A 102,788-nucleotide genomic window follows, 5' to 3' on the forward strand; every position below is an offset into this window, starting at 1 on the left:
TTCCCATGGTGGTAACTGCAGTACTGAGCTTAAGAGAATACTCCCATGATCAGCAGTTTCAGCTCAACCCTAATAAAGCTTGTGTGTAAGTTGCCTCCATTTCAACTAATTAACAAATAGCAATTCTGAGCGAATGCTGGCCTTGTCTGGAATTTCTTCAGATTAAGAAAAGCTTTTATCACTGGGCTATAAAAAAAAAATCCATCCTTTATCCCCTTGTTTTTATGACATTTTTGAACTGAAGAATGCATTTGGTTACAAGGAAGGAGGCGCTAGACTTGCAGTTATGCAGCTAACAGGCTTTGCACCAGCCTTTAAATGATTCAGTGACTGACATAGGCAGGGTCTAACATATCCCTTGCTTCCTTGTGACAGTCAAAGACACTGTGAAGTTTTCAGCTGTGAAGTTTTAGCAAATATATGTTGATCTTACACTCTTACCAATAAAAATTTCCTCTGAATTTAGAAGTCAGATTTCTCTCTTACCAGGCATATAATTGGGCCCCCAATTTTTCTCAAGGCAAAGCAATGCAGCCAGGAGTGCTATGATACCAAAGGGAGGCAAGAGGGTTGGCAAGAAGGGGCTGAGGTGAGGAAACAGCTGGTCTTCATCCCCTTTAAAAGGCCATGCTACCCTAATAAACATAACTGTCTTCTCACTACAGAAGGAAGAGGAATTTTTTTTTCCTAAGTTGTAAAATAATTTTATACACAGTGTTTCCTACTAGATGTTTCTGGAGACACTGCCAGCAGATTTGGAGAGGAATAGAGGATTTCTCCCTGTTGTACCCTTGGCCTGTGTCTTTGCCTGCTACGAATGCTGAGCTGCCACTGCTTATGCTTCAGGGTAATTCAAAAAGGGAAGTATGTTTTCAGGGGTTCTGCCCCATTTCTGTCTCTTCTGAAGGTCCTTTGCCATCACATTATTCATTTTCTTTTCTATCCTTGCTGCCTTTTAGCAGAGGGGAGGCTAGTGGCCATGCTTTTAAGGGGTCCCAATACAGTCAGTGGTATTAGCTTGTGGGTAGTTTTTAACTCATGCCCTACCCAAAAGAAATTAATGTGTCCTCCATGAGCTTAAACCTAGACACGTGCTTAAGTAACCTTCTGAATTTAGCTATCCAAGCAGCACCAAGATGTGCGAAGTACTTTACCAGCCAAAAGCTTTGCTGAAAATGGCTGCCTTAAGAAATATTTTATTTCCATGAACTAAATCATAATACCATTATATCACCAATTGAGAGACCTACTAGAAAATGAGCACAACATCAAGTTTAAACACCATGTTTTGGGACACTTACTGTAATCATTGATTACTCCTGTCATTTTAGGTAGGTAGATGATTTGGCTTCTGTATATCTATTTATCTCTTTCTTGGCACTTTTAAGGTATAAGCAGTCTCCATCCTTACTGTAAGGTTTCCAGATGTTATCAAATAAACCCATACTGTCTTGGCAAGGGCTACATCATTCTCATGCTGTCATCTGGGTTACTAATGAAATCTGCTCAGCCTCTTTCAGAGGTGACTTATCATTCCAGTGTCTCAGAGTGACTTTTTTTGTGGAAGGTAGTCTGAATTGTAATGACATCTGCATCCTTAAGGGAAAATTCTGCAATCCTATCATATCATTGAAAAAGCACCCTGAGAAGCCGTGGCTGTTTAGAAATCAGGATTTAAAGTTATTGCTCTTACCCTTTAGCATTGCATGCTAAAGGTTATCCAAATCATACTAAAATGTGCACTGTTTACACCTTCTCTGAACAGTAGCAGATCATAGGCACCATGCCTTTTTGTAATCACGACATATTTTATAAAGCATATGCATGCATGTTGGAGAGGGGTTTTTTTTGCATTTACAGAAGGAATATGAATGCGCATCACTGAACTAGACCAGCAGATTTCAAAATCTTTGTGTGAAATGAGAAATCCAAATTTGTTACTTTTGTTGGAATTTAAAAACGTTCAGTGAGCACAATCAAAAAGTGCTATGTGTTTTCAAAGGTGTTGAACCTTTAGCCCTCAAAGACAGATATTATCCACCAGAAATTATTTGAAGGCATTTGTGACTGATGTTAATAAAGGCATATATGTTCAATGTGAATTAAAAAATAGTTTTAGGTCTATTGTCCTTTCAGTAAAAACAGTATTTTCTTGTGGACACAGTTTTCCTGTGAGGAATATTGCTACAAAAGATAACAGAAAACAATCCAAACCTGAAGCAATTTTTTCTGTCATATTTAAAATAAAATTGTATGTCTTTTTATGGTATTTCATGAAAAGATTAAAAATCAGAGCAAACAGCACAGGAGATAGATAACAAATTCCATTTAAAGTTATTCAGTCATTTAATGGCTGTATAAATCTCATTATATATTTGTGTTATCGACCAAAAATGTGTCCATCTAGTGTTGCATCAACAACACAAAAAATAACTCTGAATCTTCTACTTCAAACTCACTGACAAGCCACAAGCACTGGCTGGTCTCTATTAGCTGAATTTGGGGCATTTAAAGCTTTTTCTTCCTTTTATAGAAGTATTAACCCACAGTTACTTCTCTGAAATCAGCAGCATGACTTTAGAATGATGGAACTGAGGGCAGGAAATCAATATGTATGAGCATAAAATTTACACAAATAAATGTACACATAAATATATGTAAATATAAAATATTTTCAGGCCAGAAATGTTTATAGCTGCTACCAAATACCAGAGACTTTCTACCTAAATTCAGCCTATTTAAGTTTAAAACCTCCTCTGAAATCCAGAATCCAGACACTGGCTGCACAAACCAGCCCAATGAAGAAAAAAGCCCTCTGTCTTAGGAAGGTTGTTAGCTGAATTTTGTTTCTCTTCTGCCTTTAGCCAAACCGCTTGCATATTGGTATGTTGTCAAAGAAACATTCAGAGTCAGTGGAAAAAATTTTGCCTCATTGTCTTTCATCATTATGTATGCTGGTCCTTTGTCACTGGTCTCAGTTACTGAAAACATTAGCTTAAACAGGAATTTCCAGTTTGCAGGTCAAAATCAAGTCATTCAGTTTGTGGGTCTGTGTTGCCACTGCACATTTGCCCCATGGGTGATAATCAGTGGCAGTGGTTTTTAGCTTTCGAAGGGGGCTATAAACAGAGGGTTTTGAAATAGGACTTGCTAAAGCAGGGTTGTAGCGGGTGAACAGCGGAAGACTGGCGAGGAGACAGGAGCACGCTGACTGATCAATCAGTCCAGCTGCCAAAACACTTGGTGTGCAGAACCCATGAGGAGCAGCGGGTCGCGACCCTTAGATGTGTGCCACACAGGTGCCAATCTGGACTTGCATACTCCTAAAGAATTACTGCTTCCCTTGTTATCTGATGGTGCGTGCGCAGTACCCCATATTGTAGCCTCTTAGTTCGCCTTAAACCCAGACCCCCCCCCCGAGCCTCACCACAGGCCGATGCTCTGCGGTGCCTGGGACAGCCCGGTCACTTCCCCACAAGGTTCCCGGGGTTCCCCTTGCGGTTTGGGGATTTCAAGGTAATAAACATCTAATAACCTTGCTCCAGGGGGTGTCTTTACCCCTGCGTATTCCAAGTGTCAGTTACTGCTGTTAACAAGGGTTAAATTTTATTCCTTATACAATTTAGATTACATTTGCTAAGTAATTTTTGTTATCTGGTTCTAACTACAGCAATGGTAGCCCATAAAGATAGGGTTGGCTACCACTGCTTACCTGTGCTTAGAAAAAGCATTAGAAGAAGAAGAAATGTGCTCTCCATCCTGTTTGGCTAAATGCCTCCTTGCATGTGCTGCAGCCCCAGCTGCTAGGAAGCATGGAGAGATCCCTATGGAAACACCTGGGTAAGTTCTAGTATTACCTCTTTGCTCTCTGAAACAAGCAATTTGAGTGTGCCACGTGACCCAGTTGGCTCCAAGCTCTGCTCATCAATGTCACTAGGAGAGTGTGCAGCATTCTAGAGTAAGTCACTGTTGAGACACAACACCCTTCTTCCTTCCCTGTGTTTTTCATGTGTTTTTTGGGGGGCAACCACAATGCTAATCAACTGGATACGGGTGAAATGAATTGGAGCCTATGTTCCTGCAAAGTCTTGTATGCATTCAAGGCACATCTCTACATGCAGAGTTGTTACCTGGGGAGCTGCTCTGCTGAAGTATGTTGATGTGCAAAAGAGAAGGCACTTAAAGTACTAGCTTTCTATAACAAGTGCTGGAGGTATGGAGACAGTAAGGTTTAGAGGAACATGGAAAAGGTGAAGCAGTGAGAAGGTATCAATGGAAAAGAGAGAGAGAATGAAGTTTAGTAAGGAGATGACATCTGCACTCTAGCTCAGATGCTACAGCACTCTAAATACTCCAGAAGAGTTCCCCAGTTTCCCCTCTCAGTGAAATCTAATCTAATCCTCTGCACTTCATTTGAAATCAGACCTCCTTGGAACAGAATAAGTTCTGTCCATTTAACTCCAACAAAACTGCCAGGTCCACCATCATGTCCTGATCATAGCCCCATCCAGCCTCAGACTGCCCTGGAGCCCCTAGGCTCCTTTAGACTGGGACTCACCTAGGAGTAGATACAGATGAGTATTTGCACAGTTGGGCTGGTACTTGTATTACACAAAGGGCTAAAACAAGCATTGCTGCTTGATGAGAGACAATAGGTTTTGGGGAGCTGTTATTTGTGAATTGCTGCAACAAAAAGAGGCCTGAGAGGTGCAAATTTTCTGTGGAAAGTTCTCCCTCCTTAACAGAAGCCAGATATTGCCCATTGACACACTACAACTCTATGTGACACAGTACATCCTGCTGTAAGGTAGGACTCCTAACATCATTAGACATCACTGTGCTAATAGAGCTACTCAGCTTCTGGACCTGCATCCAATTCAAATCAGGACCAGGCAAACAAGCTTGCATCTCCCTCCCTCACCCAGGTAAGACTCAGTCCTCAGAGATGTTCCCTGACATTGCCCACTCTGTTAGTGGGCAAAGATAGACCGTGCATCTTGAACCAATTTGTTCCAAAGGGCCTTTCATTCTTCTCTGTAACCATAGCACAATAATTATGACTCCAGTCCTTGTCTGGTGAATACAGCTGCAGGCATTTAAGGTCTTGCCAGTCCCCGGTATCAACTCTGCCCCTTTGCTGGACATCACTGGTTGTGGGAATGGCAGCAGTGAATGTATGCTAGTCCCTACACCATACGGGTCACAGGCTGATGTATTAACCAAAGCCACCTTCATCTCTTTCACACCAAAATTTGCTAGAGAATATTAGCCAGACCTTTTAGGTTGCAATAGGATTCAAAATGCGCCTCCTAGAACACATAGGCCCCAATGAGCATATGAATTCCTGCTTGATAACCTGGGAATCAATGGACCAGAGTCTCTGGTTTCTGTGGGTCAAAACAGATGAATACAATGGCCTCTTCTGACCAAAAAAATCTGTGAATGAACTTGATGCCTCTGCCAAAAGCCCTTAGTCTGAGAAGGGCCAAGTTATCAAAAAGACCGTTAAACTGCTGTTCAGTTTTGTTATGGTCTCCTCTCCGAGCTTCTTTCCAAGACTCAAGAGTCAGAAGCGGAGAACAATGTGAGAGGGCACAGGAAGATAGCTAGGAAAGAAACTAGGCAGCATACTCATCTGGAAAGCAGAGTACTCTGTAGTCTGTCCTCCCTAACATGGGCTGGCAAGTTTCACTGAGCAGCACTTATTTCTTTCCTTTCCTTTCCTGGCATTGGAAGGTTAATCTTTCCTCTAGCAGTACCTTCATCAGAGAGGGACAATTGCCTCTGTATTTAATGAAGCCCATACTAAAACTGGCCCATCATTGCTCTGCCTGGAGGTGGGGGCGAGTACAAACCTTTTAGGCTGATGCTATTGGGCCTTTATTAGACATTAAAGAATCTATCAGGAAAAAAAATAAGGCTAGCCTTGTTTGGCAATGAGCTTACAATTTAAAAGGAAATAAATACACCTGGGCATTTCCCACCTTCAAAAGCCTTAAAAGAAAATAAGCTGCATTCAAAGTGGTGTTAATCATGCTCAATCTATTTCCCCTCCCCCTCACACTGCAAATCAGTGCAGTTTTCAGCTAACAAGAATGGGTGCCCTACTTGAGCGACAAACCCTATTCCCCCTGGTAGGAGAGGCACTTAGCATGGCATTACTATCATTACATCCCAAGGTTAAAGGCAATGAAACTCCAGGAGTGGCGAAGTCAAATCAGTTCAATTGTCTGATTGTTCATACTCATGAAGCAGCGAGGCTGGCAGGGGTCCAGCATAAAACTTAGGGCTTTCCAGAGTAGCTCCTTTAAGGTAATTCATTGCCCTCTACAGTAGCTTAAATCAGAAGGGCTAGAATGGTCACAGTAAATGTGGCTCCTGACATGTCTTAAGAGCAATATTAGCAGATAGCCAGCTGCTAGGCCAGATGTCAAAGGTGCTTTAAGAGCACTTGGTTTTGAGCTAACCCATTCCCGAGAAGTAGAATGGATTTGGCTTTGAGCAATGCAATAAAAAAAGATTGTGATTAATGAAGCAGTACAACTTAATAAAGCAAGTTGACTCCTGCTTCCTTCTCTCAGGCTTTTTCACTGTCTGCAAAACAGTTCTTTTACTTACCAGCAGGGACATGTAAAATGTTAATCATCGATCTGTGGGCCATTAAAGAAATTGCTTTTCCTTTCTCAACTTGAAAACCAAGGGGGAAAGATAATAGGTTTGGGTAGCAGAGCTATTCAGATAATGGAGAAGTTTAAAAGAAAGCTCTCATGGAGTCAGCGTAGGAGCTCGGTGCCTTAATCCAGCCCTCATACTAACCTGAGCTCCACATCTAGGTGGGGACTAGAATTTACGATTGAGATGGAAGGGAAGGAGTCTTTCCTTTCCTCGGACATTCCACTTCAGCTGGCCTAGGACAGCAAGGGAAGATGAAAGGATGAAAGGATATTACTCCCCATGCCTTATCATTTGAGCAGAGGGCACACTGCCAGCAATATCAAGAGATAAGGCCTTTATTTTTGAACTTTATACTAGGTAATGAGACTGGAGTAAAATGCATGCAATTGCAAATTCAAGAGAGAAAACTAAATAGAACATAGTATTTAATAAGCAAGAGATATTTATAGCAAGAAGTGAGCTTATAGAGCTCTGTTTGTACTCCTTAAAGCGTTTGTTAGAGCATCATGCACAGAAAACATTTATGCATAGATTTGGGCTTGGGGAATTGAAGGGACTGACAGTATTTAAAACAGATTATGCAGATCTACAAGTCATTTTGCAAACTGTGCGTGAAGGGAACACAAGTTCTGCTGTTCCAAGGAGAGAGCAAGAGGAGGTCATTACTCCAAATACCTAGAATTACAGGGAGGCAGACTGCTAGGCTGTGACAACCAGAGGGTCCTGGAGATGCCAGCAGAATCAAGAAGCCTGTTGAAAGCTCAGTCTATCTGGGACCTCAGCCTAGATTCAAGCTACAGGTCTATCTTCATTGGGCCTCTAAAGTCCACTTAACTACTGTGTCTTAATCCTCCATCCCATGTGTGCTTTAATAGGAGAATGTTGAGGTTAAAAAAAAAACAAACTTTTGACAGTACTAGCTACTCCTTATAAGCAATTTATTTTTTTATGTACTGTGCATTTGACATCATATTTCAAAACTTATTACCCAAGTAATAAGCTTCAGGAGCTCCAAAAAAACTGTAGCCACACACTGAAAGTGACTGCAGTGAATTCATCTGAAAATATAGGACCTGACTCCTTACACCATTACAGTAATTATATACTGCTTCAGAAGACTTACCTTAGCATGCCACTGAATGAAACAGCAGGCTCAAAAAACTATGAGGGTTTGGGTTCAGGTAAATATAGCTAACTGCAAGGCTGTGCTTCCTGCATTGTTAGGCAGGAAATAAAAGATTCCTTCTTCTCTCTTCCCCACCCACTTTGCTTTCCTACTATTTTTTTTTTTTAATTTCCATACGGTTTGTGTCTTTCCCTGAACTGGATAGCAAATATCAGCAGTTGAGCAAGGACTACAGGCCTGTCAGCCTCACCTCCATCCCTGGGAAGGTGATGGAACAGCTCCTCCTGGAGGTCCTCACTAAGCATGTGGAGGACAGGAAGGTGATCAGGAGTAGTCAGCATGGAGTCACCAAGGGGAAATCATGCTTGACCAACCTGATAGCCTTCTATGATGGGAGTGACTGGCTGGGGAGATGAGGGGAGAGCAGTGGATGTTGTCTCCCTGGACTTCAGCAAGGCTTTTGACACTGTCTCCCATCACATCCTCCTAGGCAAGCTCAGGAAGTGTGGGTTGGAGGAGTGGACAGTGAGGTGGATTGAGAACTGGCTGGATGGCAGAGCTCAGAGGGTTGTGGTCAGTGGCGCAGAGTCTAGTCAGAGGCCTGTAGCTAGCGGTGTCCCCCAGGGGTCAGTCCTGGGTCCAGTCTTGTTCAATGTATTCCTCAGTGACCTGGAGGAAGGGACAGAGTGCCCCCTCAGCAAGTTTGCGGATGATACTAAACTGGGAGGAGTGGCTGAGACACCAGAGGGCTGTGCTGCCATTCAGAGGGACCTGGACAGGCTGGAGAGATGGGCAGAGGGGAACCTCCTGAAGTTCAACCAAGGCAAGTGCAGGGTCCTGCACCTGGGGAGGAATAACCCCATGCCCCAGGACAGGCTGGGGGCTGACCTGCTGGAGAGCAGCTCTGCAGAGAAGGACCTGGGAGTCCTGGTGGACAACAAGTTGACCATGAGCCAGCAGTGTGCCCTTGGGGCCAAGAAGGCCAAGGGTATCCTGGGCTGCATGAGGCAGAGTGTTGCCAGCAGGTCGAGGGAGGTGATCCTGCCCCTCTACTCAGCCCTGGGGAGGCCTCACCTGGAGTCCTGTGTCCAGTGCTGGGCTCCCCAGTGCAAGAGAGACATGGCACTACTGGAGAGAGTCCAGTGGAGGGCTACGAAGATGATTAGAGGACTGGAGCATCTCTCCTATGAAGAAAGGCTGAGGGAGCTGGGCCTGTTCAGCCTGGAGAAGAGAAGACTGAGGGGGGATCTCATCAATGTGTACAAGTATCTGAAGGGAGGGTGTCAAGAAGATGGGGTCAGACTCTTCTCCGTGGTGCCCAGGGACAGAACAAGAGGCAACGGGCACAAACTGAAACACAGGACATTCCATTTAAACCTGAGAAAAAAACTTCTTTCCTGTGAGGGTGACAGAGCACTGGCACAGGTTGCCCAGAGAGGTAGTGGAGTCTCCTTCCCTGGAGATATTCAAAACCCGTCTGGATGTGATCCTGGGAAATATGCTCTAGAGGTCCCTGCTTGAGCAGGGGGGTTGGACTAGATGATCTCCAGAGGTCCCTTCCAACCTCAACCATTCTGTGATTCTGTGACTTTTATTTTTGTAGTGTTTGAGGGATTTTTTTTTTCTCGTAGCACAGATGCTTGTAGAAAGAAATGGTAAATTTACAAGATCTGTCAAATTTTAATTGGAAAGCTGGCACCAGTGCTGTCTGTAATTTCTTCCATGTTGTGGACCCTGCATGCTGCAATTAGATGTCATTGCTGTACCCTTGGTTTCAATTTTCTGAGGAGAAGAGGGGAGGGATCTCTTTGTGAGCCCATATTTTCCTTTCCACAATTGCACTGCAAGTGTAATTCTCAGCCCTCGGGCAACAGACTCCCTTGCCATGCTCAGGCAGGTAAGTGGCTTGATCTATGAGGAAGGAATTTGCATCCAAAGTGAATGCCGCAAAACACAGGTGCAGATTTTGCAGTTTATAATCTTTTCCTAACAACTGGCATGATGGTCTCCAAAAACCTTTGTCACAGGTTTTTATTGTTCTTTTTGTTGTGTGCCATTGAGTCTGGTTATATTTAACAAAAGAAGGACAACAAAAATCCAAACTCATGCTATTGGAGTAATTGGTTATGCAAAAAGTGCTGGGTAGATGTGGTGCCAAGAAGTAATTGGATATGAGCTTTGCAAGAAAGTAATGCAGGTTCAAGCCCATCCTCACATAAGTAGCAGTGTCAGGAAGCCAAGTGCAACTACTGTGCAAATCATGTGCCTGACCTGAAACAACAGTAGAAAAGGTCTTAGCACCCAAATAGTTACAAAGCAAATCAAAAGGTTAATTATTGCTGTTAGAAAAGGGAGCTAATTTAGCTCTCGCCCAGCTTAGCACTAGCGCCTAAAGTAGACGAAGCCTGCAGGCCGCAGGAGTGAGTTGTAAATGAGCTCGAGGGACATTGCTGAGGATGCGACTGCAAACCCAGCTCGAACCAGCCCTCAAGGATACAGCACACAATGGCCAGAGGTAACGGTTAACCTTCAGATAAGAGAAGGCACCGTGAAGCAGGAACACAGCAACCGTCCCGGGATGTAGACGTGAACCAATCCAGAGGAAAGAGACCACCGACTCAGTAAAGAAGATTGGGAGAGACTGTCACTAGCAGGCGGGGAAATTTGACTGTAAGGAGTATAATTGCCCCAAAATTTCTTTGTTTGGGGTCCCTCCCCAGAGGCACCCAGCTCGAGCTGTTACTTTGCTGTACCGTCATTTAAATAAATAATTAAATTCACTGCTAGACATACGTGAGACACTGCTCCTCGGAAACCTAGGGTCGGACTGTTTCCATAACAGTTTGGCACCCCAGATGGGACCCTAGGCAACCACCGTCAGACCCTCTCGTCTCCAAACGTCCAACTGCCGGCAGCGGGTGAGTTCACCTGGGAACCTTTGGAGCGAGAGGCGCCGACGGGTGAGTATTAAACTTCCTTGAGCAGATTCTATAAGACGGGTTCGAGTCCCTCCCTTGTTGCGACTGCGCGGCAGAGTGTGCAGCCTGAGGAGCATAAGGCGCACATGGTGCGCAGCCTGATCAGCGTAAGGCACACGAAAGGTTTAAGGTGTGCAGCCCGATCAGTGTAAGGCGCACGGGTGTGCAGCCTGAGGAGCGTAAGGCGCACATAATCGATTGACTATGGGAAATGTACCTGGCATAAAAAAGGGGACGCCCTTGGCCAAGGTTTTGGAAAATTGGGAAAAGATAGATGGTACAGTAGGATTATCCAGAAAGCGCACAATTACCTTATGCCAGGAAGATTGGCCACGTTGGACTGGTTCAGGGGGCTGGCCGGAAGAAGGATCCTTCGATTCCGAGAAATTAACTACGCTACGAATTATGTTGGAAGATGAAAAGCCTCACCAAATGGAGCATTGGTATGTGTGGGACAATCGGGCATGGGACTGCCAGCACCTGAGTAAAAAGAAGAGGGGAACCCCGCGAAGAGTGACTCTCGCCGTAGCAGACGCGAGTACCCCGAGGAATGCACCCGCAGCAACCGCTCCACCCTATACCCCTTCGCTCTCACCTCCTGAAGATTTATCTGTCGCTCACTCTCCCTCTTTCTCCTACTTCCACTCTACCAGCTGCTGGACTCTCTCCTATGACTTCTAATGTTTTACCTAAGCCGGCAGCATTGCAGCCGGGCGTAGCAGGGGGAGCTCACCCACCCCTTCCAGTGCTGCCTGTATTTGCTAACCAAGGCTGGAGCCCGAGTGATTCAGCATTGCGGGGAAGCAAAATGCCTGGGTTGAGGGAGGACGCGGAAAGGTGCGCTCAGCTATTTTCTAATATATGCACCGGGTAGTAGCATCACCAATTATTTACGGAGGCATGGAGAGAACCCGAGTCCCTGCTCAGAAGAATGGGCTCGTGGCAATTAGCACAATTGGGAAGCTGTTGAAGAATACCTGAAAGTGGCTAGGAGCCACACAGCAGATAGAAAAGGGAAAGGCATTATCTGCAAGGTGCCAGGTACCTGTTTAGAAGCTGCATATCAAGAAAGGGAGAATAGGAATAGAAAGGAGCAGGACCTAAAGAAAGAAATGGAAGGTAGAAAGGCAACTGAGTTGTTACTGTCTTTGAAAACTGAACAGCTGCAGAATACAATGACAGACTAGGTGATACCAACCCCCCCGCAGGCAACTCCCTGCATGGGCAGAATTAATGCACGGCATCGTTGACCACAGCCGTGAAATGGGCTGGGACGACCCAACAGCTGAAAAACCGAACCTGAAGCCCCGGGGAAGAGATCGTAGGGTGAGATCGGTGATACAGGCACCCCCCCACAGGGAACAGAAACTTAGTCAAAGGGAAATAAGCCTCAAGCCCCGCAAACAGATTCTCGAGAACTGAGAGATGGATTGTGGAGGAAAGCCTTAGCCCTAGGCATTCCCAGGTTGACCCTCGCGATTCAAGGTCGGCCTACTGGCATTATCTCGAGTCTGATTGAAGCATCCCAGAAACAAGATAATGGCCAAAGAGGGGAGCTTACTTTGACTCCTCCAGTGCCAGCTCCCAGAGAGAGACAACCCCTTCCTCCTCCTTAGGGAGGAATTGCAGGGCATGAAAGAAAAAAGAAGAGAAAAAAAAAAACCAAAATGAGTAGTGCCCGGAAGGCAATCGGGTCTGCCTGTCGGGCAAGGGGAGGCTTATCAGTGGATAAGTGATAATGGCCCGTATATCTTGATCCCAGTTGGTCCTCACCGACAATGGGTGAAGTTTTAATAGATACGGGAGCACAAATTTCAATACTAACACAACAAGACGCCGAGAAGCTGGGTGTGCGACCTGGACGGCAGAGAGTTAAAATTACCGGTGTGAACAGAGCGAGTGTTGTGTGCCAGGCCGCCAAGGGTTAATTCATGGCTCCCGGGCGAGAGGCGCATGTCGCCTACTCGCTTTGCAGCTAAAGAAAGATCACAATGAAAATATTTTAGGTTTCGATGTTTTAAACGGACGAACCTGGCGCCTGCCGGATGGCAGCGTGTGGTCCTTCGGCTCAAACGTCGACCCCAACCCCGGTAGGAATAGGGAGGCTCTAGTGCGTGTCCTTCGCAGAGCCCCGCGCTCCCTGATTCAAAAGTTACTAACGGACGGCAATAGCCGATCTCTGCTGCGGCACGGAATGGAACTTCTGAAGTCAGAGCTGATTTGGAGAAACGACAAATCATCTCCAGAACCCACTCCCCATATAACTCCGCTGTCTGGCCAGTTCGGAAACCAGACGGGAAGTGGCGTTTGGGAATTAGTTATCAGTGCCTGAATGCGAATACAGCCCCATTAACAGCTGCTGTACCAACTATTGCAAACTTAACCGCTATACTACAAGCAGCTGCACACCCATGGATGGCGGCGCTAGACGTGAAAGATATGTTCTTTATGGACCCCTTGCAGGAGGAGGATAGAGAGAAGTTCGCTTTCACTTGGAAGGGAATACAATATACCTTTAACAGACCCCCACAAGGAGGGGGACAAACATTCACCCACGATTGCTCATGCCGCACTTGCTGAACTTTCACAGACAGTCCCACTCCCTCCAGATGTGAAACTGCACCAATATATAGATGATATGCTGATCGGAGGAACTTCCCCGGAGGAAGTGGGGGAAGCGGCAGCAGCAGTGTGGCAAGCACTACAGAAAGCAGAAATTGAGGTTCCACCTGAAAATTGTCAGGGACCAAGCAGGGAAGTAAAATTTTTAGGTGCTTGGTGGAGAGCAGGCCATGCAGTGACTCCTCCAGACACCTCAAGAAAAATCCAGGAGCTGCGAATGCCCCAATCAAGGAAGGAGTTACAGCAGTTAATGGGAACTTTAGGATATCGGAGGAAGCACGTACCTGGATTTTCTATTAGTGCTCGCCCATGATATTCACTCTTACGGAAAGGCAAACCCTGGGAGTGGAAATTAGAACACAAAGAGGCGGTCAAAACTCGAACTGAAGAAATTAAAAACATATCAGTCACTGGGACCAGTACACCCCCGCAACCCTGCTATAGCTGAATGGGGTTTCGCCGAGCATGCTGCTTACTGTAACCTGTTCCAAACTGGCCCCGATCAACCAAAAAGATCTTTATTAGTAAGCTCTACCACATTTAAGGAAACAGAACAACGATATTCTGAATGGGAAAAAGGACTTGTATCTTTAGTCCGAGCAGTTAAACAAGTTGAGAAATACACCAGGGACAACCTGTGCAAACTAGGGGACCATTTAATTTGCTAGAAGCAATCCTAAAGGGGACTGCTCCCCCAGAAGGAGTTGCACAAAAACCCGCTATCAGACAACGGTATGCCTACCTAACAGGAGTGCAGAAAACATGCAATTAACTGAAGGACATGCTAAGGTTTCCAAACTCCAGATGCCCATAGGTACAGACCCCTTAGCATTACAACAACCTTTTAAACCTTCACCAATTCTGAATGCACTGCCCCTCACTGAGGATACAGCAACAGAAAATATTTGGTTCACTGGTGCCTCAGCCAAAAGGATATACGGTAAATGGCAATACAAGGCCGCTGCATTAGATATTACCACTGGCAAACAAGTAATAGAAGAAGGTGAAGGCAGTGCACAAGTAGGAGAATTAAGAGGAGTCGTTTTGGCAGCACAGAATGGAGCAAAATTCATATGGGTAGACTCTTATGCTGCGTGGGCCAGTGCCACATAACGGCTCTGTCAGTGGGAAACCTTGAATTGGGAAATAAATAGATCTCCAGTTTGGGGAAAACAAGATTGGCAATTATTACTAAATATAGCCCGGAAAACACCATTCAAGATGGGATGGGTGAAAGCTCAAGCCAAGGACAGTCAACCCGCCACAAAGTGGAACCAAAAGGTAGATGAGTTAACTAAAATTAGGAAAATCACCCTTAAATCCCGAGGGGTATTGGCTGGGAGAATGGTTACATCAAAACCTAGGCCACAGCTTTTGTCTTAACAATACGCAATGCTTTGGTATACACCATATACCCTATCATTGCACTAGGATTAAATCGCAATGGTATCCGTCGGAGCATAGAGTATGGGCCCAACAAAACGGAAACAAATGGCAAACTGTCAATGTCAATGTATGTGTTGTACGGGAACAACAAGGATTTATTTGTGAAAGTAATACCATCAAAGCCCAAGACATTTGCCTTGACACTGAACAAAATGTTGGTCATCTTGAAATACCTCCCGATGAAACCCCTGAAACTGTGCTTGTGTATATAAAAGGATGTGTTTGTGTATGAGAACCCTCTGTGATTTTGTATTTGTAGATAACATAACTGTAGATGCTAGCAATCACTCAAATATTTGTGTTCGTAACTTTACTGAAATTATGGGATGCGACTTTAATTATTCAGCTCCCGTTAGGTCTCATCAATTGTAACAATCTAATTATACACTAATTCGAGATTTATTGCCCACCCCCATTGCAATGAATCTCACATTGGTGAAAAACCTGCTACAACACGATGACCTGTGCCAACTGCTGGAGCGCATCTGAAACAATGGACAAAAAACCCCAATCACCGTTCAGGGTCGCCAACGGCAACGGGAATTTTTAATCTTATGCTTCACCCTGTAGCAATATTATGCACTTTGACATTGTTATGTTTACTGCTTATAATCATCCTATACCTCCGTGTGTGGTGGTTATCGTGAAAAACACCAGCCCTGCTGTTATATACTGAATTAGTATGTTCTGATTAGTAAACTCTGAGGTCTATTTATACTGTGAAGGCAAGAGGCACCTGTACGGCCGCTTCGTGAGGTTGATGGTTTGACTATAGTCGGGGGGGGAGGTAGCAGGACCTTCGCCCTCCCCTTTCCCAAGTGATCGGCAATAACCTCGACACATGCAAACGACTGATAGTAAGTCACTAGCAAAAGGCCTGAGTGAGAAGTCCTCGCCTGAGAGCAAACGAGGAACTTCCTCCTAAAATTTGAAAGTTACGTGATTTCCAATACGCGCCGTGGCTAGATCACCCCTGATTTGGCTAATGGCACAAATCATCGACGGAGTATAAACGGACCTCGCTCGGGACAGCCATTTGAACTCTCCTGAGGAACAGCGGGCCTGTACCCCGGGATCTCCCCTCGAGTTGGGGCATCTCTTAAAGTTGAAAGGTCCCTCTCACTCCACCGACAAAGGTAAAAACTAGTGCTTAGTCTGAGATAAACTTTAAAAAAGAAGAGAGCGCTTCACATTCTCCTCTGGGTAGTAAATAACTATGCACATAACTTAAAAGATGCAAAAACTTGGCCTCAGTTTAATCACTTACATGTATATCTAGCAGGTATGCTCCTAAAAACAAAGGGAGGACTGCTAGAAAAGGGAGCTAATTTAGCTCTCGCCCAGCTTAGCACTAGCGCCTAAAGTAGACGAAGCCTGCAGGCCGCAGGAGTGAGTTGTAAATGAGCTCGAGGGACATTGCTGAGGATGCGACTGCAAACCCAGCTCGAACCAGCCCTCAAGGATACAGCACACAATGGCCAGAGGTAACGGTTAACCTTCGGATAAGAGAAGGCACCGTGAAGCAGGAACACAGCAACCGTCCCGGGACGTAGACGTGAACCAATCCAGAGGAAAGAGACCACCGACTCAGTAAAGAAGATTGGGAGAGACTGTCACTAGCAGGCGGGGAAATTTGACTGTAAGGAGTATAATTGCCCCAAAATTTCTTTGTTTGGGGGCCCTCCCCAGAGGCACCCAGCTCGAGCTGGTGGCGCTGGCTGCCCGCAGCCTGCCGGGCCGGAGAGCTTCCCTCGGCGGGGCGGGGCGGGGCGGGGCGGGGCGGCGGGAAGAGAGCCTTGGACAAGGCTGCCTGGCGTCTTGGAGCCTTGAAACAGGCCGCCGAGGCTGCTGCTTCCCCAGCCGCTTCAGTGGCTTCAGCTCTTGGTGGCTTCTTCGCTGCCACTGCTCCTTCAGTGACTTCAGCTCTCCTCTTCTCACCACCGCAAAAGCCGCTGCTGGGCTCGCGTGTGCCCCTTTTATCCCTGTCCCGCTTTGGGACCGCAGGCAAGCGACTGGTCAGATTTGTCTAGACCCCTGCTCTTAGTGGTCCGGTTTCGATCCCTAATTATACTGCGGACCTGTTTGCAGACGGCCGTGTAGACTCGCCTTCCTTCTGGAATATTGTTGTGGGTGACTCCCTGCTGCAGGGGACAGAGGCACCTCTCTGCTGCCCTGACCTCTTGTCTAGAGAGGTTTGCTGCCTGCCAGGGGCTCAAATAAGAGAGGTCATGGAAAGACTGCCAAGGCTTGTCCGTGCATTGGACTATTGCCCTCTGCTGATCTTCCATGTGGACTCTAATGGCACCAAGGGCAAATTGGATACCATCAAACAGGACTTCAGAGCTCTAGGGATGGTGGTCAAAGGTCTGGGAGCCCAGGTCGTTTTCTCCTCCATCCTGCCTGTGACGGAGGAGAACGGGAGGAGTAGACGATTTTTCCAAGTGAACAACTGGCTGCGCTGCTGGTGTTGGCAACAGGGCTTTGGTTTCTATGGCAATAGGACCCTGTTTGAAGATCAACAGCTGATGGGGAGAGATGGGATCCACCTCATGAAGCAGGGCACGAGTGTCTTTGCCAACAGGTTGGCCAGCCTGGTAAGGAGGGCTTTAAACTAGGCAAGATGGGGGAAGGGGAGTGGTATAGTGGCAGGGGAGTCAGTAAAATACCGCTCAAGTCAGGATGCCTCCAGCGGGTGCATACAACCAGGGGAGACAGCATGGGACATGGCTATGGAGGATCCTCTTGCACCTCTCCTGGGAAGCTTGCATGCTTGACTGGCTCTCTGAAATGCCTGTACACCAATGCACACAGCATGGGGAATAAACAGGAAGAGTTAGAGATCTGTGTGCGGTCGCAGGGCCATGATCTCATTGCAGTTGCAGAGACATGGTGGGATAGCTCACATGACTGGGATGCTGCCATGGATGGCTATGGGCTTTTTAGGAAAGACAGGCCAGGAAGGGGAGGTGGTGGAGTTGCTCTTTATGTGAGGGAGCAACTGGAACGTGTGGAGCTCTGCCTAGGGGTGGATGAAGAGCAAGTTGAGAGCCTATGGGTAAGGATTAAAGGGCAGGCTAAAATGGGTGACACGGTTGTGGGGGTTTCCTACAGGCCCCCTGATCAGGAAGAAGTCATCGATGAGGCCTTCTACAGACAGCTGGAAGTAGCCTCACGATCACAGGCCCTGGTTCTCATGGGGGACTTGAACCACCCTGACATCTGTTGGGAAGACAGCACAGCTAGACACAAACAGTTGAGGAGGTTCCTGCAAAGCATTGAGGATAATTTCTTGACACAGGTGGTAGAGACGCCAACGAGGAGAGGTGCGCTGCTAGACCTTGTACTAACAAACAAAGAAGGTCTAGTTGGAGATGTGCAGGTTGGGGGCAGCCTTGGCTGCAGTGACCATGAGATGGTGGAGTTCAGGATCCTGGGAGGAAGGAGCAGGGCAATAAGTAGGATTGCAACGCTGGACTTCAGGAGAGCTAACTTTGGCCTCTTCAGGGACCTACTTAGGGGAATCTCATGGGGTAGGGCCCTAGAAGGAAGAGGGGTCCAGGAGAGCTGGTTAATATTCAAGCATCACCTCCTCCAGGCTCAAGAGCAGTGCATCCCTCTGAGGAAGAAGTCGAGCAAAGCGGGCAGGAGACCTGCATGGATGAGCAAGGAACTCCTGGCACAACTCCAACAGAAGAAGGAAGTCTACAGAATGTGGAAAAGGGGACAGGCCACTTGGGAGGAATACAGGGACGTTGTCAGAGTGTGCAGGGATGTGACAAGGAAGGCTAAGGCCCATTTGGAATTAAATCTGGCAAGGGATGTCAAGGACAACAAGAAGGGCTTCTTCAAATACATCAATAGCAAAAGGAAGACTAGGGAAAATGTGGGCCTGCTGCTGAATGGGGCGGGTGCCCTGGTGACAAAGGATACAGAGAAGGCAGAGTTATTGAATGCTGCCTTTGCTTCAGTCTTCACTGCTAAGGCCAGCCCTCAGGAATCCCAGACCCTGGGGACAAGAGAGGAAGGCTGGAGAAAGGAAGACTCTCCCTTGGTGGAGGAGGATCAGGTTAGAGATCATTTAGACAAACTTGACACCCACAAATCCATGGGCCCCGACGGGATGCATCCACGAGTGCTGAGGGAGCTGGCAGATGTTATTGCTAGGCCACTCTCCATCATCCTGGAAAGGTCCTGGAGAACAGGAGAGGTGCCTGAGGACTGGAAGAAAGCCAGTGTCGCTCCAGCCTTCAAAAAGGGCAAGAAGGAGGAGCCAGGGAACTACAGGCCTGTCAGCCTCACCTCCATCCCTGGGAAGGTGATGGAACAGCTCCTCCTGGAGGTCCTCACTAAGCATGTGGAGGACAAGAAGGTGATCAGCAGTAGTCAGCATGGATTCACCAAAGGGAAATCATGCTTGACCAACCTGACAGCCTTCCATGATGGGAGTGACTAGCTGGGTAGGTGAGGGCAGAGCAGTGGATGTTGTCTCCCTGGACTTCAGCAAGGCTTTTGACACTGTCTCCCATCACATCCTCATAGGTAAGCTCAGGAAGTGTGGGTTGGAGGAGTGGATAGTGAGGTGGATTGAGACCTGGCTGGATGGCAGAGCTCAGAGGGTTGTGGTGAATGGCGCAGAGTCTAGTTGGAGGCCTGTAGCAATGATTTGGTTTATTAACTACCAAGTTTTCTAAGACTTTTGAATATGCATCTCAACTCAACTAAAAAAAAATCCAAAGGTTACTGAACATCTAATTTAAGTTGTACTCAATAGAAAACATTATAAAGTATTTACTTTCTAGTTCTATGGGAAGAAATTTTTACTTATGGCACAAGTATATACAAATGTACCTGCTACAAGCATACTAACTCAAGTATAGAAACTTGTTACTATACTGTTAAAAAACAAGATTCAGGAGAGCTGAAAACCACATGATACATATAGAATTAATGTTTATTATCCTGAGATTAAAAATTCAAATAAAAATAAATCTGCATTATTTTCCATATGTAACTTTCACCTGTTTTCCTTACAACTTGGAAACATACCATTTCATTCTATACCCATCAAGACCAGAAACATTTTTGAAAATGTGTTTTTATCCTTTTGAAACAGGATGAAATAGATGATTGACAAAACTGCATCTAATACAAATCCATTTCTAGAAAATAGAGATCTAATATCCCTTCTGTGTTTATTGCACCAGCAATAAAGAAGTCACCCTGAAAATGCCACAACTGACAAAAAGAAATGAAAAAATGTCAGAAATGAAATGTAAAGCAGCCCTTCCAAAAAAGTGGAAAAAAAATAAGGTGAGGCAAAATTAATTAGCACCCAGAATCACTGGAATTTTTCAACTTAATGTCTCCATGCATGGAAAAATTAGTGCTCTGATAGAAGTATATAATGGAACAACTTCAAATGTATCCTTTTCTTGGCTCACTGCGTTAATACTTGACACCGAGCAAAATTAGACATCAAACATGTTTGTATAAGCTGTATTTTATAATGGACAGTCATCTTGTGAGGACCCCTAATTTGAGGTGAAGGCAGTATGTACCTGGATGGGTACATTATAAAAAGGGATAAGATGAATCTGCACTGATATAAACCCCATACCAGTTCTCGCAAGCATTGCTATGAATTCAGAAGCCACTCGCTCTTGAAGGCAACAGGATGGTTGTTAAGAAAATATAATCTGAAGTATGACTTGATAATATCTTTCAAATGCAAAAAGAAACAAAAGGTGCTCAAGCCCGGTCTGCTGTGGAGCTTATTTTTTGTCTAATCTATAAGTGTCCATAATTCTATCCTTTTGATGCAAGAATTTATGGCAATGAGTGAGGAAAACAACACTATTGGGAAAAGACTTAAATAGTCCTTAACTTTAAAAGCATATTGAAGTCTCATTTAACTTAAGTGAATTTAAAGGCATACTTAAAGTTAGATATCCTCCAGAGAAAGTTCTCTTTTTAAAGGATGGGCCTAAGTACATCTCTTCCTAAAGGCAAATTTTAAGAGAATTATCACTGGAAGTAGATCCGCTATCTTACCAGCAAAGGGATCAAAATCCACCAACATTATGCAGAGATGCAATTAATCAATTTCACAGACAAGCAAAAACTTGCTGATATGTTGAATTGCTTCAAAAAACAAAAACAAAAGGAAGATCATTTTTGCAAAATGAATACAAACTAATACAAGAGAGGTTGTTATTTCCACAAAAAGAATATTACCAAAATGATAAAAAAGCCAGAAGTATCTCTTCAGGATGCTCTCAGGAACTGAAGGCATCTCAGTCAAACATCCAGCATATGTCAGTGTCATAATCGATATCATAATCAATACAAAAACTGGGACCATGTAACTTCTAATTCTTATGTATGCATAGACACATTCGAAATATACCAAATGAATGATAAATCATCACTAGTCATCCCCTTATGCATCAAAGATGTCCTATCAATTGTGATGGAAATATGATGTTGTTTTGTATTCAAGTATAAAGTTTTCGGACGACCGACTTCTTACATTTCAAGATTAAGTATTTCTCCTGTTAATACAAAAGTACAAATTTCCTTTAATGATAGAAATGATCTCTAAGACAATTTAAGTTGTATTAGAGATATTTATGCTGAGCAGTTCCTTTAGATCCTGATTCTACAAAGCAAATCACATATACTGAATTTTTCTATATTGAGAAGTTATACTGAAATCACAGGATATCAATAGAAAAATATGTGTATACTTTTGCAGAATCTGCATCTAACTGCACCATTGCTAGAAAAAAAAGTCCTGTGTACAGCTTGACATGGACAATAAGCAGCTAAGTACTGAATGGAACACACTATTTTTTGTGCCTTTTCACAGAATCACAGAATCACAGAATGGTTGAGGTTGGAAGGGACCTCTGGAGATCATCTAGTCCAACCTCCCTGCTCAAGCAGGGTCCTCTAGAGCATATTTCCCAGGATCACATCCAGACAGGTTTTGAATATCTCCAGGGAAGGAGACTCCACAACCTCTCTGGGCAACCTGTGCCAGTGCTCTGTCACCCTCACAGTCAAGAAGATTTTCCTCATGCTCAGATGGACCTTCCTGTGCTTCAGTTTGTGCCTGTTGCCTCTTGTCCTGTCCCTGAGCACCACAGAGAAGAGTCTGACCCCATCCTCTTGACACCCTCCCTTCAGATACTTGTACACGTTTATGAGATCCCCCCTCAGTCTTCTCTTCTCCAGGCTGAACAGGCCCAGCTCCCTCAGCCTTTCCTCATAGGAGAGATGCTCCAGTCCCCTCATCATCTTCATAGCCCTCCACTGGACTCTCTCCAGGAGCTCCATGTCTCTCTTGTACTGGGGAGCCCAGCACTGGACACAGGACTCCAGGTGAGGCCTCCCCAGGGCTGAGTAGAGGGGCAGGATCACCTCCCTCCACCTGCTGGCAACACTCTGCCTCATGCAGCCCAGGATACCCTTGGCCTTCTTGGCCCCAAGGGCACACTGCTGGCTCATGGTCAACTTGTTGTCCACCAGCACTCCCAGGTCCTTCTCTGCAGAGCCGCTCTCCAGCAGGTCAGCCCCCAGCCTGTCCTGGGGCATGGGGTTATTCCTCCCCAGGTGCAGGACCCTGCACTTGCCTTGGTTGAACTTCAGGAGGTTCCTCTCCGCCCAGCTCTCCAGCCTGTCCAGGTCCCTCTGAATGGCAGCACAGTCCTCTGGTGTCTCAGCCACTCCCCTCATTTTTGTATCATCAGCAAAGAAGGGTTGCAGTGGATAGGACCCTATCCAAGGGCCAAGAGAGCTGCAGTGAGTTTTTCCCAGGCTAATGCATTGCTAATTTTTACAGATTTCCTCAGATCTTTAGCCTCTCTTATTCTAAAAATTATTGCTGAGGTATATTTCAGTGTTCATCACAACTCAGTAGAATTTCAATTCCTGTCTTTATATCATACTTAGGTCTTTATTATCTTGCATTCAAAAAGTTAGAAATTAAAAATTAATCTTTATTTTGCATACCAGGAAGTTTCAGCTTCCTGCAGCAAGAGTTACAATGGTGCTTTACAGTGAAGTTTCTTATTGCATCTTCTCCTAGGTTCACTGGTCCAAATACCATTTTTCCAGATCTGAAAGAAATAATATAAAATAATCAATGAACTCAAAACAAAGCAATTCCAATATAAAAAAAATAGGAAAAATGCAAGGTTCTAGAAGAAAAGTTCAAAGGCAAATATCTTTATTTTTCTTCAGATTATAGAGAAATTGTCTCAAAGGTAACCTGTCAGTGGGGTGATGATATTTTCTATTTATTAAATCAGAGTTAAGTTAGCCCTTTGTATAAAGACAATCAAACCTTAGTGTCCATCACAACTTAATTAGCTCTGGGACAAGAAAACTGCCAATTCTGGTAAAGTATTAGGCTAGATATATACCCCACAGCTACTTTACCCAGTACTGCATCTCAGAGATGCAGTGTAGCCATGCTGTGACCTGCTCTGGAGAGATACAGGGCAGACCCAGCAGTTCCCATTAAAATGCTCAGTGGAAATTTGGGCACAGTAGCATTCAGAGAGCATACGCCAGAACCTGAATGACTCTGTTGGAAGTGTCATTCATTCTCATCAAGCAACTGGCTTGGTTTTGGTTTTGATAGTGGACATCTGGGAACAAACCAGAGCTAGCAAAGAGGTGAAATTCAGCAGAACTTTTGCTTTATTTAAGAACAGAAAGCCAGGTTTCCCAAAGGAAGCAGAACCCTAGTCATATCAATATGCAGCACAGAAAAAGAATATAGTAGACTGCTGGCAAGCAAGGCTTTAAAATTTATTGGCTTCTTTCTATGCTCGTTTCTGTGTGTCTGCACTCTGGCCAATTCAGCAATGTTACTAAGGGATCCATTTGTGAAAGTGTATTGCACATTCTGGATGAAGCTGACACAATTACAAACAGAAGTAGGCTATACCCAGACATGTATTAGAAGTACCACATAATTATAACAGATTCTTAATGCAGTCTGAAAGATCAGCGTTCATTAATTTTAATATTGCTCCACCATTGTTTTCGAGAATTTAATTGACATTCTAGACATCACAGAACACAGCACACAAGAAACACTTCCAAAGAAACTTTATGAAAGCTAATATTTTATTTTAATGATATGCAAAGTGGAAACAACACATTTTAAAATCTGAAATCAATTATAGCTCTGAGAAGCTATAGAAAAAGATTTTAACTCTCTCAAATCTTTCTGTAATCCACACTCAGAAGATATATCTAAGCAGAACAGTTTGCAAATATGACAAGTTCTCCCCTTTCACATGGGAGAAGTGCATTGATTAGCCACAACTCATATTGAAAGCTTAATATCTGTCTAATTTCTGGCAGACAGTAAATAGTGTCTGTCTCCTGGTTCATTCAAGCACTAGTCTAATCAACCTTTACTGCAAATTAATGCATCAAAACAGATAAGAAGTGGAATATTACTTAAGTAAGTGTCATATATACACTTTAAATGACACAATTCTACATAGCCATTTCTAGCCTTTGGTCTAACCTGGTAAAATGCCAGTAAGAATAGAATAGACAAATATTTACTTGAGCAGGTATAGGAAACCTAACTCCTAAGCTACAGAACCACTCTGATATTCCTTCTTCGATTATTCCATGGAAAGTGCAGCAAATGCCACAAGAAAGACAGATAATTTTCCCATGTCATTGTGGGACATATAACCAGGGATACTGTCTGCAACATATATGAAGTAAACCTTCCTCTCTACCCAGAACTGGTTATGGTTCAAGAGGAGTGTTATATTCAATTTTGGAAACTTATTTCAAGAAAGATGGGGATAAATTAGGTAAAGAACAAGAATGACCAGCAGCCTAGAAATCAGGACATATACAAAAACTTTAGGGGGTAGCCTAAAAACAGAAGAAAGAAATTGAAGGAGAACATGGGGACTGTCTTTGAAATTGACTGAAGATTTGTCCTCTATGTCAATAATAAACAGGACCAGAAACAAATGTTTCAAGTGGAAAATCAGGAAAATCTTTTTAATAGTAAGGATAGCAAAGTATTAAAAACAGATATTCTGGGAAAGTTTTAGGGTCACCATCCCTGGAAATCCTCAAGAGTTGGCCATATAGGAACTGTAAGGCCTGATATAGGAATGACTTGGTGCAGAAGAACCAGCTGAACCCTTAAAGTCCCTTCTAACTCTATACACGTTCTACAAATGAGGTTACTCTCCTGGTTATTCATGGACTTTCCAAGGAGAGAAAAATACCAAGCCTCACTTTCCTACATCCTGAGCAGGTACATTTATATGAGCTACCAGGTTTTAAAAAAAAAGCCCATTCCTCCTTTTGTGCAGAGCCTTATCTAATAGTAAATGTTCTAATAATAAATGCTCAATAAACACCTACCAGATTGGGCCTGGCTGGCAGTCAGGTATATATTAATACATAGTGTGTTGATGTAAAGAGTGCTCCTCGCAGTCAAGACAGAGCTGCGAATGCTCAAAGCAGACAATGAGGCATCTACAAAACTTTATTGATGGAAGGTGGGGACTTAATAGCAATGGACTGTGGGGGCTTCATTCCCCCACCTTTCTAGGGAGGCACCCAAGTCATTTAATCTATATCTTTTTGCAGACTGAGCTTCCAGTTCTCCTGTTTCAGTTGTGCAGGTTTCTAGACTAGAAGTGCAGTCCATGCAGAGGTTTTGTCTATTGGCAGCATTTCAACTGTCATTGTTTGGCTGAAATTGCACAGCTCAATATAACTTCAAAACATATGCTAAATGAGTAGCTTGAGAGGAAAAGGTCTCCACTCATTGCTACAACCTTCAGCCCATCACTATTTGCTTGAGAGCTTTAAAAAGGGAGAATGAAAGATCTAGCACCCCTGACTCCTTCTTTTCACGTTTGTAATGAGTTTTTTGCCTGCTAGGGCCCTTTTCTTCACCTCTCTCAGCAGGCCTAATGCATCAGTTCTTTCTAATTTAAAATTCGGCCCACAATTCTCATCATCTGCTCTACAGACATCCTGCACCTTGCGTCTGTGAAAGCTTTACCAGCACAGACTTTGTTGTGGATTTGGCAAGTGCTACACACTGAAGAGAGTATTACTTATGAGGCAAGTCTTCCCAACATTTGGGCGGTACAGGAGTTCTGCAGGGATTGTACTGTCATGACCCTGCTGCTGTACCTCGACTACTTCTGCTTTTACAGGAAATCTTTTGGTCAACGTTTTTTACCTGCATCTTTTTTTTTTCTTCACTTCATTCATCCTATGAACTGTACATGGCCAGATCTTCAATCAGTGTTAAATATCCATGAAGTCACACTGATTTACACCAACTTGGGAGCTGTCTGAGACTCTACAGCATCAGGCATACTTTCCAAGCAGATCTGTTATTTTTATCTTGGTACTGTATGTAAAACCAAGATACAATGCCACACTATCACAGAGATAGAGGTCACATTTTGCCATTAAAAACTCCATTCCAAGATGGCGTGTAGAATGCATGAAAGAAAAGACTCATTACAAGATAATGATATGACCCACTAAATCAATGGAATTACAGAAACAAAACATAAATAATGTAATTATAAGTAGTGCTAAAATTTGTATCAGCCCCGTCAGTCAGATGCCATCTACTCTCTACCAGGCTTCTAAGAGAACGTGAGCTCAAAGCAACTTTTGAGGCAGCACACAGGTTTTGATGAAGTATGTTATTTACAAATGAAAACATAAAACAGATCTTGATACTGCTAGAAATGTTTCCCCTGTCACGGAGTGAAGGTTAGAGCAAAGACAGTGCATTTACATTATTATTATTATTATTTTAGAAAGCATGCCTTAGAATTGGGTATCTGCTAGCTGCTTACAGAATTCATCTGCAGTTTCACTGTCTTATTCCTTCAGATCCCTGAATCAAAACAATATAGTTTCACAACTTGCTGTTCTGAAGATTTCTCAGAACATAAGAAAATCAAGCTGGTTTTGATTAATTAATCAGCATTTGCTCTTTATCTAAGACTTGACTGTATTGCAGATGATTGATAGAAGCAAAACAACAAAAAGTTTTGAAAATAGAATCTGTGGGATCAAATTTTAGTAAGCACGACAAAATTATTTAATGACAAAAATAATCCAGAAGGATGGTAACAAACATACCCCTCAAGATAACGTGAGTAAATATTATTCCTATTTTAGAGAGGATAAGCTGAGTTGCCATGAGAATTACTGTGGCCTAATGACTGCGGCCACAGTCTTCAGTAATAACTCACACCAACGAGTTATTTAGGTTATACATTTGCTTCCACTGAAGTAAAAAATCCACTTGAATAGTAGTGAACCAGACCTTTATTCATCTGTAACAATACTTTAAAAACGTTGACTCAAATCTATGTGGTGAACAACTATATAATTGATCTCTCTGCCTCTCTCTCCTAAGCTATCCTTGTGCTTCTGTCAAGATCCTATGACCTACTTAGGGCAAAGGCTTTGTCACTGTGAAGTGCTCAGCGTATTTTTGATGTTGCTTTCAGAATAAATATTATATGGTCAATACACCTGAATTCATAATTAAACATTTCATGCAACATTAATACAGTCATTTATTACTGATCTTATTAATGAAATATTAACAATGGTCCCAGAACTAAGAGCCTGCTTCCAAAATGGACTTGTTCTGAGTTCCGGGCAAGTCATCTGGTATTTCTATCATTAATTTCTCCTTGCATTAAATCAGACTATTCATATTTATATCTTCTTTCCTGCCCAAATTGAGAAACCCCTTTCATCAGATGACATGACCTGAGCAAGGGGGAGCCCAGCTGAGCACACACCAGCTGGCAAGACGTGTGGGTCTAGGAAGACCCCTCAGAGAAGAGGACCCTCTCCTCTGCTCTGTATCTGATCTGCAGGTTGGCTCACAGCAATACGATCAAGGAGGGGGCTCACAGCCCCGTCTCAGGGAGCCTCGGGTACGCGGGGTCACAGGACAGGAAAGGGACCATGGCAAGACATGAAGGGCAGGGAGGCATGCCCAGGGGTGTATCCAGGAGCCAGCTGTGTTTGTCTCTCACTCTATAGGTGAGGATTGGTGGGGCTGTTTTACTTATGGCACACAACTGCGACATCTGCCTAAATACTAGCCCTGATTCTGCAATTTGATGCATGAAGGCAGATTGCTACTTCTGTGCAGCCTTGCTGATTTTTGTGACCTGCCGTGCATGATTAAATATCTCCATGTCTTGACTCTAAGTCTGTAAGGCGCAGTAGGCTTAAATGCACCATTAGGGCCTATTGGAAAGATCAGAAATCCAGAGCCTTATGTGTATGGCCCTCTCCTCGCTCCCTTAAGCCATGTGGCCCTATATACTCAATGAAGCAGTACTCCACCAGGCAGGGGAAACAGAACTACATTTAAGTTACTAATGAACTCTTTAGGTGCATATTTACTAAGAGAGTTATGGAGTCCAGTCTCCCACTCCTGCTCTCCCTGGAAAACTCATGTGCTCCCAGCACAGCAACGTAAGACTCCCCACCTTTCATATACACCTCACCAGATGTGGGAGCTGGGACACATGTGGCTCCCCAAGTCCAAAGTCCTCCAAAGCACAGTGGAGGACTTAGCCTTCCCATTGCCATCACAGTTTCATTTAACCCAAACTCCTGATCAAAATAATTAAATCTCTCACATAGAACATAAAAATCCCCCTAAACATATAGAATGTTGCAGAATGTCTGAAGTGAATGATAATTTCATCAGAGAGGAACTTACTCCTTGCCTTCAGGTTTAATCACAGATGGATCTGTAAGGTTTTCCCCAACACCTACAATAAAATCAACACTGTGTGTTATAAGGGACGGTAGTCACGATCTCACAACATGGTACTTAAAAAGATGTAATTATCCATTTTCTTTGTAGATCATAAAATGTCACAGTTAGAGTGGTCATGAGTTAAAAAGAACATGATAAGACTATAAAAAACTGTTAACTACAGGCAAACATTTAGAGTTCTCATTACGGTCCTGACTTCAGCTGCTTTGTGGTTTATTTCTATGTAGACTGGAGGCTTATGTAAATAACTGTAACCACTAAAAATTATGCTGAAGCTGAAATAACTAAGTAAAATGTAACTAACACTTTTATTTAAGTTGGAATAGAGGTATTAATCAGGTGTAAATTCCTACTGATTTCAATGGATCTACTCCAGATACAGGTTCTCCTCAAGGTACAAAGCATGAGACATAACTCATTATTCAATCATGTTATGAGTAAATGCTTGGATCCTTTTCTCTTCTGGGTGGCCACAGAAGGGGATTAAATATGTAATTTCAGTGAATGCTTATACATATTTTGCAGTTCTCCCCAAACTGATGGCATACTTCCATTTTACCAGAAAGCTCTTTCCTTTTATCTGGGGAAATGACTGTGTTTTTCAACTAAAAAACAAAGTCAATGAACATATGATATGTAATTATTTTTATTTCCATAGGCCACTGATGATGAGCTTATGTTCTGCAATGAACACCAGTAAAGATTGTGGAAATAGCATTTTGTAATTGAAATACCCCCAAATCCACTCCCTTCAATGAGGGTCATTTCAGTTGAGGTAAATTAGACAAAATATAGTGTATGTGTATGAGATGGTTATAGTATTATATAATAACTTATGTTCGATAAAGATTAATCCTATTAAAACTCCAAGAGGAGCAGCTTTGGACTTTTCCTAAACTCCAGATTAGAGAACAAGGAGTCTACTACAAATGTGAGACCAAAACTAGAGCAGATGCAAAAGAAGTCTGCAAAGATTTTAGTCCATTTCCTTGTTTGAGATGAAAACTGAAGCTCCAGTCTTGATGAGATTTACACAGATGTTTAACTTTTCCATGTTTGAGCCAACGCAGTTGGTCTGGAACTGTCGGGAGTTGTATAATAAACTCAAGCAAATTTAAGACAAATTTCAGTAAGCTATGGTGAAGACACACTTACTCTTTCTGCACTTTTTAATGTGCAGCTACAACCAAACAAAGGCAAGGATAGAATTATAGGTTTATTTTGCATAAGCATGTCTTTTTGTAATTCACAGCTTCTGGATGCTGTAAAATGTAAATATGTTAAGTCTCTGTCTACTCATATACATTTCCCTTGACAGAAATGACAAACAATGGTGTTTATACTGTTTGATGGGTGCTGTTCATCATCTGAACATTGACAACTGTTTTATCTCTTTAAAATATGCCATGTTCCCACTTACACATGTACTGTAAAGAGATCGCATGCTCTTTGAAGGAGCCACCAGACTTTGTGAACAGTATTTAGGCTTGCAGCTTATGTAAACTGCTTACAGATTTATTAGTAAGAAAAATAAAAAATACAGATAATAGTTCTCAGTCTTCTGACAGATACACACACACACATACACATGTAGTTGTGCATATATAATATACATGGGTACACTTGAATCTACATATCACCTATATATCTTAATAAATATAAAAATACCTTAACTGTGAAGTGTTCTTTTGGAGCTGGTTGAAATGTTCCTGCACACTTTAACTGCCTGCTGTTTGCCCATGCAGCCTAGATGTATTTGAGGCCACATTATTTTCCCATTACACCTACATTAATCCAACATGGCTCTGTGGATGCTCATTTACCAATGCCACACAACAGACACCCAGGGGTTGCTTGAGCTTTGCCAGTATGCAAATGAGAAGAGAATTTGGACCATTCCTCAGTATTAAATTCTCTTTTGAGAGAAGTGCTTTCTTTGGGTTTCGTGATAAAGTGGTCCCATGCTAGCAGTCACCTTGCAAATCCAGGACAAGGAGCTCCCAAGGGACACGTAGGTCCAATGGGAGAAGGCCAGCATCACCTCTTCCAGCAAGCTGCTGGGAGTAATCTCATCTCCGTTGTTGTTGTTGTATTTCCGAAACTTGCCAGTCATGTACTTCTCAATGGTCAGCCACTGGTTGGCTGAATGGCAGTAGATGAGGAAAACTTTCAGGAACCTGTGGATATAAATACTGTCTATCAGTAGCTGGCATGGTAACGAACATCCTCCCAGTCAGAGCACAGCATGATGCAAAGCAAATATACCAAAAAGGAGGACATGTCTTCCCTGACTGGAGCATTTTCAACAGCAGGAGGTAACAAATGGTAGATATCAGAAAGGCCCTCTGGGTCTGATAACTCTCAAAACAAAGCACTTCCTCAGAAGGTATAGTTTATGGACAAACAACATAATCTGATTTACTCCAGCCAACCTATAAACTGGCTATACAAATTCTCTTATGTTAATTGAATAAAAAGCAATTCTTGCTCAAGGGCTAAGGAACAGCATCACCAAGAAGTTTGTTTTGCCATCAGATCTACCTATAAAGACAAAGTTCAGCGCTACTTACCTTTCCTCTTAAAAGGTTGATAATATTATTTTGGCAAATGGAAGCAGTTATATAAATTATTCACTATCAATGATAATTGACTCAAACCATTATATACAAAGGTGAAACTACGCAAAACTTGGTGGAATCACTACAAAGGTAATGTGAAAGAGTAGTCAGTGACTAAGTTCTCTGTCAGATGTCTCAATTTTTCCCATCTTCTGCAGAGGGAAAGAATCAAACTTCTGTCTATAGTGCTATAATGGGAAACTCTACTGTGCTCCTACCTCAGAAATTACAGCCTCCATTCAAATGGGAAGAGGGGGGGAAGCCAGGCTTCTTGGAAACAAATCCCTCAAAAACATCCATTAAAACACATCCCATTGTACCCCAAAATCTTCAGTACTAGTACTGAAGACAGAAAGTACCAAACCAGTCTGTACCATTTCTCTTAAAGAAGAAAATAGGCAATTAAAGTTAATATCTCTAAACAATTGCTTAATGAGCAGCAGAACTAAGGAAGCCTGGTTTCCAGTGGATTATTGTCCTAAATCCATTATTCTCCCACTCTGTCTCACCTCCTGTGACATCCTTACCAGGCAACACGAGCTGTGCCTTAAGCACATATCAGTTGGCTGTCCACTGTGCAGGCATTGATCAGCCAACCAATTGCTACCAAAGCAAATGGGTAACAGCTCAGTTCAGCTTGCTTTTCCCCAGTAGTGACTTGAATTTGGGTCTCTTTCTTCACTATTCTACTGTCAAATACATGCCTGCTAAGACAAGGGAAAGTATGTTATCAAAGTGGGATTGTGTCATTTCAGTAGAGCAGATTTTAAAAAAGGCAATTCTAGAGACAGCTTATGGGAATGGGAGAGAAAAAGGTAACCAGAAGGAAAAGTCTCGACTGATATAGATAAGAAATACATGTCCTAGCACTCTTTAAGCCAGACCTCCTTATCTTTCCTAAAGATGTGACTAAGTTCTTGTAATGTGAAAAGCCATTTTACTCTGCTGAAATTTTAAAGTCCTTTATAAGCTGAAGGCCCAATGTTTCTTGTCATGGTCTATAAAGTCCCTTGTAAAAGAAACAGTAAAACTTTATTGTAAGTACTCAATACCCAAATTATGATCTGTTTTACCAAATGAACAGACATGTATGGAGACATTCAAACTATGGTGATATAAGGTGTCATGGAGAGGTTTGGTTTAGGGGAGAAGTTAGGAAAATGGGTTTTACTGAACAATGGGCATGAGGTGCCAGTCACCCTGTCCTCTCTGTGACCCCGGTTAGCCCGCAGGAATCCCCCACTGCCGCAATCGAAGATCATTGGCGGAGGGCTACGTGTGCCCTAGCAGCCCGTACCGGTCAGTCAGGCAGAACGTTCCAGAAGGAAGGCGAGTCTACACGGCCGTCTGCAAACTGGTCCGCAGTATCATTAGGGATCGAAACCGGACCACTAAGAGCAGGGGTCTAGACAAATCTGACCAGTCGCTTGCCTGCGGTCCCAAAGCGGGACAGGGATAAAAGGGGCACACGCGAGCCCAGCAGCGGCTTTTGCAGTGGCAGTGGACAGAAGAGAGCTGAATTCACTGAAGAAGTGGCGGTGGCGGCAAAGAAGCAGCTGCCGAGAGCTGAAGCCACTGAAGCGGCTGGGGAAGCAGCAGCCTCGGCGGCCTGTTTCAAGGCTCCAAGACGCCAGGCAGCCTTGTCCAAGGCTCTCTTCCCGCCGCCCCGCCCCGCCCCGCCCCGCCCCGCCGAGGGAAGCTCTCCGGCCCGGCAGGCTGCGGGCAGCCAGCGCCGCCGTGCCCCCTGATCCGGGACGCCGGGTCAGGCAGCTGGGGATCCCCCCACCGCTACTAACACCGGCGGACACGTGAGTCCGCCCCGCCCCGGGGAGCAGTAACCGAAGCGGCACGCCGGCTCGGCTGCGGCCTGCTCGCCTTCAGAGCGCGCGCGGCGGCGGCGGCGGCACACTGCGCCCGGTGCAGCCTGCTGAGGAGCCCTCGGGCTTGAAGCGGCACCTCCCCCCGGGGCGTGGCCTGCTTGTCCCTCCCCTCCCCTCCCCTCCCCCCCGCCTTCCGGCGTAACCACCAGGTACCTTCCCCTCACCGGTTTGAGCCCACGTCTGTACTTGTAATGACCGTAGTTGTTCCTGTCCTGTGCTGCGCGGGGAGTTCAATGTGTGGCTACTGCTGTTGTTGTTATCGCTAGCTTTTAATTGTCATTGTTACCAGTGATACACGTTAAACTTTGTTATCTGCTTCTGGCCGTTAATTGAGAACCCAGTCATAAGTGACAGGGACACCTATACCGCCACCCGAGCCTTTCTTGCAGCGTGGGGCGCTGTGGGGACCAGAGCGTGAGGGTGCTCTGTGGTCGGCTCAGCCGCCCCTCCCCGGCCTCCCGTGACATAAGGGATGCTTTAGAAATAGACTGTGTGCAAGGCAATGCTTGCTTCTCAAAATGTACGTATTTTAGTTTAATCAGCTCCTAATCAAAAGCTTTAGCATTATTCAAGTAATATGAAAGACATGGATATTTTTCTCTCTCATATATTATAAACATATGTATATACATATATGTGTATATATATGATTGAAATGCACTTAAAAGGCCTTATCAGTCTGCTTTGGCTAATGCCAACCCTCTAATGCATAAAATTTGCCCACTCACTGCTTCAGATATCTTCCCTTCTTCAGCCACACACTCAAATATTATCTACCAGATAATTTCTCCTGTAAAAACACAGACATCAGAAAACAGACTTCAAGAAACAGGCAATAAACCTTATTTTTGTAAGTCTCTTGCTGAAAACTTCTTTTCACTAACAGCCTCTTGTTTAAGCCACTGCCATTACTGTCATCCTCCATCCTGATTTATCTCTATGAACCTACATACAAACATATTTTAACTAAACTATAACTAGACTGTCTAAGCAGCAGCTATTTTGACCCACTGTGGAAAGGAGGCTGTGTTAGATCTGGGACAGAGCTGAGAAGAGAAACCTGATACTTAAAGACAGTTTTCCTACCTTGGAGTATATGGAATGCTATGAGGCTTCACTTGATTGAAGGTATAGATTAACTTCTGGGCAGCCCTTTGCTGTTGTATCTCCTAAAGAAAAGCATGCTATAAACATTACTCACATGCTATCACGTAGAAAAATATCATGAACTGTCAAAAAACAAAAGAATTCAGCTGATTGTTTGCATACTGTGTACAAAAGGGAGATCTTCAAAATCATTTTCCTTTCCAAAGAGTAATATCAAACCACAGGTCAACCATACCGAAGGCATTTACACATAGCCAGTATAACTTTTAAGATATGTCAAACTAGACCAGTCAGTACTCCCCCTTAAGGTTTGAACTCACCCTCAGGCAGAGATGTAGCACTGTGCCATCATGAAAGATCTTTTCCCAGGTCTGAACCACCTCTGACAGAAAAGACTTGTCCCAACTTTAATACATCATTCTCAGACCAAGTACAAATGGTCTTCATGGCTCTCCGCAGACCCCCATCCATCTCCTCCCATGACAAGACTTGCATCATTGCAGCCATACCATGCTGGGACCAAGAAGATATGCTTTTGTCAAGGTTCATAGGTGAACTCTCTTTTAGCCGATAGACCATCACCACTTCTCCAACTGAAATAATAAACAGTTTTGTTGGTAAAAGTCACACATCACAGAAACAGGAGAGAATTGCATTTTGATTTGGCATCTTAAAACAACATACCACTTTACAGACCTGTGTAAGCCACACTTGAAGAGAGAGCTTTTTTATCATTATTGTTCATTTGTGTGAAAACCTCCCCTAGCTAAATTTACACTACTTACTACATATATTCCACTTAAGATCTATTGTGATAATATAAGTGATCCAAAGAGCTTGTATCAAGCCTCTAAACGGAGATGAATTTAAGAACTCATGTACTCTTCCACATAAGCAAAGCCCATTGATATTCTGGTCTATGTAAAAGAGTCTCCTCTGCCATAGTTTTTAAGTATTTAAGGATGACTGGACTTTAAAAATACAGGTTTTTAAAGGGTTATCATTTTATCTCCAATGGATGAACTTAGATTTAAGTATCCTGAGTATGGCTCCCTTTGTTTTTTCATTTATGTGGAAGGAAAATGTTTATTAAGACTTGTTTTAAGTTCATCACGATTGATAGAACACACACAGTACTGTAATTGTGCTTAATTAAACAAACTAGTAAAGAAGGCAAACAAGTAGATAAATGTGTTCAGTTGTCTATTCCAAAATTAAAGGGCTGGAGATTGCCACCTTCTTTGGCGGACAGTGAGCTGAGTTGTGTCAAAAGTAATGATTTGGCCATGATGAGTGAGGGAAGTTAGAATCCGTGGTATTTAAAGTTCTGCTTTGGAGAGCAATCCAAGGAGAACAAGTTAAAGCAAATGAACAGGAAGTTTTCAGTTTGCAATTTTAAAGTAAGATTTGTCTTTTTCCCAGAAATTCCAATGTTATTTGTAGTGCACAAAATTTCAGAAGTTCTGCTCCCGCTAACAACATTTTTTCTGAAAGCAGAACAAATCTGGTGAGCTTTAATTCAGTCACAGTCTGTCTCCCTATGCAGTTGTAATAGCATTCCTCTCTTGCAGTGCAAGTGGGACACCTTCCTGTTGCCACCATCTGTAAACTACTTTCTGTAAACAGAAAGTAGACTGTTTTCTTAAACCTGGCTCTCCTTCTTGTAACTCACATTATTTGCAATGTTAATTCATAAGAAATAGGTATTCACTGGCAAGTGTGATGAGGTAACTGCATCTGCTAGTGGCAAAGAATGGCATAAGGAAGGACAAACTGGATCCAGAGAGAAATAAGTAGATTTCTTCCCCCAAGTCATCAGTTAGCACAAATGTAGGTGCTGTTGAACATCAGACTTTGTGCATATGTTAATTTAAAATAAAGCAATGGAAAGTGACATAAAAGAAAGACACTTGAACAAGGATACAATAACCAGGTACATTTCTTAATCTTATATCAATTCTTCATTTTATCTTTTGACATTTTAATACCTAAAAAGGTGTCTCCTGGGAGCTTCAGAGATCAGAATGTTCAATACGCTCATAGCTGTATTAATTATCTGCAGTAATCAGCTTCCAAGAAATTCTATGATGCTGGAAGTATCAGCAATTAGCTGCTGTGAGACAAAATATTCTACCCATTGAAAAAAAAGTTTCTAGATCTCAAGTGTCTAGAGGCAGAGCTCCTGCTGCTGTAAGCCAATACAGCATACTAATTTCAAATCTCTTCCAAATGATCACATGTGTTATTCCCTACCATTCTTCAATTACAGCACAGTTCTTTTTTCCTTGGCACACTACAAGGCTTCTGTACCAAGTACAGGAATACTGCCCTTTCAGCCAACATCTGGTTTTCCTCTTGATGAGATGTCCTACACATATACATATGTGTGTGTGTGTGTTTGTGTGAGAGAATATAAATATATATAAACTTTAATGAGAGAATCTTATTGCTGTCTTCAACTAACGAAAGGCTATAGAGAAGATGAACCTAAACTCTTCTCAGAGGTGCACAGTAATCATGAGTGCCAACAGACCCAAACTGCAGCAAGGGAAACTCAAATTAATATTATGAAAAAAAATTTTCACAGTGAAGGTAGTCAAATACTGGAACAGGTTGTCCAGAGAAGCTGTGGAAACCCTGTTCATAGAGATATTCAAAACTCAACTGGACAAGCCCTCAGCAACCTGATCTAAATTGGCCATACAGGGAGTTGAACCAGATGACCTCCAGAAGTCCCTCCTAACCTAAATTATTCTGACTCTATGATTCTATCCTGGTTCATTTCTTTTAGAAAAGAATTTTAATTTAATTTACTGAAATTAATCTAATGTCACAAATGCAGTGTTTAAAAAAATAATGCGTGGTCTATTGATAAAGCAGAAAACAACCAGAAAGTTGGTACTCACCAAAGAGCTGGACTGGTGTAAATGGTATGGTCTAAGTAAATCTCATTAAGTTGTTTCTTTCAACAGCTACAAACAAGACAGATATCTCTACTGTACTGAGTAAACATCAACCTGGCTGGGTTTCAAAAACATCTGACATTGCTTTATTGCAGCATAAAAAGCCAAGTAAGCTGCAACATGATCCTGTGTCAGTTCTACTAGTCGGCATTTTAGAAATTCTACCCAGCCAGCAGCACCCTTTTGTACGCCCAAGGTATCTCACAAGTGTCAACTGCCACTGTTTTCCCTGTTCCTTCCTTCCCAGAAAATGGGTTATGCTCCTTGCCTCTCTGGGACTGGCCCCTTGCGCCCTGGTGAGAAGAGCTCCTTCTGCCATGCTTCATCCTCCCCTTCTACCAAGGGCTGCGGCTGCTGCTTCCTCCTTCTGCCAGCTCCAGAGTAGTGATATTCAAACTGCGGTAAGATGTACTGGCCCCAGCTGCCCTTGCTGGCTGTCTCTGTCAGGCTCAGAAATGCCTGGGGTTTTAGCAAGGCACTGCAGGGAAATCCAAACTCACCCTGCACAGAGTGCAGCTTCTTCATCTGGGCTCCGTGCCAGACCACACCAGTAGCATTATTATACCTCCCTAATTGGGGGCCTATTTCTCAGCCAAACACCTTCAAAACTCCTGAGCACCAACCAAATGTTTATGGATTTGTCTTCATAATGTGTAGGATATCAGGAAGCTGGAGAGAGGTGTCAGGTAAGCCTCAAAGGGGTTAAGATTAGAATAAGGAGGCAACCTAGGTGCTACAATGCTGAGCACCTAATTTCCTTATTCAGTGGCTGAGGACACAACTAGTGTCCAAAGCAGGGAGCAACCCATAGCTGAGCTCTGTTTCTCTGGAGAGCAACTGAATAGCCCTGACTGCAAACTCTTCTAGAGTTTGGGCACTCCCTGTCCTTTTTGAAACTACTTATCTGAGCAGAAAGGAATTAGAAATTGAGTAGCTCATAAGGAGAGAGCAAGGGGGACCATGACTCTGTAACCTATGAATTCGGGTCCTCATCTGAGAAGATCTGTGTTCCAAACTCCAATTCAAGGCTTGTTTACATATTCTGAATTTGACAGGGATGGGTTAACATGCCTAAATAGTCCTTGGAGCATGGACCAAAAAAGCAGGGTCATCCTTTGAAGCCTTGCTAGGAACATGCTCTAGTTAGTAAATTACTGCATAACAGGGAAAACCCCCCCCACACACGTTCCCCTCCTGCCAGGCTTTGCAAGAAAGTCGGCAGACCTGCACTATCTGTCAGACCAGGCCAGGACTCACTCCAGAGCCTCAAGAAGCAATGTGAAGTAGACTTGCACAAGCCACTAAACTCAGAGAAAAGTCAAGTTATTTTGGGTGTGCAGAGAGGCAGAACTGTAGCTGTCTGTGAAATGTTATAGCAAAAATAAAGCATTTTTTTTATATAAGCAGCATATGGTGCAGGATTTTAGGATTAAAGTTTTGGGTTTAGCTGACTAAATACTATCCTGGTCTTCTTGAGAAATGAAAACCTATATCAGAAACCTCCCAAAGCCTTTGATTTTGTCAGCTCACAATGGAAATGATCCTCATCTGTACTAAAAATCCTAACTAATCCAAAAGAGCATGCATGAATAGAGCCAAATTCATCACTGCAGCGATCCCACCAAGTCAGAGAAATTACTCTTGTACACTGACTACACACCAGGAGGTGTTATTCACAGTGAAAACAGTGTAGTTTTTTTAACTTCAGGTGGCTGCTACTGCTCCTGGTTTACCCTAGGCTTCCCCTGAAAGGAGCCCAAGTCGTGCAGGCAATAGAGACATCTACCAGCAAGCTCTGCACAGTTCTCCTCCGGGAAAAACAAATCCAGTTTCCTTTGGAGGAAACTGCACATACTCAAGGACAGTGGGCAATTAGTATCCAAATGATTTATTCCCTGCCAGATTTCCATGAGTTCATAGGTTCTCTGTTCATAAACACAGATTAAGTAGTACAAGACAAATGAACCAAAGAAGCCAACTCCAGAAAGCACAAAGGAGGTGTGAGGGGAAACAACAGCTATAAACAAATGAGTGCATATTCCCTCCCCCCGGAATCAGAGTTCCCTTCATTGTTTCCACTGATATTTTGAAAGCTATTATGTACATTCTGCTCAAGATTTGCCAAAAATACCTGAAATGGAGCAATTAGCAGCAAGAAAATAATTCACAATTTCCTCAGTGCCCTGTTAGGCATGAATTAATACACAAACTTCTTTGCAGTGGGCAATTGTGCAACTCTTCAAAATGAAAATCACAGAGGATGACAGGGAAAGAAGGAATATTCTTTTTAATTTGTTAAATTACTCAGCTATCATTCTGATGCCTCTTGCTTACCTGAGTAATGATGGTGCAGATCTTGAAATGCTTTCAAGCAGGCGAAGATATAAAGGATCATTACATAAATTATTATAGCAGAGATAGATAGATAAATGCATGATTTTGAATTCTTTCCATCCCAGAGTTTGTCATGAAACAGATTAATCAGAATTACTGCCTGAGCATTCTGAAGAGAGAATTACTAATAGGCTTTAACTATGTTATAATATACAGTATATTGGCAGATCTCAGTCATCAATGTAATATAGCCAGATGACTTATTTATTCAGGGAAATGGGGGGAAACTAGTGATATTAACCTCAACGACATGTTTCTCTGAGCCAATTACACCTCTGGGATATTAAAAGCACTTTGCTGTCCATCATGCTTCACAGCCTCCCAAAGGCATGATTTTTCCAACTCCATCCTCAGTCATTAAGCATTCCATTAACTATACTATTACACCAAAGTTATAATAATAGTGGCTCATTAACCCATGACATCTAAAATGCTGTTTAAAATATAAACAAATAATCTGTATGTCTACATGATGTTAAAGAGGCATAGCCAGATCAAATTTGGTCCAAAAAGTTTTGTTTTATAAAAAGCCATTTTATAATAAAACCAAGATTAATGAGCATGTTTCCATTAATTAGATGAAATTACATTTTTTCTATTGGAAAACAACCCTTCAAAATGCCAGATTTCAAAAAACATGTACGCTGTACTACTTTTAATTCTGAAAAATGAGATTATTAAAACTGAATCTCATCAAACTATTTGGACATTATGCTTTTCTTGCTGTTTTTTTTTTATTTGCTTAGATTCCCCTCCCTAATGAAACAGATCTTAAATAAAAAACACAAATAGATTTTGGGGGAAGGATCAGCATTTCCAGTAAGTGCCCTTGGCTGGTGATTCAAGGTCCCTTTTGCTCTCTTTCACCCCAGGCCCAACCAGTATCATGGCATTTCACACAAAGTGGAACAGCTAACATTAAAAGAGAACAGTAGCCAAATTGGTCCTTCTGAGGATGAGAAAAGTTGGTTTTAATCAAAGGAGTGGTGCTGTAACCACTGGGCTCTGGAGAGTAGCCCCCCGTGGTCCCATGCTCGCCACAGCATGTTTCAGTGCTACAGTGTTTTGGGCACAGCCCAAGCCAGAGAGAGCAGCACGTACAGGAGAGGCGAGGAGGAGAGCAACCCCTTTCTGCATCTCAATCAGCCTTAAACAAGGGGTAGATACCCGGCTGTGCAGCATGTCAGGAAAATTGGAACATAGAGTAGACTAAAAAGCCAAAAAAATGTAAGTGAAGTTAAATAGCACTCTACTTCTGTGGAGCAAAGTCATTCCTCACTATGACCTTGAATTTCTTCACTGCCAATTTGATAATAAATTCAATCCTTCACTGCCTTTATAATTTCAGTGACACCACACAAACGAAGGAATTGCACCAGACTGCAACTTGAAAAATCAAGCATACATTAGAAATTTTATACCATGATCTATCCTTAGGTGTATATATCCAACTCAGATCTGTTAGACTGCCAGGGACAAAAGCAGCACCATCTTTTTAAACAGTTTATTCCTGCTGAAAAGCAGCACATTACAGGGCAGACTTGAGTAAAAATAGAATTTTTTTCTTTTAAGACTTTGCAGTTAGCCTGAGGAAAACATGTTCCCATATAAAAAAAGTCTTAGACTTTAAAGTAACAATTAGTAACTAACACATGAAATAACAATTGAAAATCTTCCTATAACCATCCGACTATAGCAAATTAACTTCCCTTCGGATTCTGTACTTCAGAATTGTCAAGATGGGATTTGCAGAGAGGAATTAAAATGAGTAACAAGCAATCAAAAACTTACTGTCAGTTCCCTCTGAATTTCTTAACCTGTTTAAAAGCAAACATTTGAGATTTTACTTCAAACTTTTCTGAGCTAACACTGGTACCTATAAAGAGATGTGAACTATGTGAAGGCTAAACTCACAAAGGTTCAATCTGCAGCATAAAACAAAATAACCCTCAGTGCAATTTTGTTTCTTGCAATGATTTGCAAATAAACCTCAGTTACTAAAGAACAGCAACATTTTTCTGCATTTTTCTGCTTTATATTGAGCTGCTTTTAGTATTGTGTGCCACTGTTCATCTTATTTACACAGTAACAATAGCATCAATTAAAGATCACTTCAGTCACGTTCACATTTGACCATTTTCCAAACCATGTGAATCAATGCTGAGCTGTATTCAGTGCTACATGTCTTACTGCCCTTGCTTGTGTAAAAGCAGGCTTTTTCAACCATTGGTCTACAGGTTAAGGCTTCAGCCTTAATGTTAAAGTAGTTTTTATTACAGAGGACGGTGGATATGATTCACCTCACACACCAGAGAGATCCCACTGAAGACAACAGATTGAATGACAGAATCAGGCCGTGGCAAGGCCTGTAAGTCCTGATGGAAGGTATGCAGTTTGGCTACTGCCTATAAATTTTGGAGTAAAAAAAAAAAAGCACAGGATGGGTAAAAAAACCACACTTTTCCTCTTCACATCTTTTTTCCTCTTCCCATGGTTAAATCATATGGGATGTGGCAGTTTTACACTGCCTTTTATTTATTACATCCACAGTGTTACTAAGTAGGGAAGATGTAAAAGAAATCAATGAAAATAAGAAAGTGAAGGAAAAGGAACAGAGAGCACACCACATGTGATATTATTCCAAATAATTAGAATAATTTTCAATCAAACTGAAAAAAAAGAAAAAAACAAGAAAATTAAAAACACTTTTGAAACCAGTAAAATTTCACTGAATATAAACAAAGCATAATGACTATTGAAAGTTCCTTATAAAAAAAACAAATATTTTGTAAATGTGTAGACTCAAAACAAAAGATTTTAATCAGAGAATGAGAACAGCTTTCAGGAGCTGCTAGGGTTTTAATTATTAAAAAAGGAAACATGCAATTGACACAGCAAAAGCAAATGCAATCTTTCATGCTCACTAGATTGGAATAATAGTTAATTAAAAGATGCTATCATGATCTTAGTGATTGAATTAAAAATTTGGATATTGTTAGAATAATAAAGGGGATCTCTAGTCCACCTAAAATTATACGTTTGGGGCAGGGGCCCTGGTGACAAAGGATACAGACAAGGCAGAGTTGCTGAATGCCTTCTTTGCTTCAGTCTCTACTGCTAAGGCCAGTCCTCAGGAGTTCCAGACCCTGGGGACCAAGGAGAAAGTCTGAAGAAAGGAAGACTCTCCCTTGGTCGAGGAGAATCAGGTTAGAGATCATTTAGGCAAACTTAACACCCACAAATCCATGGGCCCCGACGGGATGCACCCACGAGTGCTGAGGGAGCTGGCGGATGTTATCGCTAGGCCACTCTCCATCATCTTGGAAAGGTCCTGGAGATCAGGAGAGGTGCCTGAGGGCTGGAAGAAAGCCAAGGTCACTCCAGCCTTCAAAAAGGGTGAGAAGGAGGAGCCAGGGAACTACAGGCCTGTCAGCCTCACCTCCATCCCTGGAAAGGTGATGGAGCAGCTCCTCCTGGAGGTCCTCACTAAGCATGTGGAGGACAAGAAGGTGATCAGGAGTAGTCAGCATGGAGTCACCAAAGGGAAATCATGCTTGACCAACCTGACAGCCTTCTATGATGGAATGACTGGCTGGGGAGATGAGGGGAGAGCAGTGGATGATGTCTCCCTGGACTTCAGCAAGGCTTTTGACACTGTCTCCCATCACATCCTCATAGGCAAGCTCAGGAAGTGTGGGCTGGAGGAGTGGACAGTGAGGTGGATTGAGAACTGGCTGGATGGCCGAGCTCAGAGGGTTGTGGTCAGTGGCACAGAGTCTAGTCAGAGGCCTGTAGCTAGCGGTGTCCCCCAGGGGTCAGTCCTGGGTCCAGTCTTGTTCAATGTATTCCTCAGTGACCTGGAGGAAGGGACAGAGTGCCCCCTCAGCAAGTTTGCGGATGATACTAAACTGGGGGGAGTGGCTGACACACCAGAAGACTGTGCTGCCATTCAGAGGGATCTGGACAGGCTGGAGAGCTGGGTGGAGAGGAACCTCCTGAAGTTCAACCAAGGCAAGTGCAGGGTCCTGCACCTGGGGAGGAATAACCCCATGCCCCAGGACAGGCTGGGGGCTGACCTGCTGGAGAGCGGCTCTGCAGAGAAGGACCTGGGAGTCCTGGTGGACAACAAGTTGACCATGAGCCAGCAGTGTGCCCTTGGGGCCAAGAAGGCCAAGGGTATCCTGGGCTGCATGAGGCAGAGTGTTGCCAGCAGGTCGAGGGAGGTGATCCTGCCCCTCTACTCAGCCCTGGGGAGGCCCCACCTGGAGTCCTGTGTCCAGTGCTGGGCTCCCCAGTACAAGAGAGACATGGAGCTCCTGGAGAGAGTCCAGCGGAGGGCTACAAAGATGATGAGGGGACCGGAGCATCTCTCCTATGAGGAAAGGCTGAGGGAGCTGGGCCTGTTCAGCCTGGAGAAGAGAAGACTGAGGGGGGATCTGATCAACGTGTACAAGTATCTGAAGGGAGGGTGTCAAGAGACTGGGGCCAGTCTCTTCTCCGTGGTGCCCAGCAACAGGACGAGAGGCAACAGGCACAAACTGAAACACAGGAAGGTCCATCTGAACATGAGGAGAAACTTCTTTCCTGTGAGGGTGACAGAGCACTGGCACAGGTTGCCCAGAGAGGTTGTGGAGTCTCCTTCCCTGGAGATATTCAAAACCCGTCTGGATGTGATCCTGGGAAATATGCTCTAGAGGACCCTGCTTGAGCAGGGAGGTTGGACTAGATGATCTGCAGAGGTCCCTTCCAACCTCAACCATTCTGTGATTCTGTGATTTTGTTTAAATTAATCTCTTTTATCTCCGTTAATAAGCCTTCATTTGAAGAAACTAAAACAGAGTGAATTGTCTTAATTCCTCATTTCAGATAAATTTCTCATCCAAAGCATATTACAGAACTGAAGTGGAAACCTGCACAAAGTATGGAAGTCTCTTTATAAAAGCATATGATGAATATCTCAATATATGCAGGAATACATACGAGGAGTTCCTGTTCAGATTATTTTTCTGGGTGTTTCCAAACATGCTATTACTCAAATCCTATAAAGAAGAGAAATACTTTTACTGGTAAAATCTGTACATCACTGTCATATGCACACCAAGCAACTCGAAAAGGTCTAAATCCTGAAAATAGTTATTGGTATGTTTATTGTTAGCATGAATAATCCCACTGACAGGCAGGTGAATTATGGATCTTTATTCTGTTTGCCAGGTGATGAAGGAAGCCATTAACACACTTGGAAAAAATCTGTAAACAATCCTTCATTTTTTTACAGTGACTTCCATTCTCATAAACATCTACGCTTGACAAAACCAATCCAGACTCTCAATCTGTCACTCAGATTTACTGAGCTAAAAAACAGTGACTTTTAAATAGACAGGCTTTTTCCTCAGGGAGCATCTATTTTAAAAATTGCCGCTTTCCTACTAATCCCCACTCCTTGCCATAGAACTACTAAACCTTGGATAACAAGACACAGCTTTGGAAATGAGAGGTGTATTGCTTATCAGCCAGTCATCCTGCATTTCTACATTTCTTGTGCAAGAATGAGAAGGATGAGGCTCACACAACCCTATAGATACTCTTCCATTTCTCAAATACTAGAGTCTGCTCAGTAAAGAGCTTTTCCAACAATCTCTTTGGCCTCTTGAACAGATTTTGTATGTCCAGTGCCACCAGTTATCTTCAGATAAAATTCAATTGCCAAACAAGCAGAGCTTTTTTAATGGTCTTCAAATCCCCAGTGAACAGTGTGAGAACTTCTCAGCCTGGAAAAACTGAATGATTTCATTTTAACCAAATCATTATCTTCACATCTCCTGAAGCTACTCTCTCTGGTCCTTTGTCACTAAGATAGTGATAAACTAGCTGCAGGCAATATGCCAAAAGTGTTCCTTTCCTTTGTCACTGAGTAACTAAACAGTGTAGTATTTAATCAACAGCTGAATAAAATCAAATACCCGTGTTCCAAGATATTTTATTCACCTAAATGAATTTCTTTTAGAAGGGATTCTTCCTGTGCTATGAAATACATTTTACCTTTGCACTCAAAAAGAAAAGCAAAAATCCCTTTCTAGATCTATAGCTATCCATTAAATGAAATCTTTTTGCTGCAGTCAATATTGCAGCTTGTGAACAAACTCATTTATTTTCTTTTATTTCTTTTACAGGGGATATTTGTTTTGTTTATATGCTTTGTTTTGGTATGTAGAAAATAGGTCTATGAACAGGCAAAGATTAAGGGGCTATCTTTCTCTAGACAGAATGAATTTATTAGATCATATCAGTATTGGCATTCAATAAGACTTTTTATAGTGCTCAGTTCGTTTAATTCTTCCCATCAAACTTAATGGCAGCTTTGCCATTGATTTCAATAGAAAGCTGAATTAGACTAATACAGAGAGTTTTGAAATCCTGCCGATAGCTCTATCGATATTTTGCAAACCAAAAGAGTATATTGTAGATAATGCTACAATGGTTATATGGTTATTTCTGCAAACAGCAGTTACACAAGAAACATTCTCATAGTGTTCCTACACTGCTAAGCCTTTAAATAAAAATATGCATTTTATACTCTATTCTGGCATTCTCTTGGTGCTACCTGGTCTGCTAAAGTTGAGCAACACCCTCCTGCACCCCTTTAACTGCTTGCATACTGCACACATCCGGAGAAGCAATTTTGCCAGCAATGCTTCCCAGTCAGGCCTTCCATTAGTTCAGATACGTTACATTTCAACCCAATTAGAAGGGCCTACGCATGCTAATGCCTCTCATATTCACAGTGGCCATAATCTGTTCCAAAGGCTTTAGCTTATCAAAGTCTTTTTGTATGATAAATGCATACAAAGGACACAAATTAGCCACAAAACACACCTTTCTGTCTTCACATGGATCCTTTCACTGTCGCTGGAACTCAAGCTTTCATTCTTCTCGTGAAAATATTTTTCCATGCACTGCTCCTCAAGGTCATGGAGCTTCTTTAACTCCTCATCACTCAGGTACAGCTCTGAACAAAGGAGGTAATAGGTGGTATTAAGCATGCTAACAAATGCCCCTCCGTTTATACCCTTCTGTGAAAAAAGAGCAAACTGTCAAAATAGGTTTCCTTTCCCTTCCTTGACAAGAACGAATCAGACCTTATTCCATGAATTTGGGCTTATGTATGAAGACCAAACATGCCAACTATGCATAAACGTGTTTTTCAATCTTATCTTACGTAGGGAGAGAAACTACCATGATAGAAACTACACTGTATTTTCACTCATTCTTTTAAAGACTTTAAAATGCACAGCTAAATGACTGCTCACATACATATACATTTTCTCCCTAACTTTTTCCATTACTTTGTTATACATGCATAAGACTCATAAGACTTAGAGATAGATATATAAGACTTACTTATGAAGATCTTGCTATAATTTGATCAGGACATTCATTAAGGGCTATTCACCTATAACAATTATCATCCTTTCAAGTACGCAAAGCTACGAAGCTTTTTCTCATCTACTTGCTTCAGATGTTCATATGAACAAAACATTAAGCAAATATTATTTTCACTGGGGTGAAAAGAATTCATTTAAAAGTTTAAAACTCCACAGCATAGGCTGCTCATGAGACTGTTCTTCTAGAAGGCCAGCATAAGACTTCTGAGAGAATGGGTCGATTATAAGTCAGTATGAAGAAATGCACATGGTATAAAAGAGCAAGTCAGTCTCTAGAGGATTTATCTTTAGCTACCTCTCTGATCCAAGTTGCATATCTTCCAAGCTCTTTTTTATTTTTCCTTTTGCACACCAGAGTTCACACTGCACTTACTACGGGGGTAGCTGTGACAAACTGCACAGCAATGTTTGTTACCAGCTTTAGTACCCTGCTGCAACACATGGCATACCAGTGAAGCACTGCACAGTGGTCCGGGATCCTTCTCCCATGCTGAATGAGATGTGACCATCTGCTGGGCTCTTTTCCCATCTAACTTATCAGTGACCTTACCTCGAAGATTTTACCTTGGTATTTTCATTGATTTTCCACTGGGTGGCACTGGATCCTCATTGCTAAAACCAGTTAATTACCACCATACCAAAAATTAAGTAGAAGAAACTTATCAAGTAGTGTGTAGGCATATAGAAAAAGAAAGCAAAGGCATATGAAGAGGAAAAAAAAAAAAAATCTCTTTCTGAGAAAGGGTGTAGGCAAGGTACTAGCTGCCTTCCATCCAAGCACTTTTAGATGTGCAAAGCAGTCTTTTAGCTTCCCTGGTACCTGATGTACCTTACAAGTAAGACACCCTCTGTGCCAAGTTGGTCACTTATACTATGCACACATATAAAAAGAACAGTGCTACTTCAAAGGAAGACTGCTGTACCCAGCCTCGATAGAAGAGCTGAGTCTAGGAGCAGCAGTAAAACAGCTCAGCATTGATTAGTTCAGCCCACATTTGAATTCTGTAACCATTTGTGAGCACGGCAAATATCTTTAGGGCTTAATGTCCAGCAGAGAAAATCCTGAACAAACCATAACCCAAGCAGGGGCTGTGCAACTCTCTTATTAGGTATGGAGGATATATGTTGCATCACATTCCAAAAAAAAAGGATGAGGCTGTCCAATACTACAGACCAATGTTCCCCAGCATTTTATGAGGTAAACTTACAGCCACCACCTTTCTTCCTCCTCCTCACTCCCTTGCCTTGCCCCATCACCCTGCAAGCCTCCACTGCTGAGTCTTCATCCCCCACCTCATCCCAACACCTTGTGGTCACACCTCCCTCACTGCAGCGGCAGGGGGCTGCTCCCAGCACAGTGGCTGGAGCTGGCAGCAGTGGGACAGGAAGCTGGCATCACCATGAAGAAGTGTAGGAAGGACCTGGGGACAGAGGAGTACCAAGGTGGAAAGGGTTAAGGTGACAACAGCCAGGACAGTGCACAGAGGGACCGCAGCAGCAAGGAGGTAGGAGGCTCCTGTCCTCTGTCCCCAAATTTGCCATCCCTGGATGTCCTCTGTCCTCAGGCTCTGCTGTTACTTTTCCATTGCATTGCTCATGCAATTGCACTCATCACATTGTGTTGCAGTGCTGTTGCTGCCACCCCACATCCCAGCAGGATGCAGTACTGCCAAGGACTGTGTGGGGATTGCTCTGGGCCTTACCTTTAACATTGATACCCACTGTTATAAAGTATGGCACATTGACTAACATCCAGCCCAGAGCCTAACATAAAGGGGTTATTTTGTGCATGGCCAAGGATCTATCTAGCAAGCAGGAGTTTCCTTTTACTAATCCTGTTCACTCAGAGGCCCATGTGCTTTAATGGGATTCTACCCTCATGGCTCCTATACATCTACAAACAGGTTTTGTTAATTGATGCAGAAATGGGTCCTCAAATATTAGGTTTCACATCACCAGCTGATGCCACAATGTCACGAAGGGACTTTCCACTCACATGCAGCACTACACAACAAGTCAGGGACACAAATATTATTAGGAATAATATTTGCTGAAGCATCTTTTATGGGCGTCTAGTACCTCACCTCAAAATACCCTGAACTAGTTTACTTAATACATATGACTATCATTACTATACAAAGGAACTGAAAACAGAAGTCTCATCTCCACTCAGTATTGTTTTCACTTAAACTGTCCTTTACCTTATAAACCACAGATGCTGATGACCTATGCTCCAGACAGATAAAAGCCATGAAAACTTAATGGGATATGAAGGACACAGAGGGAAGAAGTCGATGACTATTATTGGAAGAATAAACATAGGGTCATCATAAGGGTCTGTGAGTCTGGGCAATTAAAAAAGAATTGTTGGTCTTTTCAGGACAAATGTACAAAAAATGTGTATCGCCAATGTGGCTTATTTTCTTTAAAAATAAGGTTATTGTATCCTACAGAAAAAGTTGCTGCCACTTTAGTTCAGCTCAGAGTTGTGACATATTGATGATACTCCACCAGGACAGTTCTGCAACACCATTTGGAGGTCACGGGCCAGCTTCATTGAAAATAAGATAATAACTATTATTGAGCATGATGGTGCTGCCAGGCAATGATGTAAGTTAAAACTTAGACAAGTTCTTCATTCTATCAATGGTATGCCTTTACTGATACACAATACATAGCAAAGCAAAAGCCAAACACAAAACAAACTATTGCCCTAAATGAGCTCTCAGACAGGCAGGTTAAATTCAGTTTTGCAAATAGAAACAGTCCCCATCCCAGAGAATCTCTTTTTTTGGAGAAGCTCAGCTAAAAAGTGATGGGAAGTTGGCAAAACACTCATTGTCAGCGATTCCTGTTGGTCTCCAGCTTTGCTCTGCTTACTTAGTCCAACATCGCCTTCCTCTTGATTCAACTCATTTGGGGGCTGATGGTGGAAGATGCGGTTGATGAGGAGTCCAACGTGGCTCAGGAGAATGAAAGGTGGAGGCAGCCATGGCTTCTCATGGTAGGTCATAATGTAGCGGTAACAGTTGTACTTCCAGAGCTTGTTCGATATGGATTTCAAGTCAAAGTAAACATTACTTAGAAGAGAGAGAAAGAGGAAAGGGAGGTAAAACATTCCTGTGAGAAATCCTCCCAGTATAGCAGAAGATGCTTGTCTACAGATCTAATTCGGCACTGATAAAGTCCCATCCCTCCAGCGAGGTAAATCAGCTTAGCAACTTTCATTTAACAAAGCAGCAGCACATGCCTGCAGCTAGCACACAGAGGATGGGATCTTCAAAGCTGCCTAAAAGATCTGGAGATCCAATTCCCATTCAAATTAATGGGAACTGGACAAAAAATATCCCTGAAGTGGCTTTGAATCTCAGCCAGAGTATTTAAATTTTAATATGTAGCCGATCTGGGAATTCAACATTGTCTGCTGAGCTGAACAGGATTAAATGTAGGAGTCAGGCTAAAGGAAGTGTGTTAACAAAACAGTCCTGCTGCTCTTCAGTGCATTCTCTCTTGAGCAAAATACCTGCTGCAAGAGGTAGCTACAAAGGCAACTCTTCTGCAGGGTACTTTTTCTGGTGATACTACTAAATTTGACTGCTGCAGCACCTAACATTTTCCCATACTATCATAGACCCCAGTTCAGGTAAGCAACTTTGTGTTTTCTGGTACTTTAATTTCAATTGTAGTCCTATCTGGGTCCTACATGCCCAACATATAATCACAAAAACATCAGCTTTGCTTCTGGGAGCATAATTAAACATATTGCTAATACCCATTTTTGGTCCCACTTCTGGAAGAATCAAATCACTAAGCAGAAGGTTTAACATATCACTGTTGCTGAAGGTCTAAATCTAGAAATAATTCAAATTACAATTTCACAGCTGTGTATTAAAAAAAAGTTAATGCCTTGCCACAATTTCAGGAAAGGGATTTCTAATTGGGAATGGGAATAGAATGAGTTTTGATCATTCAGTTTTCTTGAATATTAATCACTACATTTCTTCATTTGAACTTTTATTTTTAACTTACAGTTGACTTTTCTTACTCAGAAATACTAGAACTCTAGGAAAAAAAATTAACTGCTTGGATTAGATTGTTCTCTGCTAATATTTGCACACATTGCTCTTTACCATCAACATATCCATGAGAAACTTAAACCACTGCAGTGGAAGGGAGTCCCTATTAAAACTCAAAAGGTTAGGATTACTACCAAGTCATCGATGAAACTCTCCTATTCTGGCAGCAGACATTAAAAAGCAGAGATTTAAAAACACTGCAGTTAGTTAGATTTCAGTTCTAGAACACATCAGATATTGCACCAAACAAAATGAATTTTCAAGTTATTTCCCAGAGGAAGAGCACACCCCTAACAAAGTCATTACCCCCCTTCCCTCAAATGTCTCCTCCACTTATCTGCCAGTTTAAATATTATGCTTCTTTATGATTAACTTTATGTAGACTGTCAGCACAAGAAATATAAATTTTAGGAATGAAAAACAAATTACGTCAGAGTTGAATTAATGTTGGTTGTTTGCCAAGTGGAGTTGTCCCCTTCCTTCATCACAGTTACATGCTCAGATTCTGTTTAAATGGCAAAACAGCTTAGTTGCCTCCTCATCCCCTTCCTCCCACCCTTCTACTTCCACTATTTTTCTTTTATTCACCTGGACCCCTTGGAAGACGGGGTAACAACCCCACATCAACATGCCCCTAGTGGAGCATTTTTGGTGGAAGCCTCTTGCTGAAGTGTTGGCAGAGCACCTATTAGTTGGCCTTGCTTTTGCAGCAATATACCATGGTACCTACTTAAAGAAAGCAATGAGCAAGTTGACGATGATGATGTACTGCACAAAGAGGTACACGGCTTGGAGGAACGGCGTGAGGAAGGAGCCAGGAGTACAGTCTTGGTTGGATTTGCAGACTGAAAGTAAAGGACACACAGACCACAGTTAGCAAGGAAATCAGCACAGCAATGGCATGGGCGCCGCACTTGCGCCAGTAAGAAACAGGATGGCCCCAGTTACTGCCATGGAGTTATGTTATTTAATTTCTAATTAAAGAGTCTACCTCTGCTTAAGGGAAATGATCTGAAGTGTCTTCATGACGCTACCATCTCACAGTTTCCATTGCAATATGGAAGTTCTAGATACCATTTCTTAAATATCAGTTCTTACACCAGTAACAGACTTTTTGTTAAAGGGAAAATGATGTAACTGAAATATATGCTGGAGATAGCACACACTCAAGTAAATTGAAATCCAAACCATCGATCTTTAAAGCAAGTAAGAAAGCTCTCACTGACTCCAGTGTGGAAAGGATAAGGCCTCAGGATGACTTCATCAATCCTAGAGTATTATTCCTATATAGCTTCAGTAAGATCACATTAACTCATGTGCAAATGGATATATGGCTATGAATATTTGTGAGATGATGCAACAGTTCATAGAAACTAAGGGATCCCTCTTAATGTTCTTAAATTGCCAAAAAAAAATTAAACGTTTGTGATTATTTAATCAAATGTTATACCTTTGAGGAAATTTTAAAAATATATTTATAAAGCAGCAACCCTAAATTCAGGAGAAATTCCACAGCATTCAGAGTCATTAGGGAAATGAGAGTTTTATTTGGGAAGTTTCAAATTTCTAAAGGTTTAGCATTAATAAGTGATTAAATGGATTAAACTGTGAAACTTAACAGCATGGTTTTAATAAAAGTATTTTGACTCAGAAAAAAGTGTTTTATAATCAAGATATATAGTCATCATGTGACTGCTTCAGCAATAATGGATGCAATACCCTTCATTATTTAAATGAAGCAGGCCTATGCTGAACTATATATCTTAAATATTTGTATCATCTGTTTGTTTACCTACTTTTCTGTTTTAGGGACTGTTTTACTTGCACCCATCACTTAGCAGCATCTGAGTGCCTTCCATCTGTAATGATGAAGTCCCTCCTGGAGTGCCTGGCTCTTCCCTCTCATTACAATAAAGTCAAAACCATAAAATCAAGAGATAACATCTTTTCTGTTTACATTGATTTGGTATATTTTTTTCTATATGTAACTGGTTGATTTGTTTAAGAATGATGTCTGTTAATACAACTCTTACTATGGTAAAAAATCCTTTTCTTTCTTTTTTCTTTTTTCCTCACCCCCCCTTGTATTTTTTATGGCAACTTTGCAGTCTTTTCTCCAGGAGATCAGCACTTTTGAAGTGGCCTAATTGGAAATTCATTTCACTGCCAGATCCCCTGACCAAGAATAAGCCTAGTATTAGTCCCTATGTAATATATCTGACCTTTGTAATATATTTCATTTCAAAAGTTAAATTTGGAGGCTTTAAAGCTTAATATTCATTTTAAACAAAGAAACTAACATTCTCATCTTTATTCATACAGTATTAAACTAATTAAGGCCATATATGTATACTGGAATCAAAATTGTTCGAGTAAGAATAGACCCAATATGTGGTCCAAGCTCTAAGAGCCCTAAGTGACCACATTTAAGCACGTATTAAATTTAATCTGGTGAGCTGTCCTGTGAAAATTACCTACCATCTATTTCTCCAGCATAGACTTTGCCAAATATCATCCAGTCGGGTTGAAACATAATATATCGTGCCAGAGTTCAAAAAGGAGGCTCCTCTGGTGAAAAGATTGCCTTTCATGACACTCCAAAACTCAGCAGGACTATGGCCATCATGATCACAATATAGAACGTTTGCTGTCTGTGTGGAAAAATTATGTTAATTATATGTAAAGGAGACATACATTTTAGGGAGGAGAATCAACCACAGCTTTTACAAATAGGAATACAAAAACAGTATTAATAATCTAATTTGCTAGAGGAAAGAAAAATATTTTATTTCTATGAACTGGATTATCCACATGTTCTCTAGAAGTTAAATTCATTCTGGACTAAAAAGTCCACAAGTCCTACTCGCTTAAGACCCTCTTAAGGTCTTGAGTAGGATTTGAATAATGCAGAGACTTGTGTTGGTTCTCTTCTTCAGTTGTATGTTCTTCCAGAGAGCAAGGAATATCAGTGAAAATGATTTTGCCTTCTAACACTGGACCAGAATTACTATGCAAGGCAGAATATAAAAGTATTAACAAGATAGTTCCCAATAACCAAGGGAAATTACAGAGGGAATCTGCAGATGTCCCTCAAGACTAGGCAGCAGTTCAGCAGCAGTTCTGATATCAAAAGAAAAAAAATTAACTTTGATCTCAGATAAATTTTGCCTGCTAAAAATGAGATATAATTATTTGAATCAAAATGTAAAATAATAATGAGACAGTTTCCAAGAGCTAGGGGAATTATCTATAGTAGTGAGCACGTCTGCAAGAGACAGAGATTTTTCTTCCTCGCATTATCAAGCTGGATCAGAAACTCAACTCAAATGCAACCCTTCTCTAAGGAACCAAGTGAAAATGGCTTTTGTGAATAAATTCAAATAATGAATAAATTAGAGAGAACTGAAATCTGATTGTCAATTCACAAACAGAAAGAATGGTAGGTATTTGCATGTAATATATTCACTATGAGTTATTAGGTCACCTCTCATTTGGCCGCTGTTCTTTTCTAGATTAATTTCTGACATTTATAGGTTCCTCAGTAGATATCTTAACTACAAAAATAGTTCTCCAAATTGTAATACTTACCATTTTCCCAATCATCATCAGGTATGGGCCAGCATGCTGAGTCACAGCAAAAAGATCAAGGAGCCGTGCATACCAAAATATTATATCCAAGCAATAAAGTAGCCGCCCTGCCGTTTGAACAGGTGGGTTGAACCAGTGCAAGCCAAAGCCAATCATAAACAGGATGATAGCTATAGAATCAGTAAAATTCCAGTATTCATAAACCCACACCTTCATTTTTTGGCTGGATTTTCCAGGCTCTGAGATAAATACCTGAGCAGAATGTAGAAAAAACAACAGAAGCTCCATTAAAATCACTGGTACATTCTTTACACTTTTCCTGTCTGAACTGTTTCATGATATTTGGGAATGTACTCCTTTTTTTCTTTTTTTAGCAGGTCTGCATATTATGTACTGCAATCCACTGTTTACTGAGGTTTGTATTGAATCTATAATGTCATATTGCTCAAGCATGCTACACCAAATAGGATAGCTCTTTCTAAGGAAATATGAATTCTGATACTGAACCCATTCACTGAAAAGCACATTCCTCAGCAGAAAAAAAGCAGGCAGTATAGAACTATTATGCATATGCATTGTTATAAATTAATCAGTATTTTCTAGAGGAATGGTCATGACCTGCAATAGCCATTTCAAAAGCCCCTAAGTCAAGGAAAATGCCAATCTAACCTTGCTGACGGGAAAATAATTAATGCATCTTACTTTAGACTGAAAATATAAAGCAAGATCCTTGCATTCTGCCAAGGACATGCTAAAAAAAGGAGTGTTGGCAACTAGCAAGGTAAAGAATGAAACATTGGCTCCTTGAACTCTTGAGGTGCCCCAAAGGGATTTTAAGCTTCACTGAGTAAATGTGTGAAGTGGAATCTTTGGGAGGCCATAAATAAAATGTTTACACATTGCGTGAGTGAGGCCAATTATGTAGTGCTATGTAAGATCACACTGATAAGTAGCAAGTGAAAGAGAGGTTCTGAAATGTTATGTCCTGATCCTGCAAGAATTTACACATAGGAACACATTTGCACAAACAAGTGATCCTACTGAACTCAACTGGACTAACCCACACGAGTAACTGGTTGCAGGATCAGGGCATAAGGCTTTAACAATTACTTGATACAATCTAGAGAAATATGGGTTTGCACAGTCACATATAGCAAGGCCCTCAGCAGTTAATTAGCTGCACGTTAAACAATGCATCCTACAAAATCTTTTCCAGCAGTCCAGAACTAGTACATGGACAAAGAAATTCATGTAGAAGACATCAACCTCAAAGTATCCAGTTAAGGTTAATGATAGAAAGAAGACACTGGTGTTTGCACCATTGATATGATGCAACAGCACAACAGTGATCTCCAAAGTACTTGCTATTTCATATCCGATTTTCTTCTCAGTTAAACAGTCCTTGAGTATATTTTTTTCAATTTTATCTCATGCAGCCACACAACTTCTATGTTCATCCCAAACTTCAATCTATTCCCAAAATTTTTGCTGCCCCTTAAAATCCTTCACCTCTCTTACTGATTTCACACTCTTCTGAGTGATCTGACTATTGTAACAGCATCCTTCACTCAGAACTGAGTGCTTTTTTCAGTGTTTTATTCTCCTAAAAGTATAGCATTACAAAAATCATATCAAAAATATCTCACAATACTGCTGATTATTATGTGCCAATTCCACACTGATTATATGTCTGATTAGATAAAATAATTTGGGAAATATGTAGCTGCCTTTGTCCCTAACCTCAGCTTTGGAATGCAAGGTGTGTTCAGAAGCTCAGATTTGATCAACTGCAGCTAATTGTGATTAATTTTGACTCACTGTCATTTTTTTCCTGCCCAACTAATACAGCATTAAAATTTGATGGGGTTTTTCCAGTTTTGTTTCTAGGGGGTCAGCTGGACTTGATGGAGACCCTTAGATTATTTTGCATATAACATCTGTTAATTGATAACAGTGTCCACAAAGTAAATATCTAAAGACAAATTCCATATTCCTTATAAGAAGTCTAATGGTCTATGCCAAAAATTTAAGAAATTGATGCCTACACTGAGGCTACAAATCCCAGTTCAGCACCATGACTTTCAAGCAACCTGCACATTACCACTGGCTTAAGGAGATTTAAGGACAAACTTTAAGACCTATTTTGAAAGCCCAAGTAGTGGTCTTCAAGTAAAAGACTTTTGAAGCATAAATGTCATATGTATTTCCTTCCCATGCAAAATTCTCTACAAAAAAAATGTAGGATATGGTATTCTTAAGTTTTTAATATACCCCCTAAAGATGAGGAGTAGGAACGGAAAAGCTTACCTCCCTGACTTTTTCAATGGCAGTGCTGAAAATATGAACAATAACAAGTCACTCTTGCACACTGGGTCTTGGTTCCATCTTCACCAACACAGTGTATGTGAAGAGCATGAGAAAAGCCACGTACGCCATCTACAAAACACATGCTACATATTCCAGATGCACAGACAGCTGGAACAAAAAAACCCAACAGATTTCTGCAAACATATTAACAAGTATTTCACCTGAGAAAATGCACTCAAATTACTGGGACACTGTCACATTTTTGAGCCCAAAATCTTTCCTCCAGCTCTCCAAAGTATTTTTTTTTAGTGGGAAATACCCTTAAACATGATTTGAAAATTGGCACTTTAGTGCTGAAAGAACTGAAGCAGAGGATGAACTATTATCCCAAGCAGCATGCAGTGCACGTTCACCTGGGCCCTAACCCCACAATATCCAGAGCTGAGACAGAATATTATATCTGCGTGCCATTACTTGGATGTAAAGGCAGTACTAGGCTTTTATCCTAACCTTCTGTAGGAGCAAGTAACCATTCCCAAAGTTAAAGGGATGCACAGAAAATGTCAGGGAAGTGAAATTATAAATATGGAATCCAATTGCCATTTTTGATGTGTGCCTGATTAGAAGATGATGAAATAAGTACTCTGTTATAAAGATTCACATACAAAAAAAATATGGATAACTTCTTTATTATCTCCCACAAAACAAAACAAAAAAAGAAAAAACACACTTGATTGATTGATTGATTCTACATCCAGACCCTGACACTTATCTGAGTACCCTACTGAAGGTAGGGTACTCTGAGGTGCTGTTGAAGCCTAAGAAGAGCTGCAGTGGGCAAGCGGAAAAAACAGGTGATGCTAAAAGGAGTTTTGAGGGATGGAGGGGCGGAGGCCTGGGAACTACAAACAGCTAATAGCTGGGCAGGGCTGAGGGAACCAAACTACCTGATTTTGTTTTGTTTCAGGGCTGGCCAACTGCCTTGGCTAGTAGCAATGCTAAAATCTACTGCTAGTAGACAATCGCAGTATAGCATTTTTCTTGTGACATGGAGGCTTATTCCTAATACACAACATTTCCCTGGGTAACTGGGGGAAAACTGCAATTTATTCATCACCTTAGACTCAGAAATGTGTTAAAGAGAGAGAATTTGATACACAGAATCACCCTGATGTCTTAACACTGGATTCTCTGAGGTGAAGGGGAGAATTTGTCCTGTGAGCAAGTGCAAATTCCAGCCACAGTAGGTCAGTGGAATTTGACTGTGTGTGAAAAACATTCTATGTATGTGGCACACATACAGTGTTGAAATTTTCTATACTTTTTTCTACTGCATTTCATATCAGAGTATTTAAGAAGTAGTAGCTCAGCCTTATGTTTTAAACACCACGCTACATTAGATAAAATAGGAAGCTAAGCTTATTGCTGGCTCAGAAAGGAAGCACCCCTGTCTGAGGCAAGTCAGACAAACACTTACACACATTGCTTTGTTGCCTTCTACCAGGCTGCAGGGGGTCCCTGCTGCAAATAATTATAATTGGCCTTTCCCCTGTATCATAGCTGTTACCTAACCCCATAGAAAGCCTTTTTGAACTGACTATATTAGACAGGCACTGCAGGAGATAAGTGCTTCAAGCATTTTTCTGCATCAGAGAGAAAATACAGGTGTGGCATTGACAGGTCAGCCATGCTGCTGGGAATGTCCTCGAGAACTATCCGCTCGCTTTTATTTTATGCAAATTGAAAGTTAATGGAGAAGGTCCCAAGCAATCCACAACACTCATCTGCTGTAGGCAGAGCAAATAAGATTGCCTGACAGGTCTCACTGACAATCCTGCTTTCATTTCGTTAGAGCTTTATCTGCATTTACCCATTCAGATGCAAAACCTCTGTGTCCGCTGTCTGCCTCAGATCAAAAACTTTTGGAAATTTTCAGTGCAGAAAACGCCTTTGTGGAGAATGAGGGAAAAGATGGATATGTAAAACTCTGCTTAGCAGAAATCTCGAGGAATTCAGATCTTAAAAGGCCAAGATTTCACCTATGTTGGTGATTATCCACAGTCAGGTTTAAGAAGGACTTTTGTGCAACTACAGCTCCCTGCAGTTTTTTAGGTCTCAGTTCAGGTGATAAAAACCAAAGCCAGAGTCCTCCTCCTGTGCTTTAAGTGATGTCTCTATTAGGCTTAAGAAATGCAAAAGTAGAGATTCCCTTCTTTTGAACAAGGAGGGCAGGAGCTGGACCTCTGGAAGGGCTGTGACGTAATTTGGGACAACATATCTCAAGGAAAGACTAAGAGTGAAGGATGGCCATAGAGAGGAGGAGAGAGGCTGAGTGCTGAGACACAGAGTGTAGGCTGCTGGCCAAGCAGAACGGGAAGAAAAAGTGAGGTGGAGAGGCATGGGACACCATTCTCACTCTTGGATATCCTCAATTCTGGCGTTTCCCTACTTTGGAGTGCTTGACTGTGCAAACTAAATCAAGTTTTATGGATGCAATCTTGTGTATGATATGAAACCATTGTCAGATTATGCAGAATATAAGATTACATATGTATTTATCTGCATCTTCAACAGGCCTTGTGCCCTGTAATATCTGCATAACCACAGTTAATTATAACCTCATTACACTCCTGTAAGGTTGGGAAAGATTTTCTCAGTATTACAAATAGTGAAGAGACACCCAGGACAGATAAACTGACTTGTCCAAGATCACACAAGAAGTCTGCGTCTGAACCAGGGATTGAATCCCTATTTCTTGAGACACAAACCCCGACATTTCCAGCCGATTGCCCCTCCTCTCCCTTCAGAAATATACTGTGGTAAAGGGACAGACAGTGAGACACAAATGACTAGTCCCTGCAGACTGACCAGAGACAAGGCATCTTTAGTGCTGGGTGGGCTCTCATCCCCACAGTACCATGTGAACTGGTGGAAGTCTTGAGACTGAGACACGTGAGACATTTCTGCCTTGCTTTTAAACTCTAGCATCAAGATGGTGGGAGGCAGAAGAATACTTATAATATCCTAAAAGAGAAACATAAGACTTAGCAAATTAATTCGGTATTGATAGCATAGACCTGGGGCCAAAGCCAGCTATGCATGGTGCCAGCACAAACCCAGAGCAATTCCACTAACTTTGGAGGGAGCTGCTGGGGCAGGAAATTCCATATCACACTCCTACAGCCTCTGAAGAAGTGTGTTACTCTTGAGCGTTTTGTGGCTTTTGAGAGAGTTAGTGGTATCCGGGGATACTGCAGATAGATACTGCTCTCCACATCAGTAAGGCATTCTTCCCACCAGCAGCTCTGCCGGAGGAGCAGGTACTGCGGGGCAGCAGGTGTGAGTGGGGAGGGTGCCGAGAGAGTGAGAACAGCTAAAGAAAACTCAGGAGATGCATTCTCCTAATGTAACCCCCCCAGCTACTTTCTCAAAAAAATAAAATAAAATAAAACAGCAGCAGGAACCGTCCTCCCTTCCCCCATTTTCTTTTCTTCCCCAGACATGCATCAGTTTCAATCCATGCTGAAGCGTGTGTCTGAAGCTGCATTAAATCAGTTCATAACCAAGGAAACATCTATAAAGTATCTAAACAGCATCTAAATATTCAGGGATCAATAAAAGGGATCAATCAAAACTCAAAATCATTGGTGCAAAGAGATTGGTTTGAAAGCTCCATTCAGCTAACAACTGCAGTAAGTATGCCTTCTGCCATAATTTAGGGAGTATCTAAATATTTACTCCTAATCACAAGGTTTAGTGTGATCCTGGTTTCTGTTTTTGTGATTGGATAGTTTTTTCCCTAACCTCTTTCTGTGATCAAAATGGACTCTACAAAGGTCGGTGTATTTCCTTCAACAACAGACATGCCATCACTGTGGACAAGCATTGCAGGTAGTTGCAAAAGCCTCTCTTTTACACTGGCTCTTACACATCTCTTTAGGAGAGACTCCTCAATGACAATATGCCTTCCTTTAAAAGGATCTTTGGAGCTGCATGCAAAACAAGACAGCACATCTTATTGTACTCTGAATCTGAGGCATTGTGTTTATGAAAGCATACGATATGTCACTAAAAAGAAAAATCAGCAGAAAAGATTAAAACAAAATTACAAACTTGAAGAAAAAACTTCTTGGTCTATTTCATTTTTTATTCACTCAGATATTTCAGCATATCTTTTCTTTAGGTCTTATGCAGAGCAGGATTTAAGTTTGCTCATTACCATGTGCTACATGTTTGAAAATCCAACACAGATGTGCTGTATGTCTTTTTAACATGTTAAACTGGTAAGCAAAGCTGTAAGGGAAATTTCATTCTCCCACTTGACCATTTAGCAGATAGAGTGGTATGCATTTCTCATCTATATTTTAATTTTCAGATATGCAACTACCTAACATACTAACAGTTTTCCTTTAAATCTCGACCAGATTGTGCGCTAGTATACAACCTCGTTATATACTATGAATGGTGGGCAGCTGAAAGTATTTCTTTTTCACTCCATAGTCTGTGGCACCACTAATCTGACAAGCTCTTAGTGGATTAGAAAAATGTCTAACCGTTCTAAGCACTCCAAAACTTTATTAACTGAAGTGAAGGGAGAACTCATACTTTGAGTATTTCTTAAGCTCCTCTGAAGTGTCATCCACCATGTTGCTCTGTTTAGCTTCGTGTGCCACTGCCTGGTAGAATTTGCAAGCCACAACGGCCTTGACCATGGCTTCCTCTCCACGCTGCCAGAAGAACATTGCCATCTTCTGCCTTTTCATTAATACTGCCCAAACCAATAAATCATTATAGGGGTAAATAAAGCCAGATGACTCATAGTCTTCTGTGAAGTTTATAAACTCTTTTGACTTCTTCTTAGACTTATGGAAAGCAGTGGATCTTTCCTATTAATTTGTTTAAAGGACAGAAAATCTGAATGAACTGCTGAGGTTCAGATTCAGGTAATTAAAATTGCATGCAGATTTGAATTGCAAGTAGCAAACGGTTTGATCTTTATATACACATTTAATCATCAATGGTAGGAAGTTGCTTGCATCAGTGGAGGAAAAACACTCCTTTCTCAGTGATCTGTACCCTTGCCATTTACTACCTGCCCTTCCATAGCGCTGGGCAGACTCCCAGCCCCTTGAGAGCAGAGTATTAATCTTTTATTATTTTCTTGTAGTTAAGGACCTGGGAGTCCTGGTGGACAACAAGTTGACCATGAGCCAGCAGTGTGCCCTTGGGGCCAGGAAGGCCAAGGGTATCCTGGGCTGCATGAGGCAGAGTGTTGCCAGCAGGTCGAGGGAGGTGATCCTGCCCCTCTACTCAGCCCTGGGGAGGCCCCACCTGGAGTCCTGTGTCCAGTGCTGGGCTCCCCAGTACAAGAGAGACATGGAGCTCCTGGAGAGAGTCCAGCGGAGGGCTACAAAGATGATGAGGGGACTGGAGCATCTCTCCTATGAGGAAAGGCTGAGGGAGCTGGGCCTGTTCAGCCTGGAGAAGAGAAGACTGAGGGGGGATCTCATCAATGTGTACAAGTATCTGAAGGGAGGGTGTCCAGAGGCTGGGGCCAGACTCTTCTCCGTGGTGCCCAGCGCTAGGACGAGAGGCAACAGGCACAAACTGAAACACAGGAAGGTCCACCTGAGCATGAGGAAAATCTTCTTGACTGTGAGGGTGACTGAGCGCTGGCACAGGTTGCCCAGAGAGGTTGTGGAGTCTCCTTCCCTGGAGATATTCAAATGCCATCTAAACACAGTCCTGTGCAGTGTGCTCTAGAGGACCCTGCTTGAGCAGGGGGGTTGGACTAGATGATCTCCAGAGGTCCCTTCCAACCTCAACCGTTCTGTGATTCTGTGTCATGACAAGAGAGAAAAGCAATCATTAGATTGAAACATGCAACAGACTTGTGATAGTTAAAGGTGATTTTTAATATGTCTGCCACATTTGTAGTGTAAACTGGCTATACATTCATGTCTAGATATTTCCCCATTAAAGACAAAGCAAAAGTCTTATTGGTTTAAGTGAAGTACATCTCAGGTTGTCTCAGTGCTATAATGGGTTCAGTTTGGCTCAGACTAATTCCAATAAAGTCAATTAAATTCATTTAACTTTATGTTTTGTCTGGCAGATGAGAGTATGTGGGGATCTTTGATTTTTAGCAGTCTTTTAAACAAAATATTTTGTCATCCTTTTCCAGATAACTATATCTTTTCTTAGAAGGCTTACTGTAGCTACTTTAATAAGCAATCATGAGAAAACATCAGGAAAGTCAGAGAATTCCTATTATTGCTTCCAAATAAAAAGAGTTTTTACCCATGCTGTATGCTCAGAAATTTTGTTATGTTACATGTTCAGTGAATGAAAGCCCTTATCAACAAGTAGACGGATGTTTAAAAGTATCATGGGAGGAATCAGAGCTTGCATTCAACACTAAAATTGCAAGACCTGTACTTCTTGAACAGTGCACAGTAAAACACCTTTTCCACTGGAATTTAAATTGAATTATGATAAATAACAAGCCTGAATAGCATATGTCTAAAATAAATCTCTCAGCAAACTGATTAGCAGCATAATATGTCCAAAGTTGAGTCTAGAATAAGCAATTACATTATCTTGCATTTGTAAGGCTGTGCAGTTCTGAAGAACTGAGAATGCAAAGTATTTTCAGTAGATCCCATTCTGCTACCCATCTGATTATTCTGATGAAGGGAATGATGAGACAGGCTCGGAAAAAAACTGGAAAGCACTCTCTAGATCCAAAGGTACATCATAAAACACAAAGAGAGAAATGTAGATTAGGGATGAAGCTTGCCTGTATTTATCTCTGATTTCAATGGTGTTTGTGAAAACTGATGTTATTCAAAGACTAGTGAGTAACTATGGCTGGAGCTTATATCATCAAGGAAACAGTGGCCTGTATCCCATCTAAAATTAAAAAATATTTTTCTTAATCTCTAAAAGAAAATACTGATTCCCCAAATAGCATCCAACAATTAAAACAACAAAAGGGCTTGCATAACCAGAATGAAATCACCCAATCTGGAACGTTTTCTGAGTGCTTATCCTTACAAAAAGTGCCATAAGCGCTTTAAGAAACGGAAGTTCTCTGGACCTTTTGCTTACCATTTCTTCTGAAGGACAGCATGTCTAGCATCCCTGAGCATTTTGTTCAATATTGTCTCAGAAGGAAGAGCATTACTGGCTGAATCATTAACACCCATCACTGCAGTTCCTAGTTATATGGCAATATGGTTTCACTCATCCCTGTTCAGGTCGTACTTTATGAGGCCACAGTGAAGAGTGTTACAGCAGCTCAAATATCACTTTTTAGGCATTGTAATAAGTCAGTGACACACAGGAAGCTCTATCTCAGTGTTTCTATTCACTCCAAGTCATAGTTTTCATTTTTTTCTTCCCATTTCCCCTAATTACCCTTGGATTTTTCTGCCAGTCATGAAAGCAGGACACAAGGATGAGAGTATTTTTTCTTTTACACATTGAAGTATTGTAATCAAAGTCCAGTTCTACTCTGAAAACTGGGGAGAGAAAATAGAATGCTCTTCTGCAGTAAATCTGCTCCTTTTGTGACATTAGGATTAATATCTGATTAATTTATTGAGAAGTTCATGCTGTTTTCAAGTTATTGGCTTTGGAAAATCAGAAGGAGAAAACAAGGAAGCCAGTATGTTTGCATGCTGTTGCTCTGAGGTGATGCTAACAATATGCACAGGTGATGCTAACACCTGTTTGCAAAGGTGATGCTAACAATATGCACGTACCACACAAGGCAGTGCCATACAGTGAACCACCTTCAGCATCCAGAAGGTGCAAAACAGCATGTACGGAGAAGTGCAATTCCTTGCCTGCACAGAGTCACTGCGCTAGGAGTGCAGACTGGCATAACCAGCAGGAGACCTCCTGGGCGATGACCAGTGCTTTTAGGAAACAGTCAGGCAAATGCAGTTCATGAGCCCAGGCAAGACGATGCACCGCTATCGCTGAACAGCTTCTAAAAGGTAAAATATTTGCTCAAAACGTGGGTAAAGAATCTCCAGTGTCTTTTCACTGTGCCATGCAGAAATCCTCTAATAGTCTAGTTCAATGTCTACTAAATTAAATGACTTTTCTGTGACTTGGTTCAAGTGCTAAGAGCAGAAACAGGCCTCACAACAGTGGAAATGGTGGTTGGTACAGCCTTGAAGGTTTTTATTGATGAATGCCAGAGAAAAGAATGCAACCTGTCTATCAGACACAAAGGGGAGTCTGATGAACTAATAATAGTTAATTTAACGGTCACCAATGGTTTTGGGGGGGGGGGGTAGTTTGGGAGGGATTTGTCCATTTTATCTGCAAAGTTATCACAGCTGACTAAGAGATCCACAAAACAGACTAAGCATGGAATACATTTAACCAACACTTTTCAGTTAAATCACAATGATAACCTGAGCTATTTTTAGGTGTCACATTTTGGCTTTCCTTGGTGACCAGCAGTAGCCATTTTGCAGATGTTACCTTGTGTTTTCTGTAGAGATTGTTCTACAGGATTCTGAAATGTTTCCTTGTGTAGCTACTCTGGTAAGCTCCGCCAAGGAGGTACTCTATCACCAGCCCAATATCAATCAGGGATATCTTGCAATCCAAGGGAAGGGTACTCTGAAACACCAAATGTCACAAGATTTTGTGATGCTATTTCATGCAACATCCAACCATGCCAGCATTTGGCAGTGCTGTTCAAATGTTCACAAGACTTTTCACACAGTGAAAGAAGACAGGGCAACCTGCTCTAGGCGACCCTGCTTGAACAGGGGGGTTGGACTAGATGATCTCTAAAGGTCCCTTCTAACATCAACCATTCTGTGATTCTGTGAAGACCAGCTGCATTCAACAGTGAGGGCAATGATCTATCAATAAAATCACCAACAGCCAGGCAGATTGAAGAGTCTTGTTTCTTCGATAACAAGAGAAACCTGGCATGGTATGACTTGCTCATTAAGCAAGTTCATTACCTAGTCATAAATGAAGGAGAAGTGTATGAAACATATTTATATGTTTTATAATTCCTGGAGACTGGTGATCTCTTGTACAGGCTCCACACTGTCACGATAACTAGGACAGCATCTGCACTTACATTAGCCAGACCTTCTGAGCCTCTCACCACTTCTGTTTAAAAACACCATTGCTTCCCAGTTTCTCTCTGCTGTCAATCCAGGACACGAGGTTTGGGGCAAATTCTCTGATGAACAGATTATCTTCCATGCAAATGCTAAAAGATTTTCAGTAAAATCTTAAACTGTAACTCTTGGAAGTGAAAAATGGGCCTGGGCATAGACAGGACCAGAGGTGTTATGTATTCCCAGCAGTCTATGCCTTTCAAACTGTGAAAAGACATTTTCTTCATTAGCCAGAGCTTTTTTCAATAGAATTTAGTGACAGCCCTCAGTTCAGCCAACTAGCGCAGTCCAGCCCAGGGGAATGAGAGGCATTAGCATGCTCTGAAAGCTCTGTGGCAAAAACTGATCTTGCAGGAGACAGCTTGCCAGCTCTGGCATTGAGAATTAAGCAAGTATTTTGGCCTACCTATATTCGTAGATACTTCTCTGCACTAAAAAATATACTTTATGGTATCGGGGTAGACTGCCGTGTATCTCCACCCAAATCCAAAGCAGCAGCAGGAGCAAAACTGGTCATAGTAATGGAGGTTATGTCCTAAAATCCAGGCTCACAATTCTCTGGTGAGTGTCCTAATCACTGTATTATCATATAAAAAGACTGTGACTACACAACCTGTGCACAAACCACTCACACATACTTACAGAAGCTCAGGTGTGAAAGTCTTTTCAACATTTAGACCCATCTGCAGGTCCCAAGTGAGTTTAGCTTAGCCACTGGAGTAGAAAATTTTAAAAATATGCACCCACATTCCACCTAAATTCCACTATTCCATTTCAAGTGCCCCTTTAGATCACACACTGAGATCTCCTAGAATGTCCCAAGAGGTAACCAGGCCAGGCGTTTTAGGAGAAGGATCATATCAAGGAGCCCATCACTTCAGTTTGAGTGAGAAAGACAGAATTCTCAGCCTGGAAAAGCTGAATGTATTTTCAACACAGAGATCTTCCAAGTCCATCACATAAATTAGATCTCAGATATGCCCATCAGTACAGGATAGCACAGAAAATAGCTTGCCATGGAGACCAGAATACCCTTACACCTATCCACAGCAGCATCAGAGAGATTGGCATTAAGGTCACCCACAATATGAAAACCATACCAGAAATGCCAGTACTTCATAGTAGACAATTCTGTAGACAGTCAGATTTGCCATTTTATTTTATATCAACATTCATACCCTGGGAAGAATTAGCCAATTAATCTAGTTTTGGATCTAGGCATCTCCTACAGTGGAGACTAAATGCAAAAAGAATAGCTCATCCCTTCTTGGGTAAGCAATGCTGGGAGTTGCAACAGATAACGGAAATATGAAACAAATTAACTGCATAGCTAAATAACAAGGCTGCCCGTAAACTCTTACCTCAGCCAATGCTCCATGCAGTAGTCATTCACTGCCACCTTCTGTTCTCCCAGGCATTGCAGCACACAAAAAGAATACTGCATCTTGTCACAGTATCTTTCTGCTACTGCTTAACAAGGAAAGACTTTTTTAGCTTTGGGGAAAAAAAGAAAAACCTTAAAGCAATGAGCATAATTACTGCTCTAATTCACTAAGCCCTTTGTACAATCACTGCATAATGTCACTTTGGTAACTTAAGAAAGAGACAGTATCATCTATACGAACTGCCTGGCTTTCAAATTAAGGTATGGGGCCCTTGGGAGCATTCAGTGGTAGTATGTTAGTTAATTGCTTGGGGGGATTAGTGGGATGAAGATGAACCACCAAATACAGGAATGTAGTAATGAACCCATCACTTCTATTCCTAAACACTCTCCAGTATCATCTAATAGCAGTGTGCTGCTGGACACTGAAGTTTTAAGCATCATTCTTTGCTCCCCAGCCTTTCCTATGTATATTACCTGTTTCACATCTCGAACTAGGTGATGGAGCAGTAGATTTGATGGTCCTTGTTTCTGTGATGTGAAAAGAGTAAATAAACATGTCTCTACATTTGAAAATCAAGACTGTGAAAGAAAGCTAAAAGAACTTCAGGATAAGCTTCTGCTATTCAAGCTCCCCCCACAAATCTCTTCAGAAGCATTTAAACACCAATGTGCAACATTTCATTTATCTTAAACCTGGACATATTTTTAAAAGAATTTGATATCACCTTGGTTAAACAGCAGATCATTTTCAGCAAGATAAGCATATGTCAGAAATCAAATTAAATTCAGAATATATTTCTCATTAGATTCATTTGTGTATTCAGTCTGGTTCAGGTCAATGAATTCAAAAATAAAAAGCTAGGACAACAATCCAAAAATCCAACTTTACAATCAAAAGTGATCAAAAAATGTTCATTTTAAATTTTTTTCAAAAGCTCTTCTTTAAAATGTGGGAAAAAGATTAGAAAAATATTACCTTATTTTGGAAATAAATAAAACTTTCCTGAACAGTTAGGGATCTCTCTATCACAATGATCTGCCTTTAGGTATGTTTAAAGTGTACAGTCCAAAAGAAAAATATGCTGAGGGAAGCATTTGTGTAAAAAGAGAGGGAGAGAAAAACTGACTCTCCATAAACCCAACATCTGTAAAGACTTATACAAATCCAACTTTACAGCCAGTCTCCAATAATACATTTCCAACTCTTGAATTCACTTCAGAAGCTAATGCATGATAATGGGGGGGAAAAAAACTTTCTTTTTTGACATATGACAAAAACCATTTCAAGGTACCATATTTCAAGATCTTTCTATAGAACATGAAGTTCTTTAATGTAGATTTCTTTTCAAATATGAGAAAGGATCTGTGTTAGGGTAAACTCTCTGAAAGTCACTGCAAAGGAGTTCTACCTATGACAGTATCATAATTGGGGCAGCACTCTAGTTGTAGTACTCGCATAGAGCTCAACAGGATTTCTCAATGCAAAACAGCAAAGGAGTTGGGAACATGATGAACAGCAAAAGAATAGAAGATTTCTACAGAACACTCATGCACAGAAAATGCAGCTGGGTGTGAAAAATGAGAATCTTGGCATACAAACAGGGCAGGTATCAGCACTAACTTGGTATGCGAAGTTGGTCCTTCATGTATTTATTAATGTTTTGTGGATTTTTGCAATATTAACAGATGATCAGTAAACATTACAGAAGTGTCACATGTCAAAAGAAAGCCTGTGCAATGCCTCTGAATTATTGGTGTTTCTTTCAGAAATATCTCAAGTGACCCTTCGTGGATTAAATTTCCTTGAGCAGTCATTCCTTGGGCTGGCAGTGTGTCTAAAGAGGTTTAGACAGCCATCTGATAACTACTGGAATGACATTCTTTGTTGAAAAGTCCATTTGAGACTGAGCTGACATTTAAGCAGAAACATGGTAACAGCTGATTACCATCTGAATTTTTAGGACCAGAGTTCTAAAAAAAAAAAATGCCCACAATCGGTATATAACCATGCATGTTTCCTTGAAATACTTAAATACATAACAAAAAATACTAAGACAGCATGAACAATCACTTACAGATTGCTGCTGAAATAGCTGTTTCAAAATTTGAACACATGGCCACAATAACCATGCAGATACATGTGATAACCATGCAGAAACTGTAGACCTTTACAATTGTACAGGGGTAGGGGGCTTTACTCCTCTTTAATTAAGAATGCAACTAAGCCAAAAGAGAGCTTTAGAATTGTACTTGTGTCTTTTTTTTTTTTTTTTTTGCTTGGAGAAGCAATGACAGATGTAAGAGTTGTTTATTATGAGCTCTTTACATCTTACTTGAAGGGGAGAACACATTCATTATTTGATGATGGCATTTTCATTCAAACTGATGCTAAACAATTGCACTGAAATAGATACGAACTGGTACAAAGATCTTTTTCGAGCACATCAGAAGCAGAGGAGGGGAGCAGTGGGACTGCCAGCAAATCTGTAAGGCCAAAAGATGATCAAGGTATAAAAGAAATACTCAAGGAGATAAGGCTATTGCAGAAACCATAAATTAATTCTTTGCCTCACTGCTCACTACAGAATATGTTAGGAAAGTTCCTACATCAAAGCTGTTCTTTATGGCATACAAATCTGAGGAACTGTGTCAAATTGAAGTGTCAGTAGAAAAGATTTCAGAAGTCATCAACAAAGTGGTAGCTAATTGTCGGGACTAGGTGGTATTCACCTAAGAGTTCCCAGGGAACTGAAGCGTAGCTGAAATCGGCCTTTCTGCCAGCAGACTGCAAAACAGTAAAAAGTATGCCAATTTTTAAAAAGGACAGAGGTACACAATTTGTTCAGGTACCGTGTATCAATACAGTCAGAATTTTGTATGAACAAATGTAATGAAACTATGATAAGGAATAGCACTAATAGGGACATGGCTAAATATGATACAGTAAGGAGAAGCAATGCAAATAATTTGTAGAGTGAAATCATAAAGCTACTGGAGATTTTTCAGGGAGCCAATGAGGATAAGGCTGTCTGATTGATAGAGTACTTTTGTAGCCACCAAAATACTTTTGATAACAGCTTTCCTGAAGAACTTGTAAAGGAATTCTACTGCCACAAGATGAACATCCTCTTGTTGATTAATAAGTGATCAAATGATAGGAAAAAAATAGTAATAGGTGGTGGGAGCCCAAGAAAATCCCACAGGTTGCATACTGATTTGACAATATTTGCTGATGATACAAAAATATTCATAGTAATTAAACTGATTGTCATGAAGAGCTGCAGAAGAATCTCAGAATACAGACTAACCAGCCAAAAAAAGAAGGTGAAACTCCACACTGGTAAATGTGAAATAATGTGCATTGGAGAAACAACCCTGCCTGCACAATGCCAGTCTTGAAATTAATTCAGAAAAGGTGTTAGTGGACCTATCTTCTGAAAGTATGGATACAAGTTCAATACAAGTCAAAAAGACATATAGAATATTAGGGTTTCTTTTTAGATGACTACAGAGTAACGTATAAGATATTAGTACATCACTAAATAATTCAATGGAGAACCTGACATCTTGACTACTGGGTGCAGTGTTGGTCAGCCTATCCCAAAAAAGGACTTAAAGATCTGGGAAAAAGTACACAAAAGAGCAGCAAAGATTGCCAGAGATAAGGAGAAACAAAACAGATTATCAGCTTGGAAAAGCAAAGAGCGAAGGGGCACTATGAAACAGTTCTCTAAAATCATTAGTGTCACAGTGGTGGGAAATGGGAAACTGTCATTCATTATTTCTGGCACTACAAGAACCAGAAGCATCAAATGAAAATATCAGATAGCAAAAAAAGCCACCAAAATTTAACATTCTCATTTAAGAGCTCAGCTTTCGCTCTTCACTTTTTCATCAGTTATATTAATTCACCACTCAAAGTAGGTTCCACCTGCCTCTATAGCACCTACACTTTTCATGCAAACGGCTAGCAAAGGAAGGATGTAAATCCACAGGCCTTGCCAAAATATATCTTCAGTGATTAAAAAAAGGCAAAAGCTCAATACTTCTGACTAACTCTAATAGTATAGACATTTGGACAGTAATGAATAGAGAGTGTCCCCTTTCTTTAATATCTTACACAGACTGTGCTTTAATAAAAGTTTATCTACAGTTGACAGTACAACAGCCAAATTGTCAGAGACAAATGTAAATAAAAAAATTTACATGCTATAAACCAGCTAGTGAAAGTAGACATTGAGAAAAATATATTCTCTTTATAGAGTCAAAACATAATAGCATATTGTAATATGTTTCTTAAAGGCAAAAATATGCATGCATTTTGAAGTATATCCTTCTCATATTTCATAAAAACAAAAGTCTATGTTACAGAAATATTATTAAGGTTATGAGGTCAAGGACTCACAAGCTATCAGCTAATTCATCATCATGAATAACAGTACAATTATTCATTGCACAATCATATACTGTGTTTCTCCACCAGGCTCAGCCACATCCAGTTCACAGAGTAAATAATGTTCACTTAACAGGCAGCTGTTTAGCATTTCGTTCCAGCCTTATTGTTCTCGGCTTGGCACATCCCTTATCTTTCACACACCATTCAAATCCTGAAAATGAAATTGGTAATTCCCTTCTGGGCTTTTCAGGGGGCACTCAACATCATTTGTTTTTACTGGATTTCTGTGTGAGAATATGCTGTTATCATCTCCACTTCACAGATAGTGAGCTGAGCCCAGAAAGGTAATAACAAAAGTATCCATTAATCCATGGATGCTCAACTGTAGACATCTCAGGCATAATTTTCCACATATTTAGCCTTAGACACCACAAGAAAATATGGATTGGTGATCAATAAATTCAACTCTCTTTTTCAGTCAAACCACCAGCTAAGGTCACACAGCAAAAAATTATATCCACTTCCCATCATCCAAAATGTAGACTGTAAAGAAAAAAAGGGACTCATGAGGACTGGCAAAATCAAATTTGTAATTCTTGGAAGAGGAAAATTAAGAAGATTTACTTCTAGGAGCCTCAGATATCATTTTTGAAGAAAATATTTACTTTCCTAAAAAATGGGAATAACATTTGTCGAGAGATATAGAGTTTTGTATTTATCATCTATAAAAATCATATTATGCATATACAAAAAATAACATCACAATTTTAATTCTATCTTTTTTTACCTGGCAACTCCACAGAGGATTCAGTATTGTTCTAGTGATTTCTATATTGTCTAGAGCTAGGAAAACAGAGGCAGCACATTTATTCCTTTGGAGAAAAGAGTGCTCTGTGTTACAGTGAAATATCTTTGACCAGCAATGAGTGCTAGAACAGGCTTGAGGGATATATATCCAGAAGGACCAGTGAAACTATTTGGAAAAGCCAGCAGAGAAAATGATAGGACTGGATAAACAACTGTGTTTGAATTTTCATGTGATGCTCACTGTTGTTGAACACTGCAATTTTAAGAATAGTGTCTCTCCAAAATCAAAGATGATTAAGCCAAGACTGAATCCAAGCACCAAACTGCTCCTCAATTAAAGCCCGACAAATGCAAATCATGGAAAATTAGTCATCACAATAAAATACAAAGCCACTGTGAAAAATAAAATATACCATCCAATGTTGTCCATAAACCAATATGTTTCTTGGCAATATCTAGTCAGTTCCAGGCTAACGCCAAATCTAGCTGATCTGAAGCAGACATATTTGCACCTCGGAAACAAGCAAAGCATCTAATAGCTTTCATACATTAATGTTATTCCTTTGCTTTGAATGGGTAAGCCAAGGGAGCTATATGTCAGATGAAAACAGGTCATATTCTCAGATAAGTACCTTTCAGGAGTGCAGTCATAATTGCCAAATCAATGTCCTGCTATTCCTCAGACTCTGCATCAAATATGGTTATCTGTTAGAATTGTAAAAGTACATTATTTGAGGTGGGGCAGAAAAGCTTGAGGTTATTTATTCTTGGTAAGGGTTGTGGTAGATTAAATCACACAGATCTCAGCACAAACACTGGCAAAGGACCCATACCTGAATAATTTACTTTGTTTCAGTAAGAAATTATATCATTTTGCTTTTTAATATAACAGCAACCCAGGCAAACTGACATCAACCTACTGCGTAATAACATGAGCTTATTTCCTTTTGCTTAGTTTTCAAAGCTGGGAAATGTAAAAATGCAACATGACTGATATCTACTCAGTTTTCAACTAGAAAACAATCTTAGACACTCAAATATAATAAAACATACAGAAAAACATAAAAATATTAAAATTTATTATATCATTTCCATTTTAGTGTCCATTGCTACAATTGTCATGACTTTCGTAAGAAATACTCAGTACCCCCAAATGAGTACCTGAGCCATTAAACATGCCAGCGCATTTCAAAAACCTTGATACCCTAGAGACGCATTCTAGCAAAATTCTGAGTAGAAGAATGGATGGATGCATTTCTAAATTACAAAGAAGATCCTAGCAGAGAAGGAAAAAAAAAGTAAGAATCACTTGATCTTTACCACGAAAACAAAGATGTCAGGCCTTTTGCCAAAGCACAAAGGCTGTAATTTCATAAGCAACCACTGAGACTTGAGAAGTCACAGAATCACAGAATGGTTGAGGTTGGAAGGGACCTCTGGAGATCACCTAGTCCAACCCCCCTGCTCAAGCAGGGTCACTTAGAGCACATTGCCCAGGATCATGTCCAGGCGGGTTTTGAATATCTCCAGGGAAGGAGACTCCACAACTGAAGTCAACTAAATAGCTTTTGTGGAACTACCTAATATACACCTTAGTAGAACAAAGGATACACAAATCAGTTACTGGTGATTTAAAAAAAAAAATGGAAGACTCATTTCATGTTGCCTTTTCAGGAGTTTTGACCAAACGCACTGAGCTTCCTTTCCCCTGTGGTACATGACATGTACTGAAACCAGTAGAAATGCACAGAAGAGCACAGACACCCTCTTGTCATCTTTATATTAGAGATAATGCTATTGGCTTTGCAACCACTGAGCTCAAGCCAGCCCATCACAGAAAGAGCAAAAAGGGTAACAGCGAACGAAGACGTCATAAAATCAGTGCGCGAGCCCTACTCACAGATTCCGTGTGTTCCATGCACTCCATCAAAGTTTGACATAGGTGGCTGGACTGTTTCTGTCCCAAATTAAAGGTGTTTTGAATCATTACTAAAACCTCCTCCTTCACTTGAGGGCTCAGCTCCCTGAAGAATAGACATAAAAGCAAGAAAAAGTATATTTTTGGCTACTTCATCCCATCCCAAATGATACCTCAGCAATAAAAGAAACTTGTGCTAAGCAGAGACACTTGAGAAACCTCTTTTACTTTCACTTCTCTGTTGACTTATCCTCCCTTCTTTCAACAAAACAGAGCAAAGGCATCACAACATAAATTATTATTTACATAGACATTACTTCTGACCACACACACCATTAGAAACACAAGAAATGAAAAAGTTAAGAGTTTTTAAAGGATTGCTTATGAATATGCAGCTAAAAACCATTAAAAGTTTTGTAACATTTTTCTGTCTTTCAATATCCCAGCATCAGCAGCTGAGCAAAGGCTCTGGGGAGCTGAGGCTGCACTGGAGGTGGCAGAAGGAATTACAGCTAGATGGGATGACAAATATGGGGCATATTGGGATATATGGGAAAGATACTGGGACCTAAACCAAGGCTAGGGAACATTGGTCCTCTTCCTACCCAAAACTGAGGCACCCACAGCCAATAATCTCAGCCCTAGTCTCGAAAGCTTTGTGTAACCCAAACCCAAGCCCACTTTTACAATCCTGACAAGAGGGATGAAGGGATAGGGTCAAAAGCAAAGCAGGTATCTGGGGTCCCAACACCATCCCTAGCCAGAGGCTAGAAACACTGAAATAACTCAGAATAGCTAGATGTAGTTTCAAAGTTTTCCTCTTCAGAAAAGTCTTGGTAATTTTGGCAGAATACTTTTTTTAACCCTGGGTTGAGGTGGGGAAGGCAGAAGTACTGTTCTCACTTCAGAGAAGTAAAAGTCAGCAAAAGCCCATGGCGAGGTCATTATTAGAGGCAGTAATCTCTTATCTCTCTGATTTGAAGATAGGCATTTTCAGGTCCCTCCCAATATTACAAACGAAGCAGGAGGTGCCACTACTCACCCCGTATCACTCATATGTCTGTGGGTAAAAGCCAGGATATCTGCAGCTCTGCCAGTGCCCTCACAGACCACCATGGGGACAGCTGGACTGGCCTTCGTGTACTCCCAGACCATTAGGATCACACTGGGGCTTCCTTCTACCACCAATCCAACTACAGGTACACCTTGGCCCATTCCTATTTCAAAACACACTTAACCAGTTACAAACAGGTCTCGGTTACAAAAAAAAAAAAAAAAAAACACATCAGAATCACAGAATGGTTGAGGTTGGAAGGGACCTCTGGAGATCATCTAGTCCAACCCCCCTGCTCAAGCAGGGTCCTCTAGAGCATATTGCCCAGGATCACATCTAGAGGGCTTTTGAATATCTCCAGGGAAGGAGACTCCACTACCTCTCTGGGCAACCTGTGCCAGGGCTCTGTCACCCTCACAGGAAAGAAGTTTCTCCTCATGTTCAGATGGACCTTCCTGCGTTTCAGTTTGTGCCCGTTGCCTCTCGTCCTGTCTCTGGGCACCACGGAGAAGAGTCTGACCCCAGCCTCTTGACACCCTCCCTTCAGATACTTGTACACATTGAGCAGATCCCCCCTCAGTCTTCTCTTCTCCAGGCTGAACAGGCCCAGCTCCCTCAGCCTTTCCTCATAGGAGAGGTGCTCCGGTCCCCTCATCATCTTTGTAGCCCTCCGCTGGACTCTCTCCAGGAGCTCCATGTCTCTCTTGTACTGGGGAGCCCAGCACTGGACACAGGACATGTTCAAATGGCTTTGAACAAGTCAATTTTTAAAGAAAAATTTTGTTTCATTTGTAGTTTTAGCTTATAGAAAGTTTTAAGATCATTCCTTCATCAAAAAGGATTAAATTCATTTAATAATGAATATGCTATGCACTGCTTTTCAGCACATCATTCACATGAGGGTTTTCAAAACAAGGGGATTTTCTATATAATACAATCCTCCCATGAGCTTCATGTCATCTCCTGATTGATCTTACTGCTTTCAGGATGGCACAAAGCATAACCAAGCACCCTAGGTCATTTGTCAGGTGTAAATGCAAATCCTCTCTGATGTACAAGATAGTCTCCTTTAAGGCCACATGACTGAATACAAGCTAAAGAAATAAGATTTTTTCAGTTCCTTGGCTTACTAACCACTTCAGCTTTTGCGAGTAGTCTAGGGAGTTTCAGAAATTTTGAAATTTTGAATGCCTCCATGAGCAGAGATCACTAGCTTTGGCAATTCCATCTGCCATTCTTTAACTATCAGGTGCAACAGCTGGTCCAAATTGCTATCATAAGAGAGTCTAATATACTGGAAGAAATAATCATGGGTAAAATAAATATCCTTTAAATACTCCAAGTGAAGAAAATGAAATATCTGAGAAAGTTCTCAGCTCTAATGCCTTAAAGATTTTGTGAAACATTAGAACTTTCACAAAGAAACACATTAATGTTATAGCATAAAAATGTATCAGTGAGCAATACAGAGAGCAAGTCAGGCTGTTCTTAATCTCAATGAAGCTCAACATAAAAATATTGTAATACACACTCAAATTAGAGTTATTTGTACATTGCCCTGTTCTTTCAGGAATAACAATCCAATATTCACCCAATCTCACTTTTTGCCTTTCTTACACAAAAATTAAAAAAAGTAGGACATATTACCCAGCACCCATTAAAAATCAAATTACACCCAAACCTTGGTGTGGTTAAGTACGATCTCCATCTTGGAAATTGATCATCCCAAATGCATCAGTTGGACTTGTCTTTGTGTGCTTTTGCACAGACCATTCTTCATCATCTCTCTGCAGGGCAGCCTGATAGACTGGCCAGCTACAGTCTACTCCTGGGTGATCTCCAATCAGCCGTCCACAGCAACATCTCACATTAAAAATAAATAAATGATTTTATACCATACGCACTTGCACACAACTGTAGGATCTTGATCAGAATAGCCCAAATAGTTGTCCTACAAAGATGGATTTTGTAGCTTTCTGACACTAGATATAATAAAAATAAATTCAGATTTAAAAAACTCAGCAATGGCAAAATAACATTGAATAAAATCATAAATGTGTTTTGTTGGATATATGATTTCTTTATACCTGGGGAACACTAATAACAGTTTGACAGTCCCATGAAGTAATTCTGATCTGAGCAATGCAGCTCAGATTTATTTGGCTCATATGTGAGGTTTAAGAAGAATATTTTGGGACATTAAGACACTTCTGTGGTCATGATCACAGGTTATTCTAGGTACTGAAGATGATCTTGGAGTTACAGCCATTAACCAGGAGGAAAGAAGTAACCTTAAGTCTAGAGAGAAATTAAGGGTGACCTTTATACTAACTCTTGGACACCAGCAAAGTGAATATACATAATAAATTGAAGTGCAACATTAATGGAAATTTAGCAGAAGCTCAGTTATCGTTAAAAGCTTGCAACCAGATGAATAGCCTGGGCTCCAAATTCAATCAGTATTACTGTTACACAGGCTCCAACAAGCTTTGGCCTGTTTTAGAGTCATGGAAGGTTTGGTTTAGGGGAGAAGTTAGGAAAATGGGTTTTACTGAACAATGGGCATGAGGTGCCAGTCACCCTGTCCTCTCTGTGACCCCGGTTAGCCCGCAGGAATCCCCCACTGCCGCAATCGAAGATCATTGGCGGAGGGCTACGTGTGCCCTAGCAGCCCGTACCGGTCAGTCAGGCAGAACGTTCCAGAAGGAAGGCGAGTCTACACGGCCGTCTGCAAACAGGTCCGCAGTATCATTAGGGATCGAAACCGGACCACTAAGAGCAGGGGTCTAGACAAATCTGACCAGTCGCTTGCCTGCGGTCCCAAAGCGGGACAGGGATAAAAGGGGCACACGCGAGCCCAGCAGCGGCTTTTGCAGTGGCAGTGGACAGAAGAGAGCTGAATTCACTGAAGAAGTGGCGGTGGCGGCAAAGAAGCAGCTGCCGAGAGCTGAAGCCACTGAAGCGGCTGGGGAAGCAGCAGCCTCGGCGGCCTGTTTCAAGGCTCCAAGACGCCAGGCAGCCTTGTCCAAGGCTCTCTTCCCGCCGCCCCGCCCCGCCCCGCCCCGCCCCGCCGAGGGAAGCTCTCCGGCCCGGCAGGCTGCGGGCAGCCAGCGCCGCCGTGCCCCCTGATCCGGGACGCCGGGTCAGGCAGCTGGGGATCCCCCCCACCGCTACTAACACCGGCGGACACGTGAGTCCGCCCCGCCCCGCCCCGCCCCGGGGAGCAGTAACCGAAGCGGCACGCCGGCTCGGCTGCGGCCTGCTCGCCTTCAGAGCGCGCGCGGCGGCGGCGGCGGCACACTGCGCCCGGTGCAGCCTGCTGAGGAGCCCTCGGGCTTGAAGCGGCACCTCCCCCCGGGGCGTGGCCTGCTTGTCCCTCCCCTCCCCTCCCCTCCCCCCCGCCTTCCGGCGTAACCACCAGGTACCTTCCCCTCACCGGTTTGAGCCCACGTCTGTACTTGTAATGACCGTAGTTGTTCCTGTCCTGTGCTGCGCGGGGAGTTCAATGTGTGGCTACTGCTGTTGTTGTTATCGCTAGCTTTTAATTGTCATTGTTACCAGTGATACACGTTAAACTTTGTTATCTGCTTCTGGCCGTTAATTGAGAACCCAGTCATAAGTGACAGGGACACCTATACCGCCACCCGAGCCTTTCTTGCAGCGTGGGGCGCTGTGGGGACCAGAGCGTGAGGGTGCTCTGTGGTCGGCTCAGCCGCCCCTCCCGCGATGTACAGGATTAACTTTGTCACTTATAATGACATCTGACATTCCAGTTTTCCTTTAGACATTTCTGATGTGAAAATATCTTGAGAAATTGAGAGAAATCCTTCCTTTCTACTCTGTGAGATACCAAGCAGCCTCCAACATTCCAAACTTAATGAATTCCTTGGTACTCTGAAACATAACTTGTGGATCTAGGGGCAGATTAGATGTAAACTCTTCAAAACCCTAAAGAGGTAACATGCAGAAAGCCAGAACATTTTTCTACAGAGGTGAGAGAGAATTAAATGGTGAAAGATAAATGGATTTTTTTTAAAAAGCCCTAAGCAAATTAAGCAGGTGTACTGTTTTAGAAAGACACTTTCTGACACCTAGAAACCATATAAAATATGTTTGCACTCCAGTTTTTCAGCACAGGCAAATGACATTTGATCTATTCAATGCTCTACAAAAACAAACTGGAGAAGGGAGGCATCACAGTCTTGAGGAATTAATAACTCAATTAAGCAATCTTGTTCAGTGGAGAATTAAAGAGTTGTTGAAACCTAGCACTGCAGAAAGCTACCATCAAAATATTGGCACATAAGGACTACCTCTCATGTTATTGTGCCTTACAGAGTCAGATCAGCAGCCCTTCCTAGAGCAACATGAACTGCAGCCACCTGCCTTTTCATAGCAAAGATCCTATGGAAAGGAACTAACCATCTGACATGACAAATCAGTGCAGTAATCTTGAAACTGAGAGGGCCAATGAACACCAAACTATTTTAGTAAATAACATTTGTACTGCATGCTAAATGTTTAAATATAAACGCACACAGGAATCAGCTGCATTTGCAGAACACCTCAGTTACACTGAGCAGGCAGTGGAGGACTGCACGTGGACCTAACACAGGCACTGCAGGGTACATAAACCTGCTTTTAGAGCTAAGATTACCATATAGAGGTATGAACTCAAAAGGACTAGTATTTCCCAAACAGTTCTCATTCTGCTCCAAGTTGGCATGCTCTCTCTAGGTGTCTAGCAGGAAGGGACAAGGTGCAAATAACTCCTGAGCTACCTGGAAGGTCAAAAGCCAAGACCTGTAAGCTTTCAGGAAGGGCAAGGAAACTAACCTAGGACATTACATGGAGCTCTTTGTATTTTGCTGTAGATTTTTGTGCTGTATGTTTAGTGATGGGGCTCAAGAAGGAGAGGAGCCACTAGCCAGGGTGAGGATTGAGTCAGGGGTCACTCGTGAGCACTTGACCCGCACAGGTCCCTGGGATCCAACAGGCTGCACCCAAGGGTGCTGAGGGAGCTGGCAGATGTCCTTGCAAGGCCACTATACATCAGCTTTGACAGGTTGTGGATACCAGGTGAGGTCCCCCACAACTGGAGAAAGGCAAACGTCACACCCATCTTCAAAGAAGGGCAAAAAATAAATCTGGGGAACTGCAGGCTGGTCAGCAACATTTTGATCCCTGGGAAAATCCTGGAGCAAGTCCTCTTGGAGCCCACGTCTGGGCACATGAGGGAGGTGGTGGTGGTGGTGGTGATCGGGAACAGTCGGCATGGATTTACCAAGGGTAAGGGGAGCAACAAGACGGGTAAAAAACTGGTTGAGGGTCAGGCTCAGAGGGTGGTGGTTATGGGTCGTACCCTACCTGGAGGCTGGCATCAAGTGGTGCACCGCAGGGGTCTCTGCTGGGACCTGTCCTGCTCAATGTCTCCATCTGTGACCCAGAGGAGGGGACAGAGGGCACTCTGTCAAGTTGTAAATGACCCTGAATTGGGGGGAGACCAGTGGCTATGTGGGAGGGCAGCTGCTGTTCAGAGGGCCCTGGTCAGGCAGGAGAAAGGGGTCACGGGGACCTGATGAAACTCAGCTGGGACGAAGGCCCAGCCCTGCCTGGGCTGAGCTGGGACTGGGAGCAGCCATGGGGCCGGCGACAGCGAGCAGGGCAGGGGCCGTGTGCACCAGGCAGCGCCGAGGCAGCAGCGCCTGGGGCTGTGTGAGCAGGGCAGGGTTGTCCTCTCTGATCAGCGCTCCCAGGCACCGCCAGCCGGGCCAGGGCCAGCGCCAGCACAGGGAGGTGTCGCTGGCTGGGCCGGGGTGGTAGGAGCCTGATGCCACGAGGAGAGGTGCCTGGGCTGGCTTGCCAGGAGCAGGGGCAGCCTCGGGGCACCCACGGGCAGGGGGCGGGGAGATGCTGCTGGGCTTGGAGAGGTGCTGCCAGCTGTCCTGGAGGGTGTCCAGCCCCGACAGGGTAAAGCCCTGAGCAGCCTGGTCTGACCCCAGCTACAGCTGCGCCTGCTTTGGGCAGGGGTGGACTGGAGACCTCCTGCGGTCCCTGCCAGCCTGAATTTTCCTTTGATCCTATGAGTATATCATGTATAGTTTCAGAGTGTCTTCGCAATAGCTTTTCCTTCTTTATTTTAAAGGCTCACTAAGCTACTAGTGAGGAAAGGAGTAATGTGGAGTGACGCAGAAACAGAACCCTGGAAAAGTCGTACTTCGAGCAACAAGGAGATACTTGGAGGGTCAACAGTGATGTAAAAGCCTGCAGTAACAAAGATTACAGAAGCCAGTGCCCTAGCAGGCAGCACTTCAGAGCCAGCCTCCAAGAAAAGGTCAGATGCAGAGATAACTCACAAAAACAACTGAGATGCATAAGGAACCAGAGGTTTGGCACCACATTGCTGAATAACCACACAGTGAGATCAGTCTAGGTGCTGTGGCACAGCAATCTGGGATGTGTTTGGGAGCACTGCACTGAAGAGGAGATAGACCATTTCAACACACTGGGGAAGCATGGACAAACAAATGTGCCAGTAAATTACTCAAATTTGATTAGCAACTACTTAATCAAGTTATTCTACTTACTATTAGCAAATAGTTGCATAACCTACTCATGAACTGATTGCAAACCTTGGAAGTTCTCTTTAAATAACATTAAGAGATTCAATTAAAAAAAAAAAGCCTCATTTGCCTAAGACATTAGGTCAAATCATAGTATACATCAAGTACATTTGCATCAATTTTTGATTGTTGTGAAAAGTTTACAAATCTCAGGAGGCCTAAAACTAGTTTCATTTCTGAGCTAATAAACACAATATAACCAATTATAACACTCATGTGGAAATGCTTTTCCCTTGTTTGGAACTTTGAAAGAAAAACTCTGCTAGAACAGAGCTATGTGTGCATCTTAAAATATACAAGTAAAAAGATTAGTTATCATTCGGGAAAATGAACCTGGAAGATAATGGCAGACTGAAATGACCACCAGATACTCACACACATCCTGCATATACAGACAGATAGACAAATAGGATTCACATGAATTTAAAAAGCAGGAAACACACACCAAAAAGTGAAGGAAACAACAGCAAGAGGGGAACAAAATCCAAATCTATGAGAGCTCTTTACAGAGAAAGGTAGAAGAGAAAAAGAATTTAGTAAAACACCATGGGGTGCACACTCCCACTTTCTCTCCTTCTTCCTCCATCTCCCCCTCCCTCTCCCACTGTAGTATTAGCATTCATACAACTATGGTGTTTGATTAGAAGGCTGATCTGGTTCAAAACTAATCTTTATTTTTTTTATTTTTTCTGGGTTAATTTTCATATCAATGAGCTTCTTGAACCAGCTCACAACATGATCACAGTGTGGGGGGTGTAGAGGGAAAGGCAGAACTGCAGTAGTCTGGATTCAGATGGGCTTAAAATAGCATGAAACTACACCCTAAGTACTCCCTTACTGAACTCATCTGAACTTATCTGCAAGTTAGCAGGAAGCAGTAAAATTCTCCCTGCGTTTCTACCTCCAGAATGTTTGCAAAATCTTTGGATCTCTCTTTTTCTGTTCTGGTGCTAAATACACGTGGTCATTCTTTTGGGACAGAAATCAGATAAAGGGAGTAGACCCTTTAAGAGCAGATGTTGCACAGAGCATTCACCTTACTTTTAAGGCCAATGCCCTTTACATTGATTTGATTTACAGGAATGTTTTATTTGCTTTTTAGAAAATTTGATTCTGGTTTCATGTAAACCTTAGAAGCAAAATAAAATGTGAAATGTATCATCAAAATGCTCATGCAGGTGACAGGAACAGTTTGCACCGGTTTGTTAGTCATTAGTTATCAGGAACTTTTTTTTTTTTTGCTTCAGCTTTCAGAGAAAAAGCCTTATTGCAAAACAAATGTCTAAGTTTTGATCTAACAACTGCTAATTTATTATCCTGAACATGCAATACTAAGAGCTGTTCGGGAACACCAACTGAACTACAAACATTGGATTGAAAACATATACAAGCCAGAAATACTAGCTGCCTGAAAAATCCACACACCAGTTAAAAGCAGGAACTTAGAATGGCCAGTGCAGTGAAGATGAGAAAAATCTTCAGAAAAAAATTGCCTTCTTCCTTCTCCCTTCATTTTGTTCCTCCTCTTTCCCTAATTCTTCCTGTTCTCCAGTGCCTTCCTCTCCCTCTCTTTAATGGCACCCAGGATATAGCTGGAATTGTTACCCATTTAGAGACAAGTTTCTGCCTTTCATTCCTCAGGAGAAGATTAAGACAAAGACACCCACAGAAGTCCTTTGGATAAAATTTTCTACTGTGAGCAAATTGAAGATTATCATACAATTTATTGGAACAGGGTTTATAGTAAAGTTTTCCCTGACAAGTCCCCAGAAATACTCTTGTAACATTTCCAGAGGAAGGATATTTTTGTTGTTGTTGTTGCTTCCTAGACCAGGAAGGTCCATTTTTACTTCAGCTCATTTTAAAAAGCACAGACTTTCATTTATAAAGCCTTACCTGATTAAATTCTGGCATATTTGGCATCCTGCAGGACATCTGTGGCAACAAATAAATAATTAAGACATGCATGTATAAAAGAAAGTACCTGTAATGGTATTCATAAAATATCAATTCACCTGTGAAAAAACTCTAATCAACAGAATTAAAGGTTGTGTACCTCTGCATTCAACCTAGAAAGATATACTGGATACCTTCAGTGATTTGTTTGGAACTTTAAATCTCAGACTTTATATCAAATCTGCATCTCATAGATGAGTTATCATCTATTCTACGCTATCCATGTGTTCAAAACAATATGATCAAAATTACAAGTTTACACCCTTGAGATGTGATTTCACCAAGTTTATTTAGGCAATACAACCTATTAGTTACACAACCTGGAGGGCATGATCTGGAAGGTTTGCATTCCACAAACATGGGTTGAACGTTTGATTTTTTTCTTACTCTTTTCACATTCTTTGCCAGCCTGAGTAGAAACCTGCATCCCAGAGTGCCATAATCAACAGCAGACATTATTTTCTACTTAAAGCAGATTCTGCTTTATTCTTTTGGGGAATGGAGAAAGCAGTAAAACAGGATTAAGAATTCTTGTGCAGTAGTAATTTGACATTAAGAAGCATGTCTTTTTTCTCTTTCTCAGTTGGATGCTGTACCACAGTTTTGGTTACTGGTCTGAGAGCAACATATCTAAGTCCAGGAAGGTTAATAGGTACTGATTTCTAACTCAAACAGCCTAATTTAAAATGTACTGGTGACAGTATCTATGAAAACCCATAAATATCAGCAATCACTAACTGGGGCATCGCAAAACTGCAAAGAACTGCACCCAAACCACACACCATACCCACAAAAATTTATTCTGATTTTTTCTAAATGTAACAGAAAGAAAGTGAAATTCCTGTGAGGATCTTTTGAACTGGGAATGATGTTGGCACATTCTCTTTTACTGAAGACCTCTTCAGTCCAAGACTTTGGGGACTGAAAAGACATTTCAGACATAATTGCATTCCTGAACTTCAGAACATAATGTCAAAAACTGCACTATAACATCTATATTGCTGTATTTGCTGAACATCTCAATGATTCCCATCATGATGTTAGATGAAACCAAACGCTACGAGCTGAAGCTACAGCTACGATTGACCAGTCCCAGCCATTCACTCCCAAGCTTTACAGAGCTCCACATAAATATGAATACTGAGATTTACGTCCACCTCCATTAATGAACATGGAAACAATTTAGAGGACCAGTAAAAAACATATAATAGAAGAAGTGACTAGGATGAATCAGAACTGGAAGCGAAAAAAGGAGGAGTTGCTTAAATGACTACATGTTCCTTCTGCCAGAAGACTAGTGTGTGACAATCTTATTAAACCTGTGAAAATCTGGGGGGGGGAAAAAAAAATTGAGATTATTTATTTATTTAACCAGAAAGAGATGATTGATTCCTTTTTTTATTATTGCTATTAACATTTAAGAACTGATGCTTCCTGGTTACATGCCTACTGAACTAGGACTACAGTAAAATGCAAAAAACTGGTATCATTCTCAAAGACCAGACCTAGCGCTTAACAATGTCAAGTGGGATTTTTCCACTGACCTCCAGGGGCACTGTGAAAACTGACTTGATGAAGGCTGTGTAGCTGAATAAATAGTCACTGTGGTACAGAGATTTTTTCAAAGAATCTCTCTGGGAGTTTTTGAACCTCTTCCGGTCTATCACAATCAAAATTCCCAAAAGCAATAATAGGTTTTTGGATGCCAAACTTTGAAAACTCCAGGACTGAATTTAAGAAATACTAGAACACAGGAAAATCTTCTTGCAGTTAACAGGAGCTGCCACCTCAACAATATGGATAATAGATAAATATTGTACTATAAAAAGTAAATACAACTATAATGATTAAAATTGTCTCATATCTCTCTACCTCTTGTCTATCTTAGATAGCAAGCTCTAGGACAGGGCACAGTAGGGTCTCTGTTTATGATTAGGCACACAAGGCAAACAATAATAAACATTGACTCCTTCTGATGTTTGCAAACAATTATCCCTGCACAGTACAGTCTGCCTTGTAAAATCTGTCTCCATGCTTGTTTGTAAAAGTTCTTTCTTATCATGAATTAGTAAAGAATTAAATTCATGAGAATGCCTGTAATTCAACTGATTAAGAATACTCCTGGGAGCATTTTATGGTTGGAGTTCAGCAATAATTCTTATAAAAGAGAATACCTCTCATCTGCTGAATGGAATTATGATCCTTAATAAAATAGGTCTGTTTGAGGTTTCTTACTTTTGCTTCACGTCTTTAAATATCATCTGCCCCCACATAATCTTATAGCTAATCATTTGGTTATGGAAAGTCAAGAGCTGTATAAATGAAATACCAAGATGTCTGAAGGTTTGGATGCAGCTTCCATCAAAACCAATGGGAGTCATTCCTTTGATTTTAATGTAGTCTGAATCAGGCCCCCATTGACAAAGATGAAAGTTTATTAAAAAGTAGCTTGCTGGTAATAATGTACATGTGTATTCTTCTGGGAACAACTAATTGAACTGTGTCTGGTTGAGCTCAGAATGAAGGAATATCACTGTGGCAGATCCTCAGGGCTGGACAAAGCAAGGCATGCAGGAAAATTAATTATCTTTGAAAGAGGCCTACTGAAGACAAGGCACAAAAATTCAATCCAAAGAAAAGCCTGAGAAGCAGCAGAGCAAATTTCATTATTTGAGAGCAGCCATGCTCTGTTCTCAAAAATCTTTCGGCAGGATTCTCATTAGCAACCAGTATTGTCTCACGCTTCCCAAACCACTTCATCCTAATTGCTTGAGCTATCAAGGAAAACACTGAAATATTTCTGATATTACAACATCCCAGGACTCTGATTTTTCTGAAATCTGTTTCCTGTAAATACTACTCTTGAACTATCAGAACTAGAGAATTTAAAAATATTTTTATTTTATGGGATGCCTTGAATAAAAAGGCTTTTTTTTTTTAAACATTTACTTTTAAAACATTTACTAAACTTCTCATTAACAAGAGTGGGTATAATGGAATGGCTAGGAGGCTGTTTGGTGCGTGCTGAGCAGTACCGCATGAGAGATCCTGCGTTCCTGCCAGGCCTCACAGCATTTGCTGGGGCAACATGCTCAGCCTTGTGAGAGGAGAAAGAAGAACATCTAGACTGCTGTCACTTCAATTTAGTAACAGCACTAGTAATTCAAAATAATTTTGTACAAACCACTGGTATCGCATAGTCTCAGGTGGCTTCCCTCAAGCTACTTTATTTCCAGCATGACATAGTCTGGAAATCAAGCATTATCTGCCTATTTCTTGAGGTGGGGTATATCACAACCCAGCTGTGAAGGCCAGTTTTGGAGAACACAGCCCAGTGTAATGGGGACACTTTGCATCAGCCTACACACCAACAGCAAAGCATGGTGCCAGCTGAGCAAGGGGCTGGCACTCAAGTAATTCACATATGAATACACATAAGAAAGGATGTCAAAGAAGTTTTTATCCCCAAAACCCAATGTTTCTCATCATGCCATCACATGATACAAGTTACAACAGAAATTTTTTTTAAAGAAGTGGGGATAGGTCATCTGGTACACTATAGCTTTTTAGTGTAGTTATTTCAAATCAAAAGATAACTTTGCTCTTCATAATCCTGAGGAATGGCAATAAACTGTGTTAGCCAACGTTACAATAACTAGTAAGGGAGATGCAAAGGCATCTTTATTAACAGCTTTTTGAACATCCAAGCTGTCCCCTAAAAGAACATACCTTATTTTAAAGAAATACTTTTTTTTTGTTTTGAGTATTTGTTTTTTGTTTTTTTAAGATAAAAGTAACAATGTTTAAAATTCTGGATGTTTTGTGTAACATTTTACAAATTGGCCCAACAGCACCTCTTTTTTCCTGCAGCTGAGACAGTAGCAGCAGCGACCACCACACAACACAGCTAATCCCCTAGATAACTCTAATCACAAGGGGTCAGACTCAAGGCCTAACAAAGTCAGCAGAAATAAACCTATTGACTCCAGTGAGCTTTGGATCAGATGCCATGAACCTAACCTTGCTACTATAGAGGTCATTGCCAAAATTCCCATTTAGTTCAAACAAACAAGACTGCTATGAAATTAATTTGACTCTCGAATCTTAAAATGCCAAGGATACATCTCTCCTAATGGCATAGATGCTACTAGCCTAACTACTCAACTCCTTTAACCCCACTTCAGGATTTTTAGCCTTTAAGAACTTCTCAGTAATAAGCACCGAAACAACATTACAAAGTAAAATTGATAGAATACTGGGAATTTTCCCCCTGCTCTGCAAAGAAATAAAATATCTTCCTGTACAACTATTTCAACATTAACCTTTGCTTATTTACATAAAGGTTGCCAGAGGCTACATTACACTGTCTCACCTCCTTGCTCCCTATAATCTTTATATTAAAAGAAAAATAATACTTGGATTGCATATCATCTGTATATGATCCTGATGAAGCCTGCCTAAAAGTCTGTAACTTTAAGGTGTTTTCATATCAAATGATAAACAAGCGAATATAGCAAAAAACAAAGTTAGCAAAGTCTCCAACACTTTTGTCTTTAGTGAAGTTCCTTAAAGAGATGGTGTTACCAAAACAAAAAAAAACACACACAACCATAGGAAAAAAGATAAGTCTGTATAACTATATCATTTTATGAAGCACTACAAGTTTCAAAACTGAATGATAAGCAATACATTTACCATTATTTTTATATAAAATTGAGCTGAAATCTTCACTTGGTATGTAAATTTACCCCATAACAATAGCATCCATTTCTTAATCTAATGCTTTAATGTGGTTTCTAAATTCACAGCCTAATCAGGAAAAGGGTTTTAATGCTTCATACTTTTTACAGTCATCTAACGACTTCAGGATTAGTTAAGTAAAAACAAGAAGAGACTTCTGAGCTGCAATTAATTTGATTTTGGTTCCTAGCTTTCTAAATTACCTCTATAATACATGTTTCTTTCATAAAATTGCAGTTAACATTTCAAAATTGTGATCATTTAATTAAACTTCGACAACAAATTCAAATTTCTCCCTTCACTACAATGAGATACATATACTCCAAGCTGATATCAACCTGCGCCCTCTCTATCACCAAACCCTCAAGGAGGCAAAAATACAACTGCATGTTTCTTCACACTGGTAAATTTCTTTTCTGATATACAGAAGACCTAAAACCAAGTTTATATTGGAATTTTCTTTCCAGAAAGTGCTGGGACCTTTATTTGGGAGTTTTGCCTTCTCATTTCTTGCCAATCTAAGAATTAGGCTTGCTGCTAATGCTTCCCTGCTGCAGAAGAGGCTTTGGAGATTTCTAGACTGATTTAGTCAATGGAGTGGGAAGAGTTTTGGCTCTTAAATTTAAGGCACATGAGTAGTTTGGCACAAGCGACCAGGTGGATTCACCCCACAGGCTGGGTCTGCTCTGCAGGCCATCACTTAGCCTAGACCCAACAAGAGCAGCAGGCGAGAAAAAGTAGGCAAAAAAGTTAGACATAAAATTATTGAGATGCTACTGCCAGTTAAGCAGGGCTCTGTTATGATGATTACTGCTTTTACACTGTGTTTTGAGGAGCGATTGCATACCACGTGATAGAAATAGAACATATGAACCTTCAAACTAAGAATTTGGCTGTTTGCTGCTGGTTTCTGAACAGTTTCTCTTTCAGGTACCTATATTTCTAAGAAGAAAGCAAAGTAAAATTAAGCTTACTTTCCTTTAGTGAATAAAGCAGTTGATTTTGGATTTCTTTTCTGTGCCAATCATCCCTTTCTGAAACAAAATTATTTTGCTACAATCCTGTGTCTTAACATTTACATTTTTTTTTTATATCAAAGTGTTGGGCCATATGACTAATTGCTATACTGTGTTTTAAAATAGTAGTTTCTAAAGCCACAGAAAACAGTATTTGCAACTGAAACCACTCTAACTGCTTACCTCATATGAAAACACCTTAGGTATTTTTCCTTTCTGAGAAAAAAAAGCGATCAGCCTAGGAGAGGAAATGAGTCTGGTTACATCCTCAGCTCAAAGTGGTATGGCTGATATACATATATATTTTAATATATTGAGTGATCATACAAACCTTTGCTTTCTTAAGAAACCACACTAAAAATACTGTTGTTTCCTTGACTGCTTGAGACTTCAGATAAAAATCTAAGCACCTATTCTTGTAAATGCTACCACAGTTACTGATCACTACTATGAGCTGTCCTGAAATCACAAGTTTCTTATAGCATTACCACACCGCATTTGCGGGACTCTAAATCAGAAAAGTACATTTCAAAAATCAAATTTCAGTACTCTAACCTGTAGTAAAATAGTACTGATGAAATAGAGACCTTCAAAATCATATCTTTAAAAGGTAAAATGTTTCTAATTTTTCTTACTGAAAAGGAAAATCCAGTAATGCAGTTCTCTTTCATCATTCCTTTAAGTCAATGATAGACACTGGTAATCACCATACAATCTGGTATAAGAAATTGGAATAGAGTGTTTTGATTGCTGAATTCAACATTGAAATGACCGGTCTTAAATTAGCAATTCTGGCCTCAGAACGATTCAAGACCAAACAAACAAAAAGATAAAACCAATTTGAGATTGGAGTAGTTAGCACTGACAAATCCAGGATATTCCTAGATAAGCTGCACAATACAAAGGGGGGAGGAAGGAATGCACTGAAATGCAGGAATGAGAATCTGTCTTGCAGCTCAAAATAATGAGAAACAAAGATAATGGAGAACCTATTCTGCCTTTTACGCTATTTGCCCAGCACAAAAACAAGTAGACACTCTCAGTAAATACTTGTTTGACTCAAAGGGATGATGCTGAGCAAGCTTTATCCTTAAAGCTCTTTGGGCATATATATGCATTGTATGTATGCACTCTAAGAAAAAAATACACATTCTGGACATCAAAACCATCATAAATCCACCCTGAGGCCCTTCCATATCATAGAAATGAAGATATTTGGCTATTTATACTCCCAGATTTGATGTTACTATTAATGTCCAAAGTATGAACATTTTTGCTTGTTAGTCATTACTTTTCCTCTCATATCAACATATGAATCCAGAATCATACTTTCAGCTGGGTTCAATATAGAGTGATTTTTATGCCTTCAATCTCAATAACAAGAAGCTGTAAATTTTCTCTCATGTCTTTGGTGCCTCTGTACTTGCATGTTATAAATTGGGAAATATAGAGGTTTGCCTGAAGTATATTTTCTTGTTTTCAATCACAGAAAGTTTCTATAATTCATAAAAGGTTAAAAATAGAAAAGCAGTAACTATTAAGGAATACACAGATGCAACAATTTGTGATATTTGATCAAAAAAACACTGTAGCGTGTAACTAACAATCATGAAACAACAGGATTTGGGTTGTTTACTTTATGCCAAAGTAGTTTTTACATAATAAGTGCTTTTTATGTAGTAAGAAGCAAAATTAGTTTGTTTGAAATGCCAGGAAGAAAATGAAAACAATAAATTTCATATTCCACAGAATGAAACATTGGAAGGAAATATACACTGTTTTTACAGCATCAGGCTTCAGAAAGAGATCATTTGACATTTAGGGTAGATTCTATGGAATTAATTAATGGTTCCAATTTAATTAGAAGAGCACCATACACTGCTCAAAGTATATTATGAAATTCACCTGTGCAAGTGAACAATGGTAGAAGTGGCTCATTTCTATTCATAGCTCTGCATAAAAAAACAACTTTTTTATTTGGCTTACACTTCATTGAAAGTACTACAATACTAATTTTGTTTATTTCTCTCTCAACCGCATATTTGGCGAGACACTATTTCACCATATTCCAATCCAAACATGAAGCCCTCCTACTAATACAAGAAAATTGAAAAAAAACTGTAATGTTTAGCTAGTTCGTATTTCTTCTCTCATAGGTCCAATATTATAAAACAAAACCAGGAATATTAACATCCATCACAGTCAGTCTTAAAAGTAAAACAAAATAACAAACAACATTACAAGAATTGACTTTTCCTCCATCCTCCTTTCAAGATTTTTTTCTCCCGAGTAACATATCAGTAATAAAGGAAACTACTTCTACAGTAATGAAAAAAAATATGATCTGTATGGCTTTAAGCAAATAATAATGCTTTTAAGTTCTTACAAACAACTTAAAAGTCGCATCTTGTTTCAGTGATAGGGCACTCATTTTTTGACCCAGAGCATTTTAAAAATACTTATTAATACTAAAGACTTCACTTACAAATGAAATACCAGAGATGCACTGTTTGCTGCATCAAAATCAAATTCTCTAATAAGAAAGGTTTGAAATAAAGGATTAATAAGCAAACTTTTACTACTACTACTGGAAAAATCCCTCTTTGAAATTTTCTCATACATTTCAAATATATTGTCACCTATATACCAACATTTAAACACTGCCCCATGAGTTAGTCTCTTATGAATTAGCATGCTTACCTTTTTTATCCCCATGTTTAACGAATACATTTCAAGTAGCCTTCAGCCACAGACCGAGATTTCCATCCAACACACAATCAGATAAAGCTTGCTTTCTAATTATAACTAATGGAAACAGTGCTAAGAAGTAGCGACAACAAATTTACATGTGTTTAAATTGATAGCTTTGGGAGCAGAGGAAAAAGGGATAAACAGAGATGAACCAAGAACTCCAACAAAATGTTTTTACTTGAATTATGCTGAAGACCTTGTGTTACCTTAAAATCAGGAACTTATGACCTGATCTGCCTTTATTTATCATGGTAAGGAAATGATTAACATTCATGCGCCACTGCTTGAATTTTCAGTAGCAGTTCAGAATAAAAGCATACACAAAACATTTTCCAGATTCACAGAAGTTTACTGTGTACGTGCATTGCCACCTAGAGAGTCAAGGTTATAACTGCAGGTATGGAAATAGCTAATATTCTTGGGTTGGCTTAATTATTTTAAAATGCTTTATTGAACATAAGCTTTGCTATACCAAACAAGTAATCCATGCAGCCTAATGTCTCCTACAGCAGCTATCATCAGATACTTCCAGAAAAATACATGCAAACCCTCACAATGAATCTGCCATAAGCAGAACTAGCTTTCTAGTGCAGGACAGTTATTATTTCTGGAGCTACTTAAAAACATGTATTTGCACTCTCGTATTTTTTATTTTAAGGGACCTGTGGATTTTCCAACCAGCCATATAAATAGATGCATACTTTTTAATGTCTATTAAATTCTTGGCCTTGCCAACAGGAAAAAACATCAAGCAACAACTGCCAAAACAGCAAGAAACCTAGTAAAATTACTGTCCATCAACATATTCAAATTATTGTAAGCATTGCTGTGCCAAAGATGGAGCCAGCCCTGAAAATACTACAACGTGATACTGTTCGGATGGCCCACTATACCTGTGATCATTTGCTGTCCCTCTTATTCATCACCATCTAGCTTCCACTCCCCCCCCCCAACCTTCTTTCTAGCAAGGTCCACTTACCCAAGACTTGGTCATTAATACAACACATCTTTGGTAGCAGTTCTTCACTCACCTGATTAGGAACGAGCCTGATAGATAAGCCTCCAGAAGGAGATTCAATGGAACCATGAACACAGTACAGATCTAGTAACAAACCAGCCCTTTTAAAATAGGCCTTGAGGTTACAATGAGAAGCAAAATGTACATAGGCAAATGCACTGGTATTATTACTTGGCTGTTTAAATAGACTCTGAAATAATCTTCCACTTCAGCAACGTACCCACTTCTCATCAGTCTTCTCATACCCTAATTGTGCTACTTACACATGCAATGTCCTCATCAACTTGGGTCACCTCTGGACAATCTGTGGTTGAGTCTTTTTTTTTCTCCCCCCTCCAGACTTTGTGAACATCAGTCATATGCACTTGTCATTTGACTAGTTTGTCACATTTTTCACAATGGCAAAATAAAAACAGACAGCAAGGACAAACAAGCACCATCATACAAAGTACCCAAGACAACAATTTCAGAAATGTGCACCAAACCAGATATAGGTGAATTTGCAAGCCTCAGTGCAGCAAAGGACACTCCATTCTAAGGTCTCTAAGCAAGAGCAGTGTCCAGACTGGCTCGACCTCCGATGGAAATCTTTTGACACTGAATGAACTGAAGCAATGGACATACAACACATCCCACAAAAACAATCAGAACAAAATGATGTACCAGCAATAGTTCTTTTTTATTATGTTTAATAACCTCCTTTTTCTCCCCCCCCCCCCCCCAAGGAACACAAATTTTTCATCTGAGTGACATGGCCGATTTCCTTACTCTTAATTTTGATAGGGGTTCTTCCTTTTAGAAAGGAAAATTTTACAGAAAAGCAAATTGCCAGTTACCTAGAGAGACTATAAATTACATTTTTCTGAATGTTTATTTCAAATGAAGATTGTCACCTAAAAAAAGCGCTACCAAAAAGTTGGTAGACACTACACCTGCTCACAAGTTGTCTCAGAATTTCTTTGTGCTGATATTTTATTATTTTAAAAAAACATTTTCTGCTCATTGGATATAGCCAGAGGGATAGTTTACTCAGAGCCAAAAATAGCACACACATGCAAATTAAAACATCTTTAGTTTACTTATAATTTATGTACAGCACTTGAGCTCTAGCTCTTTGAGAAAACAAAGCCAGAAGTCAAGACCAGCATTCTCATAGCCCAGAGTGACACAGAGCATGTGGAGATACCACACTTAGAGCAAAGACATTACTTGATCATGCTTTGGGATGGTTCTAATACAAAGTTTATGTACTCTATCAACACCCGCTTACCTTTACCTTGCCCAGCCTTTTATATTACCCAAACTCTCACACTCATTTCAAAAGGTTTTCCAAAGCTTTTAAATTTGCTACTATTTGCAAATAGATGAATGGAAAAAATGAATCACCTCAGCATATACTCCAAAAGCAAAAGTAACATTCCACCCCATAACCCAGGCTCCAGGACTGGAACAAGGCACAAGGAAAGTGTTTGCCTAGAGCATAATTGCACATAAAGTGAATATATGCTCTAAACCAACGGTGAAGCCTTTACATTTTTAAAGGGCTTATTTATTTTGTTATAAAAGAATATTTAAGAAAGACTAGCAAAAATTTTCTTTGATAAGTGTCCAGTAACTATGGAAAGGAGAAAGATTTTTGACACTAGAATGCAGCCTACCACCTCGATGGACTTTCTGTATAAGCACCACCAAGCAGATCACAGAATCACAAAACGGTTGAAGTTGGAAGGGACCTCTGGAGATCATCTAGTCCAACCCCCCTGCTCAAGCAGGGTCACCTAGAGCACATTGCCCAGGATCGCGTCCAGACAGGTTTTGAATATCTCCAGGGAAGGAGACTCCACAACCTCTCTGGGCAACCTGTGCCAGTGCTCTGTCACCCTCACAGTCAAGAAGATTTTCCTCATGCTCAGGTGGACCTTCCTGTGCTTCAGTTTGTGCCTGTTGCCTCTCGTCCTGTTGCTGGGCACCACAGAGAAGAGTCTGGCCCCATCCTCTGGACACCCTCCCTTCAGATACTTGTATGCATTGAGCAGATCCCCCCTCAGTCTTCTCTTCTCCAGGCTGAACAGGCCCAGCTCCCTCAGCCTTTCCTCATAGGAGAGATGCTCCAGTCCCCTCATCATCTTCATAGCCCTCCACTGGACTCTCTCCAGGAGCTCCATGTCTCTCTTGCACTGGGGAGCCCAGATCTGGACACAGGACTCCAGGTGGGGCCTCCCCAGGGCTGAGTAGAGGGGCAGGATCACCTCCCTCCACCTGCTGGCAACACTCTGCCTCATGCACCCCAGGATACCCTTGGCCTTCTTGGCCCCAAGGGCACACTGCTGGCTCATGGTCAACTTGTTGTCCACCAGGACTCCCAGGTCCTTCTCTGCAGAGCTGCTCTCCAGCAGGTCAGCCCCCAGCCTGTCCTGGGGCATGGGGTTATTCCTCCCCAGGTGCAGGACCCTGCACTTGCCTTGGTTGAACTGCAGGAGGTTCCTCTCCGCCCAGCTCTCCAGCCTGTCCAGGTCCCTCTGAATGGCAGCACAGTCTTCTGGTGTGTTAGCCTCTCCCCCCAGTTTAGTATCATCAGCAAACTTGCTGAGGGTGCACTCTGTCCCTTCCTCCAGGTCACTGAGGAATACATTGAACAAGACCGGACCCAGGACTGACCCCTGGGGGGATACCACTAGCCACAGGCCTCCAACTAGACTCTGCGCCACTGACCACAACCCTCTGAGCCCTGCCATCCAGCCAGGTCTCAATCCACCTCACTGTCCACTCCTCCAACCCACACTTCCTGAGCTTGCCTAGGAGGATGTGATGGGAGACAGTGTCAAAAGCCTTGCTGAAGTCCAGGGAGACAACATCCACTGCTCTCCCCTCATCTCCCCAGCCAGTCATTCCATCATAGAAGGCTATCAGATTGGTCAAGCATGATTTCCCCTTGGTGACTCCATGCTGACTACTCCTGATCACCTTCCTGTCCTCCACATGCTTAGTGAGGACCTCCAGGAGGAGCTGTTCCATCACCTTTCCAGGGATGGAGGTGAGGCTGACTGGCCTGTAGTTCCCTGGCTCCCCCTTCTTGCCCTTTTTGAAGGCTGGAGTGACCTTGGCTTTCTTCCAGCCCTCAGGCACCTCTCCTGTTCTCCAGGACCTTTCCAGGATGATGGAGAGTGGCCTAGCGATAACATCCGCCAGCTCCCTCAGCACTCGTGGGTGCATCCCATCAGGATCCATGGACTTGTGGGTGTCAAGTTTGCCTAAGCGATCTCTAACCTGATCTTAATTATGAAAATGTATCTGGTGATACATTGGATGGTGTGAAATCTAAAAATACTGCAAATACAGGAGTGAGATGTGACTGCACAGAAGTCATCAAATGCAGTAAATTAGTTAGGGTAAAAAAAGAAAAGAAAAAAAAAAAATGTTTTTCCTCACTAGTTTAGTTATAATAAACATGTAAGAGTGAATGTATTCTTAACCAGAAAATTAGTTTGTTTTTAAAAACCAGAGTATCTCTTAAAAACAATTTGATATACTTGGACTTGCATACCTAAAATATAAGAATGAGCAAAATAGAGGTTTTAAATATATACGTCAATATTCTGATAGCAGTTAGAAGCCTACCTGAACAAGCAGCATGAAATGCTTGAGTCACTAAGCCGCTTCCCTTCTTCTGCAAGCTCTAAAAGACCCACACAATCTAAAGCAATCAAAGTAAAACTACAGATGAAAACTGAAAAGAGTTTCCAAATGCTTACTAACAGGGTTGACAAACTGACATTTTAAGCAAAAAGACCTAATAACATGACAAAGTTACAGAAGCAGCAGTCTTAAGAGACAAAGTCAGGAAATTCTGTAGCAATAGTGCCAAAATGTTCAAATACACAAAGACAGAACTTTTAAATAATGTATTTGTTAAAGAACAATAAATTCAGAAGTTGACTTATTCAGAGATGATCCCAGCAAAAATCCCAGAAACATTCACTATACTTAAATACAAGTCACATTTGCAAGGTCTGATAGTCTGCCAATACAATTTTAAATTTCAGTCTATTATTGAAGACAAGTATTTGTAAAATAAATTTTAAAAAAAGCATTAAGTTCATAATTCACAACAAAAATCCACTAATTCAGTGAACTTGTGTAAAAAACAAAAACCTGCAAGATCTATAGTCTCTGCAAAAACTAGACCTCAGTCAGTTAAGTTTGAAAAAGCATACATGATAATTTTACACTGCACTAACTTTTCTTGACAGCTTTGCACACACCTGCCATTTCAACATCACTAATTGGTTCAGAGCTAATGCCACAAAGAATAGGAATAGTATTAACTTGAGAATGGACCAAAACCCCAAAAGCTAGCCGCCCATTGCTTTGGGTGATCATTAGGAGACTGTGAAGCAACTTTTGGAACAGCAACAGCTTGTACAAGAAAACAATCCCTTTTCCTTCCCCCTCCCCACCACAGTTATTTTTGGTTTGCACAGAAAAGGGAATGTTTGATTTCATTTTGGTGGGCTCTTATTTTTTTAGTTTAGCTATTAAAGGGAAAAAATGCATTACTGCAGTTTTGGGGTATGTGCGCATGATGGTGTGCTCCTCCCTGCCCCCAACCTGACCTCTCCATAAACAGCACACGGGCAGGGGCTAACTGAGCATGCGCCAACTAAAATCCATCTAGCATGCAAATATGACTATGAGTTAATCATCTTACCCCATAAACAGAGGGCAGCCCAGAGTCCATTGAGCTCTCCTGCATGGCAGCAGGCTGCGTGGCAGCAGGGACGCCTCTCAAGGTTACTCCTCGAGGTCGAGAGATTCCTTACCCGTGACAGATCCTCGGTAAGTGACTAATAGCGCACTGAAATCTTGCGAACAGAGTTACATCTCTGATTGTGCATATAATTCTTAGACGTAAACTGTTGACCAAGTCTGGGACTAAGATTGGATCCAGCCACACCTAGACTCCTCTGAGGAGGAGGTTGAAAAGCAAGGGTGTCCATTCTGGACCTCACAACTCAATGGGAGGGTCTCCTTGGCACTTTTGTCTGACCCTACCCTCCACGCAGTAAATAACAGAGTAAATCTTGCCATCGACCCTTGTTAAATCACTGTCTTATTTACGATTGAATTTTGTTAAATCATTATCTTACCTCAATAAAACATATTGTTGCTTCTCTCTTATGAGTGAAGCGCATCACTCCTCACCTATCTGCGACAGTGCGTTTTAAAATAAATCCACATGATAAAAATTTCACTTTCATGTACTGCAATTAAAACTTTTAGATAGGCAGAATGATTTTCCATTTCTTTCCCATATGTTACATATCAAGCTGTTTCTTATAATAGCATCCAGAAGTTACGATTTTCTGTAGTTTTCTTTTAGTTTGTCTCCATGTTTTCAAGCATTCTTGCTAGACAAGCATAGCCGCCTCCTCCTCACTGGATAGATTAATTTACCTCTCCAGACAGCTTACTGGTAAGTATCTAAGAGTGATTCTTCCATCAACTTAGACAATTCAATCTTGCTTTTGCAGATTGACATAACACTGTTTCTTCAAGAAGTCAGGAGCATGCCAATTTTTCTCCCAGGTAGAAAAACTTGCTTCCTGCAAGTAGATGTACAGCTATGAAATAATTGATCAGGTCTCCATTTCAGTCTCCACGGTATCAGCCCTTGAAGGAGTTTTAGTTTCTGGTACAGTCTCTCCATCTAGATCCCGAATGTCAGACAAATCAAGAGTAGGCAATGGTGCTCTCCAATACAGGAATGAGTTATATTGACAAAATTCTTCTTGCTTTAAAGAGCGACAAACAAAAACAGCAACATTAACGTATAACACAGCAGTAGAAGAAAAAAAAATAAAAAAGCTTTTACAAAAGAAGCTGAGCCGAGGAAGAGTTACTCTACCGTTCTATATGGATGGGTCTTATAATTTTATAAGGAAAAATATGAAGTATTTCTAAGGAAAACATCACAGAAAATCTCAACCAAATCATAGTCTACTTTTATCATTTCAAATAATTTTACAAAGGACTACTGTATCACCTCTGGGAAATACTAACAACTCCACCAATTTGTTCCGCTTGGAGTATTTGCAGGGAACAAGACTGAAAAACTTGTGCAATTCTTTTTGTACTTTGCATACGTAAAAATTGTTCACTGCCTTTTCTTCTCACAATGCTATATGAATGTCATACACATTTAGAAGCTTGTATTCAGAAAAACATATTTAACTATTTTGCATCTACTTAAAGAATGGTATTTGCAGAAGTAAAGCACTAGTGAGGGTTTCTACCACATTGCATTTCTTCTTTTCTTTATCTTCATTTTGTACTTGAGTATAAAAAAGAATAATCAACATTTATTTTTGGAACAGGGAGGGGAAGCTTAAGACAAGATAAGTTGTATAGGAAAAAGTGGGAGGAACATGTATTTATCTACTAGCTTACTCTGCAGGTATATGCCACCACAAAACTTTTTTTTCCTTGTCCATTAGAAAATACGCTGTCTGCTTATAATCTTATGTCATTACTAAAATAAGAAACAAAGTTTCTAGAATGGGTTGCCAATCCATGCATGTTTCTATGGAAGTGATGAACATAAGAAGCGAGCAAAGAAATTCTCAAGTCATTCCTTAGGTCTTGAGCATGTACTTTGTTTACTACATAGAAACAATGAGTACTGCCACATACCTAAAATAATGCATTTCCAGTATATATTGGTTTGTATTTTTTCTAACATGTGATTAGAATTTTTAAACATTTTACTTTAATGACTCAGTTCAAACAGATTTTGAAAAAAAGTATTTTTAACTACTAAACTGGTATAACCAAGTTTCTGTATGGCTCGAACAAATTCACGATCTGTCTGCTGGCTTTGTAACAGAATAATAAAAACTAGTGTCCAGAAAATCCCAGTAAGTATTGACACTAAAGCCTCTCAGACACTGGAATAACATGATGCGTTTTTTAAAATTAGATTTACTGTATGCTCCATATAAAAATAATTTGTCTATTTATTACAACACAAACTTCTTGTGGATTAGTTTGTTGTACCAGGTTACTTGTGTTTACTATCAAAACCTGCATTATTCAAAATCTGTGATAATTAAAACAAGGATAAAAGGTGAGGACATTTTATGATTGTTGTGTGCCTGTAGAGTACTACTGATGCATCTATTTGCTCACTAGGAAGAGATTATCTTCAAGGAAGTTTAAAGAAACAAAGTTCCTATTAGTTGGGATTGGGACCAAAAGCAGTGAAGTAATGGAGTGCCACAGAAACAGGATTGGTTATATGGAAACTGGAAGAAAACCAAAATACAAGTAGCTGCATAAATATTCTTGTAAATAGAGATTTCTGTACTGCACAATATTAACAACAAACAATAAACAACATGTGAAAGAACAATGTAAGATTACCTAGTCCACATTACTACCTAGGCAGAATCACTGTACTGTACTGGGCAGGTGGCCAACAACAATCTCCAACAATTGAGTTTCAGAACCTGTCAGCACATAGCTATCCTTACACATTGTCCTCATGTTTACCTGAATTCCCCTTCTTATAATTTAATAAAAAGTTGCTGCTCACACTGTGAAAGCTAGACACTTAAAGTCAGAATACCATTATGCTAGGTGCTTTGTACGCACCAAGGAAACGACAGCATTCTTGTTTCAAAGAGATTATAATCTAAAGTGTGCATATTTTTGCAGTTGCAAGGTTTTAATTTCAGGTTCAGATTATATATTGGATTAATCTGAAGAGCATTCAAGTTTTCAGAGCAGCAGTATTTCAGTTTATTTGCATCTTCCAGAAAGATTCAGTGTAAAAATGAGCAAAATCAAGCAGTGCAAAAGACAGAAGCAAACACTCAACTTTAATACATAAAATTAATAACAAAGCACCAAATATTCCCATTGAGCTAAACATCTTTCAAAACAGGTTTTGAGAAGAAATGCTAGCTATGTAGGTTATATTCAACAAGCTCAGTTAAAGCTCAGTTTCTATAGATGAAGTTGTTTTATTTTAAGGAGTTAAATTTCCTAACTCTAGTTGCAAAGGTATGCTTGCAAATGTAACTCAAATAATGTTTCTTTTTTGGTGAACTGCTGTATTATTGGAATTGCTCATAACTTTACTGAACAACAGTAAGAAATTAACATTTCCTGATCATGCTTATTACTGTAACAAATTTTGCCATAAGCCACAAAACAGCAAATAATGTCAACCTAAGAGGTGTAAAAGTTATCATCAAAAACATTTGTATGTTTTAAATTTTTCACAAGGACAGGTAGGACACACAGAAGATGAAAGAAAAACCTCTTCTCCTAACATTAACCAAGCTTTATTTTAAAGTGGAAATATTTTTATACAGTATTGTACTTAGGGAAACAAACTGTTTAAAAATATAGTCCCACAAAAAATATTTTATATAGGGAAATATGCAACTATATATAAAACCTTCCTATGGAATTATTTCAGAAAGTACTCTCTTTCACTCTTCACTGGGTAGGAATCCAGGGGGCTTACTGCCTCCCCTACCACAACTAAATAATAATAACCCTAGGGATAAGTAAAGAATTCAGCACCATATTTGCAATGGAATAAAATTGTTCTGTAGAGTTTGGCTCAATTTGTCACCAAAAAAATTCAAAAGTAGCCTGTTCTCTCTTCCAAAGGATGCATTGTTTTCCCAGTGCATACAGAATTTTTTCCTCAATTCATTTGTGCCTTAATTCCATTAATAATCAGCAAAAAAAAAAAAAAAAAGAGCCTGAGAAAGGTAAGCCACAAATTTGTTTACAGATCATAAATAAGCACTATACTATCAAAGGACTATTTTTTTCAAAGCTAGAGACTAAAACTAGAGTTCATAGTTCATCTGACCTGATTAGAGTC

General features: G+C 41.2%; 1 protein-coding gene and 1 pseudogene across 1 annotated transcript; both read right to left on the reverse strand.

Moving 5' to 3' along the window:
- Positions 1–22,840: 22,840 nt before the first annotated feature.
- LOC104147629 (transient receptor potential cation channel subfamily M member 6-like) lies at positions 22,841–61,813 on the reverse strand (annotated as a pseudogene).
- Positions 57,202–78,666, reverse strand: LOC138060922 (transient receptor potential cation channel subfamily M member 6-like). The gene is made up of 5 exons (XM_068926178.1): positions 77,690–78,666; positions 75,774–75,948; positions 74,714–74,837; positions 65,565–65,705; positions 57,202–62,903 (listed from the first exon to the last, which is right to left on the reverse strand). The coding sequence occupies exons 1-4, from the start codon at positions 77,835–77,837 to the stop codon at positions 65,589–65,591; spliced, it is 564 nt and encodes a 187-aa protein (XP_068782279.1). The 5' UTR covers positions 77,838–78,666; the 3' UTR covers positions 57,202–62,903; positions 65,565–65,588.
- Positions 78,667–102,788: the final 24,122 nt, after the last annotated feature.

This window comes from Struthio camelus, chromosome W (assembly GCF_040807025.1).
Source record: "Struthio camelus isolate bStrCam1 chromosome W, bStrCam1.hap1, whole genome shotgun sequence".
NCBI lineage: Eukaryota > Metazoa > Chordata > Aves > Struthioniformes > Struthionidae > Struthio > Struthio camelus.

What these genes read in the sequence shown, in the direction of transcription:
- LOC138060922 (XM_068926178.1), bottom strand. Translation starts at nt 77,837, where the DNA reads ATGATTTTATTCAATGTTATTTTGCCATTGCTGAGTTTTTTAAATCTG. An exon ending in AGACATATGAGTGATACGGG is followed by an intron (nt 74,838 to 75,773) that starts GTGAGTAGTGGC and finishes TCTATTCTTCAG; the next exon opens with GGAGCTGAGCCCTCAAGTGA. An exon ending in GCATGGAACACACGGAATCT is followed by an intron (nt 65,706 to 74,713) that starts GTGAGTAGGGCT and finishes TTGGTGTTTCAG; the next exon opens with AGTACCCTTCCCTTGGATTG.